A 144,179-nucleotide genomic window follows, 5' to 3' on the forward strand; every position below is an offset into this window, starting at 1 on the left:
TTATTTCAGAGCTTTCACAATGATAGTGGACTTATGGCAGTACGAAGAGGGAACTGTACCCGGAATAGTGATTATATTGAACATGAAAGACGTATCACTTGGACACATTTCTCAAATAGATTTGATTGTTGCTCAACAATTCTTTTATTATCTGCAGGTACTTATTATCTTAATTATTTATTTTCTCAAGTTGCGGTAATGGTGTATTTTTTTTGTTCCATCGCCGGTCCCTAGTTTAAAAGAAACTACAAAGGGAAGATGTTTTTATCTGGTATGTGTTTTGGCATTGTAGACCGTGACGAACATTATTGTTTGGGACTTTTGTTATGAGTTTTAAGCATCCCCGAGTCGTGTATTACAAGCATTCTAAAAATAAGCGGGCCTTAATTGAGAAAGATTTCTCGTGCTCGCGGGTGATGCGTCTCTATTGAGTTAATTAAAAATAACGACAACTTTTATTTAAAACGAATAAATTCTTGCCACGTATCGGCGTCTCTTGAACGAGCATCTCTATTTTTTATTACTCTAGTTGGGAAAACTAGCTCATGGTTCACCTGGTTTTACGGGGCTACCGGAGCTCACAAGCATCACGAACTGAATGCCACTACCCACCTCGAGAGATGAGGTCGAAGATTCAATCTTATTAATGGTTGTGCCACCCCTCAATCCACAAGGTATCAACTACTACGCGGCAAGTTGAGCTCTTGTAGGTACATACCCGTGCAGACTCACAGTACAGCCCTACTATCAGTAAATTCAAATAATATACTGATTTTTTGGAACGACTCGTACACCAACATCAACAAACCGAACAAAGCTTATATTCAGTTGAAGAAACAAGCGAACTATGCTGTGTTAAAAACAAGCATAATGTTCATCAATTATAACGAATGTGACGTATAATAAATATTTTACCAACCGAAATTTGAAATAAAAGTTCTCTTATAATTCGCAGGAAAGTATGATAGTGAAACTAAAAGAGTTTCATTTCATTAATGCACCGAGTCATATGGATAAATTAATGATGATGATAAGACCGCTTATGAAGGATACGTTTTTAAATGTTATCAAAGTACACGAAGCAGGTTCTAAGACAATTGAAGAATACTTTTCGATTGCCGCACTGCCAGAAGAAAGTACTGGGATCATATTGAAAGGTAGTTTGGAATTTTAAAGAATCTTAAATGGAGAAGATCTGCTGCGGAGCTGAGCCTTGATTCGATTTTGAAATCAAATAAAATATTAAATGCCTACTCTACAGACTTGATGACTGGGTTATGTAATGTATGTAATAAGGTTGCAAAAGCCTACTTAAAAAAATTCTTTTGGCTTTCTCATATGAGTTTCTAATACTAAACTTCTCTAACGCAAGCTCCTGCAATTATATCTCTCTGATCTTTAATTTAAAGTCCATGTACTTTATTATAGTTATAGTATTAAATAAAAATACTTTAATTTACAGAAAATATATTGAAAAAACTAAAAGCTAACAAACAGTTTTTTGAAGATGAATCCAAGAAAAGAGTCAACGAAGCGAAACGTCCTGGAGGACCAAAAACAATTGCCTCGTTTTTCTCTAATGTAGAAACGTCTTTCAAGAAACTTGAAATAGATTAATGGACTTTAATATTACTTATATATGTTATATATGTACAACTCCAAGATGATGCCACCTAATAAAATTACATTTGATTAATAAATATTTCGAAATTTGTTAAAATCCATTTTTTGTTAGTACTATATACAAAACTCAAAATATGAATGGACTGAAAATTATTTTTAGCTTCAGTTATGTTCCTAATTAGTATTCCAGGTTTCTGTGTAATGAAAATTAATTATATAGTTAAATTTAATAATTCCACTAAACATATTACATCTATGTAGGGCAAATATCTTCATCGACATCGTTGATGTGAAATATTTATTATATGAAGCTTCTTAACTAACTTTATGTTTTCATTAATTATTGATATACTGACTGATTGATATACTGACTGATATTGACTTGAGTCTAATTTAATATAGTTGAACTTACAATGTTGTATGACGTCAGCAGTTTATTTCAATGCAATAATTCCCAGAGCGAAATTATTCTTCAAGAAATTCCTTCAATCTACTTCAAAGATTTTGGTAATAAAAATGCACAGAATACTGATTCTTTGAAATATGACAAAAATAGGGAATTCAAAGAAATTTAAATTGAAAAATTTCTATCAATGCACCTATCTAAAAATTCTATTAAAAGTTTAATCTAATATTTGCTGAGTGAATTCGTATCGATTGACTGAATATTTGAGTGTACTTCTTTAGAAGTATTTCTATATTTAAATATTAAGTTAAATAACGACATTTTTATGATTTCCATTATTTGAAGAAGTGAAACTTATTTGAACCTTTGCGTAAATTACGTGGAAAAAAACATGTTTTACATATTTTAAAATAAGAGATTGTTGAGACCAATGTTAGAATGACGATTTCACTGTTGGAATGAAGCACTGAAGTATGAAACCTAAATGAAGGCGTGAAATTTTTTTAGTAATTTAATAAAATTCATTCATTTTCGAATTCCATACGATACTCCTGTTCCAAATGAATCAAAGAAATGACGAAATAAATTCATGTGATGTTTTTAATGACGTCTACAATTCGCGAAAATTCCACAAACGTTTCAATAGTAAAATCGGTGAATGGAATAAAGTGCATGTGCTGCCACATACCTAGTAAATAATTCTGGAGAGCTTCGCCATCCGCACTTGCAATAAAACGAACAACGCAATTTAGCTAGTGCTGTATTCTGACGATGTACTTTTGTGTATTATAAAACGTACTCGCATCCGTTAGTGGCATTCGTAAAAAACTACGTGCCCGAAGGAATTCTAGCTAGTAGTTGTAATGTAATTCTCACTGTCTGATTTATAACGAGATATTCGGATACCCTAGTATAGTTTGATCAATCAAGGTTTAGATAAAATTTTGATATTTTTTAAGTAAGATCGACAAATACCTTACAAAAAACAGACACCGAAATCGCACAGCACTCGCCCATTTTAGCGGCGTATGTTATGTACGGTTATCCGATTTGCGGGAATGGTATATAAAAAATTAAAAGTGGTTGTATGGAGGTGCAATGTGCGACCGCGGCTGCATCACTCGCCGCTTGCATAAAACATGCAAATTGGACCACTTCACTGGTGTACCTTAGTTCACTCGCTTTTGCACTTTTATGTAAAATTGAGAGCCATTAGTCATGTAAATATTGTTAAACGTGGGCTGGAAACGTAGTCCGAAACGCTAATCTAAAAATTATTTTTTATGAATGTGCATTTAAGTCAGTCGTCACTCTCGTCGCTGTAATTTGTCACGACTTTAATAAATCTCCCCAATCGGTATTTTGTTTGACGAAATTCTGAGGGAAATGAATTAAATTATAATTGAGAAGCCAACAATGGCAAGTTAAATGATGAAGAACCGTCTGCGTTGATTGTTTAGCGCATACGACTGAATGGAGGACGTTTGACGGAGTAATGAGCTTTTAAATTGCCCACTTAATGAGCGCGCCTACTTTTCAGTTTTTATCATTTCTGAGCAGACTCATGTTTTTCTTTTGTTTGTCTCTTTGTTTTATTATAAAGATTCTTTCCGTTTTGTAGACAAGGATTTATGATCTGCTCCTTTGTTTTTGGTATGAACTAGAGAACTAAATTTAGCTCTCGATCCCTTTTTCATATTTATAAAAAAAAAACATCGCTTAGGAATTAGATTAGGTCAAGGTGAGACCTTTTCGTCCCGGGAGTAGATAAAGTTTGTCTTGTCAAACGTAGTCGGAGATTAACCGCCAAGAGATCTCACGTCGGCTTCATCAATTATATGTTTCCCCTCCCTTTACTTTCTTTCGACAGACCCCTGGTGGCCATATAGACTAAAAGAAAACTTTCTCATATGTTTCAAGATAAAATCTCTACGTTTTTCAAATGATTAATCCTGGTTTTATTAAGTATCATTAAAATAAATAAGTTTAGTTTCTATGTTGGTATGGGTATACGTATGAACTTACGGCTCACCTTGTATGAAGCCCATCGGTTTAAGCTTCACATAAATTAAATTAAGGTTGCATTACCTGTATCAAAACACCAGTAACAACGCTAAAGAATGATTGTTTTTATGATAACTGATTTAATAAATTCCGAATAGAGTTGTTGATTACAAACATAAGTTATATTTTGAATAATTTTCACATAAAACATATGCTTCAGATTGAAAACGAATTGAATGTATTAAAGTTCCTGCACAAGTTTATGTCAGTTTTACACGATTGCAACAACACATTTACGACATAACGTGCGTGCTATTTTGCTTTATGTTGGAATTATTATGTTTGACTGCTAGTTGGTACCACTCCGTTCAAAATACATCTCCTTATTATTTTTTATTGTATGAATACAAGCTAAAAGTGTCACGCTATTTTCGTAGTGAATAAATCTATGATCCTAATCTTAAATGAAAACAAACAAAATCGACAATCTGAATGTCATTTCTTTTCAACATCTACATAGTAATATATGTATGTACTATACCGGGAGGAACAAAATTGAGTTAAAACCGTAGGCTAATACGAAGAAAGGCGTTGGATGCTTTTTGACAATTACAAAAACAGAAAGTCGATAAATGTTACTCTTACTTGCTGCAATTAATCTATATCTATCTTCTATGTATATAAAAGTGAATTGCTGTTTCTTAGTCTCGCTAAAGCTCAAGAACGGCTGGACCGATTTGGCTAATTTTGGTCTTGAATTATTTGTGGAAGTCCAGAGAAGGTTTAAAAGGAATATGAAATATAGATAAATATGAAAATGCTCGGAATTAAATAAAAATAACAATTTCGTTTTTCCTTTGATGTGTCTCCCGTCGGACGGATTCCTTTTGTTTGTTTTAAGTCGATTTTATACAATAGTTTAGATCTTTTATTTATCGATTGAGGCACTACGAAGTCTGCCGATTCAGCTAGTGTAATATAGAAATCACCAGACACATGGCCGCAAGCATTCAGAGTGTCGCGAAGGCGGTCCGTCAGCTGCCTTTAGATTGCAAGTTAATTAAATATTAAACTAAACCAACTAAAATTGTAAACAAGGAAAGTTTTTTTAAATTTTTTTTTATTGCCCTTTTAGGCAGACGAGTATACGGCCCACCTGATGGTGAGTGGTTACCGTCGCCCATGGACTTCAGCAATGCCAGGGGCAGAGCCAAGCCGCTACCTACCGTATTAAAATATTAAACTTAAAGAAAAAAGGAGTAGACTTGTATAACTTGAAACATATGTTTTTCTATTTGTAATCTGAACTGAATAAGTTCTGCAAAGTTCGTTTAAAGAAAAACATGTCACAGCGCTCAGGAAACACAGTGGTGGGGAGTTTATTCCAAAGTCAGATGGTACATGGCAAAAACTCTTTAGAAACGCACTCCAGATGAACACAGTGGTTCTAGGTAATATGGATGAACTCTGCGCTAGTAGAGGACGAAGCGATGGTAAAAAAAAGACATATATCTAACGTCAGCGCGATCATGCAAAAATGGCACAATGGCGCATACAAAATAGTTTATAATCTGGATGAATTCACAGGACCCTTTTTATCATGATGACTGAAATGACCCGGGCAACGCTGGGTATATCTTCTATAGTAAATACAACAATGTTTTACAATGTTTCCAAAATTTGGAATATCACAAATTATTTGACCAACGTGACACTCAACATTGTAAAAAAGTATAAAGAGTAATACAATCAGCCCTTTAACTCTGAAAAGGTTATTAAAATTTAGGAGAAGATTAATTCTAAAAGAAGTATTAATATTTATGTCATCCAAAATTTAAGTCAATAGTCAATTTAAGTCATAAGTCAAGTCATAAGTAATAGTCAAGTATAAGTCAATTTAGCACATCAAGGCCTTGTACAAAAACGACAAAGCAAGACAAAGCAAGCTTATCTAATACCTAGGATACTCTTATCGTCACGACGAACCCCCAAGTAAAACCAACTGCCAGACTTCAAGACATCTTTTACAGTACTTTTACGGAAATACGTAATGAAATGATAAAAATGATAAAATACGTTGAGATGATAAAAATCACATGTTGTACTGAATATATTTACTACTAGCGACCCGCCCTCGCTTCGCTTCGGAAACATTAAAACACACATGAAACAAAAAATAAAAAATTGAAAAAAAATAAAAAAAAGTAGCCTATGTTCATCAGGGACAATGTCGGCTTCTAATGGAAAAAGAATTTTTCAAATCGGTCCAGTAGTTTCGGAGCCTATTCGAAACAAACAAACAAACAAATCTTTCCTCTTTATAATATTAGTATAGATTTAAGTGAGAGGATCCCGCTAGACACCTATTTCTTATCTGATCGCGACGGAGCAACGCAAGCCCGCCTTCGCCCGAAACATGTCTTGTCGGATCCACTGGATTCACTCTCGGTGCTTTTAGGCCTCTCCTCGTCGAACTTGTTGATTACGACGAAGAGCAAACTAACCTATAGACACAGCCCGCTGAGTTTCTCGCTGGATATTCTCAGTGGGTCGCGATTCCGATCCGGCGGTAGATACTGCGAAGCACTACTCTTGGTAGGGCTAGTGTTAGCAAATTCTGATAGCGAAACCGTGAGCTCACCAACCCGTGTTCGAGCGTAGCTGGAACAGCATCTTAGGTTACTAACGAATAGGTAGGGAAAAATAGAAACACCTATTCCTGCTAAGAAGCAGTATGCCGCCGATTTGAAGGCTGAGAGATCCATTATAATTGTATGGTATACTGTACAACTGTAACTTAAACATTATATTTCAAAGAAATCATGGATTTGGTTTAAAATTTGAATTTGAGTTGTTATTTGAAATACACATTTATTTCGGTTTTCTCGTTAGTTTGAAAGTTTTAGTACTTTAAAAGTAATTGGATTGGTGCTTACTGTATATTGTTATAACATTATGTGCTCTGATAAAGATGAAGGTGTAGATGAATAATATAAAACATGATATAAGATTATGCTTACTTAATTTTTGATAAATCTCATTCTCAAATATTCAATGGTCCGGTGTGTTAGTATGAGGAAACCGCCAGCGGTGGTAGCGAGAGGTGAAGTGGCTAGTCCCTTCTTACCTAATGGACACCAAAAACCTTCTTCACTTTTACATGAAAAATCTTTTCAGAAAATAAATGAATCCATGCCGTATGTAAATCGGACTCCTTCGAAAGTTTTTATTGAAAAACTTGAAGTACTGACGAAAATGGGGCCGCGCCGTTTAAGATATCTTCGTTCATCTTATGAATGTGAGATACCTTCTGAATCCCAAATGTTCTTATTCATAAAGTTACTTTATTTGGCTTTTGTGTGGATTTTTGTAGTAATTTGTATTATATTCATTGACTTTTTTTTAATTCAACAAATAGCTTCATGAAATTTTATAAAATTATAATAAAACTGAAAATATTTAAATGTAATTTTAGTTTGCATTTTCAATTTAGTCTTCATGGGCAACTTGGAATAGTAGTAGCTGTGATGATATCATTTATTAAATGATAGCGAACGTTTAAAAAATGCATTATGCGATCTGGTGCCACAATGGTTGTACAGTTTCAGCGTCTGTGGTATGTCAGGCGTATGTTTTTCTTAATCCATTTAAGGGTACAATATAATTTTCAAGTGACCTGACAATTTTTTTATTTGAACACGAGGGGGCCATTAATTGTTCTCGCTCGCGTTTCTGCCGATATGATTCCAACCGTTGTCAGAATTAGCAATGGGGCTTAAAGTGGAATGTCTAACCTTTTACTGTGCAATTTAGCTCTAAAGAAATGAGACATGTGTGCATCATACTTCCGCGGCTACCACAAACGTTGGACATACCAACCCATCTGACCACAGAAACGGCTGCTCCACCTGGCATCCCGGTATTCTCAAGGTCATCCGCCATTGTGGTAGCTGCTTAATACCAGGAGAGCATTGAGCTCATTAACCCATCTAAACAATGAATAAAACATCATTTGCATTCTTGCAAGAAGAAGTTGGAGAAGAATCGAGGCGCTACGAGAGAACTGGAGTTTTCATATTTTCTTAAAACATTCATACTTTGCAAGAAATGACATTTGTTAAGTATAAGTATATAGGTACAAACGATGCTAATATATTCCTGGAATCCAGACCACGTAAGTGACAATTGCTCTTAAAGTTAACCTCTTCCTAGTTTGAAGACATAATCTGATTAAATAATAGAACCGATTTATCTACGTCCTTAGTAGTTTTTTTTATTTATATTTAATACTGTATGCAGTAATCAGAATGTTAGTTAACTATTTAGCAAGTTCTCAAAACTAATTAGAATGTTCCTGAAATTATAGTGAAGGGCCCGTGTCATAATTAAGTTATTTAAGATTAATTAAAAGCTGACCCATAGTTTTGCTGTTGGCTGGGCAGCTTTCCGTAGAGAGACTAAGTAATTGATTAAGCTAACCTTGCTACCCCTAACTATGGTCAGCTTAAACTTAAACTTCATAGACAGTTATTTATTGAATTATCTCAAAACTTGGTCCCTTTCACTTCAGCTCTATAATTACAATGATAATGAATTGCCACATCAATTTAAGATTTTATCTTTCAATATGGTCGAATGTTGATTTTGAACAAACAATAAACGTTAAACAAAAGTCCAGGGTCGTGTATGTAAGCTTTTTTATTTATTGCTTAAATGGGTGGACGAGCTCACAGCCCACCTGGTGTTAAGTGGTTACTGGAGCCCATAGACATCTACAACCTAAATGCGCCAATCACCTTGAGATATAAGTTCTAAGATCTTAGTATAGTTACAACGGCTGCCCTACCCTTCAGACCGAAACGCATTACTGCTTCACGGCAGAAATAGACAGGGCGGTGGCACTTACCCGCGCGGACTCACAAGAGGTCCTTTCACCAGCAAATTCGAACAGTCTAAATTAGATAATGGTATTACACTTGTACTGTGGTTATTAGTTATGTGAATTAGGCGGGTTAGGCGCGCGCTTGACAGAGCGATGACTTGAGTACATTCGTATCCGTTATTTATTAACCCACAACATTCAACATCGTGACTCATACATGTTAAGCTACTTATTAATAAGCATACAAAAAATAACGACCCATTTCCTTTCGCGTGCCAATAGACATTAAAGTTTTTCGTGCGTATCCTGACAAAACATAAATTAGGTAAAACATTGAACATCCCCTTCGTTACAATATGTCCGTAACGAAAGCGAGGGTCAAATCTCTCCCGCACGAATTCAAGCGGCTCGGCGGATCGGCAAAATTACCAAAACTTTTTGACTTACAACTTTTCCTTAAACGAGAAGAGCAAGCGAGCTTTTTATTCAGAGCTTCTGGTGTACAAGCACCGTTCCGAGCGGATTCCGTCCTTGTCTCGCGTGAAGGCACGAGTCAGAGGCCAGAGGCGGCGAATAGCTTTAGCGAAACCGTTGTCTCGCATGTGCCTAGTTCGAACTGGGGTCGGTTTGCCTCTTCGTTCCGCGCCGAACCGAACTGAGTTGAACTGACTGAGTCAGTCGGTTTCAGTTCTCGACGTTGCGATGTCGGTGGCGCACGTCACGCCCGTCGCACACTCGCCACTTTATGTTACGACGATCGCGGCGTATTTCTTTTCAAACTAATAAATCAGCGCAAGTAAGCCCCCACGAACAGATTATAACTCGATATGCGATAACAAACTCGCGCGACGACTTCCCTCATTAATCACCAAATTCCGTTCGAATCATCCGAACGGAAGCATAATCTCTTCAATTTCGGTTTGGTTTGCGTAATGTAAACAAGTTGGGCATTGTTCGAAATTATCAGAAATAGTTTGTTGGATTTGGGAGTCCATTGTATTGTGGACTTATGTTGACGACTACTTTTGATTTACGAAAGCAAACTGTAGTCTCGCCATAGATGTGCCGGTAAGGACAGTGTGCAGAATGGGTGGCAGTGGACAATGGACAACGGGGATACTGTGGATAGTGGTGGCGGCTGCATTAGCGGATTCTTGGACAGCGTACCAGGAGCAACCGTGTTGCCGGCCGGTGTCACACCACCGCGTCCGACATCACCGAGGTGAGTCACTACAAGTTTTAGATACCTAACCGGTGTTATCTTATTTGTGAGCGAGTTCATCGACCGCAATATTATCAACGTTCAGGTATTTACAAAGACTTAGTGTTGTATTTGCGTGCTTTAGAATTTATATTTAACCAAAATAGGTTTAGAAATATAAATTTTGTTTTCATAAAAAATTTAAGTTTTTTTTTTAATTCTTGTTTCAAGTGTGAGAATGATTAAAGATGATTCTTTTTACTGCTAATGTCCCAAAAAAGTTAGGAACTTTTTAATCTGATTTCATCTACGCTTAGAAGTAACAGATGGTAGTTCTCGAAGTTTCTAATAAAATTAAAACTTTCTGGGCTGACCATGAAGGAACGCTTTCGTATAAACTGAATGCAAAGTAAAGCCGCTTCTAGTTTGAAGTATGTTTGTCGTGTAAACAAATATTTTGCGGTTTTCTTCTTTCGAACTTTCATAATCTACCTAGTCATTGTTCGTTTACTTTCTTCAGATTAGTATAGGTAGGCAATACAAATGGTTTATGCACTTTTGGTTTGTATAAGTATAATGTATTATTTTATTCACATTAAAATAAAGTTTAGCCCAATAAAACTATAGCACAAACTGAGTTGCTCTATAAAGAGAAACAACATTTAAAGCTATTGCTTCACCAGTTTTTATGTTTTTTATATTTCAATATTCAAAAATGTTTTATTATTTCTAACGTTTCTTCTTCTAATCTTTCAATATTCAAAATACCATTTATGTCACCTGTATAACATGTTCTAACCTCTTTTAAGATTTATGTCATAATTCATATAGAGGTTACATACGTACAATCATATCTGTAGGTACCTATACGTTGTTTTTAAGAATGTTGCGATAAATTAAACAAGCATGTTTGATTTAATTAGTTATATTGGTATTTTATTAATGTTCTACCCATTCGATTCCAATTTCTATTTTCATCACAGGAGCGATTGCAAAATAAAAGGTATTTGCAATCGTCTAGCAAAATATGCACAGTTCGTGCCTGCACTGGATTAAAATAGTTATGATGTGAATGTTCACATTAACATCTTCATTGTTTAGTATTATTTATTGTTTTCAAAATAATAAAATAGTGTCCCTGCGATACAAATTTAAATAATTGTGATATTTAATAAAAAAATATTGTGGTTATGTCAGATATCATTATACATAATCTGGATTTTTTAGTAAAGGATTTAAATACAACATTTGGACTTATGATTTAAAACAATCTTAATGTACATTAGTTTCAATGAGAGTCACGAATTATTCGAATTCGAATTTGTCCGATAGTAAAATAATTTCATGGAATCAATAATCTTATGAATGTACATATGAAGCTACTTAAAATGATAGTAATCTTACATTTTTGTTACTTAGTCGTAAATAAATATATTTTTTAAGTATATTCGGCTTTCGTTGTTACAGACAGTTATTACACATATACGATACTTTAAAATAAAATTACAGTGTTAAACTAAATAATTTCAACAAAAGCTGCCCATAGATTATGTGTGATACATTAATATAGACATGTAAAGAAATACAGAATAAATAGGTGAGCAGTTACTGAAGTCTAGCTCAAAACATAACCACACTACCGCGATACCGCGCTTATTTGATACGAAATGAAATTAGGTACAATTGTAATAACGGCTACCCTACCATTCAAACTGATTTCTGATTAATTTGTAGCAGGAATAGGTTAAGTGATACAGAATGATAAGTGGACCTACTACCCGTACGATTTCTCAGATCTTCCCACCACTGGGATTCAGTAAAATGAGATTAAGCTGTAAAAGTAGTTTTAATTATGTCTTGGGTTTGCGAAAACCGAAGGAAATAAAATGAAATAAAAGTCGTCTGCCATGAATATTGTAAAGTATTCGAAAAGTCAGAAATAATACAAACAAAAATAACAATAAAAAAAAATCGGTTGTCTGTCAAGTCGGTTTACTGACGATAGTTTAACGTGACAACGTCATAAGAAAATACTGATGGAATGGTTTCATTTTTCAAAAGAAAATTTTAATTTTATTTGTTTGATAGATATTTTGTATGGACAATTGACAGCACATTCACATTTCACTGAACTTCATACTTGACGAAAACATGTAAATGTATTATTATTGTATAGCAGCTGTCCACGGGGATGCATCGCTCACTCAAGTAGGAGAGACAGATGTCGAATGCTGCCGAACGCGGAGGCCGATTGTGCCTCTTTGTCGCTCGTTGCGGGCTCTCGCTTGCACTTCAAGCCTTAAATGGAACGCCTCAGAGCGAGGTAACGCCGCATGAGTCATGTTTTTTTCGTGCGTGCAGCCGTCTCCATCGAATTATAAGACGTTGTCAGGTCAAAAACAATTCAATAAAACACGCGAGATTTAATCGTAAAAGTAGTTTTAAATATGATAATAAAATAAATTTTGGAATATATCCTAAGAACATTACTACTTTGAACGCTTGATGGGGAAGTAGTAGTGAGTAGTGGCTTAAAATGGGCTGCAAGCTGTGTTTTCTGATGAATAATCGGACAGAGCACATAATAATATCTTATATCATCGTATAAAACAACAACTCGATGTTCTGTGCGATGATTTTCGTATATATTTTTCGTATTGTTTGACATGAGAATGTAATTAAAATAATTGAAAAACAAATTCTATAGTAAAAATTATCTACAAAATTCACAAAAAAAACCCACGAAATTTCGTTTACCGAATAAAGTATTCCATCCAGATGATTTAAAATAACACCACTGATTCGATTTATATTAATGTTTATACGAAAATGTTATCCTAATGATTTTTATGAGATCGATCTGAAAGTATAATCCTATCAAATAAATTTACTTTCCAAATCAGTTTCGTCAAACGATCATTAGAAAAACAATACAAATTGACAAACTCATTTTTTTTAGGTCGTTAAAGCTGCTTTATTGACAGGTATCGGTTATGACTTAAGGTAGTACACAACCTAATATACACTTAATATACAACTTTAAAAATTTAAAAGTACCTGCCGAGTTATATCAAAACCGCACTATTACTAAATTTAAATAAGTTAATGATAAAAATTGAACGACTCACCATTATTGGTTTCACAAAAATGTCGTTTTTAATTTGGGATAAATTCTCGTCGTAGTGCTGAATAAATATTTTAATTTAACAAGAATTTTCCTCTCTGAGAATTTCTTTTCGGACGTTTGAGATTGAGGTGTGGGAGCACAATTCGACGTCATTAGAAGGCACCGGACATTCCTTACTGACGCATCTACTTATTTCGAATTATATTAAAACGCTTGATGTCCGTGTTTTTTTTGTTATTTACGTATTTTGATCGTTGTTGTTATAATAATAAGGAACTGTGAGGTTTTTTTTTATAAGCAGCGAAGGTAATCACCGCCGGGCAGCCTATGCTCGTCTGTTCCAAAGACGTAAGGTCATAGAACACACATCCCTTTGTTTCTCATCGGATCTTCTCGGTGAGTTGCGATTCCGATCCGGTGGTAGATTCTGTGAGGCGCTGCTCTTGCTCAGTGCTAACAAATTTTTTCAGGTTGAGCCCCTGAGCTCACCTACCCGTCCGCGAAACGCTGAGAAGCGAATAGGTAGAAAAGCATTGTAAGTCGTCATAGCCTAAAGTATAAGACGTCCGGTGCATTGGTGTTCGAATCCCGCTGGCGGGTACAAATTTTTCTAATGAAATACGCACTTAACAATTGTTCACGACCGACTTCCACGGTGGAGGAATAAAATCGTGTAATAAAAATCAAACCCGTAAAATTATAATTTGCGTAATTACTGGTGGTAGGACCTCTTGTGAGTCCGCACGGGTAGGTACCACCACCCTGCCTATTTTTGCAGTGAATCAGTAATGCGTTTCGGTTTGAAGGGTGGGGCAGCCGTTGTAACTATACTGAGACCTTAGAACTTATATCTCAAGGTGGGGTGGCAGCATTTACATTGTAGATGTCTATGGGATCCAATAACCACTTGACACCACGTAGGCTGTGAGCTCGTCCACCCAACTAAGCAATAAAAAAAGAGTAATAAAAATACTTTAACTATCGTGTTTGAATATTTATAAATTTAAATTTACTATCATACTACATACAACTTTTTATACGTTTTCTTCCTACTTAAACCAAACGATTAATCAGATACTTGTGGTGTACATTTAAACTATGAAACAGCATACACCAAAACCTTTCACCTCATAATTAATATGTAAATTTATTCACAACAAAACAAAATGAAACGTTATTTTTGAAACCAAACATCGTTTTGTGAAAGCTTTCAATTATTTTCGACGAGATAAAAATCTATTATACACGCGTAGATAAGTCCAATTATTACTCACTCATGCGATTAACATAAATATAGGTTAGGGATTAATTTATTACGTTTAGATAGGAGTCTAACGAATGTTTGAACGAGTGTTCTTTATAAAGTAGGTGGTAGGACCTTTTGTGAGACCGCGCGGGTGGGTACCACCACCCTGCTTATTTCTGTCGTGAAGCAGTAATGCGTTTCGGTTTGAAGGGTGGGGCAGCCGTTGTAACTATACCTGAGATCTTAGAACTTATATCTCAAGGTGGGTGGCGCATTTACGTCGTGGATGTCTATGGGCTCCAGTAACCACTTAACACCAGGTGGGCTGTGAGCTCTTCCGCCCATCTAAGCAATAAAAAAATAAAATAAAAAAGTAGCCTTATCGTATAAAGGGAAGCCTAACTTCTACTACTGGATTGTTTCTTCTTAAATAGGCAGTGTTCATAATTTAAAATTGTAACAGCTACATATGCGTTCATTCGTAAAAAGAAGTAACATTTTTTGTCTGGTTCATTTTTTTTTATTAAAAGCTTTTTTGAACAATAAATGTTACACATGGGTGCTCGTAATTCCCATGACCCTGGCGAGAGGATCATGCGAACCGGTTCTTGCGCTCGCGCAGGTAATTGACTTGCCGTTCATGCTAGCTAAATTAAGTTATAAACTGGCTCGTGTAATCGGTCCATAAGGTATATCAGACAGTTTTATTACAATGTTCTGGCTTCATCATCTTATAGCACGAGTCTTAATGGCCATACCGATTAAACTGCATGCTTGTCTACGGAATAGGTTTTTTTATTGTTAATTTATTTATAATACTACATTCATTTATATTATGTGATAAAATGCTGCAGTTTCGTTGTTAAAACACAGTTGTTTCGATGAATTTTAATATTTTATTAATGATAAAACATTTCTCGTTGGGACGGACTTTTAAATTTCTGACAATGAGTTGACTGGTGGTAGGACCTCTTGTGAGTCCGCACGGGTAAGTACCACCACCCCGCCTATTTCTGACTTGAAGCAGTAATGCGTTTCGGTTTGAAGAGTGGGGCAGCCGTTGTAACTATATTAAGACCTTAGAACTTATATCTCAAGATGGGTGGGTACGTTGTAGGTGTCTATGGGTTCCAGTAGCCACTTACCACCAGATGGGCTGTGAGCTCGTCCACCCATCTAAGCAATAAAAAAAGTATTTATTTTGGCTTTTATTATCTATTAGGATAGAAAACCGCTTTTTCTATAAAAAATATGACATAATAGAGCTACGGCTAGCGAGCTATTGGGTCGGGCTTTTATAATTTAATTTTAATTTCTTTGTAACAATAGCAATTGCGTTAAATTAAAATGTCTTTATTGTAGATAAGTAAATACTTGAGCGTCATAACAAAAACAGGGGTATAATATATCCACCATTGATTGGATGTGGTTTTATTAACAAATGTTGCATAGCGTGTGGTCCGCCTGACATCGCCAGAGGTCGACAATCGTTCTGACAGCGGCGGCCACCGTCGATCTTATCGTTATTTAATGTAGGCCTATTTACTACACCTATATTCGGATTAAGAAAACGTTCGGCGTGGGATAGACACCCACTGGTTGTATATAAAAACTTCAGAATTGACTTCAACCATATTTTGTTATTATTAAAAACCTATTACAAGAGTTTTTTTTTTCTACCTAAGCTGATAGCCTTGAGAGGCTATTTCAGCGGAACCTTACCTAGTAGGTGAGCTCACGGGGCTCAAACCTGACGACGTTGCTAACACGAACCCTAGCAAGAGCCGTGCTTCGCAGAATCTACCAGCGGATCGGAAACGCGACCCACTGAGAAGATCCGGCGAGAAACTCAGTGGGCTGTGTCTGAGGGTTAATTTACTCGTTGAGCCCTTCGTCGCAAGCGACGGGTTCGACGAGAACGGTGACCGGTGCTTGAGGTACCTAAACGCACCGTTAGTGGATCGGGAGGATCCGAAATGACGTATTTGGGGCGACGTCGACTGCTTTCCATTCTTTCCGCAGGTTTGGGAATGTAGTTACCGGCGGCCACGATGAGAGGGTTCTCGTGCCGTGCCGCTTTATCGAAGTGTCGCATCGACGCCGACTGCAGATACTTACTGTTGGACACTAAGTCCAGGCCGTCATGGAAGTCGACGTTCCTGACGAACCACGGGGCTCCGACGGCTATCCTGCAAAAACGGGATTGTATTGTATGCTTGGAATTATTTTAAGTGAGTGCGGGCCGCGTAAGCGAACACTACACTTGCATAGGTCATGACGGGGCGTATGCAAGTTTTGTAGAGTGTCACCTTATTTCTAAGGGACATTTTACTTCGTCTGCATATCATCGGGTAGTGTTACAAGAGCACGTTTAGACTTATAAAGGGTCTAACTAAAACGTAATTATATCTATGTTGTCCATCCACATTGAGTTGTTACTGAACATTTTTCGTTGATTGAATTGTTATTATAAACAGATTTCACGAAATGTCAATTCGATAGGTTGTTTATAGACTTTTTGTGAGAAAAAATATATAAAAGGACAATGAAAAAACAGGTATGGTACCCTTGTGTTAGCGATTCATAGATAACGCTGTGGTATGGCAGCCAAGAGGATTATTCTTTAAATCACAATGGCAGCTTTTATCTATTTATCAAATGAACGTTTTTTCAAACTAGTAAATCTACAATAGAAGAACAAATCCTAGAAAGTCTAGAAAGAAACAAACGAGACAAGGAGTCAACGTAGGTTATACGTAAATATTCAGTGGGACTATAACAATGTACACACATCTCTTTATCTCCTTACACGGTTCTGTCGTTGTAAAGCATCGTATATCCACGTAATATCGAGTTTAGTCTCACCAATATCGCTCGGAGTCGTGTTGGGATTTCCTTGTGCAGTGTTAAACGAGCTTTATTGGGCGTGTAGCATCGCAAGCAGCCGTCGGGTCGGGCCTCCGTAAATCGAACTGACATCGTCTCAGATTGACTGACGCGGCTTTAACTACTCCATCCGAGCCAAGGTAAATCGATGCACGTACGTACGCCAGATCGTATTCAACATTCTACCTTCGTTTTTGTTTGTGAACGTTTTATTGTATGAATGTTAGTTTTTTTTTTTTTTTTTTGTAATCTTAACGTTTCTATTTATGATTAGTTTGTTTGATTGACGAGCTGAACGAGAAAATTGAACTAGGTTCAGTGACAGTTTAAATTTTTAAGGTATATTTTTAGTTTTTTTTTTTTTGTCTGAATTTGAAAACGGTACGCAGCGGTTTGACTATGCCCCTCAAGACTACTTACTTACTACTATCAGGTCGGGAGTATACTTATCTATCTAGAGTTGCAATTAAAAAAGGGCCTCTAGTTGTTGGATTGTAATTTGGATTTTTTTATTTATTTCTTAGGCGGGTGTGTGGACGAGCTCACATTAAGTCACTAATAAAGGTTCAATACTTTTCAAATAATTAAAAATTGTGTTATTATATAATTTCTTATTTCAATACAAATGAGACTTCAAAGTAGAAGGAAAGAGACCCCGCGGCCGATTACCTAGCCGTTGGTGTGATCAAGTAACCGCTCTAACTGGGTTGCCAGTCGCAACCGCCATTCGAGCAGCTGAGGACCGGACGAGATGGAAACGGCTCACGAGACAGGCAACGGTCAAGTTTCAGGGACACGACCTTCAGCAATGAAGAAAGCGACGAAGAAGAGACTTCAACCTCCCGACTCGAGGTGCTGGCGCTATAAGCTCTGACGTATCTACGTAAAAACATATGTTAAAAGAGGCTTGTGGAGAATATTAAGCGATAGGCAGCGGCCTGGCTCTGCCCCTGGCATTGCTGAGGTCCATGAGCGACGGCAACCACTCACCACCAGGTGGGCCGTATGCTCGTCTGCCTACAAGGGCAATAAAAAAAAAATGTTTGGTTCCTGTTGAATGTCAGAGGCGGCGTGAGATCAGCTGTCCACTGAAACTGAAATAAAATTATCGAATTAAGTACATAACAAATCGTAAAGCTATTATTATAATTATCATATTAATACCGTACCTCGGCTTTGTAATGACACAAACATAGCTCTGAAAAGTGGATAACAACCGCATAATAATAATAACAAAAAAAGAAATTTTAAACAAAATTTGTGAATAGTAAAAGATATTGGCAATCGATTGGCAAACGAACTACAATGTGAAAAAAATAAACAAGTTACTGTTGTTAAGTGAATTGTGTCATGTTATATATTAATGAAACATCCCGTATCTGGTAGGAAAGAGATAATGATGAGAAATAATGATGAAATTTATTCTGGAAGATATTGAAAAGTTGACTTGTTATTATGAAGTCTAAAAGAAACGAAATGTTTATGGTTTAACAAATTACCAACTATTTATATTTACATTCACATCATTAGACACTAATGGAAGCGATAGAAATAGTTGTCTGAGAACGACCCGACGCGACGGTGACTATTGACTTTGGTATTCAAATATTGGGTCCGTAGTCGTGCCGATAAGAACTGTAACATGACGCCGTGCCGGTGTAACGGCCGCGCTGAGTCGCTGAGATCTTGTGCTTAATGCAACCCACGTTGTACCGTAAGCCGAGAAATGCTTTCATTACTCAGCTATTCGAAACATAGTATCAGTTACTGTCAGTAATATTCCGAATGATTGAGCTGGGATTTATTTGAGCCAATTTACATGTATTATAGGCTCCACGATTCCTGGGAACAAAATCGATTACGTCATTCGGATATTGGTCGGTTTCCGTAACATTCGGTCCCGGACGATGGCAGGTTGTAAAAGCGGTAAAATAGGGGATTTTATGTTGTAACATAAAACAAACATTAATTTTCTAATATTCAAAATGTAAAATCGATATCCTGGGTGGAATAAACGGATCACGTGTTACGCTTGCTTATGCTAATAAATTTAGATTGCCGTTTCATAGTTTTAGTTATTATGTAGGATATTTAAGTTTTTTAATCTATCGGCACATTTTTTAATTTATTTGTTGTTTAGACGGTTACCGGAGCACGAGGTAATGCAGCACACATCTTGAGACATGGGTTTTATATGTCAGTTTTCTCGTACAAAGACTGCCTCGCCCTTCAAATCGAACCGCATTACTACTTAGCGGTAGGCAGCGGCTTGGCTCTGCCCCTGGCGTTACTGAAGTCCATGGGCGACGGTAACCACTCACCATCAGGTGGGTCGTATGCTCGTCTGCCTACAAGGACAATAAAAAAAACTTGGTGGTAAAAATAGTGTGTGATACCTACCTGGGCCAGTTCACAAGACACCTCACCACCAACGACAGATTACGCGTAAAGAAAAATAAATAATAAATTGGCAATTATTCCCAATTTTTTGTGCAATTCATACCAGCCGGGTCGTATTTATGGTAACGCTTAGTTGAGTGGAATGATTGTGTAAAACTGTTGGACGAGCTCCAACGGGCGAGCGGTCCGCGAGAAACAAACGCCACAAATAAAGTCAAATAAGTGAACCAAGCAGAATGGGTGCCCGATGCAGTTGTTGTTCACCGCTCTGTGCCACATTTTATTGAACACGAATATTATATTAATAAAACACCGACTACAATAGTTGCGTACTGGGAACAAAATAAAGTTCTATTAAAGTTACATGGAACGCGAAACATTCGTAGTTTTCATTAAAACGATCCAGCTGGATTTCTCAATGATACTTTAAAGGGTACTTTTAATTTGAAATATGTAAAGAGGAAGAGGCTTTGTAGTTAAGATATAATTTTGTATTTGCTCCCAGATCACATATGAATCACATATTTACGAAAGCCCAAATTCAACGATTCAACGATTGACTTTTTTCCATAACGCTATACAGGGTGTAGGATGAAAGTATAGCCTTAAATCGTGAAATGTAATGTAATTTTTCAAATACCATAATTATCGTCGTTGTCAAACCAATAATTACAATATGCACTTTTTGGAGATGACGACATAACTATTTAAATATAGATAATTTTGCAGTGAAATTTGTTATAATAATCAAAATATGTAAATTTATAAAATGTGTGCACAGAAGATGTTGGTTTGACAACGACTATAAACTAAATAGTTAAGTCACATATTTTCATGATATTACACATGACGTATTTAAAATACATGAATGTACATCGACAAGGTCAGTAACCCATCTCTAGGGAAATTGTACAAGCAGATTCCATACAGCACGGTTTGATTTTCAATAATGTATTATGTTATTCTTAATTTTGGTTAAATTTATCGCAGTTATTTATTTGAAGTGATAAAAGTAGTTTTTAAAACTAAGTTCCTTATGGGACGATGCGGAGGGGTACCCTAACCGGGAAAAAACGTCCGTAACGTAGATTTTTTCTATTTAGTTTGTTATCAACAGATGTCACTGCACGCAAATTCAACAATTCCTGAATCGCGGTGTTGAGATGTTACACAGTTGATAGACGTTCTCGTATTCCTCTTGCTAAATAATACTTGCCTGGCGTAGGTGATACCGTAAAAATGCAGGCGGTTCCCCCAGAGCGAGACTACTCCATTGCACTGCGGAATGATTGACCCTTGCGATTATTTTTATCAATAAAAAGATCATAATCAAATAATAAATAATGAATACCCGAATAATTATTTTCTTTATACCTCGAATAGAACTTAAAATTAATATTTTTATAATAAGGAACTTCGTTCCTATCCGGTGTCCCACGACACCACACCTGTTTTTGTTAAAATATGTTATTTTATGTTATAAAATTGTAAAAGGCGTGTGTTAGTTTATTTTTTAAATATATGTATAGTATTATGTACATACGATGCATACGTCTTATTCTTACTTAAGACTATCGATTTCATAGTGTAATAATTAATTGCATCAACTTTACCAATTATTGTTTGTTCAGAATCATGCTTTACTACCAAATTGGCGTTTGCATTCAATGCAGATATTTTAAGCAATTTAATTTTCGTAAACTGTTCACATAAAAATAATAAGATATAAATTATCACTTATATCTTCTTGATTAGATTTTGTTTTCAGCAATGAATTAAGCTGAAGAAAAATTTGATTTTTTATTAAAATACTGGGTATTACGTGCCATTTTGCTGGCGTATAATAAAGAAAATTTACTTTCGCATTTATACTTTTACTGTGGATTTCATTCACAGAATTCTGTCATTGTTTTATTTCTGTCGTAACAGTGTTCCTTCTTGGAATTGTTTGCACTTTGTGTGTAAGAATTATGCTATATGTGTTTGGTTTTGGATTTACCGATTTACCTGCTCTGTATTTAGTCGGAGTTACTTTGTTACAAAAATATTTTCTAAGTAATACGTTTGAATATATAACCGTCTCGAAACCATTGAAATGTAATTGTAGAAGTGTATTTATATTTTTTTACAGATTTTATGTATTTAATAAAATTAACTTTTGTAAATGCTTGATGCTTACACTTAGGATATTTTCCTTACTAATAGCCACTTAGCAAATACATTAGTATTTATTTAAGAGCATTACGAGATATAAATTGGAAAAAAAAACAGATCAATCGTTTTTTAATTTGCAAACAATATTCGAAGACATTGGCATTTTAATACATTATTCTGGTATATTTTGTCTGCAGAAAAGCAAGAGGAGCTGTATAGGCTGGCACCGCTCCAGTCATTTCAATTTGATTCCGCGGGATGTGCTGCGTAAACATCCTTAAATGATAGACGCATAATTTAACGCCTCGACGAAAACAAAAATTGTGAACACATTTATTTACACGGTCATAGAACCGTGAAGATTTAGTCGTGAAAAAAATTTATGAGCTCATCTAAAAGTTTAGTGGGAAAAAGGTGCTTTTAGTGAATTTCATTTTAATATCACGGAGATAAACGTATTTAATCAACTCTCACTTCATACTGAGTGGTATTGCAGTGCGGAAATGGATTATTATTAAATTAACCACCTTTAGAAGTAGCATGCTTGACTACTGAGCCGATAAAATGAGATGACGACAATTTTATTTCTTCGGCTCCTTATTGCACTAAAGAACTTTATTAGATTCGAATTCATTAAGAGAACGTGAACGATATTCAACGATTAATACAAGACTAACGTTATTTATGAGAGTCTCGTGATTTTAATATATATTTTTTAAATGTATTATTGCTTTGATGGGTGGACGAGCTCTCAGCTCACCTGGTGTCAAGCCGGAGCCCATAGACATCTACAACGAAATGCGCCACCCACCTTGAGATATAAGTTCTAAGATCTCAGTATAGTTACAACGGCTATCCCACCCTTCAAACCGAAACGCATTACTGCTTCACGGCAGAAATAGGCTGGATGGTGGTGCCTACCCGTGCGGACTCACAAGAGGTCCTAACACTAGTAAAAACTAAAGTTATAAAACCTATAATAAACAGCGGTGTGTATGAATTTCATAGATGCCGTGCACTATTAAAGGCTATAAATAAAACATTTTGACAGGGCGTGCTCGGTGAATTACGTGCAAAATTCAATTCTCTCTAAACAAGGATCGAGAGGTGCGGTATGTGCGAGTATGGCGGCCGATACCATCGAGCCTTCGTCGCCCCTGTACATAAATCTAGCTTTGAAACATTTTGGTAAGAAGCCAACTTCGAAGCTAGTAGCGTCCCACTCCACAGCCCGTACATTCGAATCACTACATACCAGAACATAGATTATTGGCCGTATTATTCTTTTACCGTTTTGGTTGTAGCTCAACAATCTCATGTAACAAGTTCAAAAGAAGCCGAGTCATCACACGTTGTTCATTCTACATATATTCATATTAACAAATTCGATTGTAATAAAGATTTATCTTGCGCAATAAAGCTATTGTGGTTCTGTTAGGCCGTCTGTATTCATACACAAATAAATAACGATATTGTTTTGTTTCGTATCGACTAGTAATTAAATGTAACTGTGTAACGGTTCTAATATATCTAAACGTATGAGCATCCGATATGGAATATTTACGGACTTAAGGTATTAAACAATTTGTTGATCAATACGTATATGCTCAATTATTATTTGTAGGTATTCTATAATACGTTAAAAAAAAAGATGTGGTGTCGTGGGACACCAGGTAGGAACGAAGTTCCTTCGGCTAATGTAGAATCGACACAATTTGCAAAAAAAAAGAAGGAGAAAGAGAAAGGTATTATACACTACTCGCTTGTGTATACGACTGTCGCGCCTGCGCACGTCTCATTTAACGTTTTTATTCCACGGACTTTTTCTTACGGTTTTACTGTCTCATTTTTTTCACGTCGGTCGCGCAGCAAAATCCCTATCTCCTCCAAGCCTGCCGTAAGGAACTTCGTTCCAATAAATAATAAATATGAAAAAAAACTAGAAGATATATCTCTCAAGTATCTCTTTATAGTTTACCTTAGTATCGATCAGAGATTTGGGTCAAACGAGAGAAAATATTTAAAGGCTCCCCAAATTTATGTCCTTGTTTTTAATTAAAATAACGAGGGCTGTTTTAATAAGTACGTACATAAAGTTTGGCGCAAAGCCTACGTTACGTAACTCATTCTACGTTCAGGCAAAATGTTTGATGTTCCAATTAGTATGTATGTGCGTATACATAACGGGTTCGTAACACTGAGTTTACACTAGTACGTTATGATACAGTCTTAAACCGTTCACTAGCAAATCGAGAGGTTGGTAATTAAGACGATGTCTCAACAAGACGTAATTTATACTTTAGAATTCCTAGCGCGGTGAATTTGCTATGCTCAAAAAATGTTTTAGATAGAGGAGAAAGTTTTAATTTAAACGGAAAATACTATGGAAAAATACTATACTTTATTGTAATTACTAGCTTTTGGCCGCGACTCCGTCCGCGTGGAATAGTCACTTTGGCATAACGCTAAATTTTACTCCCCACTTCATTTACGTAGAAAGTGAAAATATTTTTTGAATTATAGAATATTAAGGAACTATTTAAGCCCCTATTTCGAAACATTCTTTGTTGGTGCTCCACTTGTATTAGTCTTACCGTGATGTTATATAGCCTTATAGTCTTCCTCAATAAATGGGCTATTTAACACTGAAATATTTTTTTCAAATCGGACCAGTAGTTCTTGAGATTAGCGCGTTCAAACAAACAAACTCTTCAGCTTTATAATATTAGTATATGTATATAGATTTCGTTGCAAAAATTAAATATTTAAAATTACCGACCTCTAAGTACTTCGAGTTTCCAGTAAATATTTATTTTACGAATTGATAATCTAACGTTTCTAGATCTGGCTTACCATTGAAGGTCATGTTGAATTCTCCACTACAGGTCAAACTGTCACCTACCAGTGGTGGTCGAGTTCCAAACTCATTTCAAACGCGATTCAGAACTAGTAACTGGTACCTTTACTACACACTCCATTCATTGTGTCATGAATATAATTGAAAAAAAAAAAAACTAGTTTATTTAAAACTTTTTTTACGGTTTAATCTCGCGTTTATTATTTCCAATGTTTCGAATACTTTAACTTTTTTTTATAGTTTTCGGTGTCGGTTGGACGATTGTCGTACAATAATAAACGAGATTAAATCATAACAGTAGTTTTAATTATGTCCACAGCTCGCGAAAACCGAATAAGATACTGTATTGTTAATTAATAGTTGCCCTTTTGTTGTTATAAACTATTTGATTCCGTTTAAGGACAACAAACTTCAAAAACTTCAAACGGTAATCGAGAAAACTGAAAACTTTTAATTCGATGTAACAATAGCGGAATTTGAACATTATTGTTAGATCATTCACACCGTAGACCTTTAGTCATATGTATGTACTATGTATGGGATATTAGCCCATCGTACACGTCATCTCGGATCCTCCCGATCCACTAACGGTTCTTATAGGTACCCCAAGCACCGGTCATCGTTCTCGTCGAACCTGTCGCTTGCGACGAAGGTCTCGGCGAGTAAATTAACCCACAAACCCCACTGAGTCTTTCGCCTCCTCAGTGAGTCGCGTTTCCGATCCGGTGGTAGATTCTGCTAGGCTCGTGTTAGCAACATCGTCAGGTTTGAGCTCCGTGAGCTCACCTACTAATTCGGTGAATCTAGAATAACCCCTCGAGGTTACTCGAATAGGTAGGAAAAAAAGAAGAAGATAAAACCTATCGTCTTATCTATCGATATTTAAACGGTGAATTTCATCATTATCCAGACCAGGTATTCTGCTGTCGGTCTGTTTCCTATTGAGAGTTTAAAAAAATTATGATACTTAACACCTCGAGAATGCGAATGAATGTTTAAAGCGAGTAAAACCTGAAGCTCCCTTGCCGTAATCTATATTATTTTCTATATATATAATAATGAATTGCTGTTCGTTAGTCTCGCTAAAACTCGAGAACAGCTGGACCGATTTGGCTAATTTTGCTCTTGAACTGTTTGTGGAAGTCTAGAGAAAGTTTAAAAAATAGATAAACATGAAACTGCTCGGAAATAAATAAAAATTTTGTTTTTCCTTTGATGTGTTTCCCATCGGGCGGATTCCTTTTGTTTGTTTTAAGTTTATTTTATACAAAAGTTTAGTCTTTTATTTATCGATTGAGGCACTACGAAGTCTGCTGGGTCAGCTAGTCTCAAATAAAAATCACCCATAATGGATCAAACTCAAATGCTTCTGCAGATTATCTAGGGATCTACAGACAAGAGATTCCGATTAAATAAGAAAGTATTTAATTTTCAAACTTCAATAGAGGTTGAGGTATAATGTAGCATCTGAAGTACTCTAAGATGAAACTAAAAGTAAAAAAAAAAACTTTTTTAATTGTTAGATAGCGTAGTATTCAAATTTATATAAATAGCCACTTGTTGCCTGCCATTGCCATAAAAACTGTAAAGTAATCAGAACATCTGAAATTTAAATGAAATAAATCAACAAAGGTGAAAACAAACTGTAATACTTGTTTTAATTATGTTTACAACGCCCGAAAATGTAGAAAAATATTATTTACGTACTTAGTCGTCTTAGTCGACTTACGTAAGTCGTCGTGGCCTAAAGGATAAGACGTCCGGTGCATTAATATCTAGCGATGCACCGGTGTTCGAATCCCGCAGGCGGGTACCAATTTTTCTAATGAAATACATACTTAACAAATGTTCACGATTGACATCTGCGGTGAAGGAATAGCATCGTGTAATAAAAATCAAACCCGCAAAATTATAATTTGCGTAATTACTGGTGGTAGGACCTCTTGTGAGTCCGCACGGGTAGGTACCACCGCCCCGCCTATTTCTGCCGAAGCAGTAATGCGTTTCGGTTTGAAGGGTGGGGTAGCCGTTGTAACTATACTGAGACCTTAGAACTTATATCTCAAGGTGTGTGGCGCATTTACGCTGTAGATGTCTATGGGCTCCAGTAACCACTTAACACCAGATGGGCTGTGAGCTCGTCCACACATCTAAGCAATAAAAAATAAAAAATAAATACTACCTATTGTGTCAAACCAATGGTAGGCTATGATAAAAATAAAAAAAAAAATCTTAGGGCACAGTAAATAAATGTAGTTTCATTATCATTTAATACCAATGGCCAAGCTCTTTAGTAAAACTTAACCTAACTCATTATTGATTTATTTGGTTTTTACAGCTACGAACTAGCTTATGGTATTTTAATTGTTAATGCGTGTGAGACTTACCGTACTCAGGATATGTTGAGTAAATATGGTTCATTTTAATTTGGCAGGGTTGGCTCGTTAATCATATCGTTGGCCGCGTTTCCGTCGCGGACCAAGCTCCGGAACACGACCTTATTTTTGATTGTTTTTGATAAAGCAAACAAAGACAAATGAATAAGCTAAATCGTTAATCATAACTTAGTTTAAACTGTATTTCCTCCAGTGTGTGCTGCCAAACGATTGCGAGGAAATTGCTCAGTCTGTCATCAATTTTTTTTTTGTTTTTTTTTTGTCCTGTGTCTTCTTCTATAAATAGACAGAGACAAAAAGGTTCTGTACCTTTTATCCTTAACAGTTGTCCGATTTTTTTTTTCTTGTTTAGTAGCTATTAACGAGTTTTGGTTGATATAAAATTTCATACATTTCTTTCTTCTGCAAGAATAACAAAGAAAAAATTGTAAATAAGAAATTAGGTATATCAATCTGCGCAATTACAGTAAGACATAATTGTTTACTTTGTATTTATTTAATCAGTAAATTAATGACAGTAATTCTTGAATTACTTATATAGTATGTATTTTATGATAGTACAATGTATTACATATACGATATGCACGTAAGTTTATATCAACGAACCTGAATTGCGCCCTACAGCGTTGGTTACAAAATGAAAGTGTCACGAACCGTAACGTGTTTTGATATTGAAAAATGAATAAGTTTGACGTTCGATTGCAATCATTCATTTTATGTGACTATAGAACGCTAGTGTTAAAATGGTTGATGAATGTTTTCATTGGTTACTTTTAAATTCGAATTCATAAAAATCGTTTTTTTTTTCGTTACGATATACAAAATTGTACGTAGAAATAAACAGATACTGGCTAAATCATTTCAAATAAGCCTAAGTAATCCAGATACGATTCGTGTAACCCGTAATAACGTATCTTATGATTAATAGTAGCATTATTCGGCAAACGGAGGCAAGACCGAGATCGGTGTGATTATCGTGAGGTTCACGCTTCGTTGATCATAGCGCAAAATTAATTTAGGTATAAGGTTAGGGGGGAGTGAACGTCGATCGGGTTGTACTGTATATTTCTAGCTTACAACTGATCCGGTGACTGGTGTTCACAGGCCGGTCTAGTGTCTGTCAGCCTGTCGAGCTCGGTTTCGTCGGAATTGATTTGTAAAATTGATTACGATTCGACAGTGACGAACAAAGGGTCTGTCGAGTGCTCCGGGCGAGCGTTCCTCCTCTTTGACGCGTACGATTGTGCGAACAACTTGTTTTATTTATTTGTTAATCAAATTTGTCGGTCAAAACGAAGCTCGTAGGTACAGTACAGTTTACTTAGTCTTATACCTTTAAACGAGCAATTCTTGTATATTAATATATTATATATAATCTGAATCTAGGAAACGGCTCCATTATTTTCATAAAATTTAGTAGGTATACAGGGGATTTCGGGGGCGATAAATCGATCTAGCTACGATTTATTTTCAGAAAATGTTGTTTTATTCGTATTTTCAATAATCAACTCTTCCCGACATCTATTAGCGAATAATAATATTATTTTTCTTAATTGAGGGCAACTAACCGCTTTAAAGACACAACAAGATGGCGGTCATCATTTAGCTATTATTTAAATTGAAAAAGTTGAATTGAATTACGGTTATTTATGCATTTATATCGTTTCGTAATTTACTATTGTATGTATTTGGAATATATATGACCTTTGTTTTGCAAACGAACTTTAAAAAGTAAATAAATGACTGATCCAGTGTCGGAGTGGCAGGCGCCTGTGAGTTCGTTTCCAAAACTTTGATTCAGCATTCGTCTGACGAGGAAGTTTATCTACTCCATGTCTGAGTGCTTAATATACGTATATATTTAGACGTAAAAGTATGTATCAGTAACAAATATCAGTCTTTGGTTGCTAGTCTACAAGAATTCCTAGTTTGAATCCAGGTGACCGTGTATGATTGTTAAAAAAAGCAGTAGGTAAATAGTAACGTTTATTGTGTAGTCTTCTTCAAATGTTGGTATTCAATGTTTTTTGAGTTTTTTGAATCTCTAATGCGAACGTGAATTATTTTAAAGTGTGGCGGTTACACTGATAAATTCTAGTTAAATAAATAAATAGATATAAGAAATAAATATTTACTAACAATCACGCCACGTTAACTGGTCCCGTGGTAAGTTCGTAAAGAACTTGTGTTACAGGTACCAGATAACGGAAATAAATGTAAGATTTTTATTATACACATACATGTATTTAATATTTAATATACAGCCATAACCCTGGAAAAGACATTTAAATTTATCTTACAAATATCTTCCCTTAGCGGGATTCGAACCCGTGACCCCCTTGTGTAGTGACCATGTCACTTACCTCTACACCAGACGGCCGTTAAACTTAACTTAAAGTTAACTATAAAAAGTGCCCATTTATGTCGAACTTCCGGTATAAACTAATTTTTGTTTATAAAAGCATCCAACATGTTCCAAGTACTTAACGAGGCCTATTTAAAACCAATGTACTGAATTTCATGCATTTGTTGATGATCTTTGAAGTGTGGGACTGCAGTACTACTACAATATATAACCTTACACAATGATAAATGTTTTAAGCATGGATGGTTTATGATACTCATTGCCCACCTCACCTAAATGAGGCTACCAAAGTCTATAAACAACATATCAACCATCCAACGTGAGATATCGAAGTCGAAGTTTCGACATAATTTTATTGATGGGTGTATTATCCATTTTATCTTGGAGCCTATGGTTACAGATGCAGAAATCGGCATGACGGTACAATTGTTACAAGGAGATTGGGGCTGCAAACCAGACTGGTATCTTTTTATACTCTGACTGCACTAAAAAGGCTTTCAACGTTGAAGTGGATCTATTAATTGATTTACTAAAATAAAATCAAAGCAAAGTTCACTTAAAAACTCAAGTATGAGATAAAATAAAGCTTATTGAACTAAAAGTCAACAATTTTAATTGAAATAAAAACTAAATCATGTTATTTGCTAATAAGACTAATAGGACAATAGAAGATTCATTCTATTTTTAGATATTTTTCGATGTAGAACTGAATAAACGGAATCTAGTAGAAGTGTGACGCAATTTTAGAACAATGAGGTGGTAAATTGCTTTTCATGTAGGTACAAGCTCGTCCGCATTTAGTAAACTATACAGTGGCAAGATTACCGTTTTCCACTTGTTTTAATATTCTCAGGTTTTAATATTCTACAGGAAGTGCAATTAGAAACCATTCGTCATCCTCCGTATTCGCCAGACCCTGCTCCAATGGCCTACCATTTTTTTTCGTGAATTGGACAATTTTCTACGTGATAAAAAGTTTTCTTCCCATGAGGCAGTACAAAATGCTTTCACAGAGTTTGTAGAATCTAGATTCCCAGAATGCTATCGCAAAGGCATAAATGATTAGATAGCAGCAATGTATAGATAATAATGGTAGATATTTTGGTTAAATAAATATGTTAAATGAAAAATAAACGAATTTCATTTTTTCAGTACAAACGGTAATTTCACACTTTAACCCAGGGGTTATATGGTTGTTATAGGTTACAAATATCAAATGTCTTTAAATATAAATCATTTCGGAAACCTTCTCCTTTTTATATTAGATGCATGTAGGTATGTCTACGTACTTCAATTAGCTGCAAGGATAGTGAAGTGTTTTTTTAAATTACAAAATCTCTTCATTGCGTACATTGTTGTAATACTTTTTATTTATTTTTAAAACGTATTATTGTTATTATAGCAAACTGTAGTATATATCCTTTATCATTATGGTAAACTATCCAGCATTATAAAGTAATTAGTTTCTGAGTGTGGGCGTGAATATTGTACGTCTCATGATAGCTTACGGCTATAATTATCTTTTCTAATTGCTGTGCTTAAAGCGGCTATTACTGATGCACTCATTATATTTTGTGATGAAATACTGTCACTGTTTTATTTCCTTTAGAATTTTCTGATTTCATTTATAATGTTTTAATTATTTATGTTTGTTATAGAGCAATTTACGTATGCAGTTTATTTTGAAAATCAATCCAATAATAGGATAACTTCAAACTTTTTAAGTTGTGAAATTACGAAAATGAGGTTGACTTTTATTTATTACATTAGAATCAAATCAAATCAAATAAAAAAAAAAATATTCAACATAAATTAAAGTACATACTTGTTGAACGTCAAAAAGAACTACCGCCAATTCACAACTAGCCTCCGTCCTAAGAGAACTGGCAAGAAACTCAGCGGGCATATTGTCTTTTTTTTTTTTAATGTTTGATTTTTGTTTTAAATATTAATTTTTACAATGAGTATTACAATTATTGCAATATTGAAATGCCCAGAGCGAGTAACTCATTCTCACTTTGTGTAATCTTCTAGATAATCATTGACTTTATAGTAAGCTTTATTGCACAGATGTTCTTTAATAGTTTTCTTAAACCTATGTATATGTAGGTTCTGAACATCTTGTGGGATTTTGTTGTATAGGCGCACAGACAAACACTCGAATGAATTTCGTATCTTATGTAACCTACTCATCGGCACAACAAGCCTGTGTTTGTTCCTAGCATTTCTATTATGTATGACCGACTTTTTAGGAAACTCCTCAATATGTTTACGAACATACATTAAATTTTCAAAAATGTACTGGGAATCTTCTTAAGTTGTATTATACTACATGAAAGGTGAGTTGTTTATTCAATGTGACCGCGTGGACGGTCGTATTCGTGAGGAGCTGGGTATCGTAAATCTGCCTCGACCGGAATGGGTTACTGCATCGGCTCCATAAATTGGCCATCCATACTTTACGATTCCCTGTGAAAGGAACCCGGCGGGGTCGCCTTCCAGCGTGATAGAAATAGAACATTTACGACGGCAAAATATTTCCAGTTATATGTCACCGCACGGCGAGATAAAGTGCATTTGTTGGTGTTTCAGTTCTCCGTCTCTCGAGTAATATTCGTTTGATTCAGACTCTATCTATGATCGCTTGGATAGAACTCATATTTTGTACGTTCTTATTCTTGAGCGTCTACATGAAATAACCGATAAATTGTTATCCTGGTCACATCGTCGCCAGATTTAGACGAGTCACAACGTGTTGGTGTAACCAACCTATATTTAGTTAAATGTGATCATTGCTGTACTCAAGACAAGACAAGAGCAAGACAAAGCATTTGTTTTGTATTTAAGTTGTTAATTGAAACATACCCGCGATTTGTGTTTATTTCATAGCTTTAAATGAGCCCGCGCGGCAACTATTCATTCGAAAGGCCGTCTCTTCATTAAGAATACATTATTTCATTAACGCTTTTGCTCTAAAATTCGTTAAAGGTTTTCGATGAGTTAAAAACGTTGTTATATGCTTATGCTATGAAGATGATGTAACGCAATGCATATTTTTTCTTTGCGATTCATATAGAAATTTCCAGTGTTTGTTTTAAATATGTTTTCTTCTTCTAAAGTAATTAATTATATTTACAAAATTGCAAGGTAAACTTTGTTCAGCGGCATCAAAGTAACATTTCAATATCAGTCAAACTTTCAGCTAAAATCCTCGGAATCGATTTACATAGATATTGTCCAAAATTAATTCGTTCGATAAAAGCGAACGTTCATGCGAAAACAGTAAACGGAAGGCGTGAGGTCTTTCGTGAATCTCAAACAGAGACCCCAAATTATTTTCGTGACTTGGAATCAATCAAGGTGAGGTGATTCTGAACGTTTTATTCTAATGCAAGATTTCGTTTTATTGCTTTTGACAAATACAGCCCCGCACCCTCGCTATCGGGACGGATCCGTCTTTGAAGTACGCGTTTCTGTGAAATAAAATTTCCATTCGAGTACAACTATAAAAGAAAACTAATTTAAAATTTATAAAATGCTAACTCACTAAGTACTTACGAACGTAAAGTAATAATAAAATTGTAAACGAAAATAGAATTTACCGCTCTGCGTCTACCGCGAGCGTATTTCATGTTTTTGCAACAGGATTCAGCGATACGGGAACGTTGGCGTTTTGCTTATTTATTTGTAAGGATTAAACATGTACCCGAACAGCGAGCGGGTGCGGTAGTGGTTCTACTTAAAGTTCGCTAAACGGCCAGCTTCACTGAAAGCCTCCTAAACTCGAGCAACATTTTGCGCTTCCCATTCTATGTTGAAATAACATTGGTGAGCTTTACGACACAACTTCTCGACAGTTTAGTTTGTTCGAAATGGGTGATTTTATTTTTTAAAAGCCTTGTCCAAAAATACTATGTTTGTCGGAAAAATAATTAAATAAAAATTATTGAAAACAAAACTTGTGGGGTGTTTTTTATATTACTGACTTTTATTTTAATTGCTTGGCTATGCCTGAATTGCTCCGTATAGAGACAGTGTCGGAAACGAGGAAGGTTATGAGTTAATAAAAATGGTTTTTATTAATCAATGATAGGACAGGAATACATAGGATAGGAATTTCAATAAGCATGGTCTATAGATGAGGTTGGAAGAATAACACAAAACGTCACAATTGCAAAGATCAAAAGGCCATCAAAGGCCAAGCCAAACCATGATAATATTGTAGACGATCTGATGACCCGCCTGGTATTTAGTGCTTAACGGAGCCAATAAACATCACTCGACGTCGCCCAAAACACGTCATTACGGATCCTCCAGATCCATTAACGGTGCTTTTAGGTACCACAAGCACTGGTCACCGTTCTCGTCGAACCCGTTGCTTGCGACGAAGAGCTCGACGAGCGAATTAACCCATAGACACAGCCCACTGAGTTTCTCGCCAGACCTTCTCAGTGGGTCGCGTTTCCGATCCGGGGGTAGATTCTGCGAAGCACTGCTCTTGCTAGGGTCAGTGTTAGCATCACTCCGGTTTGAGCCCCGTGAGCTCACCTACTAGTTAAGGTTACACTGAAATAGCCCCTCAAGGCTATCAGCTTAGGTAGGATAAAAAAAAAACACTGCGTGAATTCCGCCGCCTACCTTGGGACGTCAGGTCGGACACTTAATTATTCTGTTCCACCCTTCAAAGCAGAACGAATGGCTGCTTCAGGTTTGGTATGGTAGATATAGACAAAGCTATATGTGCGGGCTCACAATGTGGTAGTTTCTAGTTACGCGATTTTTTAAGTTTTCTTTATATTGTGAGTTTAATGTTTTACTTGAGCATGAATGTCGTCATCAAATCATGATATTCATGGAACTCCGTTTTTTTTAAGTACAAAAGTTGATAGTAACTAGAAGAACTCACATTGGTTATAAATTCCTTTTCTTATGTTTTTAAAATAAGCCAGTAAAAACCAGAGCGACTAAAAATGTGGTAGCCGATTCTTGAGAAACCAAGATTGTCTGTAAAGGGAAAGAATAAGACGTCCGGTGCATTCGTGTTGAGCGATACACCGATGTTCGAATCCCAGGCGGGTACCAATTTTTCTAATGAAATACGTAATCAACAACCATTCACGATTGACTTCCACGGTGAGGGAATAACATCGTGTAATAAAAATCAAGCTCGGATAATTATAATTTGCGTAATTACTGGTGGTAGGACCTCAGGTGAGTCCGCACGCGTAGGTACCACCACCCTGCCTATTTCTGCCGTGAAGCAGTAATGCGTTTCGGTTTGAAGGGTGGGGCAACCGTTGTAACTATACTTGAGACCTTAAAAAAAAAAGATTCAAATCATAGTATTAGGGTATTTGAAAAAAAGTTTTCTAATTTGATCAATAACATTTTAACTGAAGTAGACGCAAATAATCCAAACTTTTAAACGGAGGATATTGTTTGCGAGACTGCCAGAAGTTTGCGAGAAATGGAATAGACAAGTTTGCTGTCCAAGTGCGAGCTGGCTTAGATAGTGGCTGTGATCAGAAGAGCTCGGTTCTTTATTGACTACAAAACTTCCTGGTCACAAAAACGTTAGAAAAGCTAGTGTAAACATTGTTATAACAAAGTATATACATAGTTGGAACTATTTTTTACTACCTTAAAGATTATTTTGTGTATTCATTGAACTAAATTAGGATAAAGTAGGCGGTATGGTTTACAAAGGAACAAATTATATTATTCACGGCGACGATGAAAATTATTCATATACAAAAAAAAATTAAGTTATAAAATACAAATGAAGACGAACATTTTTCACGATTGAACCAAAGCACTCAGTAACGAAACAAAAATTACCATACAAATTGTTGTGGGTGTCTCTCTCATTCGATGCTCTATTGATTAATGATTTATTTTTATTGCACCAGATACGTCGAGGGTTCAAATAGTTAGAGAGCCATCCTCGTAAAATTAAAATTCAAAGGACGGTACTGGAATATGTATAAAATTTAATTTAAATCCCATTAAAACGTCAAATGTCGATAAACGTGATGTATACTGATGATAAAAACACTCGTAGTACAGATCTATTTTCTTTAATTAATGCAGCGTAGGAAACGTGGCGTTTCCGCATGATTAAAACAATAAATCATTCAGAGGTTGCTTCGGATGCATTTTAAGAGACAAACGTTTGACAATAATACCAATACCGGTAAATGAGACAATGCCTTAGCACTCTTGCGAAGTATTGAAGTATGTTATTGTTATGGGCTGGCGCTCAGGACAAATTAACTCTCTCACTGAAATACTGATTAAAGCTCAATTTATTTAGTACGACTATTAAGGTAGACTTATTTATTTATTAAACTTCATGTATTCAATACATTGGTGGACTTAATGTCAAAGGTGCTGCAGAGGAAATAATGGTAGGTGCATTGAAACATAAATTAAAGGCCCAAACACATAGAAATACATAAATTTTCCAACAAAGACATTAAATACATTAAAAACATACATATACACAAAAATATGTACACACGATATATAAGCGTAAATAAATAATATGTATAGCTTATACAACATTCGAAGGATATTTTTTTTTTATTTTTTTTTTTTTATTGCCCTTGTAGGCAGACGAGCATACGGCCCACCTGATGGTGAGTGGTTACCGTCGCCCATGGACTTCAGCAATGCCAGGGGCAGAGCCAAGCCGCTGCCTACCGTTTAATACTCTCCACAAGCCTCGTTTGAAGAAGGACATGTCATAGCGCTCGGGAAACACCGTGGAGGGGAGCTCATTCCATAGCCGGATGGTACGTGGCAAAAAAGACCTCTGGAAATGCACTGTGGATAACCACAGTGGCTCCAGGTAGTATGGATGAACTCTACTCCGGTGGCGGGCGGTGCGATGGTAAAAACGAGATGCCGGTATCATCTCGAACAATTCCTCAGAGCACTCCCCATGGAACATACGGTACAAAATACAGAGGGAACCGAAGTCCCTCCGCAGACCCAGAGGCTCCAAACGATCCGTGAGAATGGGATTATCGACAATCCGAACGGCCATATATACTTACGGATATATTTACATAGACATAATAAATTCATGATGATTCCGCGAAACTCCCCAACAGCATTCGGCGAACCTCTAGCTTGAACATGCATCAGTTCGTAATGGTTCTGATCTCGAAAGGGCGCATTCCACAGCAAAACAGGCTGCATGACAAAAGAATTAAGAACATAACTAGAACTATGTGTGAGAAAACGAATTAATAGGCTATGGAGGGTACGTAGGGCCCACTCTTGGCTGGAGTGAAGATATTGAAAATAAGGGCTAGGTAGAAAGGAGGATCGGGCGACATAAGTAAGGGATGAAGAGTCAGTGCACATAAATTACGGCGTTGGCGAATCGGTATAAGTTTGAGCTGAATACGATACCAAGATATATAATCATACTAGCCATATTCGCCCGCTTCGCTGGGCATTTAAAATTAACATTATTATTTATTTTCATTAATATTAGGGAGTCCAACACTCATATAAATATTAGCCTATCCATTAAGTACATGTATTTTCTGGATACCAGATTACCTGGATTACATGGATACCAAGTTTCAAGTCAATCGGATGCATGGTTCAGTAGTTATAACGGAACCACTGTAGATTTATATATTAGTATAGATTTACGAAAATTAAAAATAAATCGAATGCAGTTAGTAAGGAGACTATCAAGTTTAGAAGGTTTGCATTTAGGTAAATAACATAGTACATCGTCGTAATCGATTATAGGGAAGATCAAGACTTGTACCGACATAGTACTAGTCGCTGATGATAAAAAATTCTTGAGGCAATACAAAACATGAAGAATACCAGAGATATAGTTAGAGGAAGAGAAGATCCGTCAAGAAACTCAGTGGTTTGTGTCCGCGGGTTAGGTTACACGTCGAGCTCGACGAGTTCGACGAGAATAACGACAGGTACTTTGGAGTGCTTAAAAGCATCTAGAGTGGATCGGGAGGATCCGACATGACATGCTTTGGGCGACGGCGGCTGTGCGTTGCCTAGTCGCCTAGGTCGAAAATGTAATTCGAGGCGGTCACGGTAAGAGGGTTGTCGTGCCACTTTCTAGAATAAGTGTTCATGTCACCTATCTGTCGTGCTTTTATAGACGTTATGATTATATCTACAAATTTTCAGAACATTTCCGATAGAACCAGAACATCCGAACACTGCGTTTTTGCTACCTGACCACAGATGGCACTTCTCGTACTAGATCACAATGTGAAAGCAAGCTGAAAAAAAAATTGTTATTTTTAGTTATTGTAAAATCTTGTTAATTAATAATTTCAGAGAAACAAAACAAAGTTAATTTTTTTCACACACTATTACCTTCAAATACCAATCCACAATCTAATTCCCAACCTAGAATAATCTCGTCTTTTTATGTACGAGACGAGACCATGACGACACGAAAAGCCGTTACTCTGGGCTATGAATGAAATGTTTTTGAAATAAATGAGATACTACACGAGTATTGTCGTTAACATAATAATTAATGTCAGATGCTAACAAAGAAATCGACATTGAAAATATATTGTCGATATACAAATTCACCCAGATAAATAAATCTTTTTCATTCTTTCCGCAAGAAAAGTTTGTCATCGGGCTGTCGCGTCGTCGGCGAGATAACGTATCGGATTACAATGAATAATAAACCGATTGTTCTTGCTTGTAGTGATTCAAGGAAACGTTAATGCATACCGACATTTCTTGTTTCGTAATAAATATATTTTTAGTCGAATTTGAATTCAAGGAAGGGGCATTTTGTACATGATCATTTACTTGCATGTTACACTATTCTTGTGTTTTGAAACATAATTTTTAAATATGATCGACATCAGTTGCTGCTTACAGTGTTTACTAGGCGGTTTTCAAATTGCTAGACCCGTATATAAAGCGGTTGAGACATAGTAACAATTGTGACAATGATCCTAGTTATGCGCCGAGCGTCCATGCGGGTAACTGCGGCGTCGCCCCGTTTTCATTAAAGATACATTACTCCTTTTATTCTTGTTTAGATTGCAAATTCTCTCACAGTCCTTTGTCTCATTTAGCATTTATTTACGGCGTATTCAATTTAAATACCGCTCCTTTCGCGTTTTATCGTTGTAGAAATTGCCAGAGTTGGACCTCGGCTCGTTTTATTTATTTGTCAGGTTTGTTCTTGTTCTCTTGTTGTGAGCCTCTTCGGTTTTGAAAGCCTTCCTTATTATTAGTGGGTGCTTAAGACGCTTTTTGTTGTTATTTATTTACAACGAGCCCCGGAGATGTGATTACAGTTGCCTAGTCCTAGTGCTTTGCTTTCAATGAAATAATCTGTATCACGAAAACGTCTCTAATAATTTACGTCTATAATGGGAGTTTTATTTCTAATTTCATAAGGATCTTACTTAAAAAGTATCCAAACATCATAACAATATCAGGTAAAGTAAAATAAAAAACGACCCTACTTTTTTTATAAGAATTTGAAAGTCTATTTCGCCTAATACAAGTAGTTACGTCTTGCAAAATATATTGTAAATAAGCGTGAGTAGCAAAAAAAAAAACGCAGCGCTTTTATCTATTGTTTGTAAGGAAGTATGATTAACAAAGGAGTTTTCCAATGGTGAGTGTCGAGAAAGCGGAAAGAATCAAAACAAATTTACATGACAATTTGTGCCGGAGCCCGTTTCGTGATCTTGTGATCATTAGGGATTTACAATACCGTTACGTCAGCCATAAGTTTTCGGGGACGTAATTAAAACTTAAAACTTGTATTATGGGCAGAGCGCGACGTGAATGGTAACTGTGCCAAGTGTCGGATTTTGTACGTGCTTCGAGTTCGCAATGCACTCCTTATGCGAATCGCACTACAGTTTTGTCTCGGTTTTCCTCACTTTTACTAATCCCTGATATATATTTTTCTGCCGACAAGGCCAGTTTTTTGCCAGTAACAGGGCTGACATCATTTGGGTTGGTAAAATATTCACAACGAAAACGCTTGGTTGCGAAATCGTAATATTTTGCTATGTTGCTGAAGATTAAACGTGGATAAATAAATGTATTAAAAATATTGAAAATGAAGACTATCAAACTGATGCAAGCCAAAATATATCTATACAATTTCTAAGACGTCTTCCAAAATTTTGTTCTTGCACTGCGATTTGCGATCTTCTCTTGTCCAATTGTCCTAGTTATGACAGCTCTTGTAACTAAATAATTTCAGAAACTAGATCTTATTTTAGGTAAGTTTATTTATTTATTTATTTATTGCATATACGATTTATTACACGATGTTAATCCTTCACCGTGGAAGTAAATCGTGAACATTTATTAAGTACCTACGTATTTCATTACAAAAATTTGGTACCTGCCTGCGGGATTCGAACACCATTGCATCGCTCGACACGAATGCACCGGAGTTATCCTTTAGGCCACGACGACTTCAAAAAGTACTATTACTTACGTAGTACCTACCTACCACACTCTAGATTCAAACGAAATGTGACACATATGGCCATTACTTTATTCCGAAACTGAAAACAAACATCAGTACTTAGCATCGGAACCTTAAAAGCACATCTACATGAGCGTTAAATGAGATTCAATGTCAAGAGTCTGGTGAGGGCTCATTATGTGGAAAGCAAGCCCGAGTGCAGTGCTAATTAAAACCTTGGCGCACGAGGGCGGAGGGATGCTAACGCAACTTGAATGGCTCGCATATGGTACCGCTATACGTGTGCATAAAGTACCATGGTGTTTGTTATTTAAAAGGTATTTCATCTGCTAGAAGCAAAGTATAAGCTTTGAATTGAGGAAATAGCATCGTGTAATAAAAATCAAACTCGCAAAATTATAATTTGTGTAATTATTGGTGGTAGGACCTCTTGTGAGTCCGCGCGGGTAGGTACCACCACCCTGCCTATTTCTGCCGTGAAGCAGTAATGCGTTTCGGTTTGAAGGGTGGGGCAGCCGTTTTAACTATACTGAGACCTTAGAAGGTGGGTGGTGGCATTTACGTTGTAGATGTCTATGGGCTCCTGTAACCACTTAACACCAGGTGGGCTGTGAGCTCGTCTACCTATCAATGCAATAAATAAAAATAAATAAAAGAATTAAACCGTTATAGTATTAAAAAGAGCTTTAGGGAAAAAACACAAAGGTTTGGAGCATGGTATGATTTTTTAAAAAATAAATATTAATATATTTTTCATTCAGGTCATCACTGTTACCTTCAAATAGTCATAGCTTTACAACCAATACGGAATGATATATCACCACTGAGAAGAATGGACTAGAAGTTCAGGGATTCCTTTTTTCCAATATAAGTATATACAGTGTACACAAAAATTTAACAACATTTATAAAATTAAATTCGTTTCATTTCATACTCTTTGCAATTTATTCTTTAGTAAGTATTTTTATTTTAAGTTGAACATGATGTTATACCTGGTTTTCTTTAGTAAATTCTTACATTGCTTTCATATGACAAACGATAAAAATTAAACTGTAATGTATCTATATATTAATACGTGAAGCAAAAACTTTGTATCCCTTTTTACGAAAATTGCGCGGATGGAGGAGTATGAAATTTTCCACATTTATAGAGAATATAGAGAAGAAGTGCACAATGCTAATATTTTTTTAAAATAATACTTATAAGATACATTAAATCAATAAAGAAAACATTACACACACTACATACCATGTATTTGACGCACACGCGCATACATACTATTTATTGTCAAACTTTTGTTCTTGACATCTGTTGTCAAATTGAGAATAGAATATGGTTTGTCTTTGTTAATATTTTTTATAGTGTAGTCTTGGCGAAATTTGTGATTATAGAAGTATAAAATACAATCATAATAGTGTACAAACTTACAATTCCAATTAATTATAGTCGAATTTCAACTACTGCGGGACCTCTACTTATCATAAATTTCGGTTCTACGAGCATCACTGTATTTAGTGGGATGGCCTTAATAAAATTATAACAACACATTTTTAGGACACCTTTGTATAAAATCGGAATCGGTCCAGAGTAATAAAATGTTCGAGTGCCAGCGAGGTTATAGTAGAATTTTTTTTAATTTTCAAAACAGTTTTGGTTCACGAAAGAGACATCACTCTCTGAAACATAAACAGAAGAAAAGAGATAGAAATATATTATTTAGCTACAAGTTTTTTTTTTTGTTTTTAATGTACAAATTTGATATGTATGATTGATGAGTGGTAACGAAAAATTGTGATTAAAACGGCCATAACTCGTAACGGAACAATGCTGCCCAGATATCATATGGATCTTCATTTTGTTTTATGAAGATAATTTTTACATAACTCAATCTATGTTTTCTATGTAATTTTAAGTGTAAACGGAAATTCATATCTTTGTGTTTGTGTTCATACTGTGAACATTTTTTCGTAAAGTATGTAATTTAAGTTTTGCCAACAAATATCATGGAAATCTTTACAGATTTGATCTTTACAGATAAAATGTTTTCAGACTTACGTCTGAAAAAATTTTCTTGAAGGCAAACAAATTGCACGACAAAGATGATGAAGAATTATTATTGTGTTTTAAATTTTATAAATTGGCGTAGTTGCTTGTTGTGGCTATGCGCCCACGGACGGGTAACACCTGTCTGTTCTTGTCGCAAAGCTGTTATGTGTTCCCATTTGAGGTTTGGAACAGCCATTATGCTATACAATCGAGACTTCATTTTTACGTCTCAAAGTGGATGTCTATGGGCCCAGTGAAATATCCAATAAATAAATTAACGCACTTACGGTGAGATAGGATATTGCTTCGTTTGCTTATGATGGTTATAAAAAAATACTGTATGTGAATTTAGCTTTCCATAATCTTTTAATTTATATTATTTTCGCATTGACAAACTATACTTAAAAGGGTACACTTATGTTGTAGGTATTTGGAACGATACTCGCAAAGTTTTCTTTATTTGTTTCCCGGTTTTTTCTTCATCATCGCTGCAAATTTGATAATATTATAATTCAACATATAGAAAAAGATTTGAAGCCGAGCTTGTGTATTTATATTACACAGTTTTATAAAACAAACAAACTAATATATTAGTCCATACTTATCACAATCGATAATTGAAAATCTCATCAACATTTAGTTTAACCATAGTCGAAATTAATAATTGCACACACAGAAAAGAGTTGTGTTTGTTTTGTATAGTTTTATAGAGAGGCCAGATGTTTCGTAGTAAATGAACGTCGATTTCAAGAAAAGCAACAGTTACGTGAGATGTTCCCGCGCGATGTCCGCGCGTTGCCTCCAGAAAAGGAAAGTCATGAACTCATTGCGGGAACATTTCAACTCGCAACAAAATAAATATATTTGCTGATTCGCGGCAAAATTTGCAAGTCTGCCAAGAATATTCGTACCAAATCGTTTTCCTATAATTGGAGTACATGTGAATTTGTATTCAGTGGCGCATCCACGGCGGATGGAATTTCGCCATTTCGCGAGAACCCCGTCCTCCATCATGCGTGCTTATTGACGTAATTTGTGTAGCTTTGCGAGTAGCTAGCTGACTTACTTCCTTTTTATCGCATTTTATTGATATCTTAAAAATAATTGTACAATGTTTCCTTACTACCAAATCCACAGTGAACAAACATTTTTTTTGTACAAACGTTTTTAAGCGTTATAATAAGCGTAGCGTCCCGAATAGCGTACTCATTAAATTGCTTCGTACATATAAAAGCGTGAACCAGAAGGCCTCTAGTGAATCTGTTCATTCGTACATTGGCATAAATTATTAAGGGAGCTCTCAAGAGAATTCGTCAGTTCGCCGTCTTTTAAAGACAGGCCGGCTTGTAAAATAAATTGATCCGCGGGGGCTTGTTCGTTGTTGCTTCGATAGTATTTTATAAACAACAAGAGAAAAATAGTCTAATTTTATCTCGCTTCTGACAATGTTAACGAAATGAATTTAAAAATAAAAAGACATGCATAATAAGATACTTAGAGTAGTCTGTGCCTGTATGAATTAAGTAGTTGTTATTGTATAGAATTTCAGGCTCCGTAGCATGCATTGTTCGCTCAGAATTGTTTATTTGAAAAGACAAGCAAGACGGGTACCCAGTCTGAGGTTGTTGGAGGCTATCACAGTCACGCTTGGCTGCCCACGTGTGCCACTGTCATGCCGGTGTCGCGTCACATTGCCACATGAAGCTCTTGTAGGCGATTTTAATATTTTCTTTGATCTAGTTGTTATTGTAGAACTATACGTGGAAATATAAAAGCAGGGGTTATATGCCGTAACGTATGTAAGTAACTTAATTATGGATTTCATTGAGATGTTTATACAGGTTTATAAATATAAATAAATACAAGGATTTCTATATAAATAAATATGATAACAACCGAAAACATATGAATCAAGTCGTTAAAACACACTAACCTCACGAATAAGTTTATGAATGCTATTACGGGGTGTTATTTCGTACAAGACTTACAACTAACTATTTTGTAGACAAAATACCGTAACTACAACGTAGCAGAATATGGGTTGACAGCATACCCGGAGCTCATTTCACGGAAGGCGCACTCATGTTTAGCATCCAAAACACAACTAAAATCTTGTCATAGCACAAGGAATTTCGTTTTACGACAGTTTGTTTTTAACGTCTTGTTTCTATTGCTTTGGATTGACAGACGAGCACACGGTTCTGATGGTGTTAAGAGATGTTACGGAAACTCATAGATACCGCAAAGTAAAGACCGCCACAGTTTTTTTTTTTGGCTTAGTTGGGCGGAAGATTTCACGACCCACCTGGTTTTAAATGGTTACCGAAGCCTAACCTAGACACCTACGACGTAAACTACTAAGCTACTTACTTACTCTGAGCTGGAAGGTCGAAGTTTTAGTTGTATTACAGGGTGGCCCATAAGTCCTTTGAAAAGTAAAATTTGAATAAAACGAACAGGGCGCGCGTGAGCGGTGCAGGGGAAGCGGGGGGAGTAACTTCGGTTTCTGGGAATTTAGTCGCGATGGAGCGTTTTACCGGAGCGGACCGTGCGTTTTGTGTGCGCGAGTTTTATAAAAACGACAATTCGGCAACCGTTGCGCGGCGTAAATTTCGAGAACACAAAGGTTTACACAACTTTGACGACACTCCAACTCTTCAAACGATTAAGAACTGGGTTGCTAAGTTCGAGGAGACCGGTTCGACGTTAGATAAACCGCGGTTGGGTCGCCCAAGGACGTCACGTACGGAACAAAACATAGACACAGTGACACAGTCTATTCGCGAAAATCCGACACAGTCAACTCGTAAGCGCGCCAGAGCATTAAACGTATCCAGGACATCGTTACAACGGATTTTGAAGAAAGATTTACATATGCTTTAATGCCAGGACGTGGTTTCAACAGGATGGGGCCACTTCTCACACCTCTAACACTGCTATGCCCCTTATCCGTCAACTTTTTCCTGGCAAAGTTATCTCTAAGAGAGGAGACATTTCCTGGCCTCCACGTAGTCCAGATCTGACCCCGATGGATTTTTTTTTGTGGGGCTACCTTAAGGCTAAAGTATACGACACAAACCCGCGGTCAATTGAGGCCCTAAAAGAAAACATCCGCAGAGAAATGACAAGCATTTCAGCAGTGACGTGCCGCGCAGTCATCGACAATTTTAGACGTCGTTTGCAAGAGTGCCGTGATCGCAACGGATTACATTTAGGAGATGTTATTTTCAAAAAATAATTCCCGTTTTTTAAGCTTTTTATGTAAATAAAAATTTAATTCATAATGTAATTAGTTTTATTTTAATAAATTTTTTTCATATCAAAGGACTTATGGGCCACCCTGTATTATGTAGTTATTATAAGCAAGCAGTTGTTTTGGTTGCAGCAATATTAATCTATTTATTCTGTTTGGCAGTTTTGACTGTAAAGTATAGGAGGCTATCTCAGTAGTATACCAGCGTACTTTTTATTTAATACTACCGCGTGTGTCTAATGTAGACTTAGTTCCTTACACAGACATCACTATCATTAGCTTTGACATATGTAATGATTTTTTTTTGTGCATATGAAAATCACTGGCATGTGGTAGTTGAACCTCACCAAAAACTCATGCCGAGGGAAATATATCCTCGAGTAAATTAATCTCAATCTATATATCTCTGTCTCTACATATCTTGATTCCTTTTTCAATATTTTATAGTAAAAATTTGTTGAATTTTCGATTTATTTCGACAATATTCAAGATGTTCAAATGTATGTTCGATGTAAATCTCATGTAGGATATTCTAAACCGTCTTATCTCCCCTTCTTATTTAGATAGACAGGCTTGTCTTCCTTAGTATGCAGCTTTTAGGAGCTCATAGATAAGATTTTATGTCGAATATAATGTTGTAGCGCTGAACGAAGAGGGGTTTCTATGAATGGAACTGATACTGTGACTCTGTTTACGCGTTCTATGGTGCAAGTATATTGCTATATAATCCTGAATTATTATGTTTTTGCATTGTAAAAGTTTTGTTAGCGTTCATTTAAACAAAACTGTACGTTGCCAAGTCGGTAACAGTAGTAGCATCGTGACACAGCGGGGATCGAATCTACCGTCACCTCAGAGGTGGCTGCGGGATCGCCCTGTTCTCACTGACCTATATCCGCTTTGGCACCGCTCACAATCGCCGCTTCAACTTAATTGTTCCGACACTTCGGGCCTTCTAACGACTGTGCTGCAATCGCTCGATTTAAAGGGTCGTTTTGAATACAACGCTTGCGACCCCTTTCAGAGTGCTTTGCGTTGATATCAATCCGACAGTGGGTCAGAGACATCAGCGGTGTCGGAGATGACGTTCTATATGCAAATCAATTCTCTTTGCTTTGTTGAAATTCATCCGATTGTTCGTGTTTCGGTTTCGTTTCTTTTTGAAACGTGATAAGTGTATTGCTGTGCTAATAGCGACCGTAAATTAATGGTATTTCAGTAAAATACGACACACGGCGAATTTGTCGTGCTACGGACACGTACAATAATGAAAAGGGGGGATTACAATTTGCCTTTGTGATGGCGTCGTCGAATTACATTAATCTGGTGTAGTCGGTGTCGGAGCGACGCCGCCGCAACCAACTTGATTAAAAATTCTATTAGTTGAAAGGCACAGACATCTCCTTAATAGATAAAGTGACAAAGCCTCACTTTAGAGAAATTGCTACTTCGCATAATGTACGGCACAGAAATAATATGTTCTAAGTTGTATTTTTTTTTTTCATTCGTCATGATGAGCTGACGGGATCTCGGCCAACAAATAGGTTTCGACTCTGGAACGGAAAAATGTATCGCGGCAGAAACAAAAACATTACTTCTTAAATTGAAACTAGGGTATTAGGAACTAAGCAATTATTGTACCTACTACGAACAAATAATAGATAAGTAGTATTAAGCTGGGGTCGCAAAACCTTATCTATTATACTATTAACCAGAAGATTATTCGTGAAGATTCTCGGAATTTTATAGTACTAGTTAGAAATGAATTACTACTTTGTGATCAAGTAACAATTTTTCATTTATTTCCTTTTGAATTTTAATTCTGAAAAAGTATTAACTCGGCCATAGCTTATAATAATACTATAAATAGGTTCGCGACACCCGAGGTCGTACAACTTATGCTTTTGTAAATATACATACATATAATATATGTATAGTTGTGTGTGTGTGTGTGTGTGTGTGTGCGTGTATGTATATAAAGATAAGCATATCGGCCGCGACTGCCAACCCACTGAGTTTCGTTTCCGATCCGGTGGTAGATTCTGCGAAGCACTGCTCTTTCTAGGGCTAGTGTTAGCAACGCCCCCAGGTTTGAACCCCGAGAGCTTGCCTACTCGTTAGGTTACGCTGGCATAGCCTCACAAGGCCACCACCTTAGGTAGGGAAAAAAAAACCGCGACTGCGAGTGGTTACCGTCACTGATTTATTATCGGCACCACCATGGGCACAGCTATGACACTACCTAAAATACCAAATTATCTGAAGTCGTCGTGGCCTAAAGGATAAGACGTCCGGTGCATTCTTATGCAGCGATGCACCGGTGTTCGAATCCCGCAGGCGGGTACCAATTTTTCTATCGAAATACGTACTCAACAAATGTTCACGATTGACTTCCACGGTGAAGGAATAACATCGTGTAATAAAAATCAAACCCGCAAAATTATAATTTGCGTAAACACTGGTGGTAGGACCTCTTGGGAGTCCGCACGGGTAGGTACCACCGCCCTGCCTATTTCTGTCGTGAAGCAGTAATGCGTTTCGGTCTGAAGGGTAGGGCAGCCGTTGTAACTATACTGAGATCTTAGAACTTATACCTCAAGGTGGGTGGCGCATTTACGTTGTAGATGTCTATGGGCTCCAGTAACCACTTAGCACCAGGTGGGCTGTGAGCTCGTCCATCCATCTAAGCAATAAAAAAAAAAGTATCTACACTACCTAATATCTATCACTACTACACTACCTAAAATCTAGGTATCAGTTTTTTAGCGAATTCTTATGAGTCTGAACCTTTCTTTAAAATCGGTCTTCTTAAAATATGTAATTATAAGTGTATTAACTATTAAACGTGTTTTTTTGTAAATATGTACCTACAATGTAAATCACATTTCGGCCAGTATCATATTTTATTATTTTCTTTATTTTTGCGAGCCGCAGACGTAGTTAATTAGAAATACTTCTATGGCTTAGTGTTTTCTGTTAATAGGTTCTAACATTTCGAATACTACAGTTTTTGCTCATGAACGACTTTCGTCAGATAAATGAACGAATTACTCGTAAAAAAGTTTTAATGAGCTTAGAAAGATTATAAATACAAGAAGCCCAAATTATCTGCAAGGGTCTTGACAACTTATTTCTTCATACATTAATGGATGTTTCATGATTCTCGTAAATCGATTAATTACCGAATTTTTAATGAACGTGTGTCTGTAAAATAATTTAATAGCATTTAAATTTAAAAACATAGAGTACGCATGCTATTGTAGGTATTAGATACCGTCTCGGACTAGCAGTGGTAAGCGTTCGGACAGTCCGGACAGATTTACGAAGACCGGTCGCGATATCTATAATCCCGCATCTCGAAAAAGCGACGCTCTAAAAAGACGAAAAACAACCACGAACCATTGAATTCACAATCTGCAATCGAGACTGGCATCAACATTCTAGAGTCGCATTAAAATATATTGTTAACTTGGAATGAATAGACTTGTGAACACTTTCGAGTTTCAGTGATAAGGGTCGTGCGTCGAGCGGCTGGCTAGTAAAACGTTTACCACGGGATTGTTCTTTTAAGTACACATACAACTCTCTCTCTGTAAGTCGTCGACACTCGCGGCCCGTGTGTCTTCTTTGTAAATAGAGTTTATTCGGTGGCTTCGAGGTATCTGTTTTACTTTCGGATGTTGCTCCATAAGCTGCTAAAGTAGTTGCTCGGTGAACCTTTTTTAATATTTACATTTAATTTAATATACAAAAGAGAACTGAAACGAAAAATGCCGCTACGAATGAATTATTATATTTTATACTAGACGTAACCTAAAGTTGTCTTATAAGAAGATAAGATAAGCCTTTATTAACAATCTAATTTAAGTTACATTTTTAATACACTTATTATCTAGTTTTATTATTCGACACCGGTTTCTTGACAACAATTAAAAGAGATTAATAGCATACGAATAAATTTTACCTTAGCTGTATTTTTATTAAATTATTAGTGGATCCGGCGAACTTTGTTCTGCCACACGGTTTGTTTCAAAAACATCAACCGGTCAACTTCAAAATTCTACTATAATTAACCATAGAATATATTACGTTTAGCTGTCAGTTGTGTTTTGCTATTCCATATCAGTTTCGTTTTGTTATACCACGTTTTATGTCACGTCCCATAGGAACGTGATAAAAAGTCCTTTAAGATCCTATGTCCTTCTCCTGAGTCTAAGCTACCTCCTCACCAATTTTCAGCCAAATCAGTTCAGACGTTCCTGAGTTATAAATAGTGTAACTAACACGACTTTCTTTTATATATATAGATGGCAATGACATTCAAATAGAGATTGGCGTTTCTACACGATGAAATACTTTAGAACACCGTACTGTATACACAAATAAGACTAAGTCCGCACAATAGTTACGTCTTTTTGGAATTTCATTCCAGTTGGACTGGCAAGTTCGTTTGCTTTAGTAGTTCACGCCACATGTCCAAACGTTAAGTAGCTTTGTTCTAAGTGGTGTTTGATATGTGTTGCAACAAAGGCTATAACAGAGTATGTTAGCTTTGGTAATACACTGTGATCTATAAATAAGCCGGTCGTGTTAACGATAATGCTCGTTTTATTAGGTCAGTTGGTTTTGTAACAGAATTTAAAGTTGTTGGTAATAATAATATGGCTTTTGAAATATGAAAAAAACTGTTTGATTTATTAAATTGTATACATTACTCTCTTAGGTATTTCTGGCTTAGGTAAACATGTTAAGTTCATGTAGGGCCGGTTATTGTGGCGAGCCTTAGGGAAGGCCTATGTGCAAGTCCGTGGACTGAAAAAAATGCAGTTTAATTATTTTTTTGATTAATTGAATCACACCCTTCACTAAAAAACGAGTAGCCTGTGCCCTTGGCATTACTGCCGTCCATGAGCGACAATAACGATTCACCATCAGGGGGGTCATATTCTAGTTTTACTACTAAGACAAAAAATAATTTTTTTATTAATGTTCATAGATATGTACCATAAATGCTTTATTCTATTCTAATAATTAGAACTTTATTACACAATTCCACTGATTTATACATTACATGAATTAAAATAGTATTACCGTCTTTAGAAAACTTTTTAACTGACTTCAAAAAAGGAGGAGGTTCTCAATTCGACTGTTTTTTTTATGTTTGTTACCTCATAACTTTTGGCTGGGTGAATCGTGAAATGATGATTCTTTTTTTATTAGAAAGCTGACGCTTCTCGTGTCGTCCCATTTCAATTTAGTCCAGTTCTGATAATAGTATCCATGAGAAAACCATATAAGTCTTAAATTTGCATTAAGTACGTGCGCGACAAATAGATGAATAACTCAATAACTTAATATCACACCAACCGATTTCGATGATTATTGTTTGTAGTGTATATTAATTTATTTCGGAATATCTTTTTTTTTCTATTTGAGGTCGGTTTTTGATAAAGCATGTCTTTTTACAATAATAAAGAAATAGAATAAGAATACATTCGAAATATTTATTATGTTTGATAGAATTAACAATGAACACAAAGCGACACACAAGCGACTTCGCCTTCGTGGTGTCGTACCTATATCAAAAACGTTCAGTATCTAAATATTAAATTTCATAGAGGACATTTTTAACAGAGGTCGAAAGAGGAGGTTTAAAAGTGGGTCGTGTAGCCGATTGTTTGAAGGGAATTAAGTATCGATATTTCCATTTGAACATTCGGCTACGAGATATTCGGTAGTTTACTTGTTGCGGTATTTAACCGACCGATGTTATCTGCATAATGCGGTCGTCAGTGCCAACGCGCCGTACTTCACCTCGTTATTATGGATTTACATTTTAACCTCGCTTATCCGCATTTGTGTTTAATTAATTTACTGCAATTTCGCTTCACTAATGAACGAATTGAAGTGTAAGTTGCAACCAGTATAAAGACACTCAATTTAGAGGTTGCACTTTAAAGAAAGTTAACCTGGTTTTTTGCCGACTAAATGAGAAGAACTCACTTTTAAGATGTCACGATGAATTCAAACTACAGTGTACCCATTAGTTTTAAAAAAAAAAATTTAGTTTATAAATCCAAGTTTTTTTCAAGTTTACCTACTAAGTCATTCGGGGGAAGCATGCAAAAATTTCTTCGTAGCAAAATACGTATAATTTGGCACAACTAAGCACTAATGCTGGGAAAATAGTTTCAATTTAAGTCGTTAAATTTTAGAGATACCCCATAGTGCTTGTCTATCGTATAAAATCGCGAAACACAGTTCGTTAGATACCCAAACAATGGCTTCATTAGCGCTGTAATCGTAGTATTCTACAATTCACTTGTTTCGGACAGTTGCTATGAGTCATAAAAGCCTACTCAACTGACCTAGACTGAAAATGTTAACCTTAATATATATTTATATTTCTTTACCGTAGGCAGCGGCTTGACTCTGCCCCTGGCATTGCTGAAGTCCATGGGCGACGGTAACCTTTTATTACTTTGCCTTTTTATATTTCGTTCGCTAAGATAGGCATGTGAGGTTTGCTTGTCGGATATTGTGAACCCAATTACAAAATTTGCTGGAATTAATATATAAATGTAGTCACATCGTAAAGAATTTCACCGATTTTGAATCCCATTTTAATTAGAATAAATTTCCGGCATTTAAATTTTAGCTTTATTAAAATTTTAAAGCTATGCTCGGTATTTATCTAATGGACAAAATCCGGAACGAAGAAATTCGATGGAGAACCAAAGTCGACGACATAGCTCTCAAAGCTAGCAGGCTAAAGTGGCAATGGGCCCGACGCCAGGTGGGGGAGGAAAGTCCTCGAATGAAGGCCACGGATGGGTACCAGGAGCGTTCTTCTTCTCAGTCGTATGCACTCTTGGCAGAGTGGTCGTGGTCATCACTTCGGTTGGTGGTGCGCTTCACCAGACGTCGCCATTCCTCGCGTACCGCGGCCCTTCTTGTGCACTCGTTAACGGGACCGTTTAGAGCTGCCTTTATTTGGTCGGTCCATCGTAACGGTGATCTGCCGCGCGGTCTTGTACCCTCTATCATGCCCTGCACCACAAGGCGCTCAACCGAGTCGTCACCCCGCCGCGACACATGCCCGAAGAAAGTGAGAATGCGACCCTGAACGATGGAGGATAGTCGCTGCTTGATGCCGAGTTCCTGTAAAATTGACTGATTCGTTCTGAACTCTGTCCACGATATTTGCAGCATTCTTCTCCAGCACCACATTTCGAGAGCATCTATCCTCTTTTTCTCACTTTCTCTCAATGTCCAGGTCTCAGCAGCATAAAGAAAAATGGGGAAGACCAGCGCTCTTACAAGTCTGATTTTAGTGGCTTTAGTGATATTTCGATTCCCCCATATTTTCTTCAGCCTGTCCATGGCTGACCTCGAAACAGCCATACGCCGCTTGATTTCATCAACGCACCCGCCAGTGTTCGATATCAGTGCACCTAAGTAAATGTATGACTGTACGACATCGCAGTTCGCAATTTTTGTGACCTCTGGCGAGTTATTATTAGCACGGTCGACAATCATGACACTTGTTTTGTTGCGGTTAATTTTAAGTCCGAAATCAAGACTGACGCGTTCCACTCTACCGAGTAGCTCTTCCATCTGGCTAACACCTGACGCGACTAAAGTGATGTCGTCTGCATAACGAAGATTTGAAATCTTCCGACCTCCGATAGTTATTCCATCTGACCAGTTTTCGAGGGCGATTCTCATTATAAGCTCCGTATATATATTGAACAGGAGCGGTGATATAATACACCCTTGGCGAACTCCTGCGCTAGGGTGGAAGTGACGCGATAGAATGTCATCTATTCTAACTGAAGCTGTTCCTTCCTCATAGAGTCGCCTCAGCAGATGGACCAAGTGTTTGGGGGTACCCATGGCCAAAATAGTTTCCCAAAGTTTTGGCCATTTGACAGAATCAAACGCCTTAGAGAAATCCACAAAGCATAAGTACGTAGGCTTGTTGAATTCCCGGGATTTTTCGATGATCTGTCGAACGGTTAATATTTGTTCTCGTGTACCTTTACCCTTTACAAAGCCGGCCTGTTCAGGAGCAATTTCTTTAGAGAGGTACGATTTAAGGCGCTCGTTAACGATACGCAGCAATATCTTGCATGCGTGTGGAATCAACGCTATGAGACGGTAATTACTGCAGCTTTTTGTCGAGCCTTTTTTATGCAGTGGCACGAAAACAGTATGAACCCAGTCTTGGGGCCAAGTTCCAGACTGCCATATTTTATTACACAGGGTATGGAAAATTTCAACGCCATACTCCCCAGATGCCTCAATCGTTTCAATTGGAATGGCGTCCTTCCCTGTGGCTTTCCCTTTCTTAAGATGTTTTATTGCAGCCCTAACCTCATCCTTAAGAATGCTCGGCTCTATCTCTTCATCTTGAGGTGCTGTTGGATCGAAACAGTGCGAGTTAGGATCTTGAAACAGAGATTGGCAGTACTGTTTCCACGTTTCGGAAATATCCTCAAGGTCTGTTACTGTTTCACCTTGCGAATTCTCAATATTGCGCACGACGGGAAGTCGTTGAATGCGGGAGGCGGAGGATCGCATTCTGTCGAAGGCATTGGGGAAGGCCTTTGTCCAGCAGTGGGCAGATAAAGGCTGATGATGATGATGACGATTTAAATTTTAAATAGTTTTTTTTTCAAGATTATAGTAAGCACATATTTAGAATTTTGGTATCATAACAGCCTCTTCGATTAAGCATTCGTAAACTAATTTATGGATGAGGCGCAAATATGTGTCGTGTTGTGTTTTTCTTGTCTTGTTTTTCATAAAATGGTGTAAGTACACTCGACCTGTGCCAAGTGGGAATTCAGTAGCGCGAAAAGTGGACCGCTCGTGAAGTGAATCGTTAACATCTGAAGGACATTACACCATTTGTACTGGCTTAAAAAAAACCAAATAAGTAGTTATTTAAATCAAGGAACGGCGTAACGTAAAGCTGCTTGTGACTTTTAATAACATCCTGAATAATTTTCCGTGGAACTCAGTTTATCCTACGATGCATGGTGGTAATTGTTTTAAGATGAGTGGGGCATTATAAGTTATGGCTCCGGTAAATGCTTAATTCCAGGCCCTAGGTCCTACTGGTTCTACTGATGGTAGGACCTCTTGTGAGTCCGCACGGGTAGGTACCACCATCCCGCCTATTTCTGTCGTGAAGCAGTAATGCGTTTCGGTTTGAAGGGCGGGGCAGCCGTTGTAACTATGCTGAGACCTTAGAACTTATATCTCAAGGTGGTTGGCGCATTTACGTTGTAGATGTCTATAGGTTCTAGTAACCACTTAACATCAGGTGGGCTGTGAGCTCGTCCACCCATCTAAGCAATAAAAAAAAGATGTGTGGTGTCGTGGGACACCGGATAGGAACGAAGTTCCTTATTATATAAATGCGTTATTATGATTTTTTTATTGGTAAAAAAAAATACTTTACAAAGTTATCAACTTTATTTTACAATGATTTATAAAAAATATATCTATATTTTAATACGTGAAGCAAAAACTTTGTATCCCTTTTTAGGAAAATTGCGCGGACGGAGGAGTATGAAATCTTCCACACTTATAGAGAATATAGAGAAGAAGTGCACAATGCTAATATTTTCTTAAAATAATGTATAAAAGATACATTAAATCAATAAAGAAAACATTACACACACTACATACCATGTATTTAACGCACACACGCATCCATACTATTTATTGTCAAACTTTTGTTCTTGACGTCTGTTGTCAAATTGAGAATAGATTAAATATTGTTTGCCTTTGTTAATATTTTTTAAAGTGTAGTCTTGGCGAAATTTGTGATTATAGAAGTATAAAATACAATCATAATAGTGTACAAACTTACAATTCCAATTAATTATAGTCGAATTTCGACTACTGCGGGACCTCTAGTTAATATTAATATACAAAGAAACAGCTATTTTTATGAATAATAATAATAACCGTCATCACGTAGACTATACATTAGACACTGTATAGCCATCATACTAAGACTATATATAAATAATAAAAAATCTTACGTTACGGACGTTTTTCCCGGTTAGGGCACCCCTCCGCATCATACCATAAGGAACATCGTTCCAAAAAAAAAAAAAAAGGTCGATTGTCTAGCTACGCTAGTATTCTACGTGTGTGGGATAAACCTTCAGAAACATTCGTAACATGTAAGTAATCGCAATAGTAGTAAAATGTGCGGCACGAGATGTTGCGTGCACGCCGTCACCGGCCTGCCAATAATCACTGCCTATTGTAGTCGCATTTGCAATTAGGTTGCTGCCTTCTGAAATCGCAACCTATTTTTGGAGAAACATAACAACAGGCTATAGAGGTTATGGTTTATGCTTACTGAAAGCGGTCTATGCTACGCCAGTAATGTAAATTAAAGATTTCCTTGCTGCAGTAATTGATCGTTATCTACTGTACTTAATTTACCAAGCTTAATGTGTTCGTATAGATTGTATTTTTTTTATTTTTTTTTTATTGCTTAGATGTGTGGACGAGCTCACAGCCCACCTGGTGTTAAGTGGTTACTGGAGCAAATAGACATCTACAACGTAAATGCGCCACACACCTTGAGATATAATTCTAAGGTCTCAGTATAGTCACAACGGCTGCCCCACCCTTCAAACCGAAACGCATTACTACTTCACGGCAGAAATAGGGCGGGGCGGTGGTACCTACCCGTGCGGACTCACAAGAGGTCCTACCACCAGTAAAGTTTTAGTTAGTATAATATTCAAGTGTCGACTTATAACACCTTAGTTGTCTATAGTCACGAAAATTGTATACTGTTCGTAACGTGGGAAATAATGACAATAAAAAAAAACCGAGAGATTAAATCGTAAAAATAGTTTTAATTGTGCGCGAAAACCGAAGAAGATATAATGTATTTTTGTTGAACTATTTTTTTTTAATATATTAAGTATAGTTTTCTTTGTTACAGATCACATAAGAGAGTTTTCATGTGGTACTCTCTTTTATCGTACTCTTTACATGAATGAAGAGAGAAATACGCTTTATGTTGGTGCTATGTAAGTAAAAACTAATCATTATATTTAAATTTTCTAGTATAGTTTTTTTTTTGTTTTTTTTTTTTTGTCAGTAGGAAATCGCCGGACTCCCACTCCACTGGGGATGGAGGGTGGGGCATGTCGGAGTCGAACCGACTAAAACCTCCTGTCGCTCAACAACCAACGTCCAACCCTCGCATGAGACAGAACTCATGAAAAGGCAAGGGGAGGAGAGTGAAGCGTTTAGTGCGGAGCACATCTCTCCCATCACCCTCCCCCTCGGGACGCCGGGCCAGCGATCGTCGGCGCCACGACCACCAGCCCTCTCGGTCGGCAGGCTGTCCGAAGCCCGCCTAAATGGCGCCGGTTTGAATAGGTTATCTTACGAAATACCCCGCTGGGTCAGAACCAGCGTGGGTCGAGGATAGCCGGCCTTCCATCACCCGGATGCTCTTGCGTAAAACGCGTGCAGAGCAGCTTGCACGTCGTCTTCTTAGGCCCCCTTCGCCGGGCCCCAGACCGACATATGAGGGGGACCCGAAACACTTAGAGGGCCAGGGCTAGGGCGAGATTCGCCTCCCTGGCCCCCGCTCGACGGCGGCGGGCTTGTGCGTCTCTCACGCGCCCCGCCGCCTCCTTCTGCGAGATGGTGCACTCGCAGAAGTCGAGCATCGCCTTCCACGACTCGTCGTTGCAGCGTCGAGCATCGATGCCACAACACTCGGCAACGACAAGTCGTTTCCTATTTTTGCGACAAGGATACGGCGCCACCCCTCCCATGCGGGGCAGGCAACGAGCGTGTGCTCCGCCGTGTCCAAGTCGCAACCACAATGGTAACACTCTGCCGTCGGCTCGGCTCCGATCCGGTGCAGGAACTCACCGAAGCAACCATGCCCAGTGAGCACCTGCGTGAGCCGGAAAGTGAGGCGTCCTCTGTCACGATTCACCCAATCCACAAGAATCGGGCGAATCGCCTCGACGGTCCTACGACCAGCCGAAGGATCGGCCAGCCGCCTGGACCATGACTCCAGCACGGACTTCTAGTATAGTTAACTTTTTTTTTTTCTGTGTAATCTATGTTTTAAATGGCATTTGAATAGATTTTAGCAAATATTTTGTACTATCACAACAATGAACAAGCATTGTATAATAAAGCTATTTTTTTCTGATAATATAACGCATCACCCTGGCGATGCATTTCTTTATTCTGTCACTGAATTTTATCGATTAAACCGAGATTTTGTCAATGAATTAACGATCTACTTCAAAATTTACTTCTACTTGGAGACTTGAAAATTCATCAATTGCTATCGCTCTATGTTCGTTCGATAATAGTTGCCATAGAATTAAAATGAAAGCACTTTTAAGACCGCCTAACTACCTAAGATAACTACTAATTATGTTTTCGAAAGCTATGAGATGCCCATCCTTTTTTAAACAAATTATAATTTTGGCCGGTTAAAAAAATGGTGTGTCCTGCGGGATTTGAACAGTGGCGCAGGCGTTTATCCGCTAGGCCACGTTAACTTCTCTTCTTCTCAATCATGTCACTCTTGACAGAGCGGTCGTGTTTGTCATTTAGAGTCGTAGACTTGATGCGTCTAACGATGTTCCATCATCTCCCTGATCGAGGCCATCCTACAGCACTCATTTAGGGGACCTCTGTAGGACTAGTAGGACCACTGTAGTTTTAATTTAGTCGGTTCACCGCATTGGCGACCTTCCGCGCGATCTTGTTCTGTCCATCCTTTCCTGTCCTACGAGGCGTTCTATGGACCGGCCATCTCGTTGCGAAACGTGTCCGAAGAAATCCACCATCCAAAACTGTACTATAGAAAACAAACGCTGCTTGATGCAGAGTTATTGATGTACCGAGATGTTTGAACGAAGCTCGGTCCACGAAACTTCAAGCATCCTTCTCCAGTGTCACATCTTTAGAGCGTCTATTTTCTTCTTTTCCACTTCTCGAACAGTCCACGTTTCGGCAGCGTATAGAAATAAAAAGAATATTAGTGTTCTAAAGATCTCACGTTGATTTAGAACTTTTAATCGTTTCAAAGGAAAAATAGAGCAAAAATCTGTTTATCAAGATTTTTAGATTATAACTCCTTCTCCTCGCATCTTGTTCTTCAGTCCTAGGGTCGTGACATTTACGGAGCACTTTAGTTCGGACTGTTATCTAATTCTTTCCTGTCCGCTGCGCAGTTGATAGTATATGTTGAGGCTAGAGTCCAATATCGTCTTAATTTGATCGGACCCGCGTATGGCAGCATATCCCCGTGGCCTCTCTCCTTCCACTTTGCCGATGATGAGTAGTTTACCCAGAATATCACCCTTTTCCTATGTGACTTCCTAATATGACTGAAAAACTTGAAAATCCTACGTAGGCAAGTGGTGGAAAGTTTTGTGGAGATTCGAAAATTAAATGAAGAATTAGAGATGAATTCTCAGCATCATCCTCCAGCACCATATCTCAAACGGTATTATAATAGTCGACAACGATTTGATATTAAAACATATTTTTCTTAAATTTAAACAAAAAAATAGAATTTGTGTACGTGAAGACATTTGACGAGCCTAACGAAATACAAATTCCATTACGTTACTAAATAGCGTTCAACCAAGAAATTTCGCGGAACGTTTTCTGAAACGTGTTCGGTTCCAAAGAGAGGTTTTATATTTTCGAGAGCCTAATGCTGGCATTGCGGCTCAAGCTTATTAAATACATTTTCATTGCTTAAATATTTCTGTAACATTTTTTCTCAGAAATTCACAATATATTCATAAAGTGTACAAACCTAACAATCGAGTGTTATTAGACGTACTATGCCTGTACAAGTCGGCGACATAGTAATGATTTACCCGAGGGAAATGGAACCGAGACACGGAACCCAATTATCCAGCCATTTCAGTCAACTGTTATTTGTTCTTACTTATCTGTGTTGGAAACTAAGTATGGAGCGTCCCGTGCAGGTTTTGTTGTAACAGGCTATTTTAGAACAATATTATAGATCATTACTTAATGGTAGGCAGCGACTTGGCTCTGCCTCTGGCATTGCTGAAGTCCATGGGCGACCGTAACCACTCACCATGTGGTGGGCCGTATGCTCGTCTGTCTATAAGGGCAATAAAAATATACATATATGTAAATAAAACACTTTTTTATTTTCGAGCTATCACTATCTACATACATTATTTCAACTTGAATAGTTAAAAATAAATTCAAATTTCAAGAAAACCCAACAACCTATTACTCGTAAAACGGCAACATTACATGAATGTGGTAAACCTAACGTACTCATCCCTTTTATCATACATTTCATACATACATACGCATACATTTACAAAAGACAACGTGCGCAAATGTTTTTCGTGCCCACAAAACTTGGCCTCGTTTTGTACAAGCTTGCATTATTTTTTATTTAAATAGTTGTTCTTAAGCAAAACTATTATGGGACGCAGATGCTGGATAAAAAACATTTTGAAGGATTATGTTTGTTTATTTGGAGTTTGTTTAATTTATACTAGAGCATGCATTGTGAAAAATCTTTTTAATATGTACTAGTTTTATACAATTTAATACAATGCAAAAACAGATGTACCTAGTCTTACCTTAATAGTACTAATAGTAAATAAAAGTTCTATTTTTCAATTACATGATACGTGTTACTACTATGGTGTCCAGTAAGTGAAAAAATAATGTAGCATTTCATAAATATAAGCTCATTCAACGTTATTTCCATTGGGTTTAATATAATCCTTTAATGGATTTGGTTACTTTTTAGCCGATACACACTTTTCTCTAAGGGATAATAATTAGCTTCTGTCAATTACCATGGCGTTTGAAGCATATTATAAAAATACTGTAAAAGAGTTTAAGACGTAGCGTGGGTAGGCCTCCCATAAGATGGACCTACGACCTATTGAGGTTCGCGGGGATCTGCTGGATGTAGGCAGCGCAGGACCGATCTTTATAGTCGTATGTGGGCTGATAAAATAGAAAAAATAATTTAAAATTCTCTAAAATAAATTATAAAGCGTAATCAATTATCTCAATGTCGGGTTTAGACGACGTCCAGTTCAACTGTGATGAAGTCAGAAAATTTCTTTCCGGTGCTGAGTTTTGATTAAAAGATAAAAGGTACACGCTTACCGTACATAATCCGATTGGTTCACCAAAATATATTACTCACATTGGATAGCTAACAACACTCCGTTAAATTACTACCATACGCGGATAATACCCACGTTGTACCCTACTGATAAATTAAGAAGCTTTCAAAAAGCTTTGAGCTTATACTAGGTCATTTTGTTTTGTAAAATTTTGCTCAATAGTATTAAGTAATTCACAGAAGATTCAGGAAAAAATCTGTGACCTCCCCTTGCGTACGGCCTAAATAGGTGTCATGATTTTAACATTCTATTAATTTTATTAATTCATGAGCAGTGCTTAAGTCAACTTCTAAAATACGGCTGTGGGTGCTATATTTCCATAGGTTGCTTTCATACGCAGACAGTTTTTCTTTGGATCTTTATCCCCAGTTGTTTGATGGAGTTTTTACTACGAATAAATACAATCTAGACCGCCGGATCTTATTCTGTCATAAACAATTTACCTCTCAATAACCCAGTACGCTAACATTCGATTGATACAAATCGAATGGAGAGTTTACAAAATTGCATTTTCCTCTTGTATCTGCTTCTGTACTTTGTGTGCTATTAACACAATTTGGTTCTGTTTATCACCCATTGCGTTTTAATATCATCTGAACACGAAGTTGAGAAAACACAATAAATGATTTTGTGTGCGAATGACAGATTCCAAATTGAACCATATTAGTTACTACTTTTTTACCCGTGTACTTTTAAAATATTATAGAAAAGAAAATTGCCATGTTTTATTATTTAAAAAAGGAGGATCGACAATAGTTTTATGAAAAAAAAAAACTTGAACTTGTTCTATATAAATTCTATTTCTATATTAAGCTATTAAAACTCTTTACATGTTAAATGTTACAGTCAATCACAGTCGTGTTTGTATTAATATAAAATATACATATTTGTCAGTGTCCAAAAAAGTGCTACACAAACCAAACTTCCTTTTTTAATATCAAGTCAATCAAAAGTAAACCTTATTATAATCTAAAAATATATGTTTGTTTTATATGTATATAGAATGCTGGAAGAAATCGCATTCACGAATTAGTCTTGCCTTTATAAGTGCCGTTGATAAATAAATGTTTTTGTTTCAGGGATCGTGTATTCAAATTAAATATGTCTGATATTAGTCAATCACATTGTGAGGTAAGTTTATTATTAAAACAAACAACTTTTTAAGCATAACATAAAGTTTTAGTCAACATTTTCGGCTTTCAAACTAGAACCCCTTGTACGAACTTTAAAGTATTATCCACAAAGTAAAACGAACAACTTGCTTACGGCTGCTGAACTCCAAAGAAGCCACTTTTACGGCACTGCACTAGATTTAAATGCATTTTACTTTCACATAAGCCTTTCCACGTTTTCGTACTTATGTGTCATGATCTTTTGAAAAAGAACTCTCATGACGAGATGTATCTCGTCATATCGCTGTAGCGTGGAAGGCTTCACCACTTCATCCTAATGTTTTATTTTATATTTCTCACTTGCGACTTCTTGATTTACTTTAAAAAAAACTCAGAAGTATCATTTATTTTAGTTTCTGTATCCGTATTTATTTAGAAATTACCATTCTTTGTGCACACTAGTATTTAATAGGTTCTCACCACACCTTTCATAATGCTTTGTATTATTTTACTCTCGAAAGATTGACTGCTTTCATTCAAACTGGAACGGAAGTTATAGCTCAAATCGCATCAACGATTGTTTATAAATAAATTTAAAAAGCTACTTAAGGTAGTTCGTTTAAAAAAAATCCTAAATCGGATTTTTTATTTATGTTTATTAAATCTATAATAACTTTTGTTTGTCAACAGAGAGATGCATTGTTATTAGAAGCTAGTAATGTAGCGAGATGTGTTAGTAAAGGAAAATCAGAGCCGTTTGAGTGTAGAAACCATATTCGTGTGCTGCAGCCGCTGGGTGACGGGGAGAGGCTGTACGTTTGCGGTACTAATGCACATAGCCCCAAAGATTGGGTCGTGTATGTAAGTGATGAATTTATTAATTGTACTGTACCAATTAAAATCATTACAATTACATTTAAAAATTAAATTTATTTGTTATCTGTCACAAAAGTACGCTAAAAGAACGCTATGAATATTTCCGTTTCATGAAATTTCTTTATTAGTCACAAATTTCTCATTAACCTTGCCTACTGGGCATAGGGAAGAGAATCTCAAAATTTTAATCAGCTTTTACGACTTTTGCCTAGTTCAGAGATTAACTCGCTAAAAGTGAAGCGGTGCCGGTGTCATTAAATATCCAGTTTTTTTATCTGAATTTATGAGCTTCAATTCCAGTACAGAGCATCACCTGTTTAAAACTTTTGAAGATGGCCACTTTATATTAATGATCTTACCCCGTATTCATGACCGATCCTTTACATTCTCACACAAAGCAACCAACTTCGACATTTTATGACTGTCATTATAGCCTTTCGAGTTTATCGTCATTGAATTCACTTACGCTTATAGGTGGTCGTTCGATAACACACGTTACTTCCACTAGCCTTTATATCTTTAGTCCTCCCTCATCAATATTACCGTTAGACTCAAGTTTTATTGACATTTCAAAATTGAAATTCCCTTTGCTCGACAACCTCCTCAGCTTATCGGAGATTAAGATTAACAGATACTAAAACTATAACATTAATCCTATTTTAGTTTAGTTAATGTGGCTTTATGCGAACTTTAAATACGGAAATGTGTTTTATGTTTTTAGTTAAATTTAACGCATCTACCTCGGCACGAGTATATACCGGGCGTGGGCCTTGGTGTGGCCAAATGTCCATACGACCCTGCGGACAATAGTACTGCAGTATGGGTCACCGAGGGCAATCCTGGGGGGCTTCCAGCTTTGTACGCGGGTACCAATGCAGAGTTCACGAAGGCTGACCCAGTTATATTTCGTAATGATCTCTTTGATTTTCGGACTGGTCAGAAGAAATTTAATTTTAAGAGAACATTAAAATATGATTCCAAGTGGTTGGATAGTGAGTATTCTTTATTATTTATTGGTGTTGAAAATAAAATCATATTTGACCTGGTATTTAATGGTTAGCTGAAACGTGAGATGCTAGTTATATTTGTATTGAAATAACAGGTATGTTCGATAAAGCGCGCCTGTCTTTTGGTAGTACTAAAGCTATACTTTTGAAGTCGTCGCGGCCTAAAGGATAAGTCGTCCGGTGCATTCGTATGTAGCGATGCAACGGTGTTCGAATCTCGTCAGCAGGTACCAATTTATCCACTGAAATACGTACTTTGCAAATGTTCACGTTTGACTTCCACGGTGAAGGAATAACATCATGCAATAAAAACAAAACCTGCAAAATTATAATTCGCGTAATTACTGGTGGTAGAATGTCTTGTGAGTCCGCACGGGTAGGTACCACCACCTTGCCTATTTCTGCCGAGAAGCAGTAATGTGTTTCGGTTTGAAGGGCGGGGCAACCGTTGTACTGTTAAAAGTGAGACCTTAGAACTCATGTCTCAAAGTGGGTGGCGGCATTTATGTTGTAGATTTCTGTTTGCTCCGGCAGCCACTTTACACCAGGTGGGCCGTGAGCTTGTCCACCTATCTAAGCAATAAAAAAAAGCAACATTGTTGGGCAGAACTATGGTATCAGTCATAAAATGAGGTAGCACTGTTACTACAAACTTGCAAACTTACTACGTACTAGTTGGTATATAGGTATATTCAAGGTAGGACCTCTAACTATCTTCTAACCGCCAGCTAAATACTACTATCACGATAAATCTCCAGGTCACAGGTCTAAGATTTCATGATATTTTGATCATTGTAGATATTACATTAACCTATTTTGCTGTATGCTATAGATATCGAAACTAAATACCACTTTTAATTTAAAGTGTTTGAAGCCAATGTTTGAACAGGGTCGTAAAACTATATATGTGCAATATATGTGTAGTACGTTAGAAGCAAATATGTATATGTATTTACTCAAATATAGTCAGTCGTAAACTTAACTTAAATAATTGCAGGAAAAGTCATATAGATTTAAGATAATTCTTTATGAGGCGATAAACATAATACTGTCTGTAGGCACCCTAAAACAGTTTCTATGCAAAACTAGAACCTTATCGGGTAAATAAATATTGAGACGTTCATTATATTAATAGAGGTATGTAGGGACGTACCGTCTTTTGTCCCTTATTCTGTAGTTTCTTTTATGAACCTACGATAAAACCTATGGATTTGCGATTACATTTTATGTTTGGGGTATAAAGCAACCCACAGCTTAACTATTGATCCAGAGCAGATTTTCTTTTATTGCTAATAGAATTTTTTACTATAATTTACTGTTTAATTATTTGTAGGGCTTTGATGCTTTATTAATTTTTTTCAGAAACAAATTTCGTCGGTTCATTTGATGTGGGTGAATATGTTTACTTTTTCTTCCGCGAGACAGCGGTGGAGTTTATGAACTGTGGTAAAGCAGTATATTCAAGAGTAGCCAGAGTTTGTAAACAGGATAACGGAGGGAAACATATCCTCAGTCAAAATTGGGTCACTTATCTTAAAGCGAGACTTAATTGCAGCATACCTGGAGAATTTCCTTTTTATTTTGATGAAATACGTAAGTGAACAAATTCTGATTTTTTTTAAGATAACGCCTTACTTTAAGCTTTGTTAAGTTATTAAATTTAAAATAAGTCTTCATTCTTTAAGTATAGTCAATCAAAATGCGGGTAAATCCCACGTTTGCATATGATATTATATTCAATGCTAACTTCATTTTAAAAATAATCTACAAGCGCGGTTCGGAGCTGATACTTACATTTTTAGTTATATTGATTTAAACTAAAAACTTTAATTGTCTAATTTCGAGACCGGTACGAAGCTACATAATCTCGATTTAGTCAAAAATTTTAAGTCGATTATGCACAAAGGAAGTTTAATGTCTATAACGAACAAACTATTTTATTTGGTTTTTTGATCTCTAAGCATTTAAATCTCAAGTTAAATAGTATTTTTTTATGTTTGAGTTTGTTATACATACATTTCGTTTAATATTTATTAAGCCTCTATTTGCAAATTGAGCTAATTAAGGTTACATTCTGACCTTCTTCAAAGAAATTTCTGTTCGTATTTGACATTTTGAGTTTTTCGTGGAATAATTATAAATATTATTTAATTACTCTGTTACATAATCAATTATAAACAAGATAAAACTAATTTTGGTTTATACAGTGCTTTGTATATTTCGGACATGTTTAAATGTGATTTATAAATGTTATAACCCTAATTATTTTTAGTTTTGTATTGAAGCTATATTTATGTTGGATTAAAGTAACGAAGTAAATTCTCTTTTAATTTTAAACAGAAAGTGTACATCAAATACCGGGGGATACGAGCCGGTTTTACGCGGCGTTCACGACGGGCGCCAGTGATGGCCTCATAGGATCCGCGATATGCACTTACACTATGGACGATATACAGGAGGCTTTCGCGGGAAGATTCAAAGAACAGGCCAGTGCATAAATTTCGAGTTTAACGTTCGGCCCGTTTCTGAAATATGTCGAGCTAGCTTTGTTCGCGCTGTTCGGAGAATCGATCGATATAAAAGTGAAGGGCACAAAGACGTATAAATCTGACATCATAATTTTCCTTATTCATTGGTTGTAATGTGTAATTTGAAACGTTTTCACTGTCACTTATAAGAAAAAGTCAAAAAGATTACATGAAAATAAATTATTGGTATTTTTTCTTTTTCGCATAGACGGGTTAAGACGACAAGCTCACTGCCGATCTGGTGTAAAATGATTGCAGAGGTCCGTAGACATCATTACATGAACGCCACCTGCCATGAGATATCAGGTCTAAATCTCAATTTTTTAGTATAACAGCTGCCCAAACCTTCAAACCGGGAAGCTTGACTACTTCGCGACATAAATAGACAATACTGTGATACCCACCCTGCGGGCCCACAAAACCCAGTATTAACTACATAAATATCGGTCGGTTACATATTATACATACATATTAAATAAGTTCAAATTTAGTTTTTGAATTTAGTTTTAAGTTCAAATTAAGTTCAAATATACTGGTGGTAGGACCTCTTGTGAGTCCGCACGGGTAGGTACCACCGCCCTGCCTATTTCTGCCGTGAAGCAGTAACGTGTTTCGGCTTGAAGGGTGGGGCAGCCGTTGTAACTATACTTGAGACCTTAGAGCTTATATCTCAAGGTGGATGGCGCATTTACGTTAAAGATGTCTATGGGCTCCAGTAACCACTTAACACCAGGTGGGCTGTGAGCTCGTCCACCCATCTAAGCTAAAAAAATAATATTTAATTCATATATCCTTTGCACTGCATAACTGAATCAATTGGCACAGGCTTCGTCGAGTTCAGCATGGCTTCCAGTGCTGCGAGCTAGAGTGCCAGTGCCACGTCCCGGCACTTGCGTCAATAAAACCGAAGCTTTACCAGACAATGTCCTCAACTTTATAAGGTATGAATTTTTAACATAACTCCTAGGGTTTGTTACGACTTACCAACATATTGTGGAGGTATTATTAGGAAATAGAGATGCGATTGGTAGGAGAGAGGAAAATTGAAGACTGTTATGAATAGTCCTTCAATATAAATGAAATCAACAGCATGGCCCATCGTCTCTAAAAATTATCTATAGGTATATTAATACGTGAAGCAAAAACTTTGTATCCCTTTTTACGAAAATTGCGCGGACGGAGGAGTTTGAAATTTTCCACACTTATAGAGAATATAGAGAATAAGTGCACAATGATAATTTTTTTAAAAATAATGCATAAATGGTGCATTAAATCAATAAAGAAAAAATTACACACACTACATACCATGTATTTGACGCACACACGCATGCATACTATTTATTGTCAAACTTTTGTTCTTGACGTCTAATGTCAAATTGAGATTAAATATTGTTTGTTGATATTTTTTTTAGTGTAGTCTTGGCGAAATTAGTGATTATAGAAGTATAAAATACAATCATAATAGTGTACAAACTTACAATTCCAATTAATTATAGTCGAATTTCGACTACTGCGGGACCACTAGTTATTGTTAAATACGCGGGTATACGCATTTTATGTAGCAATTTCAAGAATACTCAGCATTTTCAAATATCGCAGTAATGAAACCTATGTTTTTTTCCCTACCTATTCGATAATAGCCTAAGGGGCTATTCTAGCTACTCGCGAACGGGCAAATCCGTGTTGTAAAACTTCGGCTAATATCTGACTTTAGTGTTCGGATATCATGTGGCATTTTAGAACAAAATTTCCATGCCGGACGCGTTCAAGCCAATAACGAATCGTGCGTTTGTTGTGTTCACTCCGTATATATAATTAATGTTGTGAGCAGTTTGTGCGCCATTACTACCGCGACGGATCGTTTTCCATAATTATACGTATTTTTAACGTATTCATATTGATGAAAAAGATAAAAATATAGTGAAAATAAAACTGTAATCAATAAACACATGACTGAATTTGAATTTCGAAATTTTGGTCAGCCATATGTAAATAGCCTTCTAAATGGCCAGTACTGTAAAACGGCAACTTCATAGGTAAAAATCTTATCTATACTAATATATAAATCTACAGTGTTTTTTACGGATGTTCCGTTATAACTACTGAACCATGTATCCGATTGACTTAAAACTTGGTATCCATGTAGAAAATTAAAGTACTTAATGGATAGGCTAATATCTATATGAGTGTTGGACTCCCTAATAATAATGACAATAAATAATAATGTTAATTTTAAATGCCCAGCGAAGCGGGCGAGTACGGCTAGTATAATATATATCTTTTAATTAGATTTTTTCCTTCGTATAATTATTATAATAAAATTTCAATTACTGAACTACTTGAATTCGATGATAATAGCGTTCCAATTTAAAACATTTTTTCTACATATTGTTCGTGACTAATCTGCGGCCTAAAGTCGTCCGGTGTTTATACATATATCAATCGAAAAAATGGACTAACTATGGCGGGATAGAAATCTTGTAGATTTATTTTTTCTAGGTAAATCTGTACATGATACATGAGTACTACCACGGTAAACCTGTAAAATTTTGTAATAGAAATGAAAAGATAAATTTATAAAATTTTCTTACCTATAGGTACTAGGGAATTGTAGGAACCCGCATGGATGTATGTATATCGCAAGTCTATTTCGGTCCTAAGGTATATGAACCCCAATTATCAGTTCACACTAGGTGCTGACGTCGTGGCTGAGCTCTTGCTCGCCCACCTGTCCTGGTAAAACTGGAAAGGCCTCCGGGTCACCAGTAATCCTTCCTTCTAAAAAAGAAATAAACAATACTAGGTGAAATAAAATAAAAAAACATAAAATCACATATTTAGACGTTCTTGCATCCTTTTTAGTTGTATAGGGAAGAAGAAAAACTACTAATACGTATTTAAATTATTTGTTACGCGCATTCGAGTATTTAACAATGAAAATTGGATTTCCACGTACAAAACTTGAGAATGTCTTATTTATTTTGTCACTTCTCAATCCTATTTTGCACACATGGCCCCTGAATTTAATATAAAGTGTACGAACCGAAAATTAATTAAAACGTATGAATTGAAGCAATCGAAAATCTAGTTATACCTTCCCCGGGGTCTAATTTCAACAAGGCTAGAGGCTTCGCATTAGTTTCGCGACGCGCGTGTTCTCTAATTGGGTCACATGCCTTAATTGATGGTGCGGTGCGTGAACCGTACACATTGAATCTTAGCTCCACTCTATATTCCATTTCGGGAAACAACGTCTTCATGTGGAGAGCATTGAAAGTAGGAATTATAGCACATACTACTTACTATCTGTGATATGATTCCAGTTAGGTTGATGTAAGCACTTAAAACTGGCGTCGATCGGGAGTTCCCTTATTCATAAAAGACGACACATACAAATTTTATGTTTTGTTTATTTTGTTATTCAGGTCTCACCCGTTGATGGATTCAGCTGTGCGACACGACGGTGATGCACCTGCTTTCTACAAGCGCGATCTGGTGCTCACCACTCTTGTAGTAGACAAACAGTTTGTTGACATGCTGGGAGATGACATCACGTACACAGTATTTTATGCCGGAACTAGTAAGTTTGCTTACCACTTTGATAGTTTCGATAATAACAAGTTTTAGGAACGCATGACAATTGTGGAAACTTAAGAACTAACGTCGGTTTAGTGATTAAGAGTTTAAGATAAAACATAAATACGAATATAAAAGTCTGATCTTTTTCAATGTAGATGCAGGCGAAGTATATAAGATAGTGCAGTGGGCGGGAGGGGGCGCTCGTGTGGCTGATGTATGGCTGGCCGCCGCAGCAGAGCCTATTCGCGCCCTCGCACTCGCACGCACTCAACACGCGCTGTACCTAGCCACTGATCATAGATTAAGAGAACTACCACTAAGAGCTTGTGCTCATCGGTAAGTAATCTACGTATAGAAAAGCCAATGTGTGTATATTCCCCATAGACTTTGAAACAGCTGAATAAATTTTGATGAGATTTTCAGAAAATTTTCAATTTAGCTTTTTAGTGTGTGCAAGTTTGGTAGTGATTGGACCAAAGTCAAATCGAATATTGGCCAACAAAATATTCCCAGTTTGTTTTGGTAAACTGATATTTTTTTCAACTAAATGAACAAATTCACTATGTGCAGTATGTACTATTTGTTAGATACAAATACGACGGCCACAGAAAGTTTTTATTCAAGTCTACATAGATAAAAGTATATCTGGCTTATACTTGGTAGACGTCTACAAAACTTATCCGGTGATAAATTTGGCCTTCACTCAAGGGTATTGGCGATGCTAGAATAGTAAGCCGCCATCTACCACCAAGTAATGGCTGCAATTCTCGGTTGGAGCACGTTGAGGAATAACGCGGGGTAGAGTCGTTAAATTTCGAAGACCAGAAATCAATACATATATATACTAAAACAGTACAGTCCGGTATGTTTGTACAAACATGGACGAAAAGCAGAAAAATAGAAGTATAAGTTAAGAAGAGTAATGTAAAATAGATCAGCTATATTTTTTCCGTTTATTTGTCTGTTTATTTGTTTCTTCGGATACCTATTGGATTTTCATGTAAATTTCATAGGTGGACAGTGATTAATTTGGACCACAATGTAGACTCATATCATTAGTCTGTTTTTTTTTTCAAATGTCCAAAAAAGTTTTATGCTCTTCCGCTATAGAAGGTACACGGAAAATAATATGATTCATACGAAAATGGCTCTGTTTGTTACGTTTTCACGCACAAACATATTTTGATGTAATTTTGTAGGTCAATAGTTTGAATATTAAATTTTAATACGACGTTTACTTTTGAATTGAATTACAACTATAAAACTTATAATAAAAAACGAGTAGTTTTTTTTTTCAAAATCGATTTAAGTCATCTAACGAGTATACAATCGTTGTGTATTTGATTTGAATGTATTAATAACTACCTATTGATCGTTACCTTCACGCTGTGTAGAAAAGTACAAATACATTATCACTACACAGTATAAAGCAAAGTCGCTTTCTCTGTCCCTATATCTGTCTGTCCCTATGTATGCTTAAATCTTTAAAACTACGCAACGGACTTTGATGCGTTTTTTTTAATAGATTAAATAATTAGATTAATAGGAAAGTTTATATGTATAATAACATCCATTAAATAGTGGAGAAATCAATAATAAATTACAGTTTCCGAAGCGAAGCGAGGGCGGGTCGCTATTTGATAAAAAAAAAAAAAAAAACCCCGATCACCCTCTTCGGCCAACCTATACCCTGGGCCAGGAAGGTCAAGTACCTGGGTGTCACCCTGGATGCATCCATGACATTCCGCCCGCATATAAAAACAGTCCGCGACCGTGCCGCATTTATTCTCGGCAGACTCTATCGCATGATCTGTAAGCGGAGTAAAATGTCCCTTCGGAACAAGGTGACACTTTACAAAACTTGCATAAGGCCCGTCATGACTTATGCGAGTGTGGTGTTCGCTCACGCGGCCCGCACACACACATAGACACCCTCTAATCCCTACAATCCCGGTTTTGCAGGTTAGCCGTCGGAGCTCCGTGGTTCGTGAGGAACGTTGACCTACACGACGACCTGGGCCTCGAATCAGTCCAGAAATACATGAAGTCAGCGTCGGAACGGTACTTCGATAAGGCTATGCGTCATGATAATCGCCTTATCGTTGCCGCCGCTGACTACTCCCCGAATCCTGATCACGCAGGAGCCAGTCACCGTCGACGCCCTAGACACGTCCTTACGGATCCATCAGATCCAATAACCTTTGCATTAGACGTCTTCAGCGCTAACACTAGGAGTAGGCTTAGGAACCCCGGTAACCGTACTCGTCGAAATCGACAAAGAGGTCGATGTGCAACCTAACCCATGCATCAGCCCGCTGAGTTCCTCGCCGGATCTTCTCAGTGGGTCGCGATTCCGATCCGGTAGTAGATTCATTCGCGAAGCAATTGCTCTTGAGTTGTTAGGTCTCCTTCGGAGGCGCTCGGGCAGTTGTTAGCAAATCCCACCCCTCCTGGCTGAGCCTTTGCTCGCCCACATGTCCTGGTGAAACTGGAAAGGCCTCCGGGCCACCAGTAATCTATCGTTCATAAATAAATAAAAAGTTGATAAAAAAACAAACCATTACATTTATATGATTCGTGACTGTAACAATGTTTGAATGTATTCCCTTAATACGTATTTGAGATACGGTTTAAAAGAGACACGCTTCGTTTGTTTACCTGAACACAATACGTACATACGTTCACGTAAATAAAAGTTCATGACAGTTTTGTCGTAAAGAAGAAAAAAAAATACAATATACAAAACGAGTTTTCGTAAATAAAGCAAGATTACCTATTTATCCTTGTTACTGCCATAATAAAACTTCTCGGGATGTCTTTCAAAAGGAATTACCTAAGCATAAAAGTCTTCCTACAAGTCGGAATAAATTTTTCAACAGACAAGGCGACTGCGTGCTCGCCTCTTGTACCTTTTCTTATTGCTAATACATAATACACCTAAATCATTATATCAGTTATCACTCTCGCAAAATTACTTTGAGGTCTAAGTTGATGAGTAATTTAGCGATATACTTATTAAACTAAAAATAAAAGTAGAAGATAGAATCTAGAATCATAGATAAGACAGATGATCTTTAATTTTTCAATTTAAGAAATAAAATATTTTGTTCTACGATCGCGGCCGAAAATTATGAATTAATTATTACTAGCTACAATATACAATTTGTTTTAATTAAGTAAAACTGTGTTTGATACAATATTTTGTTCTTGGTAAATACTATATTGAGGGGTGAAAGGTTATTTGGTTTAAGCGACATTTCCGCAATTTTACAGGAGATTCATGGAAAGTTTTGTAAAAAATATCATAATAAAAAGCTTCTTTACCCATTTGAATGAGGTAAACTTAATTGAAGTTCAATTAAACACATCGAATAGTTTATACTAATACCAAATAAAACGGACCTTTAATTATTAAGATAAATCTCGCGTATTTACCAAAATTTCGCTTAAACCAAATACCCTTGACCCTTTGATATGGGTTTTATAAGAAGAAGAAAACACTCCATGTATATCGTGCAATATTTTTTCTAGTTACGATAGCTGCGTGCGTTGTGTACTAGATCCGTACTGTGGTTGGGACAAAGAAGTTGGGGCGTGTCGTCCGTACACTCCCGGCCTACTTCACGACGCCACAAACTCAACTCCTTCGATATGCGAGGCTAGTGCCCCTCTGAAGACTGTGAAGGCGAGCTACGGCCAAAGCGTTCATTTAGCGGCCTTCGGGAAGACGCCGGATGCACTGAAAGACCAATACGTCGTATGGTTTCATCATTCCAGAGAGAAGGGACGGTACAAAATTAATTTCAAGTAAGTTTTCTTTTGTTTTTATTAATGATTAGACGGGTGAATGATTTCATGGTCAATCGGGTGTTATATGGTTACCGGAGCCCATAAAAGTTGCTGTAGATGCCATTGAGTCATGAGTTCTAAGTCTCAGTATAATAGCTACCCACATTTCAAAAGTATTACTATTTTGGCGGTAAAAATAGGCTAGGAGGTTGTACCTACCCGCACGGGCTCACAAAGCGCACTAACTCCAGTGATTACGCAAATTATTCTTTTTTGCGATTTCTTTTTTATTACATGGTGTTGTTATTTCTTCCTCGTTGAAGTCGAAGTCATGAGTTAAGCACGTATTTCATTAGAAAAAATCGTCACTGCTGGCGGGACTCGAACACCGGCATAGTCCCATCGCTCGATACGAATGTACCGGGCGTCTTATTCTTTAAGACGCGACGAATTCAATCTAAATTTAAAAATTGCTTTGGGGCAAGCAATGTCTGAAATATATTTTTATTTGCCGAATAACGCGTGTGTATTGGTTGATAATTTTACAGCCTCATAAAAACAAATCATACATATTATTATGATCAAAGAAAAAAACATGTTCAGAATAAAGAGTTTTGAGCTATTATCTTTACTTATTTTGCGAAATATACCATATTATTATATAAATGGTAATCGACGTCAATATGCCATCGTATGTGTGCCATCCAAAAACTTTGTATAATGGCTCAATTTGCGGGAAAAGGACAGAGAACTACGGACCGATTCATAAAATTTCTTAAATATACATATTAATTTCAATTACAATCTTCAAGCTCGTTGGCTATTGTAAAGCACATTACGTATTATTTTTTATTATAACGATTAATTTAATTACTTCCGATTGTCATCAAGGGCTAACTCTGGTACGCTATTTCGAATTACTAGGTATATCTATATATTAATACGTGAAGCAAACACTTTGTATCCCTTTTTACGAAAATTGCGCGGACGGAGGAAGGAGTACGAAATTTTCCACACTTATAGAGAATATAGAGAAGAAGTGCACAATGCTAATTTTTTTTTAAATAATGCATAAAAGATACATTGAATCAATAAAGAAAACATTACACACACTACATACCATGTATTTGACGCACGCACGCATGCATACCTACTATTTATTGTCAAACTTTTGTTCTTGACGTCTGTTGTCAAATTGAGAATAGATTAAATATTGTTTGTCTTTGTTAATATTTTTTATAGTGTAGTCTTGACGAAATTTGTGATCATGGAAGTATAAAATATAATCATAATAGTGTACAAACTTACAATTCCAATTATTTATAGTCGAATTTCGACTACTGTGGGACCTCTAGTTTTTGTTAAAACTCATCACAGAAGTTTTTTTCACAATTGTTCAGCTGGGATCGAGTGCTACAAACATCGGAGCGAGGTCTCGTTCTACTCTCTGTGTCAGACTCGGACCGAGGCCGATACGAATGCTACTTTGGACCTTCTCTTGTGGCTTCATACAATCTAGATATTGATATACACAGGTTAGTAACAGTCAAGGTACGTTTATTTTTTTATTGCTTAGATGGGTGGACGAGCTCACAGCCCACCTGGTGTTAAGTAGTTACTGGAGCCAATAGATATCTATAACGTAAATGCGCCACCCACCTCGAGATATGTTTTAAGGTCTCAAGTATAGTTACAACGGCTGCCCCACCCTTCAAACCGAAATACATTACTGCTTCACGGCAGAAATAGGCAAGCTGGTGGTACCTACCTGTGCGGACTCACAAGAGGTCCTACCACCAGTAATTACGCAAATTATAATTTTGCGGGTGTGGTTTTTATTACACGATGTTATTCTTTCACCGTGGAAGTCAATCGTGAGCATTCGTTGAGTAGGTACGTATTTCATTAGAAAAATTGGTACCAGCCTGGGATTCGAACACCGGTGCATCGCTCAACACGAATGCACCGGACGTTTTATCCTTTGGGCCACTACGACTATGCTCCCTAGGTTCTAGGTTTAGAAATTTCTTGATTTTTTGGACTTGTCTGCGGAGATCTAGGTGTTTAGCAGTTAAATGAGTTCTCTCGAGTTCGAGTAATCTTAGATTAGTTTGCCACAAATCACAGTGTACATGTAATGCTGGTTAATGCAAAGTTGCGTGTTTTGTCTGTATTAAATGGAAGATATAGTAGTTAATGACAGTGTAATAAATAATATAGATGTTTAAAAGTTGCAGGAAATTCTTAAAAATTCTAATTTTTTAAAACTAAAATTTTCAAAAAGTAGAAAACTTTTCTTAGTAATTTTGTTATTGTTTTTAACCTTTTTTTATATATGAATATTTTCTATTTTATAAGGTGTACACAACCGAGTAAAACTCAAGAATATAAACAAGTGTATTCCGATTGGTGTCATGAGTTCGAGAAATACAAGAACGCTATGAAAGTATGGGAGTCACGGCAAATGGTAAGTTATTGGTAGTAACAATAAAGGCTTTTATTGGCATAACTTTAATTTATATAAAACATCGATCGAAGTAGATAGTAGATTGTCATATCTCTTATAATTTCTGAAGGAATCACGAATTTGCTTCATAGTGTCTACAGTATGGCTTTCTCGAAGCCGAAACGATAATAAACTACCTCAGCATAAAAAGGAACAGAAGAAACAATAATACTTTGCTAGGCTTAATAAATATTCATCATTTACGGAACTTAGTAAATCATCTAATTCTAACCGAAAGCAGTTTGTGGAGCCCGCGTTGTACAAAACCGTGCGTCAACTGATTTTGATTGTAATACATTGCGTGTTGTGCGTAAACGTTGTCAAATATATTTTTTTCATTCACGGTTTTAGAGTTATCGTATCTACGAACACCAGAATTGTAGCTTGCCATGTTGTTGTTGTTGTAGTCCTAGGGTATCGCGCTGGTAAATAGGGCCCTCACAAGTTGTCTCCGCTTAAGCCTGTCTTGCCTTTGCTCCTTGACATTACAGGTCACGTCGACAGTCTGCCTTAGGGAATGGTTTCTCGAAAATCAATCAATAATGTAATCCTGGTTCTATATCAAACTTTTCGCAGTTGCCAATTGTATAATGCTCTCTCACCGATTATCTTAAAATGAAATAAGTGCTCTTCCATATCAATAAATTTCGATAAGCATAAAATTTACGTAGTAATTTGTCTGTGGAAACAGAAATTAGGTAGGCAGTAAAATTAGGCAAAACTAAGTGTTCCTTATAATGAATGTTCACTAAATTTTTTCTCACTTCACTAATCTTTAGTTCACTAAAAGATTTGATTTATTAAAATAAAAAAATAATTTTCTAATGAGCTTTGAAAACTCTTAAAACACGATATGTGATGATACCTTTAAAATTAATGTTGCATCGAAACATTGCTAGCTAAGATCTCCCGGTTTAATTTTACGACACCACGTACTCACAATAAAATAAAATCCATATCATCGGCACGCAATAAACAACATGTTGTTACTATTGATTACAATAATTTCTTATCGTATACCACATGTTTTATTTCCAAACCACAATTTCTTTTATTACAGTCAATTTACTGCTTTCAACGTAACAACTTCTAATAATGATTAGTTAACCGAATAAAGTGCGCGCGTAATTGCTTTAATTACGATTTCGTGATGTAATTGAAAGTAAAAAGTTTACGATTCTGAGGGGATTTTTATAATTCATAATAGTGCTGTTTCTAGTTCACACGAGTACCTACTATTCTAGATGAAGTGCATTCATTACATACATGCAAATAATCGTAAAACCCGAATCGCTGCGTAGAAAACAGATTTAAAGCTTTCTCATTTTATGAAATGGAAATTTATTAGTTCTACAAAATTATAAAAAGAATGAATTTTTATATAAAAATATGAATATACTTCTACAAATTTATATTATAAAAAAAGGTTACCCATTTCAGTATCCTGTATAATACACAGTATAAAAAAAAAACAATAATATTCGTTTTAAATTTGGAGCCTGTGACAATCTTCTTGTGATATTAGTTTTCTTGTGATATTGAAACGAAGTGGGATTATGTAGAGAACAGAATTGTATTAATAAAGCAGAAGGGCTTTCCTATTCCTAGCAAGTGTAGTATTTGAAACAATGTACCGAACCATTAATAGGTCTTATGTTTGAGACAGAAATATCAGTCATAAAGTAAAATCATTTATCACGGGGCATCCAGAATCATGTCGCGCAATTTAAAAGTTTACTTATACCGTGATCATTACCCAACCGATTTTCTTAGGTGATAGACCTAAAGATTAAATTTGTTTATTTGTTGATGAGGTTTTTTACCAAAGAGCAATATTATGAAAAGCAAAATGACCGAGTTTATCTCGAAAGCGCTTTAATTAATTAATCAATCAATTAGTAGGGTCATTATCCACCTTTACTGATGGTTTGATGGGTTGTTCTTTGAGTTGATTTGTATCAAGGAGTTGACCGAGCCATATGTTTGTGAAAAAGTATAATCACATCAGACCAGGTACAGAAACAGAGATCTTTGCAGCAAAACTCATGATCGGTTTATAAAGTTTCATAAATATAAGAGTAGTTGAAAGTTTCTGACTTCATCAGTGTGTAACTTGTCGTGGCTAGTCCCAATATTAATCAGTGTGATTATGCTTTATGTTGACATCAATAAGACATGACTTTAACGCCATGATAACTTAAAATTCTCAAAACGTTCAATCAGGCTCGTAATATCTGATTTGGTCCTGAAGATACTGTAATACAATTGATAATTGGCAACAAGTATAATACATAAATAAGGTTAATGAAGATAAATTTTAATGAGCTTCATACTTTTATATATATTGATATCTAAAGTAACGCACATCACAGTATTAAAAAAAACTGTTTCGTATAGTAGAACAAAAAAGTTTTCCTTGTAAAAATATTTATGAGAAAAACTTTGTTTATTTTATATTTTATCAATAAAATTTTCTCAATAGCATATGAATAGATAACCTGAAAGCATCATTTTATTTCGTAAGATAAGTGTAGCTCGATCCAATCCATCGCAAAGCAATAAGGGTTGGAACGGGAAATCAAAATCGACCCTGGCTCAACAACAAACTAGATATTGAACCTGACTTCGGATCTAACCCTATTTCATGTAATGAATTCGATAAGTTCAGAAACGTTTTCGAAAAAATCCCCTCGAAATTTTAGGAGCTTAATACGAAATGCAAGATATTAAAATCTTCCCATTTAGAATTTTCAGTAGTAACCGTAGTCTTAGGTTTTGGTTGTGTTAAAGCATTTTTTACTGAGAAACTAGGCGTTTAAAATTTCACTTACGAGATGAGCCATAGTGTTCTTTAAATTGTTACAGCAATGCGCGAAGGGCATGAATGCATCGAGTCAACAGAACAGTATGAACAACGAGATCGTTGCGTCGCTGCGGTGATACAGCACAGTTAGTGATTAATGAACGATTACTCACGCCCGATCCACTGATCACACAAACTATCCGATACACAGATTCCCATAGTAATTTTGAGATCCCAATCTTTTCTGATATCTATGGTTTGGTATGATATTTTCTACGGCTTTCACGAGTCGTAGTCGTAATTAAAACTATTTCTACAGATTGATTAATCTCGCATTTTTTGTTGTCATTGTACTAATATATTTCCAAACTTCCGAATACTTTACAGTTAATGTCTGTTACGGTTAATTTTAGAACAGTTTTTAAAATTAGAACAACTAAATATGTGTCTCATGTGCTTTTTCTTTCGCACGTGTTTTGGTTTTTAACTGCAAACGAAACGCCTAAATCGTATCAGCCGGCCTGCATTTATTTTCGATGCTTATATTAACAACAGCCGACCGGTTGTTTCGAACCGTTCATTCGACATCATAACGTTCCTTCTGTCTCACAATATCCATTAAACAAACATTTCCACCGCTGATTCTGATGTTAGTAGGTCAGAGATCGAATATTCATGGTTCGAGAAGTGAAATCGAAAGGGGAGATAATGCAGTGAGGGGATGATCTGTTAAAATAGATTTGTTGTTCGTTCGCGGTGTTCTCCTCGTGTTGATGGATCACTGAACGTTCGACTTTTACCCGCAACTTTTCTTTGTTGATAAAACTTTGCACAGATAAATGGGTATTGTTGTTCAAATTCCCTTAATACTCGTAGAACGGTTTGCATTAAGCAATTTGTGTAATGAATTTTTATCTGAAAGTAATTTTCCATTTTTTAAGTTGCCATCATTTTATAGAATGACGATTGTAAAATTATAAATGCTTTTGATCATGGTTAAACAGCTTGCATAAACTATTAAACACATTTTCGCATATGACCAACAAACACCATTTCATTAGAAAAATATCGGATAGTTTGTATAAACGTAGACGTTAAATTCTTTAAGCCATTAAGTATTGCTTGATGAAAGCGACTGAGTGTAAAGTGTAATTTACAGTTAACTTGTTTCGCATTATGTCTTTGTTGCATTAAGTTTAATTAAAGTTTCATTAAAACTTCGATGGAACTTTCGTTTAGTTTTTAGATTGACCTTTCGACTTTTCGCAGTTCAGTAATTTTGAGTTTATTTCTATAATACATCATGTTTAATTTTGTTTATGTGGTAATTATAGTTTCAAGAAAACGTTAAAGGCAAATGTGATTATTGTAAATATTTGGATGATCTTAATAAAAATTATGAGGGTGTTGTACCATCAATACAAAATACTGTGATATCAGTTCTTGTTAAAATTTAAAACATACAGAATTAAGATTTAATTGGAGAATTCATTTATCATTTCAGATGGTCGAATTGGATAATTAATTATCTCTGTAATTACATTGTATCGAAAGTTGAAATGATTGAAGCAAATATTTTTCCATTTCATGTTTACAAAAAAAATATTGAATTATGTATAAATTATAACTACGGAAACTTGAAACGAAATACGCTAAGATAAACCATGCTAATGGGATTTAATGAAAGTTAAAGCAAAAAAGGTTAAAAATTAAAGCAATATTAACGCCAATTTAGACGTAAGTTCAATTAATGTAAGGAAAAGCTTATTTGTACGTAAAGTGTTGAAGCTTAGAATTATTATTGTGACCTCGGTTAATGGCTCCACACTCACGCAGCGAGTGTTCGATAATGAATGTGTACAATTCGCGGTTCTTTATACACTTATAGTCGTCTCCTGCTCTAGTTATTCCTGAATCTTAAAAGATGTGCCGAAGTGAGTGTGGATTCAGTTTTAAATTTCATTATGTTTAATCGATGTTTATAATTTGATCACTGTTCTGTTTTGAATACTAGCGGTTTCTGTTTCAAAATTTGATGTTATAGTTTCGTTGCCATAAAATGTAATTTTAGGCCGGACTTCGGACTTTGAAACCGAATTTAATAGTTGTTTATGTTAATTTCGGTTGTGTTTGTAAAAATCTCGCTAGAATAGTGCCTTGTGAAGCATGCTTACATTGTAATAAAAATCTTATTAAAATTTATTATTGATTAGATAGTATTTTTGTGTACCACTTAAATGAAATTTGATGAATGTAGGTGATAATTTCATTCGTGAACAAAAGCAATAATGATTCACTTATAAGGCTCCAGTATTATATAAAATTAAATACTTATATGCAACGGTAAGATAGTTATGTACTTAAGAGAAAATATTAGTACTAGTGGTAAATAAATTATAATTATTTAATTATAACTTGCTCTTCTAAAAACAGTTGCACCCAAATTATTTAGTGCGGTAGTTTTAAGATATTACTTTTTATGTTTATTGTTATGAGTATTATTTTGCATCTACCTAATTTTAAAGCTGCCAATGTAATTCATGGAAATGTAAATAATGATACAATTATATATTTAATAGATAAATTCGCTAATAAATTTCGTTTATGTAAAATATATATTGTAAAGCTTAAACATAAGCAATTGTTTTATAAAAAGAAAAATGGAAATAAACTATTTTAGATCTATTTTGTATTTTTATTTGGATATCCTATCTCCTGATCTTTCTGGATGAATAATAAAAAAAACTATTATATATTCACTAATAAAAATGAGAAAAAATCAACAACGTCATCATTACTATAATAGAGACACTAGTAGTAAATGAATTTAGAACACTCCTCATAACATTATGTTTTTGGTAATTAAAAAAGATGCGAATCTTAATTTAAAATTCAATGCAAACTTTTTACTAGCTATGAAACGTTAATTTGATTATCGTAAACGGCGCCTGTCTTATATTGGTGAATATCATAGAATTTAATTGCCGGGGGAGACCGGAATAATTGGCGACTCGCTTGTAATGGCTACGGTTTACTGCCAAATTAATTGATTTCCTCTGCGGGCCAGTTGAATCTCGGCTCAACTCATTTTAGTGTAAATCGCTAATATATTTTTCAAAATTTAATTAACAGTTTTTATAACTTTCTTTTTATTACAAGATCGACTGTAGTGCTTAAAATAAATATGTGAATTGTCTTCATTTATAGCCATGTACTAATTGTTGCCATAGTCTAATTTCAGTTGTGGAAGGGCAGTATAGTTGATTATCAAATGAGCTGTCTATTATCAAAGGTGGCAATCTGTGCATTTGGACAAAAAAATGTTATTGATATGTCAATACAGATTGATTTGAATATAATCGTCTCCTTCAAATAATACGGTTCAAAACCTGCATTAAATAAAGGTTAATACTTAACCTGTTATTTATCTAAGATGTCGTTCAGAAGAGTTTTGTGACTGGCAATGGAATACAAAGTCAATAATTCGTTTTTCTGATTTACCAATAATTGTCCAAAAGTCACATTGCCGGCTTTGATAATAGTCGACTCAAATACAAAGAACATTAGCGACGTAGCAGCAAAAGAAGTTAGCAACCTTTATTTATATCCATAGTAGACAGACTATCTATAAATGGTTACCGTTGCTAATGGATAATCGCAACGCCAGTGGCACAGCCAAGCCTCTGCCTACCGCTGACTTTTGTACTCAAATCTCGTTCGTAGAAGGATATGTTATAGCGCTCCAGGAAAATCATTGTTCATTCCAAATCCGGAGGGTGCGTCGTACAATGATGACTTAAAATAATCTGTACATTAACCTAGCGATCGCAAATGCTAGATATAAACTTTGTTCTGGTGGTGTTCAGTCGGACTGTATAATAAGGAGGGTGAGAGAGAGAGAGAGAGAGAATGCACTTTATTGCACACCCAAACTAATTTACATTCAAAAACAGTCAAAAAGCAGATAGATTTGTACAATAATCGAATTTTACTTATCGCTAAAAGCGATCTCTTCCAGACAACCGTTTAATTTAGAGAGGAGCTCGTAATTAAGGAACTCGTGGGATCATATCATATCATTAGCCAGAGCACTTCCCAAAGAAAATAAGGTATAAGACACAGAGAGTACACAGAGTGCTGCGTCATGGCAGAAACGAAACCTAAAAGCCTAAACCATAGAAAACCTAAATGAAATGCACAGTTTGCCACTCGTACCAAAACAACTTTTTAAACGATAGAGTGATGAACTTAGAAATAAACTCACGATTCGAACCGTTGACAATCATTTCATCGAATGTAGTTTTCGACTCATTAATTCTGAAATAGTCAGAGGTTATTAAAAATGAATTCTAAAAAGTTTTCTGTTTATTAGCCTAGATATGCTGACCTAAATAATACAACGAGTCAATCGAAGACTATTAGTGGTAACCGAGTCTGTAGTTCAATATCATTAAATTGACCATTTAAAAATATAGAGAACAAACAAGTAAAACTGTAGATGATATGGATTTATAGGATTGATGAAAAATCATTATATATTCCCTCATTCCTTATCTCCTTGGCGTAGTCAGTTTCGATAGCCCTTTGATTTCTCTTTGAGCTTTACTCATAGTATTTCTAAGTCTTTATGAAGACACGATTTGTCCGAAGTGATCGATTTCTTTGGGTATTAACAATCCTATCTATTATGGGTTTGAAATTTGGGTTTGATTTTCACAAATAATATTCTTCTCATTCGCATAACTGCATAGCAACCCTAATAACAATTCTGCTTAAACAATATTTTCTGTAAATTCAATTAAACACGCACGCGGTGCATGCACGCTGGAATGTTTTACTAACATCTTAATCATAAGTTTCGAGCAGTTATAGAATCGACAACATGTGTTCGAATGCAATGCGTCGTCGGTTCTTGTTTCGTTTCGTATTCAACAGACCGCATAAATAACTGATTTCATGCGACAGCAGCACCTCCTTTTTGTTTAGTTTTGTGTTGAGAATGCTCGTTTAATTTATAGCAGAGTATAATGTAAAAAAAAGGGTGCGTGTACTTTGTATTATGTACGCGCGTAAGAAGTTATACTTTATTTTTATTAAATTTATTTCTTTTTTTATTTATTTAAATTTTAATGATATTGAAAAAAAACGATTAAACAACATCCTCAAACACGCATATTGGACATCCATTTTCGTGACATCGTATAAATTCGGTAATTCTCGGTACGGTTCGGAAAGTTCACCTGCGGCTATATTCAGACTCGCCAAGTTACGTCGGTCGTATTGTAATGAGCGATTTAGTGGGCAACTTCATTTCTGTTAATTTTGTGTCACGGTGCGCATCGTAAAATTTCACTCTTATCAATTTTTCATAACGCGCCTAAAGAAGTATAACTTCAAAAAGGGATTCCTTTTTCGCTAATTCTTCAACTCTTTTGGATTGAAATTGTCGTGGAGCTGTTACAGAGCCGCATTAATAGTCAAAGCCCGAGGGTCGTGTCATGATAATAAAATGCAAATCGACACAGATTTAATCCGCACTTATACCGCTAAGCTCAATAACTGTTAATAATCCCGCCCGGTGGCAAATTAGGACCCTTGTTTTAACACTATTGCTTTAGAAATTTTCTATAAAACTTTACTGTTGTACATATTGCTTTATTAGTTGCGGTAAAGTGTTTGTATGAAAAATGTAACTTAAAATTGCGTAATAATATATATTATATGATGTTATATTATAATAAATACTGATTAAAAGACAAAGTGAATGCTACATACTGGGATAAGACAAACATATCGGATTATTTGTATATAACGTAAAATCCAAAATGTCCTGCTATACTAATTGAAAAATAGAGTGAGCGTTGTTTTGTAAACAAAAAATACGCAAAGAATTTAGGTCCTACTAATTAAACTTTTTTAATGTGAACGGCGACGATGGAGGTGCGACGTCTGGAGTCCTCTCGTTCTCATCGAGATACCTCCTACTCAATTTAAAGATCTTTAGCTGAGGCTCTGATAAGCCCCTGATTTAGAACTGGCAGAATTTGTTCGCGTAATTTACTTTCCAAGTTGCGAAGACAATAAAAGTTAGCGCTGCCCTTATTTTTGAGTTGTTTCTTTCTTGTAACAGGTACTTTTTTATTTGACTAGGATTGTTAAAAGATGGCGAACTCGACTAATGTTTAAGATATTCCTGTGTCGTCAATTATAATTAAAATTATGAAATTCGCCAAGTCACACAAGACACACACGAGTGATTACATTGTTAATACAGAAAATTCATTCATTTTAATTATATTGAAACTAGTAAGTAATCCTTAACGTTTGCAGTTAAATGGCCAATTTCAGCGCTACCTTGATTTATGGATCTAATTAAATACCTCAACGCAAACTATGAACTGTCTTAGTACAAGGAAGTCTCCAAGATTCTGAATAGATATGCCGATTTCCTTATTTCGTTACAAATTTAACAATCGGCATATATTCATTTAAATAGATTTTAGAATTAGACCTGAAGATAAATAGCATTAGTTTTTGTATAAAGATATTTTATTGTACTTTATGGAACAGACTTCGCTTTTTTTGCCATAATGCAAAAGTAAGAAAAACATTAATATTTATGCTAACGTGAATATGAGGAAGCTTTTTAAGAAATATATGAAAATTAAAATTAGCGGCATAGCTTTATCCCTGGCATTGCTGATACCATGAGCGACGGGGACCACGCTCCATCTGATCGACTATATTATGCCCGTCTACCAATGATGGCAATAAAAAATCGAGACACATTATCTACCATTTACATATATAGATCTAGTCTTTTGCTCAATAGCTCTGAAAAGTTGAGTAGATTTCAATCAAAGGTTAAGGTCGTCCTGGTATGTCTATGTCGTATTAAGGTTCCGTATCACGCCGCGTTTACGCCTTTCACCGACGAACTCATCTATCAACCCTTTTTCAACGAAAGGAAGAATGCGAAAACTTATTTCTAAAATTTACATTAAGTAAAAATTATATGAAAGACTATCTGTAAATATTTTTTTCGTTATTCTTTGACACTGGTAAACAAGCTAGCCAAGATTGAAAACAAGAGTAAATTTCCAATTTACAACTACAAACGAGGGTTTTTATTTTGTTTTTAATAAGCACTTAAGATATACAGAATCCATTCACGAGATAGTATTATACTTTTACGTGTGAAATGGGATTATGTATAATCTTATGTTGATTATATAAAATGCTACTCAGACGGTGTTTTTCCTGAAATTTGACAATCCATTTGAAACATCGACCTCATGATTCATTGGCCAACTAGTTAACTAGTTCGGCGTCTGGGTCAAATAATTACGATTTTTCAAAAATATTTAATGAGAGTTAAAGTCTTTCAATAAAAATCTGAACTGCTAAATATTTAAAGTACTTTTAATTTGTCGGCCGCGGCCTCAAAAAACTCCGAATACTATGGAAATTTAAAGATTGAATTAATTATTATTAAAGATACCGTCTCTAAAAACAATTTATAAATAAATTACTATCAAAAGCTAAAAGTTCCCCTACATAAGTATTAGTTAGTTAAGCAGTGATTTTATGATTTATAGAATTGTTCACAACTGATCAGTTGGAACGATCGGTTGATCGCATCCAATCTCGACCCATCTATGTGAAATAGCAGGTCGACTGTCGGGTCGGACCCCTGCAGTGCTGACGTGTCACCACTCACCACACATCGCATATTGCCAATATCGGTCTCCGCAAAATTACCTGCGAATCCTAAACATACGAATTGACTTATAAAAATGATTCGACTTGATGAAATATGAAGGTTGTTTGCGGAAATAAGAATATGAATACAATAACTTTATTGATCACAAGATATCTTTTTAGGACATCCGATTTTATTTTCTTAGTATCAAATTTGTTTTATCTTGTAAGATATCTCGCAAATTTCCAATATTTGTATTTCAAGTATGCTCGTATAAAGGGATTGACTGTTCAAAGTATTAATATTGATACCTACTTAATATTTTATTTCGCAGTGGTTAATAGTTTTTTTTTGTAGCAGCTAGTTTTGTATTAATAAACAAAATTTAACTTTGAATATTTGAAACTAGTTATGTTTTATTTTGTAGAAACGATTATTGTAAGTGCTTTCCGCAAACAATTATAATAATATGTACACGTTACAAATACAGAAATGTGTACCGTACTTCAGGGGTGATGCGGTCACGTGATGTTCCGTGAGGTAGGTAGCGATAATTACATCTAATTTTGTATTTAAGCTAACATCAACGCGAAATTTAAAAAAAAATTATGGAATCATAAAGAAAATTGTACAAATGCAGTCAAATAATATTCACGAATCAAAATAAGAATCCGTAACTTAAAATCTAAGAAAGTTGGATCCAACTTCATGTTTCCGAGTATTTACGTGCGAAAACTTGGACTAAAAGTTTAACAGTATTGATTAGCAGTAAAATATACGGTTGCTCGTAAAATATCCAGTATTTTGACTGGCTGAGGCTGCTGATGCGAATGTTCGTATGTACTTGGTATCGCTTCGCTTCCCGCAATAAATCAGCTTGCCGGTGTGGGAAAATACTTTAAGAGGAAAATGCTGCCTACGACTGGACGACACTGACACTTTTGCAATCTTGTTTAATACTATCTTTTGTTGCTTTTGAAACTAGCCACAGATAGCAGGTATTATAAAATAATTTTTGGCAATTGACAAATCCGTATTTTTAATCGTATAAATATAAATTCAACTTCCTTAAATTTACAAGAGTTCCCATTTCAAGGTACCTGGGGGAAATGAATTATTATACTGTCCTAAGAAAAAAAAATCACTTCCCCGAGTAATGAAAACTCAAGCTGATGCGCTCAAGAGGCACCACTCCGGTCCGGCGGATATTACGGCAATATATTTCAATTACACATAAGAAAAAGAACAAGTCGTTTGAAGTAGCTGAAAGGCCAGATTACAGTCGCGGAGGAAATAATAACGAAGACCCCGCTAACGAGCCAAGGAAGGTAACTTTTAGAAAGGAAACGTGTGGGGAGAAAAGATGGTTTTCAAGTGTGATTAAATTTTACGAGAATTTCAGAATAAAATAATAAATATAATATCTGACTTTTGGAATAACTGGATTACATAATGTAATTGACTAAGCTACATACAGAACCCAATTTAATTTTTATTCAATGAGACGTGTCATTCCGAAGAGTGGATAGGAGGATGATGAGTTAGCTGAACATAGGGTGAAGATTTGTGTGCTTCAATGGAATTTAATTACTGTGTGGGCCAGCATAACGGCGCCAAAAATATTTATGTTTATTGTTCGGGCTAATGTTCAGATGAGACCGCAGCCGTACCGACACGACAAGGGATAGACCGAAATGACCGAGTATTCCGCTAATAACAATCCTACGTTTGCCCAAATTCAAAATTATAGACGACTAATCTAAACTTGGAATATTTAAGGAAATGTTAACGCGCCACAATAACTATAGAAAGGAATTTAGGGTAGAGATTGCCCTATTGCTTAGAAATTACTACGTAAAATTGTCACGTCGCTTTCCAAGTTTGTAATACTGCTATGATATTTTGAAAGTACTTTATAAAGAGTATGGTAATGCTTATTTGCTATTCTCATTTTAAAAAGGAGTACAAAGAAGCGTAGCCTATTGATTGGGATATGTCAAAATCAAACAAATAGCATATAAGAGTAACGTTTATTCACATACACAATTACGGTCATTCGAAGTCGAGCGTGATGTTTCCAGTCCATTTCTCGTAATAGCTACAGCTTTTATAACCGAAGCGTAATGAAACTCGTTTAAATATCACAAAAGTGGTTGGATTACGGCAGCGAAGCACTTTATACTGCTTAATTACTGCCCTCGACAGAAATAATTGGGAACTTGGGGGATTACAACTGGACTTTGCTTGGGTATTAAAGATTTTGTGGAAACGAACAGCTCCAGTGATTGGATGACGTCTTACCGATAGGCAAGTGCTTATTAATTATTTCGTTGGGCTGATTACGGGCAACTTAATTAAACGCTAAGAGTTGTCAATCCGCTTATTAAAGTTTATTATTGTATAGTCGAACCCTATAGTTATTTGTTTGTTTAATGTACAGCTGAAGCTGATGAAACACCGCGACCGAAGCTGTCCACCATCGAACATTATTCGTAGAGCTGAATGGGAACAAATGAGTTGGTGAATTAGTACGCGATGTATATCGCATCACAATATCGGGTCCAACAGAGCTTCGCTTGCGTTATGAATCAATAACTCAGTTAAGCTTTGTTTTCATTAAGGATTACGCGGAATTATCGCGATTGATGCTGAATGCGATTATATTTCAGAGAATACATTTCGGAAAGCATGAGAGTAATTGCCCCAAAATGTTTACAGCATCAAACTATGTAATTATTAACGAAGGGTGTGGAAAAATAAAACTGTTGTTATAAAAAAAAACAGTAACAGTTATTTATAAAAAAAGTATTTATTTAAACATTAACAATGCTTATAATAATTATATAATAATTATAATAATTTTATTATTACTAAGTTATTATTATTTTAGTAACTTCAGTTTCATTGAAATCCCAACATTCTAGTTAATGTATTTTATGGCACTTCTAATAAATGTATAACTGGCAGATACACTAGTCCATAAATTATTACATGAAACGAATTCATTTGAAAGACATGTCAGGGTGTAATTGATACAAACGATGAATAATGACGTTACAAGACATAAGTCGTTACAAAGTTCTGATGTTACGTACCGCTGGATCCATCTTTTGTTGTAAAAACTTTTCCTACTGACTTTTAGTAATGGGAAAACCCATTAGTTATGCGTGGTCTACACACAAATAACATTATGTACGTCTGTGTCTTTAGCTTTGTATAATTAAGTGAACATTAGAGTTATCATGCTCCTTCGTGTAATTAGCTTCTAATGCTTTGCACCTGTATTCACTTTAAATAAGCCAACTTATTTAAAATTTTAACAATTTGATTTCACTTGAGGCTCATTGAAATTCGCTGAGGTCGATGCTCGTAATTATAAATTGTTATAATAGTAAGAGCAAATCGAAAATACATAAAAAAACGGTGCTTTTAAATAAAAGTGCATTAGTTATTTACTTACAATAAATAACGATAGAAGTAAAAAAACAAAAAAAATATCGGCGCGCTTTAAAATACATGACAAAATATTAAAAGAAGCTTATTTAAAATATCCATGCCAGATCACATTAAATTGTTTTCTATGTTCAAAAGGTTTACTAAAATACTATTTTCTTTTAGTACAAGTAGAACAACCTACCCGGATAATCTTTGCTAACACAATCACCAAAGGGAAAGAAAATATTTCGAGTTGACCTAATTAGAAGGATGTGGTGTGGCCAGCCAGATAATCGAATGAGTCCCGTGGACTTTGTAAGCACAAAATAATATACACAGACCTTGATAGTCACTCAATCGACTAATCTCATCAGCCGTCACAAATTGAATTTTATGAATTTAAATATTACTTATTTAATTTACTTGTGAATGACATGTACATGATATTTCAGACAAAAATATAATCTATCAGGCTCTCTACGGGACTCTATAAGCGAATCACTACATTTTTGTAAGGAGAGATATTTAAATTTGTTGTTGATTGCTCAGATTTCATGATCATTATTAACGCCGATGTTACACGATGAATCGGTAGTTCTCCTGTACGCTTTTCAGCCTGTAATGATGCATTTTTTTGTTTTATTTTTTTATGATTGAGTCATTACTGGTGGTCTGGAGGCTTTTCCAGTTTCACCAGGACAGTCGATGCTCCTCACGAACCACGGAGCCCCGACGGCTAACCTGCAAAAGCGGGATTGTAGGGATTGGAGGGTGTCTATGTGTGTGTGGGCCGCGTGAGCGAACACCACATTCACGTAAGTCATGACGGGTGATGATAACAAGATGCTTGCTTTGTGTTCCTGCTGCGATATATTTTCTCGGAGCATAGTTCAGGAGAGGCGCCCGATACTTATCTCTGAAAAGGAAAATTCTCTGGGACGAATCTACGAATGGGACGAATTGACTGTGATTTCAATTTAAGCATTCAAAGCCAAAGTTTTTGGCGTTCTAGGCGCAGATGAACCTATTTTTAATGACTCTGTAATTCTAAGGAATGTTCCATAACCGTACCCATCATTTGAGAAGACATTGGGAATGTAATCTCTAGCAAGATGAAGCGTTGATTTTTTGAATGATTTAACCATCGATTCTGTTGTCTGTTGTTATAGAAGAATGCGTGGCATACAGCAGGAACTTTTATGCATTTAGATGTATTTGCTCATAATTATTATTGGCATCATAAAGAGCATGGCGGCACATATCACCCGGTACTAAAATAACCTCCTGAATGAACCTTGCATTCTTGATGTCTCAGGTGAGCCGATCTCCAATGACAAAAAAAAAACGCTTTCATAATACGCCTTACAGTATTTTTATTATAGCATTTGTGATAAGCGCATTTGATTTGCAACTTCGAAACATCAATCTCACCTTAAAAATACGAGTTGAGAAATACCTATCGACGAACGTGGTCAGTAAAAACTGATTAGATGCCAGCCACCGCATGAGAACCAGAAATATTAACGGCACGACTACGAGATTGCTAATTCCACTAATGCACCGTACAAATATCGTAAGTTGCTTCCCGCCGCTAACTGCTCTTGCAATCGAATGATTTACTGTTTGCGGTGTAGCTAATTAAAAATTGTTACCTTGTAACCGGAACTGTTGATTAGAATTGTGTAAACATGTATTGATCGTGGTATTGAGCAGGATCGCATAGCAAGTTCTTTGAGCTGAACAATTTTGGTCGTCCCTGTTATGAGCCCGTACGGCTAGGTACCGCCACCTCGCGATTGACTTCCACGGTGGAGGAATAACATCGTGTAAAAAAAATCAAACCCGCAAAATTATGATTTGCGTAATTACTGGTGGTAGGACCTCGCGTGAGTCTACACGGGTAGGTACCACCACCCCGCCTATTTTTGTCGTGAAGCAGTAATGCGTTTCGGTTTGAAGGGTGAGGCAGCCGTTGTAACTTTACTGAGAATTTTGAACTTATATCTCAAGGTGGGTGGCGCATTTACGTTGTAGATATCTATGGGCTCCGGTAACCACTTAACACCAGGTGAGCTGTGAGCCCTTCCACCCATCTAAGCAATAAAAAATAGATAATGCTAGTGAAGATTCGGCTTAACAAAATCTTATGTAATTTTATTTCAAGTAACAAATAAATTGTTTCGTGTTTTGTAAAATAATACAATACCCAACTTTAAATAAATTTCATTCGAAATATTCATTATATCGAGTACATAGTGTTATAAAATAGATTTTAAGTATTAATCTACTATTTCACATTTTCAAGAAACATGCAACGTATCAAAATTAATAGTTCCATCTATATCGTAGCCGATATGTGAATCTATGTTTAGTTTATACCGTAACATATAAACTACAGATATGTAGAATGAGAGATTTCATTGTGTTTAATCCTCTATTGTTTTAGTTGCGTTCATTTGGATTTACGTATCAGCCGACCGGAAACAAAAGCTGTCCATTCAAATGTTATTTGAATGTTAAAAGTTGAAAAACATCACTCATATATGGATCGCACCCTCGCCGCTCACGCACAAGTGCAGTCTATTCATTTGCCGGATGGATTAATTTCCGCCGTGAGATCGTTCCAAAGGGAAATGCGATTGGAACAAAGTGTACGCGACTGCCATGGGGGTCCACCAGAGTGTGTGATATTCTATTTTATATTAAATTATTTTCGAAAGGGTTCAGAAAACGTTGGTTTTAAAATGAAAGCGCAATTAACTTGATTTTTTAATATAAAATAATGTATCATTCATGATGTTATTATTCGCCTCTACGATGGGTTTGTTTCGGGTATTGTTTTGCAAGAGCAGCATCATAACAAGTTCTTCGCCTTATTTTCCGGGTTGGGCCTGTTGCCTACCGAGATTTAACTTCATTGCATTACCGGCGGCACGCTGCCAAAACTGTACTAGATGATTATTACGTGACTTCTTATTCTAAAACTAAATGAAAATTTGGTAAATCTTTTAAAACATATAATAGTAGAATTATTTTATTTTTGCCATTCTGTTATATAATATATGTATTATAACATCAGGTTTCGCAAGTGAGCGTGTTGGTTCGATTTGTTAAATTTATGTGCGCAAGTTTATGGAGCATTTTACGGTGCCCTCTCGGTCAAACACGCGACTCTAAGTTTTATGGTACTCACGCAGGGTTTACAACACGGCTCAAATAAAACTTATTGCGTAGAGAAAACTTTAAACGTCTGGGCAATTTGAATAAGTCAGGCCCAGACTGTGTTCCTTTCTTATTTTCTCCAAGAAAAGTCATACGGTGATGAAGTTGTAAACAAACCATGACTTAGCAATATGTTGACTACAAATTTCTGTATGGACTCTATTCATTCAGTATTAGCAATTTCTATTTATATGGGGTAGAAGTATTTTGAAACTTGTAGTATTCATAGGAAGACGATAATTAATACTAAAGGAGGAAAATGACTTGATTGAATGAAATGAATTTCACAGTTTATTAAATAATATATTTGCAACTGAACATGATGCAATTTACGAATAGTGATTGTGACTTTTTTGAGGTTAACCACGAATTAGACTCTCTCTTATTTATATTTCAATACTTTATTTTTATAACCGGTTACAAAAATATTCGATCGTATAGAAGACAAAATAAAGCCCACATTCACACATAGAAAACAAAGTCAGACAAAGCGTTTTCTCCTTATAGAAGATCAACTATCCGTGAAACATTTCACGTGAATGCTTTATTTAAAGGATGAATAGCATTATCCGTGCTTAATCCCGAGAGTTGCGTTCGACACGGTGTCTTCGCAAAATCCGGCATACGCCACTGATAGATGGCATTTAGTGCAGACGGAGTTGTCCCCACGAGTGCCTTTAGCTCCATGCCGTTGAACAAGTGCCAATGGGAACTAATCTACAAGAATATTTACAAAAGGATCGACAAAAATGAACGCATTAGCATACGATTCACATTTCAGAGGAAACTAAAAGTATAAAGTACGTTTTGCCTTTTCGAGCGGACGTTTTTTTTTTTTTTTCAAAACGGCGCGTTCTCATTTTGCATGTTCCTGTTAATTTCCAAACAATCGCAATTAAACTTCGATACCGCTCGTTATATTTATGTTACGGTCCTTGCTTTCGTTGTTTAAATGACTACAACTTCGTCCACTGGATTGTAATTCTGTAAATTGTTGTGTGAAATTGTGTTAACGTAATAACGAACTAATGTTTTTTGTATTTCTCCTGTTATTGCACAGTTTTATAGTTTTTTATTGGGGAAAATTGGAAATGAATTCTATATTAGAAAATTCATTTAAACAAAGAATTTAGAATTTATTGGAGTTCACAGCTATTTACAATTACATACAACATGTTACGGTTTGAGGTTCGATACTAGCCAAGTAACAATGTATTTTACAATCACGGGTCAGATGGAGTACACGATTCATCTGATGTTAATCCGTATGAACCTAAGTTTCAGTTTCATTCACTAACTGCTATACTGTTCTTCCTACTCGTAAGAGTACTTTACTTACTTTGCGACAGAAATAAGCAAAACAGAAGCAGTATTCTTTGCGGATTCACCACATACAGTACTATTACTCGTAAAAGCTAATTAGGGGCAGTATAAGAGCAAGATAGTTAATAACTATTATCATGCATGATCCTCTGACCGGCTATGCGATTTTACTGTGAATTGAAATCGCACAAAAACAGTTATAAATTAAAATTATAAAACACCTTCTGTCGTATCGAAATTTTAGAAATAATTACATTGCATTTTTTCAGAAGTAACTCACATGCTGTAAGCTGCTCATTTTTTTTGTGTCTCGTCTGAGAAACTGATTCTTATAGTCATTTGTTTTAGTCCAAAAATTATTGACTGTTGTCGATGGCGACTGCGGCGAAAGCTTGTATTTATTTTCGTAATATGATACAAGCTTCATCATTAGAATATCTTGTAAAACATCTTTCTGACCTTTAAAGACTATGTTCTGAAAATAACGTTTCTAAATTATCACAAATATACCTATAAGTTTATACAGGGTGGCCCATAAGTCCTTTGATATGAAAAAAAATTTATTAAAATAAAACTAATTACATTATGAATTAAATTTTTATTTACATAAAAAGCTTAAAAAACGGGAATTATTTTTTGAAAATAACATCTCCTAAATGTAATCAGTTGCGATCACGGCACTCTTGCAAACGACGTCTAAAATTGTCGATGACTGCGCGGCACGTCACTGCTGAAATGCTTGTCATTTCTCTGCGGATGTTTTCTTTTAGGGCCTCAATTGACCGCGGGTTTGTGTCGTATACTTTAGCCTTAAGGTAGCCCCACAAAAAAAAATCCATCGGGGTCAGATCTGGACTACGTGGAGGCCAGGAAATGTCTCCTCTCTTAGAGATAACTTTGCCAGGAAAAAGTTGACGGATAACGGGCATAGCAGTGTTAGAGGTGTGAGAAGTGGCCCCATCCTGTTGAAACCACGTCCTGGCATTAAAGCCTGAAAAGTTTTGCAATTCTGGTATGAAAAACTCTTCGATCATAGCCACATATCGCTCCGACGTAACAGTAACTGCGCGCCCTCTGCCATCCTCAAAGAAGTAAGGCCCTAGGATACCATGGGCTGACATAGCGGCCCAAACAGTCACTTTCGGACTATGTAAGGGCTTCTGATGCTTAAATTTTGGATTGATGGGGCTCCAATAGCGGCAATTTTGTTTACTAACATGCCCGTTAAGATGGAAATGAGCCTCGTCAGAGAACATTATGTTATTGAAGGAAGTAAACCGATTCAACATTTCATTCGCATAATTTTGTCTTTGAATACCGTCAGTTTCCTTTAATTCTTGAACCAACTGAATTTTGTAAGGGTGCATATGTAAATCTTTCTTCAAAATCCGTTGTAACGATGTCCTGGATACGTTTAATGCTCTGGCGCGCTTACGAGTTGACTGTGTCGGATTTTCGCGAATAGACTGTGTCACTGTGTCTATGTTTTGTTCCGTACGTGACGTCCTTGGGCGACCCAACCGCGGTTTATCTAACGTCGAACCGGTCTCCTCGAACTTAGCAACCCAGTTCTTAATCGTTTGAAGAGTTGGAGTGTCGTCAAAGTTGTGTAAACCTTTGTGTTCTCGAAATTTACGCCGCGCAACGGTTGCCGAATTGTCGTTTTTATAAAACTCGCGCACACAAAACGCACGGTCCGCTCCGGTAAAACGCTCCATCGCGACTAAATTCCCAGAAACCGAAGTTACTCCCCCCGCTTCCCCTGCACCGCTCACGCGCGCCCTGTTCGTTTTATTCAAATTTTACTTTTCAAAGGACTTATGGGCCACCCTGTATATATACACCTATAAGTACCTATAAATATACCTATAAGTATCTATAAGCTTATGTACAGTATTCGTTTTAAATGAATTTCCCAGGTACGCCGCGGCGCCGTGACGAACATAATTCGGGATGAAAATAATCTACTCCTTCGATATTAACGAAAAATCGGTGTTTTTAGGATGTTCAAATTTACAAGGTCTTAAACGACTATCGTAATCATCTTGTTTCAAAACGCATCTCATCTTAACACATGTAGTCAAAGTTTCAATGGCATTTGAATCATGGCTACGGAAAAACGGCAACCAGTTGTTACTTTGCTATAACTAATACTATCATTAGCGGAAAGGTCTTACATTGATAGCACTATGCTGGAGCTCTCAAAACACCTGTACCAGGTTTCATCACATTCGGAGGGTTTTAGAATTCAGGGTTGCTGTTGTGAAGGACTATTGTTGCTTTAGTAATCATTTTTATATTTAATATGTATTTATCACTACATAGTATAAAACAAAGTCGCTTTCTCTGTCCCTATATCTGTCTGTCCCTATGTATGCTTAAATCTTTAAAACTACGCAACGGATTTTGATGCGGTTTTTTTTAATAGATAGAGTGATTGAAGAGGAAGATTTATATGTATAATAGCATCCAAATTAATAATAAATCCATTAAATAGTGGATAAATCAATAATAAATTACAGTTTCCGAAGCGAAGCGAGGGCGGGTCGCTAGTATATAATATTTTATAGTAACAAAAAGAGGTTCCTATAATGCTGGATATAAAGTTCTTGTAATCAAGCTTAAGTAGGTCGTGAAGATAAAAATGTTTTTGCAGCTAAAATCGATTAAAAACTAATAGAAATAGATCAGCGTGCTCACTTCATTTCGTGATAAGTAAATGTTCTTCTGCGTTGTACCATGTGAATGTTGATAGTTTTCTTGATTCACTTTCTCTTTGTTGTAACTAAAAACATTCGTTTCAAGTCTTCGTAGGAAGTCCTCGAAATTTCCTGCCGAATTCGTAGGACCGAAGTCATCCGGCACCTTTGTTCGGAAATCACGAACGAATAAAATATATGTTTTGAAATAAAGACTAAAATTTCTTGTCTCTTGGTTGTCAAAATAAAAGCGTTAAGGATTGGTTTCAAGTAACTCTAGGGAAGTTTACTCAGGTGATGAGAGATGCGATACTAAATGTACAGATTAGGATTTGATGATGCGATCTCTATCAGATCTTGTATTCACATTTATGTAACTAGTGTCTTTAGATCTGATTCATTTCCGCTCTTTAAGAACACTTTTATGATCCAGATGTACTCTTTTATGATCCAGATGTACTCTGATGTCGAACGGTTACAGGAGTCCATAAACATCATGACGTGAATACCTCCATTGGTTGAAATTGATAGCAGGAGACAGCGGCCTGAACATGTCCCTGGAAATGCTGACATCCATGAGCAAATGTAAGCATTCACCACCCGGTGCGAAAGCATTTGCCTACAGTGGCTACAAAAAAAGATGAAAGCTTAGGTTGAATTGTAACAACTTTTCTTTCTAACCAGAATGCTTGACTGCTTCATGGCTATTTTTTTTCTTTATTGTTTAAATGGGTGGACGAGCTCACGGCCCTCCTGGTGTTAACTCGTTACCGGAGGTTATAGACATCTACAACGTAAATGCCGCCACCCACCTTGAAACATGAGCCTTAAGGCCTCAGCTTTTACAGGCTGCCCCAACCTTCAAACCGAAACGCATTATTGCTTCACGGCAGAAATAGGCAGGGTGGTGGTCCATACCCGTGTGAACTCACAGATGTCCTATGACTGTCCTACCACCTACCTACCTACATCAATTTTTAAATTTATCCACACGGCATTATTTTAACCTTATTATTTCACCATTGTTCAAAAAAAGAAAGTTATTTCTTCACGGTATGAGATCCCACCACCATCATATTCATAATCCACCATAGTTTTTAGATGCGGAAACCGATTAATTTTTTAGTGGTGCAGTCGCATTTTTATTTTATTTTTTTATTAAATGTAATTTCTTACCTCCTTACCGTACGTACAAATAAATATTGTAATTATGTAAACACACAAGAAGTAAAACTGTAAATATTTATTCATGGAAACATTAAATCGTGCTACAGCACTCAATTATTGTTACCCACTACAATACCGCGCAGGCGATAAGGTGTACTTACTATTTCATTATTTCTTTCGTTTTTCTCGATTTCTCTAGCAGAATATTTGGTCTGATTTGTTTTTTTTTTCCTTTTTGGGAATTGTGCCCTTTTATTTTGCGTACGTTACGTACGGATTCGTTTTATCACTAATTCAGTTTTTTATTCCACGTGACTAAACAAAGAAGGTGAATTGAGAATCGTATGTTTTCGTAATCTTTTTGCTTTGATTCTTAGCGAGACTGGAGTGCAGTTACATGACTCGATTTATTAGTTCAATTATCTGGGACCTGTACGGCACGGCACTGCCCGGCTTGCTTCAGCTCAGACGGTAACAACTAAATTTCGCTGAGATTGCAACAGATTTAACATTCAACTTTTTTAGATATCGTACCGATTGGTGATTTAAAACTTTAAAATTAAATCTCTAAGAACACAGTCGGTCGGTATGATTATTAAAATTTGACGCGATCACGAATAAAATACTTTATTTTATGGATACTAAGTCCTTAGGTATATTACTTTAAAAGTAATTTTGTTACATATAAGATTAGTTTGCAGATTTATCCTGCAAAATTAATATATTTTCCAACATAATATATATTCAAACATTTCAAATATCTTGAAGGTTTCTCTTTACCTACGCGTGAACTGTGCACATATTTTTAGTGAGACATTTTTTTTGCAGTTTATCCCCACGTATGTAGATAAGTATTGATATTGTTGGACGGTTATATTTGAGGGGATTGGGTTCTGTAGGTGATGAGGGGCTATTTAAAAACACACTGCTTCATTATAATTATATTGCAGATAGTTTGAACACTGTTACACCATTATAAAATTATTATCTTTATATTTTTTATAAAACTATTACATGTTTCTTTGACCGTGTCAAGATGAGAAAGAAGTACTGTGACTTTCTTACGAGAATACATTCATCTGTTTTTTTTTACATTTAAAATAATTCTAATATTCGAAATCTGTAATCATGTGTCAAGTGTTGCCTGCCATTACATTTATATTCAAATTCCAACAGATATATTTGTAAGAGAGCAAAATATCCACAGTATCTTTCCTACATGGTTTCGGTCCTCAGAATGTTCCATACGTTAAATAAATCCATAAGAACATTTAAGGTAATTTTAAATTTTTGCAATGATTTCCAATAGGCTTAGAATAAATAATACCAAATGCTAAATTGTTATATAAACATCAACAATTCCAAGAGCGAAAAGTGGAGTAGCTAACAGGATGGAATGGCCACCACAAACAGCGTTTACCGATACAACTTGGCCAACTTTCAAATTTGTGGGTTGGCGCTGTCAATGCTACTCCCCACTCAGCACAAATCTACTTATTAATTAGATAACTATTTTGTTACTTCTCGCACAGTTAGTTTAAGTAACATTGGTAGAAATTTACGTGAAATCTTATATCTTTAATCTTATGTCTTTAAACGAGCAATTCTGGTGTATAAATATATATACCTAGTCAGGTCATAAATTCTGTCACATGTTTAATGTAAAATAATTGAAACAAGTTTATTCATTATGAAACCATTCATATACCAAAATGAACTTAACAAAACATAGATTCTTATGACACTAAAGTTTATTCAAAATGACCTCCGTGATTTTGAATACAGGCCTTCAATCTGCGCGGCCAGTCGTCTATCGCACCACGAACGAGGTCCATGTCAATATCGGCGGCTGCCTTAATCAAGGATGTCTTGAGTGACTCCAAATTGGGATGAGGCTTTGAGTACGCCTTTTCCTCCAAGTGTTGCCATATCTTGTAATCTAACGGATTCAAATCTGGACTGGAGGAGGGCCAGTCTTCGTGCCGGATGAAGTCGATTTCACGCGCCGCCAGCCAGTCTTGTGTGCTCTTCGCTCTATGAGCTGGCGCCGAATCTTGTTGGAATACCCAGTGCCTGTTATTGAACATGGTATGAGAAACAGGTTCCACAAGGTTCGTCAGGACTGTATTTTGATACACAACTGCATTCATTTTTACACCTTTCTCACAAAAATGTACCTCTGTTAAGCCCCAATAAGAAACTCCCAATCATACCATGAGCGAGGATGGAAAATGACCTCGTTGGACACGCGGAATACGGTTGCTCGCTTCTTCACTACTGTGTGCGTACTCCTTATCATTTTGTTTGTTGTGGCTCTCTTCTACGGTAAAAACTTTTTCATCCGAAAAAAGGATTTTTCCGATATTTTTTTCCGCGTACCGCTTCAACAAAGCGCGGCATCTCTTCAGTCTCAGGTCCATTAGACGAGCATTCAAACGATGTCCTGTTTTTCTTCGATATACCCGAAGCCCTAAGTCTTCATTTAACACCCTTTTCACCGTGGTTCTGCTTAACCCCATCTGAAGGGCCAACAGTTTCTGCTTACGTTTGGGATTTCTTTGAATTCGCGCCTTCACAGCTTTTATCACTGCTGGAGTCCTAACAGACCGAGGGTGACCACTTCTTTACCTGTCATCTACACTAGAGTCTTCATTGTATCGTTTGATGGTACGATAAACGAATCTTTTGGTTATATTAAATTTTTTCAGTATGTTAAAAATTTGAATTGGCGCGTAACCGCAACGATGCAACGCAATAACTGCAACACGGTCTTCTTTAAGCGTCCACTCCATATTTAAAAATGAGTAAAATTCTAAAAGTATACACATTTTTATTTTCATGAACAGTTCGAAATTCGAATTCAACAAACTTTTTTGTGGCCAGCATTCTAAAAGAAAAGTTTTTACTGTGTGTTTTACTTATGACCTGACTAGGTATATATATGTAATCTGAATCTCGGAAACGGTTCTAATGATTTTCATAAAATTTAGTATACATGGGATTTTGGGGGCAATAAATCGATTTAGCTACGATTTATTTTCAGAAAATGTTTTATTCGTGTTTTCAATAATCAACTTTATCGATAATTTTATTTTTTTCTGTAAATAACCAGTTCGTATTTTTTTATTATTCTGTCGGTACGATCGAAAAATATTATTCATATTTCATCATTTTATCAATATGTAATTCGTATTTAAATATAATTTCTAAAAAGCTCGGTCATTAACTAGTATACAATTTAAGAGAAAGCGTCCGTGTTAGGTATAACGGGCTTTTGGAAAATGATATTTTATGTACAATTGAAATTCAGTGTTCAGTGCTATAATTTTTTAACTAACAAAATTAATAGTATAAATAATATGTACATTTTGAAATAAATTTATGATAATAAAATTTTAGTCTAGTGGCTTCAAGGACAAGATGGTTGGTGTACTAAAATCGAATGAGTGTTCAAACGCAGGCATATATTAATTTTAATAATCAAATACGTAGGTACTGAAGACATTTTTATAAATGGTTTTTTTCGAAATAGATCTCAAGTCTCGAGGTCAGTGGCGGCAAACACGTTGTTGTATCTATGAGCTATGGTAACCACATAACCCCAGGTTGGTCGTGAGTTCGTTCTTTATTACCTATACCATACATTAGTATATTCATACATATTTATAAGTATAGCTACGATGATTAACACTGCACGAACGGAATGATCAGTCAGAATGTAGAATACATGATAAATAGAAGCGATTTGGGTACCCGAATGACGGCCGGCACATAAGCACTAAGTGGTGAGGCGCGATGATAATACGTCAAACCGCCGGCTGCGGCCTACCCACTCTGTCCGTCTGAAATTTAATAGCTCTCTGCTATCTACACTGCCATCTACACTTATCCAATATATTCAGGAATCCATTTAGAAACCAGAACGATGTACTAAGAAATAAATGTGATATAATTTCTTAGAGTTCGTTGAAGAGTGTGATTATGTCAGTTTAGTTGCTTTTTTTAAGGGATTTTATGACCTGGTAAGTAAGACCTTTAGGTCATGTCTTATTTTAAGTTATATTCTTATTTTTATGAAAAAATAATATGGAGTGAAATGAAATGAAATGAAATGAAGATGATTAATTTGAGACATTAATCAACTGGGATGAAATTAAATGAAATGAAATGAGATGATATGGCATGAAATATAATCTCAGTAAAATGGTGGTGATTTACTGAGATTATTTCAGTGGACTTTTTGGAGGATTCTGAGAAGTTACGTCCAGCAGCTATGTTCCATTTTTCCACATTTTTGCACTTTCACAGATACTAACAGTCAATAAGCCACCGTTGTTACTACACATTTAAACCCGAAGAAACACTAAATAGACAAAATAAAACAAATCACACAACTTCACTCCTCGCGTTCCCGCCAAAAAGTCCATTTTAGTTGCTGTGACGTTATACTTCTCAGGTCACATTTGGTGTTAAGTGGTCCCCAGAACTCATAGACATCTCAACGTGAATGTCGCTACCTACCTTGAAACCTTTTCAATTTTATTATTTAACAGCGGTCCTACTCTTCGTTGAAATAGGCAGGAAGGTGTTAACTACCCGTACGGACTTACAATTTGCCTCTTAGTCAGTTAGTAGTTAGGCATTACTCTTTTTTTATTTATTGCTTAGATGGGTGGACGTGCTCACAGCCCACCTGGTGTTAAGTGGTTACTGGGACACATAGACATCTATGAAGTAAATGCGCCACCCACCTTGAGATATAAGTTCTAAGGTCTCAGTATAGTTACAACGGCTGCCCCATCCTTCAAACCGAAACACATTACTGCTTCACGGCAGAAATAGGCAGGGCGGTGGTACCTACCCCCGCGGACTTATAAGAAGTCCTACCATCAGTAAATTCGTTGAGTTCGTTGAAGAGTGTGATTATGTCAGTTTAGTTCTATTTCTCAGGTCACATTTGGTGTGAAGTGGTCACCAGAACTCATAGACATCTCAACGTGAATGTCGCTACCTACCTTGAAACCTTTTCAATTTTATTATTTGACGGCTGTCCTACTCTGCGTTGAAATAGGCAGCAAGGTGTTAACTACCCGTACGGGCTTACAATTTGCCTCTTAGTCAGTTAGTAGTTAGGGATTACCCTTAGTCACCTTTTACGGCACCCGCCGCAAGAGGGCTTGTGCTATTCTAGACCGACACCATGCAGTCAAAATATTAAAATTTCATTGTTCGTGTTGTATGGATTACAAAAAAAAAACCGTTTTAATTACATAAAAGCATAAACTGAAAATTTCAATAAGTGCTGAGTAAATTAAAGCTACGAAAAAAATACACCGAACCACAACAGTAAAATTCAATTTCAATGATAAAAATACGCGTTGATTAAATACTCGCACAAACATTTGACTGGCAAAAACACAACGACTCAATTAAGCGTTAAAACGGTGGCGTTAGATAAATTTGGAACGGGCCGCTTAATCGTACATTTAGATTAAAAGGCTTAAAGGTATAATTTGACCGACAGGTCTATTTGTCGGGAGTGCATTGGTCATCGGTATCCCGATACGTGACATACATCGCATGCAGGGGAGCGAGGCGATGCCGAGGTGCCAATATTCACGTAATGCACGTAAACCATCCTCCCCAGGTGAACGAGCGCTTACACCTCACTCTGCAACGTGCTCGGGACTGTATTCTGGACACGGAAAGCGGATACTATTACGAAACAGAAAAACTTGGTTTACAGTTTTCATAAGAATCCGATGGCTGCCACAAAAAAAATCGCATCGTATTTTTATTGATACTAGAGGTCCCGCAGTAGTCGAAATTCGAATATAATTAATTGGAATTGTAAGTTTGTACACTATTATGATTGTATGTTATACTTCTATAATCACAAATTTCGCCAAGACTACACTATAAAAAATATTAACAAAGACAAACCAAATTCTATTCTCAATTTGACAACAGATGTCAAGAACAAAAGTTTGACAGTAAATAGTATGCATGCGTGTGTGCGTCAAATACACGGTATGTAGTGTGTGTAATGTTTTCTTTATTGATTTAATGTATCTTTTATGCATTATTTTAAAAAAATATTGGCATTGTGCACTTCTTCTCTATACTCTCTATAAGCGTGGAAAATTTCATACTCCTCCGTCCGCGCAATTTTCGTAAAAAGGGATACAAAGTTTTTGCTTCACGTATTAATATATAGATTCGCATTTCGTTTGAGAATTTTACATTATACGCTGATTAATAGTTTGAGTATTTAAATGGCTTGTATTAGTAGTACATATTACAAGTAGTAATAGTGTAGAGTAGTAGTATTTATTGTCTATAGCACTAGGCCGGTGTGTTTCTCACCAGACCTACTCAAGGGGTCGCGATTTCGAGTCTTCTAGATCACCCACTTGTCTTTGTTAAGCAAAAAGGTGCGGGGACTGATCGCTATCATTCAAAAAATATGTAATGGTGAGATTTTTATAATAAAATCTCACCTGAATAGCCTGGGAGAAAAAGCTTGCTTTCAAAGTTCTTTAAGGCGGCTTTAGAACGTTAAGTGTTTTCTTCAAAACAAAGAAAGGAATTTTTACTACATATCATATTTTTCCTCGAGGAAAATAAAAACGATATATCGCTGTTAGGTACCGTGTCACACATGTCATCCATTGTTGGGACATTGTCTCAGATATTAGCGTTACAATCAATCACTGGTGTGGCCCTGACATGTACGTAATTAGGAGCAAACCTACCGAGAGAAATGCAGTCGTATTCTATACAAAAAAAAAGTATCTCAAACAAGGCTTATTCCATAAATTACAATTTAGGAATGCATATATCCGAGGTAAGAAGATAGATAATATTCACGTGAAAAATGATAATTGCATACTGCTTCAATTTAGTGAATCGCTCATTTACTTTTGTAGATTTTCATAAATCTGATGACATTCACGAAAAATATATAAAAATATTCTGATAAAGATACGTGACTAACATTATCACTGAAAAGTAATTAAAATTGGAATATACGTTTTACATCTTTTACGTTTTTGTTTAAATGAATACAGATTCAAAAGCCATATATAATATGCTTTTTTCCTCTACCTATTCGCTGGTAGCCTTACAGGCTATTCAGCTACGCCCGGACGGGTATGTGAGTTCACGGGCTCAACCTGAGAGAATTTGCTAACACTAGCGCTAGCTTAGCAGAATCTATCACCAATTGGGAATCGCGACCCACTGAGAAGCTTCGTCGAGAAACTCAATGGGCTGTGTCCATGGGCTAGTTCACTCATCGAACTCGAAAACGGTTATCGGTACTTGAATGACCTGAAAGCAGTGAGAGCAGATCCGGAGGATCCGACAAGACATGTTTTGAGCAACGGTGGTTTTGCTTTTCCCCTTCGCCTGGGTCGGTTATGAAACTAACGGTAGTCATGATAAAAAGTTTATTTATCGTGACGCTTTATCGAAGTAGCGTTTTGACGCTTCCTTAAAATACTTACGTCTCGATTCTAGATTAAGGTCATTGTGAAGATCAACATTCCTCACAAACTGCGATGCTCTGACAACTATCCTGCAGAAATAGGATTTTGGATGAGTTAATGTATGTATGGGCCACGTGAGCGAATACTACACTTACATAGATCATCACAGAAAATACGCAAGTTTTGTAGAGTATCACCTTGTTATGAAGGGATAATTTACTTCGCTTACAGATCATGGGGTAGAGTCGACCGAGTAGGATCGTGGCTCGGTCGTGTAAATAATTTGCTTACATAATAGTGATGAGTTTTTATTTTATTTTTAAATGGTTGTTCTTTATGGAACATAGGAAACTTTAACCGCCAATCCATTTATTTAAAAATTGCTCCTACCTCTAAGCTATCCATCTTTTCCGTTTTTATTAAATCGAAAATTCGATAATCCCGTAATCTTTCTTGAGGATTATTTCGATTGAAATTTAGAATGTAATTAATGAATGTAATTTATACAACAGCAAATGTCTGCGGGGACTTGCCATCAATAACGTTTAGTTTTAGAATCAGACTTCTATAGTATATTAGGTTGAGAACTCGCATCAGTCTCGTGGAATAAGGCTTTATCAACGTCGCAGCCGGTAAGAGGGTCGCGGCAACTGTCGCGCCGTCAAGTCGACGCACTTTGCCCTTCGTGATGTCTGCCGTTCAGAGCTCACAACGCTTAATTAAACACAAAGTGGCTTCCCACATTTCAGACGCATCCAAAACTGTAATGCTAAAAGTGAAATATAAAATAATACCTACGTAAAGTTCACAAATTACGTAATCTTTCGTTTCGTTTATAAAAAAATCAATTTCGTTTATAAAAATGCTCAATCCGTGCATTGTTATTTTGTACGTCACTTTTGTCACGTGCATTCGAAATATACATGCACAATATTCAAATGTTGTCGAGTAACAAACACCTTAGTCGCCTGTGACTACGAAAACTGTAAATTATTCGAGAATCCGAATATAATATAATGCCACTAAAAATCTGATGATTATATTTATGATGATATTGATGATATTAATAATACCTACTTTTAGGGACTCTAAAAGTATTATTAATTATTTCTCGAACAAAATAGTATCTGGATTCATATTTAACACAATTGTTTGTCTGAAAGGAATAACTTAGGAATAAAAGGATTAGCTTCTTGCTTCAATGAAGGTTTATTATTTAAGTATGTGTTACGCAAAATATAAATAAGTTTTTTTCTATTTGGCTGTAACTCGTAACCCACTAATATCTCAAACAAGAATGTCACGAATATCACGTATGACTATTTTTTTGATTGTATATTTTTGCATTAAGATTTACCTGTGTGCTTAGTGCGAGCTTTTTAACGTTCTCGATAGCGTAAAAGTTAACTCAAAATTGTATGCAGTTGGAACAGTGCCCCTAGCGGCTAAGGTACATAGGCAAACGTACCTCATGATAAAAATGGACAGGCCCGGGATGTACACGTGGTCTTACGTGGGCTTACATAGCATAGTTTATAAAGTCTATATTTTATAGTATAACTAGCTGACCGTCAAACGTTGTTTTGCAATATATAAGATTTCTAGGGAATTTTTTGTGTAGAAAAAAAACGAACTTATTGTGTCAGTATGTAAGAATGTGGTAAATGAGTGAAAGAGGCATGTAGCACTGTGAACGATGAGAGAATATAAAAATAACAAAACCTCATTCAATCACATAATGCCTCATTATAAACAACAACAAAAAATTGTAAATCAATGTTAGGGGTGGACAATTCTTATCACTTAGGGGTATGAAAAATAGATAGTAGCCGATTCTCAGACCTACTAAACATGCATATAAAATTTCATAAAAATCGGTCAAGCCGTTTCAGAAGAGTATGTTAACTAACATTGTGACACGAGAATTTTATATATAAGATATTATTTAAATATATATATCATCGAAAGCTATTTAGGATAATCAAAAGAATCAATAAAATCAAAATAATTAAGTAAATACTGAGTGGTGACTGACGGCTAGATTTGAATAGTTTAACTAAACAACGGTATACCTACTGGTGGCGGATGAAAGGCGATTGCATGCAGCAGAGATGCGAATGTTGCGATGAATGTGTGGAGTAACGAAAATGGATAGAATACGGAATGAATATGTTAGAGGAAGTCTGAAAATGGCAGCTGTGACAGAGAAACTGAGAAGTGCGCGCTTGGGATGGTATGGACATGTGATGAGACGAAATGAAAATGAGGTTGTTAAGAGAATGTTAACAATGAATGTGGAAGGATTGAGAAGAGGAAGAGGTAGACCTAAGAAGAAACGGATGGATTGCGTGAAAGACGATATGGGTAAGAAGGGAGTGAGCGAAGAAATGATATATGATAGAAGAGTATAGAAGGAGAAAACATGTTGCGCCGGCCCCAGGTGACTGGGAGAAGGGTAGGATAATGATGGTATACCTACTGTAATCGTTAATCACAACTAACGTTGGCTAGAAAGGGACGTGTTAAAAATCGGATAAAGATCTTCCTCTTCGGTGTAATAATTCGTAAAAGTGCCTCTACTTTGCGAAGATAATAGGGTTCGCAGATCGTGAATCTTCTTAATTACCAACAATGTCGAAATTAAGCTTTTAATGAGTTTTAATTAACAAGTTTCGGAACGTTGCGTGGAAGATACCTAACGATTGTTCTGCGAGAATATTCCTCGTAACGGTGTAAATATGAGCCACAAAATTAAGTATGAACTTGATTATTTTCATAATGTTGTAACACCGTTTCATTTTGATAAAATTTATTAAAGTAATTTGTTGGGTAGAGATAATTTTGAGCAAATAATATCTAAAGCGTATTGTATTTTTATTAGTTAGTGTATCTGCGATCAGTTACAGTTGGCTATAAATGAATGTCTATGAATAATATATAAGATAAGATAAGAAAATATTGATTAGAACCAGCAGGTACCTCGTATACTTATATTTGTATCTGGGAGAAGACTAATCCTTGTCTGGTATAGTAACTTATGTTGAAAATTAGTATCGCGATGTTTTTTAAGTTTTTTTTTCAATGATTTGATTACTGGTCACCAGAAGGCCTTTCAAGTTTCATTAAGATAGGATTTTTTATGTAGTCAGTACACCTGTAGCTACTAGCGTCTTCATTTTTTCTTTTTGTTTGTGCCTTGATTTATATGTTCACAATAGTATATACTATGAGACATTATGGTGAATTCACTATTTGTATATTATTATTTTTTTATTGCATAGATGGGTGGACGAGCTCACAGCCCACATGGTGTTAAAGTGGTTTTATTAATCGAAATTGCTATGCTATAAAAACAATTTACATACATAAGTAAATGTTTATTTATTTATTGAATGGGCAGACGAACTGATAGTTAGTGGTTACCGTCACTCATGGACTTTAAAATTACCGGCGGTAGGACCTCTTGTGAGTCCGCACGGGTAGGTACCACCGCCCTGCCTATTTCGGCCGTGAAGCAGTAATGCGTTTCGGTTTGAAGGGTGGGGCAGCCGTTGTGACTATACTGGAGCTCATAGACATCTACAACGGCTGCCCCACCCTTCAAACCGAAACGCATTACTGCTTCACGGCATGCTTCACGGTATGTTATAATATATTAAAAGTCTCTCTCCATAGCCGTAAAGTTTTTTGAAATTCGATCGTAAGCCTTATTTGAAATTCGATCTTCATAATTTTTGAATGTCACAGCAGAATCAAACGCCTTGATGACATGAAACCAGAGTTTGTATAGAAATTTATGCGGAAACAGCGCCAACAATATACCAACAGATGTAGGTCACAGGATTCGTTGCCAACCCGACCGGTGCTGACTGTCGATTACAGGTGCTCCACTCTCGATGACTATCCAAATGGATTCCGACTCAATTGTATTCGTTTTCCTGTCGCTATGAAAGTAATCGATGTATTCCAGTTTAGTGATCTGTATAATCGCGTACTCTTGTGAAATTAGTTCTCATCTTTAATACAAATAATGTTTTGAATTTTCTGATGTATTATTTGCGTATTTTTTTTGGATCCTACTTTAATTAAGGAGTGCTTAAATTAAGTGAGCAGTAAACTGAAACTAATGAACCAATATGATAAAGATTAAAATTTGGCAAGGCTATTTCAACAATCCTTTCTTACTATAGTTTTCTCGATCAATAAAAAGTATCAGAATCTTCGTAGTAAAATACCTTTAAGATATTCGCCGTATCTTCTCACTGCGTTGAACAATAGAAAGTTCTTTTACCTATTAAAACTGGCAGAAGCAGACTGGTTAGTACCAGACTGTGTGCTCCCTATACTCACTAGTTATTACCACCGGTAATTGCCCATATTCATATTTTTACGGAGTTGATCCAATTAGTACACACATTTGATGACAATCGGTAGCGGGATGATACAATGCGAAAAAAAAAATTAACATTTAATTTGTTGCAATATAATCTTGCAATCTTTTAGCGTGTTGCCTTATTCCCTATAGTATCAAAATTTACCATCCATGCCTTCTTGAAAATTCACCCTATTTTTGATTTATGAAAGCTTATTATGGGGGGATTCCTGTACATAAATGATACGAAGAGCTATCAACATGATTATACTAATAATAATTACATCGGACACATGGAGTGCGTCTCTAGAATGCGATGAATATGGACAAATTAGTGGCAATTTACGTGGCAGAGCGCCGGTCGTTTTGAACTGAATGTGAATATCAAATGAGTGTTTAAGCCACCCATTTAGATCACTCTCGGCCCGTGCCAATCATTTCAAAATTGATGCACGTGGTTTTCGTTCGATGACTGTTAATTATTGTTTGGGCTATTATTTGTGCTCTGCCGGGAAGTACGTTTATTTTTTGCAGTTTATTTGAATGATTGAAATTTATAATTTTGATTTTTATGGTAAAATTTTTGTTATGGTTTTAAGGATAAACTTAGATTAATTATTCTTTTTTTTATTTTTTTTCCGGTTGAAAGCATTACTGAAATTGTTTTTTATACATTAAAAATGTACGAATACCTCCATTTATCAGCGAACCTGCTTGTCATAATAAACGCCTTCCTCAAGGATTTCTTCATGCTTCGGAAGAGCATGTTAACTATAAATTATAAAAAAAATACTTCTTTCAAAACTACCTAAAGATAAAGATAGGCAAACTTCCGACATCAAACAGTAAAAAAGATAAATCTATCACAACAAGAATACCTCAATACACATTAAAATGTAAACGACATGTAAGAAAAGTGAAGTCGCCAGATCGGAACCCCTACAACGTCTTGATTGTGTCTCGAGCAGATTGAATACATCCGAACCAACCCGGAACAAAGGGTTCTTATTATTATTCACCCCACTCTAGTGTACCAGTGACAAACTATTTAGGCGACAACACCCCTTCTCTGGGATGTGTTGATTGTTTTTACCCAAAGGGTATATAGCATGAGACGCATAATAAAACCTTTTTAGATAAAACGTAGGTTTATCGTACTTTATTTTATTCATTTATAATTTGTATACGTTAACCTTATAATCATAGTTAAGGCATTCAATGCTCACCATTATTACGACAGCATCAAATAGTACATTAATAGCTTACATTCTAAGAACTTCATTATTTTCCAATTTCTCACACATACCATCTCCATCATGTTCGAGCTAACATTATGTTTCTACGTTTTATGGTCTTGCATCTTACTGGTGGTAGGACCACTTGTGAGTCCGCGCGGATAGGTACCACCGCCCTGCCTATTTCTGCCGTGAAGCAGTAATGCGTTTCGATTTGAAGGGTGGGGCAGCCGTTGTAACTACTGAGACTTAGGAACTTGTATCTCAAGGTGGGTGGCGCGTCTATGTTGTAGATGTCTATGGGCTCCAGTAACCACTTAACACCAGGTGGGCTGTGAGCTCATCCACCCATCTAAGAAATAAAATAAAAAAATCCTACAACTTCATACATTTACAGATAGAAAGTAAGCAAAAACATAATAATCGTCAATAATAATGGATATCGAAAGACAAAAGCAAAATATATTTTCTTTGACGATGAATATAGCTATATCGAAAATCCTTATAAGTTATATATCATCCGAGATTTGTTGCCGGCAAATTGTTTCTGTCCTCGCAGCTTCCGTTATACGTTTTCATCGTATTATTAAATTTTTCGTACGACTGATCAAAATCCTCCTCCGATAATGTAGCGCTTGAGAGAAAACGAGAAAAATAACGTTGTTAAAATAAAAATAGCGTTATTGCAAAATTGTTTACACTAAACTCTGTGGCTTTTAATATAACTAGTGATCCCGCAGTAGTCGAAATTCGACTATAATTAATTGGAATTGTTAATTTGTACACTATTATGATTGTATTTTATACTTCTATAATAAATTTCGCCAAAGCTACACTATAAAAAAATATTAATAAACACAAACAATATTTAATCTATACTCAATTTGACAACAGACGTCAAGAACAAAAGTTTAACAATAAATAGTATGCATGCGTGTGTGCGTCAAATACATGGTATGTAGTGTGTGTAATGTTTTCTTTATTGATTTAATGTATCTTTTATGCATTATTTAAAAAAAAAATTAGCATTGTGCACTTCTTCTCTATATTCTCTATAAGTGTGGAAAATTTCATACTCCTCCGTCCACGCAATTTGCGTAAAAAGGGATACACAGTTTTTGCTTCACGTATTAATATATAGATTAATTAATGATATCATTCATAATCATTACTTGCTTAGTAAGTTTTCAAACATTTTGACTCATACATCAATTATTTCGTTCTTATTAAGAAAACATCGTTGAATTTTTGTCATTAATATTCTTCCAATTCGACGTACATACTTAGTCATTTAAAATGAAAAACATAATTCGACGCTTGAAAGGCAAACGTGACTAAGCGACAATAACTGCTTTATACATAAATGATAGGCAATAACCATATTCGATGCGCAAAAAATTTATATTTCTAGGTCTATTGAAATCATTTCAATCCTACAGCTAGATTCGTTAAAATATTTTTTTTTCAGGTATTTCAACTTTAAATTCTAAAGTCTACTGTAAAGTTCACGCATTGTCGCTTAGTCACGTTTGCCTTTCAAGCATCGAATATATATGATTTTAATTTAAGGACATTTTATTACGATAACAGTGTTGTTTTGAAAGTAAAAACATTTTTAGCACCGTTATGATTTGAAACTTGAAGCAACGAAAAAGCGACACTAAAATATGTAAATAAAGGCTATATAACTAGTCAGGTCATAAGTATTGTCACACAGTAAAAACTTTTCTTTTAGAATGCTGGCCACAAAAAAGTTTATTGAATTCGAATTTCGAATTGTTCATGAAAATAAAAATGTATACTTTTAGAATTTTACTCATTTTTAAATATGGAGTGGACGCTTAAAGAAGGCCGTGTTGCAGTTATTGCGTTGCATCGTTGCGGTTACGCGCCAATTCAAATTTTTAACATACTGAAAATTTTGAATATAACCAAAAGATTCGTTTATCGTACCATCAAACGATACAATGAAGACTCTAGTGTACATGACAGGTCAAGAAGTGGTCGCGCTCGGTCTGTTAGGACTCCAGCAGTGATAAAAACTGTGAAGGCGCGAATTCAAAGAAATCCCAAACGTAAGCAGAAACTGTTGGCCCTTCAGATGGGGTTAAGCAGAACCACGGTGAAAAGGGTGTTAAATGAAAACTTAGGGCTTCGGGCATATCGAAAAAAACAGGACATCGTTTGAATGCTCGTCTAATGGACCTGAGACTGAAGAGATGCCGCGCTTTGTTGAAGCGGTACGCGAGAAAAAAATATCGGGAAATTCTTTTTTCGGATGAAAAAATTTTTACCGTAGAAGAGAGCTACAACAAACAAAATGATAAGGTGTACGCACACAGTAGTGAAGAAGCGAGCAACCGTATTCCGCGTGTCCAACGAGGTCATTTTCCATCCTCGCTCATGGTATGGTTGGGAGTTTCTTATTGGGGCTTAACAGAGGTACATTTTTGTGAGAAAGGTGTAAAAACGAATGCAGTTGTGTATCAAAATACAGTCCTGACGAACCTTGTGGAACCTGTTTCTCATACCATGTTTAATAACAGGCACTGGGTATTCCAAAAAGATTCGGCGCCAGCTCATAGAGCGAAGAGCACATAAGACTGGCTGGCGGCGCGTGAAATCGACTTCATCTGGCACGAAGACTGGCCCTCCTCCAGTCCAGATTTGAATCCGTTAGATTACAAGATATGGCAACACTTGGAGGAAAAGGCGTGCTCAAAGCCTCATCCCAATTTGGAGTCACTCAAGACATCCTTGATTAAGGCAGCCGCCGATATTGACATGGACCTCGTTCGTGCTGCGATAGACGACTGGCCGCGCAGATTGAAGGCCTGTATTCAAAATCACGGAGGTCATTTTGAATAAAGTTTAGTGTCATAAGAATCTATGTTTTGTTAAGTTCATTTTGGTATATGAATGGTTACATAATGAATAAACTTGTTTCAATTATTTTACATTACACATGTGACAGAATTTATGACCTGACTAGGTACATATATAAGACTTAGTTTGGGAGAAAAATATATAAAATATTTTTGGAGATTGCACTTCTATTGCATTTGGCCGGCACTTGCGTTTCCTATTATTTACAAAAGCGGATACACTCATGATCGAGCTAAATGCGTATTAGACTACCACCGTTCACTCCAATAGTTTGGGTACAAAATACACATGACGGTAAAGTTATATCACACATCCTCACATCTCACAGTCCCACTCTTAAGTTACAAGTTTATTAATGGTGAAAATTAGTTAGCAATATAATTGGAGAATATTATTAATACTTCACTAATATTATCACTGTAAAAATCATTCGAACTATAAGACACAGGTTTAAATTCCCGATCACTGGAGATCTAGTGACTGGGATCGTATGGATTTTCTCAGTAGCAGCTAGGCTTTTACGAGTGTCATATTCTTTAGCTAAAAATACGTATCCCAGTGTATGGACAAGATTCCCGAATTACAAAACTTGCAAGTTAGTAACAAATTTTACTAATACGGTACGCGTTGACGTATTGACGAACTTAATTCCATAATGAAGTAAGTAAGAACATAGTGTAACAAAACTTGTGATTTTTTTTAATTGGGTGATCTGTATTGTCACGGTGACTGATAGAGCAAATTTTAAGCCTTCCTATTTCGTTTATTTCTGCTGCAAAACATTCATACGTTCTGTTTTGACGGGTAATAAACATTAGATATACTTTACAATTGAGATTTCGATCTTATGTCGAAAATTATAATAGATCACTGCATTGATATGGTTTCGATTGTCTATTTGCTCTAAGTTCTAGTAAAAACATAAAAAAGCCAAGTTGATCGTGAGCTAGTCGACTCATAGATTGCAATAAAGAAACCATAAAACAAAAGAGAACGTATACGTCAAAACCAATATTTATTTGTACATTTCCCACGTCACATTGAAACATTTAACTAACCAGTATTATCGAGTTTATTATTTCATGTCCAATAAAACTAGGTAGAATGAAACGGTTGGAAAACTTGTAAACTTGATTACGGGATTGAAAAAATAAACAACGCAACAAAAATCAAGGGAGTAACTGTTTACACGCGTACTTACTCAAATCCCGGAAATAAATTCTTTGCCCGAGAAAGATACGACTTATTTCGTCAGTAAATACTTCAGACGAAAGTCGTGTAACGTAAAAATACTCGAACATATTTTAGAGTAATGGAACCTGTATGAGTAAAACAAATTACATAAATGTGTCGGGAGGAGTGAGGTGTGCACCAAGAAACAGGAGGCAGGCGAAACCCGACATCTCGCACAGACACAGTAATTGCACCGAGGGGTTATGTTACCGCCATAACTAAACTTTCATTCCTCGCGCGCCATTTTTTAGCCGGTGACATCTTATTTTACGCCTCTGAATATTTCAGCACACACGTCTAAAGTTATATTCTAATGTATATGTTTTGGAGATTAGTTACCAGTGTGCTAGCATTCAATAGACACGGTCCAATGAATACTGAATGTTCAAGCTAAGAAATTATTAATGTGGCACGTGATTTTGGGATTTTTAACTCACGAACGCGTCAATAAATTGTATTGAGTGAACTGAGTTAAAAATAATTCTAAATCAATTCGGTTAAGTTGGAAAGCCGAGCGAGCAGTGGATGGCGACGACGCGAGACGCCCCGCAACTTTGAACTTTGCCAGTTTATATGACCCGTGTAATGGCGCCTTAAACTAAATAAAGCTTTGCATTTGGCTCTTGTATCGAGAGTTTCGTCTCGCTCTTTATCTCGACGGGGGATCTCTTGTATTTATTAAATCTAATCTTTTTTGTTACACAATAGCCAAAATTGAATTGCTTTTTGTTTTCAAATTTAGATCGTGAATCTGCGAGATTACGTCTGGCTCGTTTGGGAAACAGCATAATTTTTTTGAGAACAATTCTTAGTCGTTCGTAGAATGCAGCTTAACAAGCAGCGAATTAGATTTCAAACCCATTAGAATTGACTGATGCATCTGTCATAGCCGCAAGCGACTTGGCCTAGCTCCAGCTTCGAATGCAAATTCACACTAAATGGACACACTGCGCTTTTAGACGTATTAGCACAAATAATACCTGGAAACGTATTCTACAGTAGTCAATTATAAGGTTTCAAGGTGAGTGGCGCATTTACGTTGTAAATGTCTATGGGCTCCAGTAGCCGCTTAACACCAGGTGGGCTGTGAGCTCGTCCACCCATCTAAGCAATAAAAAAACCAAATCAATATAAATCTTATTCATTTTTGCCACGAAATAGTCGTGCTGTCCTCCGGCTTGAAGAGTATAGACAACCAGTATAACAAAATTGGGATATGGACCGATGACTCTAAGCGTCTAAGTGGATGACGGCATATACATTGTTAATGTCTATGGACTTTGCTATCTACTTAACACCACGTAAGCTTGTCTATCCAGCTAGACAAATAAAATATTTCACATTTAATACATGAATTTTTAATACATTAGCATTTGGCTGACTCGGTGGTGTAATAGTTAGTGGCCCTCACTGTTGCGCCAAGGGTCATGGGTTCCATTCCCGCATCGGGGTAAGCATTCGTGTGATGAACAGGTTTGTTTGCTCTCTGTCTGGGTGTTTATTTATCTATATATGTATGTATTTAAACATATGTAAGCTTGAGGGTAGATATTATCTTGTTGAACACCAAGTAAAACGAAGTCACCTTTGGTTTCTGATTTAATCAACAATATGTTAACTTGACAATTCACTTTAACACTTGTCCAACTTTAACCAGTACGTACAACAGTCACTGAATCGCACAACGTAACAACGATATAGTAAGTGCACCGGGCAAACGCAGTCGAACGAATGTCCATTTCAAGGCACGTTCCGCCTTTTTATACTAGCCGGCGCAGCTGGCTTATGAGTCACTTCTGTTGCAGCTGTTGTTTACGAGTGGAACGACACGGCCGGCGCACCTTGCTTGTGTGAGTCACTCCTATTGCACGTGCTATATAACATAAATATCGTTAACGCCGTCACGGCCATACTGACGTGCGCTCGTCCTCGTGCGCGCATTCTTATGGTATGTCTGTGAACAACAAACGTGTTCGTTCATCCTGACATTAACGGATGCAACTTAAAACGTGGTCTATGATATTAACAATCTAGTAGGGTTCGGTTCGCATAATTCTTCAGAAAATCCTATACTGGCTATAAATAACCTTCAGACTGCTTACATACCTGGGCCAGTTCATTTAAAACTCTTCAGGTATGTAAGTATGCCCCTTTTAACTTAGACCGGAATTGTTATCCCTTCAGTTTTTCGAACTGGACCGGATAATGCTAGACCGAATCGCAATCCCTGTAGCTAATTGTTGTGGCTAATCTGGATGAAAATCCCTATAGCCAAGCCATTGGACCGGACAGACCCTTCAATGACTTCACACTTTCTTTTTTTTTTTTTTTTCTCTTTTTTTTTGCTAGTCCGGATTAACATCTCTCTAGCCACATACAATCCTCTTTTTTTTTCTTCTTTTTTTTTAATCTGCGTGTACGGTAGCGTTTGTTAAAACATTTCTTAAACCAGAACATTTATACAGAATTTCTTCAGAAATAGTGCGAGACCGACCATCGTTTTCTACATTTCCAACACCTGCACCTGAGGTGCCTGAGCTTACAGACATTGTATCACTACCCACAGACTATGTTTGCTGTATCGCTATTTGCGGACAAAAATGTCGCTTCTATTGTCAGTGATAGAGTCGTCATCATTAAGATCAGTTTCATGAACAAGATGAACAAGATTAATTAACCCATCTGTGTACGCCGTCACGTCATCGTCACTATAATTTTCAGAAATTTCTAGTAGGCCTGACGGGCCTCGAGGTATTTCACGTAAGTTTTCATGGGGAAATTTGTACACTCTATTAGAACTATTTACATGTCTCAATTTATACCTATCGTTTTCCATAACTGCAGTAATGTTGAAGGGACCTTTACATTTTCGGTCAACTTACGAAAACAAAATCCCCAGCGGAAAAAAGTTTGACTTTAGCTTTGCCTCGACTAAACCAAGGGATTATCACTCTGTTGAAACTTTAGATATTTCAAGTGAACTACCCTGAACGGTAAACATCTATTCTATTGGAGTAAACCCTGTTACTTGACAACGTGTACTATTAAGGGCGAGTTGAATATCCCCTAACTGCTCTTGCCATGATTGGTCCGAGTTACTTTCAGATCAAAGAGTGACTTGTTCATGAAACCTCTTATCATTGAATAAATTACTATGGCTTTGTTTTATAAGACTACATTCTGACCCTCAATGGAACATAAAGGGGAAGCCAAAACCACTTATCTGTAACACACTGAAGCTCTGGAACACACGTTGACGTCTCTGGTTGCACCTGCCACAGCACCTGGAGCAGTGTCGTTTTTCTTCTTGTAGCGCATGGAACACCCAGAAGCTACATGACTCGCATCACCGCACACGTAACAGCTGACTTGCAGGCGAGAGCCGGGCGCCCACGGATGAGGAGGTTGTTCAGGTTTTGCTGGAATATCGAAAAAAGTTTGAGAGCAGTATCTGTCGCAACACCCTTCGGCACGATGCCCAGGTTTTCCGCAGAAATGGCAGCTTCCACGGAAAAAAACTTCGAGAGCGTTTTGGTTCTTTATCAGGATCTTCGTTTTTTTTCTTGAGGGTAAAGCCACGTAATGTGTGAAATAGACGATTTTTTGTGGTAATAACGACAGAGTTCAATTCCCGACGGATTCTTTCATCACACTGCGACAGTATTGATATAACAAATCCGGTGGCTATTTGTTCTGGCACATTAGCGTCGGGAATCTTCTTTATAAGTTGCCATAGCCGGATACCGGCTTCAGCTGGTCCCTTTTTGCTTTCCATTTCAAATTTAATAACCAGGTCGAAGTGGTCTTGCATCATTAGATAATTTTGTCAGCATCTCTTTAATAGTAGACCAGGATATCTTACCAGGCTGTATTTTTGTGAGGCAAGTAGCAGCTCGAGCCTTAAGCGAATGTGTGAGAGTCAAAATTAAATCGACACCATCCAATACTTCAACTACTTTAAACGGCCCTTTAAACTTCGTATCTAATTTCGTTTGATTATGCTCTTCGTATTAATGTGTGGACGAGCTCACAGCCCACCTTGTGTTAAGTGGTTACTGGAACCCATAGACATCCACAGCGTAAACGCACCACACACCTTGAGATAGAAGTTCTAAGGTCTCAGTATAGTTACCGCTGCCCCACCCTTCAAACCGAAATACACCACTGTTTCACGGTAGAAATAGGCAGGGTGATGGTACCCGTGTGGTCGATGGCACTATACGGAGCACCCGTCTGGTGCCACGTCCTTACCCACGAGAACGTCGCCGCGCTGCGACGCCGGCAGCGCGCGATCGCAGTCAGAGTTATTCAATGATACCTCACAGTCTTCTACGAGGCGGCGCGCCCTAGCGCAAGTGCAGCCGGAGCACGGGGGCTCCAATATCGGCAGTCCGTGCTGGAGGCGTGGTCTCGTCGTTTGGCAGACCCGTCGGCCGGCCTCCGTACCGTCGAGGCGATCTGCCCGGTTCTCGTGGACTGGGTGGGCCGCGACCGCGGAAGTCTCACCTCCGGCTACACGATGTTACTCCCACACTGAGGAAGCCAACCGCGAACACTTGTCAAGCACGCACAAGCACGCACTTCACCGGAAAAACCTGCATCCGCCAGCGGAACCCGAACACCGCCGCATCGCCAGACACGAACGCACCGGACGTCTTATCTTACAGGTCACGACGACTTCAGATGTGTCAATTTTTCTTCCCCACGGAAACTTGCTTGCTTTCTTGTTTGCTTGCTTGCTTGCTGGAGCCCGAAGTCATCGAACGTGTAGTGTTATTGGTATTGAATCGAGTAGATTCTAAAATTTCAGCGACAATTCACAGTCTCATGTCCTGGTTTACTGTACTAGTGCCATGTAACTCTAGCAGTAGTCATTGGCTTAAAAACGATTCGTGTCGGAACTACCCACTCGTCATGACAGATCCATTATTGCGATCGAAGTTTCACTTGAGATTTGCACTTGCCTTAATTTCTTGTAATAGCTTGTTACGTGTTGTATTTCCGTTAGTAAATGCCATGTGATGAAGTCGACAGTCAAACTGGGCAACATGAGCCAGAACGTAAGATGTGACGATTTCTTCGTAGCTCAGATCTTCCATCGAGGTAACAGAGACGTTATTACACGACTTACGTATGCTGCATTCACGCTCTTGTGGCGTACCACTACTAGTATTCTGATCTGCATCATGTTTTTTTTTTGCTGTACTTCGAACATGTTCAAACACGTCACGCCAGTGAGTGTAGAGTCCTGATCTCACTTCTGATGTAAGCTTGAGGGTAGATATTATCTTGTTGAACACCAAGTAAAACGAAGTCACCTTTGGTTTCTGATTTAATCAACAATATGTTAACTTGACAATTCACTTTAACACTTGTCCAACTTTAACCAGTACGTACAACAGTCACTGAATCGCACAACGTAACAACGATATAGTAAGTGCACCGGGCAAACGCAGTCGAACGAATGTCCATTTCATTTTTTTTTTTTTTTTTCCTACCTAAGCTGAGAGCCTTGAGAGGCTATGTCAGCGTAACCCTAACTTTTGTAGGTGAGCTCACGGGGCTCAAACCTGATGACGTTGCTAACACGAACCCTAGCAAGAGTCGTGCTTCGCAGAATCTACCACCGGATCGGAAACGCGACCCACTGAGAAGATCCGGCGAGAAACTCAGTGGGCTGTGTCTGAGAGTTAATTTACTCGTCGAGCCCTTCGTCGCAAGCGACGGGTTCGACGAGAACGGTGACCGGTGCTTGAATTACCTAAAAGCACCGTTAGTGGATCGGGCGGATCCGAGATGACGTGTTTTGGGCGACGTCGACTGCTTTCCATTCTGTCCGCAGGATCGGGAATGTAGTTACCGGCGGCCACGATGAGAGGGTTCTCGTGTCGTGCCGCTTTATCGAAGTGGCGCATGGACGCCGACTGCAGATACTTACTGATGGACTCTAAGTCCAGGTCGTCATGGAGGTCGACGTTCCTGACGAACCACGGGGCTCCGACGGCTATCCTGCAAAAACGGGATTGAATAATTTGGAATGATTTCAAGTGTATGCGGGCCGCGTGAGCGAACACTACACTTGCATAGGTCATGACGGGGCGTATGCAAGTTTTGTAGAGTGTCACCTTATTTCTAAGGGACATTTTACTTCGCCTACATATCATCGGGTAGAGACGTCCTAGAATGAAGGCGGCACGATCGCGTACCGTCTTGATGTGGGGGCGGAATGTCATCCTACTGTCGAGGGTGACGCCTAAATATTTGACCTTCGGGGCCCACGGTATGGGCTGGTCGAACATCGTGATTGGGCGAACGGCGGGGGCGGGGTTATTGACGCGCCTAGTCGGGAGGGGGATGCTCAGCGTGGTGTTCGGAGGGCGACCCCTTTTGAAGAGCACCGCTGTGCTTTTCGTGGGGTTAATGTCGATGCGCCACTTCCGGAACCACTGTCCCATGGTGGTAGCTGCGGTCTGAAGTCGTCGATGAAGCAACGCCTTCTTCCTACACGAGTAGTAGATGGCGGTGTCATCGGCGAAGAGCGCCAGATGGGTCTCCGGAGACCGGGGTATATCGTTGATATACAAACTGAATAGTAACGGGGAGAGGGCGGAGCCTTGCGGGACTCCGGCTGAGACGTGACGGGGCCGGGAACGCGTTCCCTCGACTCGATATCGGAACGAACGGTTCGACAAGTAGTCTCGTATGATGAGCACGAGTCTGTCTGGCACTCCCATGTTATACAGTTTGAATATCAAACCGTTGTGCCAGACTTTGTCGAACGCCTTCGCTATATCGAAGAAGAGGGCTCCTGTCGGAATGGGTCCATTTCAAGGCACGTTCCGCCTTTTTATACTAGCCGGCGCAGCTGGCTTATGAGTCACTTCTGTTGCAGCTGTTGTTTACGAGTGGAACGACACGGCCGGCGCACCTTGCTTGTGTGAGTCACTCCTATTACACGTGCTATATAACATAAATATCGTTAACGCCGTCACATACATAAATATGTTTATCAGTCTATGGTACCCATAGCACAGGGGATCCCAACTAGGGGTCGGATGATCGTATGTGATATGTTATTATTTATTATTTATTTTATTTGTGATTAGTTATTATTGTTATTATTATTATTATTGTCCTACCAAACTAAAAGATTTTCATTTACTTTATGAAAGCCATGTATTTATTTTAAGAAAGATAAACTAGGGATAGAATCAATTGAATTAGTGCATACAATATTATGTTATTGAATTACAATTCTCGCCTCATAATGTGTAATGTGGGTAACAATGCCGACAAGCATGTCGCACGTCGGTATACCGCGTTGCATTAGTTAGTAGCTTGCGGTACTAGTGACATATGTGTCAATGCACGAACTGCGATAAGAGAACCATGAAGACAAACTCAGTGAACAAAAATCGGGACCTTTGATTTTAAGTTAAACTACAATTATGTTATAGGGAGTGGCTTGCCTGTGACCTTGGTGTTGCTGATGTCCACACACCATCACGGCCCGTATGACCGTATGTCTTTTAAGATTTTGATTGCTTAGATGGGTAGACGAGCACACAGACCACCTGGCGTTAAGTGGTTACTGGAGCCCATAGAGATCTAAATGTAAATGCGCCACCCACCTTGAGATATAAGTTCTAAGGTCTCAAGTATAGTTACAACGGCTGCCCCACCCTTCAAGCCGAAACGCATTACTACTTCACGGTAGAAATAGGCAGGGTGGTGGTACCTACCCGCGCGGACTCACAAGAGGTCCTACCACCAGTAAAAATAATAATAAATTAAATTACGTCATCTTTTCAAATTTGATTACTCACACATCTAGTGGTAGCACTCGTAAAAACTATTGTATCTTCAGAGCCCTACGCTCCGCAATCAAGCTTTCGCAAAAGGATACATATTGAGCTCAATCAAACTTTGGCAATCATCACGCCTATCTTATCTCCAGGGTAACAATGTAACCGGGATTGGATACTCTGCGGACCGCATTAACTGCCACCTTATTTATATGGGATAATAACAAACCTAATACTTACACGTACCTATTGGGCCCCTTTTCCTACTACCGTCTTTTATGTATTCTACATCCGTGCGATAAGTTAACATTAGCGTGATGGTCAGATATAACTGGATTATTATTATAAGTGCTGTGTTGCTGTCGTGTTTGTAGAGTTTAATTAAGATTAGTGGCAGATAACATTTTGAAATTACAAGCGTTGCAGATAAAAAAAATGTTATTTAATTACTAATATATGTGTATGCGGTAAAATGCTTTCTTTATTATTTACGCTGTTTTCAAAACTTGCAGTATTATTTGTATGACTCGTGAAAACTGAAGAAAATAGTGTAATAGTTTTTTATATTTTTAAATTTTGTATACTACTATTTTCTCTCACGTAACCAGTAAACATAACATAAGTTCTTTATTGCTCCTAGTTTCTAGTTCTCTTTCTCTATCAATTAGGACTTCTTTTCTGTCATTGGGATATAACACAGGGGAAAATTCCGACTGGCAATCGAACCCGGACTGGTGCTACAGTAGTCTGCTTCACTTATCACTCGATTAAAAATATTTCAGGTTTTTATTTTATATTTTATCATATTTTTATTTTATACTATTTATATGAATAGATTCTAAAGCATAGAATCAACTCGGTTTGAATGTGTAGCAAGCACTGATTCTATACATACTAGACAGTTTTTTAATTTCCGGCGGACCCGTAACTTCCGCTACGAAAAAGTGTTAATTGAATGTATTCGCCGCTATGTATACAAACAGATTCAATACAAGTTACGTTTTATGTTTTTTTTAAACATATAAAATGATAGTAGTTGTATTGTTTCGATGAAAATTGTTCCTTAATTATATGCGCAATACGAGTATTTTTTGAATAAATAATGTTAATAAAAACTCTAAATACAAAATTCTTTCATTTAAAAACATTGGCTTATTTTGAGCTTTAATAAAAAAAAAAATATGTAAGAAAAATAGAAGATGGTACCGATCTGTTATTGTTCCCCATTTGCTTATATCACAATATCTGAATAGATGTTGAACTCTTTTGCTAAGCCGTCTCATCCGGGTATAAGGTAAAGAAACATCGCCACAGGAAAATCAGTTAAACATTGAAGATTGAACTGAATAATTCATGGGCTTGCTATCAAACAAATAAATCGATGCCACAGCGATGCCGGCTCGCCAAATGTTTAATTGAATTCTGTTGTCGACTGCAAAGAAAGGGTCAGTCTGAAACAGACTTTCTCCATGGTCCTGATAATCTCGTTCGTTTAACTAACACAGTTTGTAGGCGCCTTAAATAAGGATTAATAGAGTTGCCGGTAGCGGTACCAGAAACAAAATTGAACTGTAAAAATAAGTATTGAGTATTAGAAGTCATATTTTAAGGTAGGTGGCGGCATTGACGTTGTTGATGTCCATTGGCTGCGGTGACAAATTAAGACTAGAGCGGCCGTGAACTCGTCCAGAAACCTTTGGGAAAAAGCAGCTATATCTCTTTTGGTATACTCTAAAACACAATCAAAAGTCATAATCGAATCATCTATACTCTTATACTCTTCTTCTTCTTCTCTTATTATAAAGAGGAAAGATTTGTTTGTTTGTTTGTATTGAATAGGCTCCGAAACTGCTGAACCGATTTGAAAAATTCTTTCATTGTTTGGAAGCTACACTATTCCCGAGTAACATAGGCTATATACCTTTCTTGAAAAAAAATTAGGGATCCTTACTAAAATGCCAATAATGTTACCCACGGTGTAAAAAATTATCTAAAATATTCTTTACATCGCGTGCCCTGCGAAAACTATTGATGATAGTATAAAATAATGTACTACGACTTCGTAGAACACATTATTATTTATAAAAAGTGTCGCGACAGCATATTTCTAATTATTATAGTTACGCCGCAATAAGTGTTATTTTATTTAAAAAAAAATGTGAGCCGTCACGGGACGCCTGGCTGATGTGAAACATCGACATTATTTTGTAAAAGTAATATGCAGAAAATAACAGATTGTGATATGAACTAAATATGTCATAATGATAAAATAAAATATTACGAAAAAATAATTTGTTTTCAAGTAAAACACAGGTTATGTGTACTGTAGTAGTAAACAACACTGTATACACTACGGAGTATACACTATAGGTATCCGAGCTCAGTGTAGCGAGAGAGATGGCTTAACGCCGGATCGATTGCCCATGGCGACGTGTCGCCACGGCATGCGTCGCCACGCCAGAAATAGGTTTTACGTGCGGCTATAGATGTTTCACATCAAAAAGTAAAACAACGTCAAATATCGCTGTATTTTTTGTTACAGACCCGAGCGGAGCCGGAGCGGGCCGCTAGTAAATAATAATAGTCTAATCTAGTCATAAAAGTCTAAGTCATAATCTAGTTATAAAAATTATAATAAGTAGAAGCTATTGTAGCCTAGCGACCGTTTGTTGTGTGCTGTATGAGATTGAGCGTTGTCTTCTAGGAGCAACGGGAACGAGCGATTAACACTAAACATACCATAAAGGGTCAAATGACCCATTTTGAATTTTAATATTGAAAATGCACGTATTATTTTATTGCATTTGGAGATTTGACTTCATGACTTTTTCTTACCAATTAATTTACAATTATTTTACTTTTTTTTTTCCTTTTGTTAATTTTGAGTAATACTTGTCATATACTGTTATTTACCCGCTATGATAGAAATAGGTACCAGTAAGTGTTGGTGTGATTAGTATTAACCAAGACTATCCGGAGATTCGCGAGCTTCTCCATTACTGTACAGTTCCTCACAGCACACATCCGCAGTAACGCAGATGCTAGCTGTCGTGAATTATACCGGCCCAAGATCAACAAGAAATAATCATGACGTTTTTGGAATAAGTTTTCGTTTGGCATCGGCTAAATGGTGAACCAGCGTCTAATGAACACGAAGACCGCTTACGATAATCAAAGAGAATCCATTTTTTCATCGCAAGTGACAATGCGTTTCAAAATCCCTCCATTTCTGCCTCTGTTAAACAACGCAAGGCATACCTTAACACATTCATCATGCTGGCGATCGTTCAGTTCGTGCGATACTCCCTTATTAAGGCTTTTTAACTTGTCAATTTGTCCATGGACTAATGGTATTTTCATGCTAACATTGAAAGCTACTGCTAATTCAGCCGTCGATTGAGTATCGGCAGCCTCCACTATCGCATCTATTTCGTCGTTGTTGTCTTTAGTTTTGGAGCGACCACGGACCCATGTTGGAAGCATTCAAACTAATAACGAGTCGTGATTTCGTTTGTAGTATTCACTCCGTATATGTCATTAATGTTGTGAGCCGTTTGTGCGGCATTGCTACCGCGGCGGAAATCGGATTCCATAATTACTCGTATTTTTATCCTGTCTATATTAATGAAAAATATACAAATGTAGTGATTGTAAAACATTAATCATTAAACAAATAATCAAAGTGGAAAATAGAATTCCAGATTTTTTAAATAAAATTCATTTGACTAGAATTTATTGCCAGCCATAGACGAATTGCGGCTAGTATTGTAAAACGACAACTCTCATACCTATTATTACAATATCGTTTTTTTTATGTCGCAAACATTTTTCTGTTTATACATTTAAAATTGGTGAATGAACGTTATTTTGAATATTGTTTTGTTAAAAAAAAAACTGGTAAAACTTTGAAATAAAGCTAATCTCCTAAATTTTCAGAAAATGAAATGAAAACGCTACAATATCACATCTTGATGAGCAAGCACAGCCTTGACATGTCTATTTTATTTTTAAAACCTTCCAGCGCGCGACTGAAAAGGCTAATTTAAAAGTTAATTTCTACGTCTGACTACTGCCGCCACTCTGTATATTAAAAGCTACTACTAGCTCGTAGATTATTTTTTTCAAAGTGTTACTGACGTGCCCCTGGGGTAAGCAGTCGTGTCATCCTACCGCTGTCTCGACTCGGACAGACTACATTACTTACGAATTTGCATCATATAAATAAATATTCTCACCAGCCAGAGAAATTACTTTTATCATTCTAGCAATTTTCTTTTGAAATTAGAATGCACACTTAGGTGATTGTTTTCTACATTTTAAAAATATTACTTCTAAAATATTTTTTAGTAAGTGGTCCCTAAATCGGAAAGTTTCATTTTCTTAATTGATCGTCTTATCGTGAGAATTTATGCTACAATAAATAACACGCAAAAATCCAATAATAACGTCAAAAAATAACAATAATTATAACCATATTACAATATCGTAATATTAAGTTTTATGAAGTTAAAGAAGAATACGTAATTTTTTCTTACTTTTTAATTCATATTAATTTGCTATGGAATATTTTTTTTTGTTAAAGTTGTTATTTTTATTACGCACGACATACCACATTTTCCTTCCTTCAAAAAATTCCTTCCTTACTTCCTCCTATCCTATCCTACCCTAGAGATATATAAATTATAATAAATATAAATGAATTTTATCAGTTTTTCCAAACGCGAATCTGTGATGCTAAGAACAGCGCCAACAAACATGCTAGACTAACTACTTTAGAAATAAATATTATTAGTAGATAAAAATATACATAGGTAGGTATTGACATTTTTTATCATCTCGTTGATTATTTTTGAGTGATCTATCATGTTGAAGTGGAACGATCATGAAGTTCGGCTTCGACTCTTAGGCAAAATCTTTGTAGAAAAATTAAAACATTTGTCACGAATAACGTTTGTTCACAACGACAAATGTTCACGATTGACTTTCACGGTGAAGGAATAACATCGTGTAATAAAAATTAAACCCGCTAAATTATAATTTGCGTGATTACTGGTGGTAGGACCACTTGTGAGTCCGCACGGGTAGGTACCACCACCCTGCCTATTTCTGCCGTGAAGCAGTAATGCGGTTCGGTTTGAAGGGTGGGGCAGCCGTTGTAACCATACTGAGACTTTAGAACTTATATCGAAAGGTGGGTGGCGCATTTACGTTGTAGATGTCTATGGGCTCCAGTAACCACTTAACACCAGGTGGGCTGTGAGCTCGTTCACCCATCTAAGCAATAAAATAATAATATACGAAGAAACAGCTATTTATATGAATAATAATAATAACCGTCATCACGTAGACTATACATTAGACACTGTATAACCATCATACTAAGACAATAATAATAAAAATCTTACGTTACGGACGTTTCCCGGTTAGGGTACCCCTCCGCATAGTCCCATAAGGAACTGTGGAGCTTAAACAACGAAAGGAAGATCTTCCACCGAGCGGGTGATATTGCTCGGTAGACCGACGGTCCGAGTGTTGTTCGGAACTTGTGCATATATACAAGCTTATCTTGAAAATGTCGTAAGCGAGATTCAGGCATCTGTCAAATATCTTGCGTTGTATGTTTATAAAAAATCTTCAAACGTTTTGGCTTAAATAATACTAACATATATTAGAAAGGCGAATCCCTGAATTTTGGGTACTTGTAATAGAAAACATAAAAACAGTGAAGCCGAAACGTATTCGCCAATTGATAGGTAGGCAGAGCAGTAAAGTGGGAGCGCCAGCATCAGATTTATAGGGCGCCAACGGGTGCGTGCTTTAATAAAAAAATCAGAGAGGTAATTCGCACGACAAGTTATTACTGAGCTAGAAATATATATGGCACTCTCGCACCCACATGAGTTACGCGTCGCAGCCATTTTTACACTAGCATGACAGCTTATTACGGTGATTTATTTTGACTCCCGTCCTCGTTGTTTGTCAATCACTGTTTTCTTGTTTTACATACTGTAATCGAATAGAAAGCCGAAAGCAATAGCTGCTATTACAAAAATATCGAAATAAATTAGTAATCTGTATAAGTAAACATAAACTCTTAAGAATATTGTTCGTTAAAACCGAAAAACCGGAATTAGAAATTTGACCTTTAATTTATCTTTAAATGTTGGTGCATAGGCAATTAACATTTACTAGTGGTTGGTCCCTCTGCAGTCGATATTCGACTATAATTAATTGAAATTATACATAACTTTGAACATTATAAAGGTTCTATTGTCAAATACTGTCATCCTTCTATAATCACAGATTTCGCCAAGACTACACTACAAGACAAATATTAATAAAGATACACAATATTAATCTATTCTCATTTTGACCACAGACTTTAATGCAATGACAAAAGTTTGACAGTTGATAAAGGGTATTTATATATGTGTGTGTGTCAAATACATGGTAGTGTGTCTAATGTTTTTTTTTTAATTGAATTAATGTATTATAAAGGTACAATTTTTTAAAAAATATTAGCATTCTGCACTCCTCCTCTATATTCTCTATAAGTGTGGGAAATTTCATACCCCTAGGTCCGCGCAATTTGCGTAAAAAGGGGTACAAAGTTTTTGCTTCACGTATTAATATATAGATTCTCATAAAATTTGAAACAACTTCCAATACTAACAAACAATGGAAGGCTGTTCAGTAGAGAGACACGGATAGGTCTGTATGTCAAAACTGTCAGGTGCAGGCGATCCGAATTCCGTTGTAGCCTGTCCATAAAGTGCCTACGAAAAGTTTTAGATACCACAAAAATAAAAATTATCAACGTTTACAAATTTCCTACGTAAAATAGAATAAGCTTCATTAGTGATATTACATGTTTTTTTTTGTGTATAAATAAATGATTAGTCTTTTTTGAATCAATATTGTGAATCAATTTTTTTTACTTATTTTTCTCAAATATACATAAACAAACGAGTAAATCCTAAGTTATTACAGAAAATAAAGTACTTCCTAAGTATAGATATAATAAAGAAACCGGTAGGACGCCTGTCAAATCGACCGGAATATTCAATCCAGTCGATAATCTTGTTAATAAACGTCATCTTAGTAACAAATGACGTAATACATGGAGTTACGAAACTTTTTCGATTACTCAGAGTTTCGGACAGAGCTGGCGGCTTGACAAGAACCTGGGCGACCTCACCGACGACACATCTTCATTAGACTTGCCCATAATGTCGCTCTAGGGAAATAATATAACGTTATGGACATTCTTTCATTGTGCTGCACAAACATGATAGTCATGTCAAAACCAAACATTCATTATGCTACACCATTTTCGTAAGTAAAAGACAAAGTTTTTCAACTGACCCGAATGTGTCACAGCCAATTTACTTAGACCTTATCAGTAGTGCTAGGTTAAAAAAGTTATGGTATGATTACGAAAAAAGTATAAATTAAATAAGACACTCCATGAAAATAATATGTGGATGAAAAAAATATCAGTTAGTAATACATGAAGCTGCGAAGTATCATTAATGAGGTGAATTATTTATTATCACGGCTCACTAAATTCAATAACAGATTGTAAATTAAACATAACCACTTACCACAAGCTGGATCATGGAATCTTCAACCTATGTTGATGTTTGTTGTTTAAGGCCTGTTCGAAACATAGCATTATTCGTCTTTGTCCTGGACGAGATGGAATTACACGTGTGGCAGATATCTTAACCAAGAAAGGTCTTATACGACGCGCTTACAACAACATATGCCCGCTACCAGTCAATATTTGCAGTTCTTCAAGCCGGGGAGCATGTTCGAAACATAGCAACCCTATTTTTCTCACCGTGGCGGAAGCGGGGGAGAGGCGTGGACTTACAAAATAAAACGACGTGCATCGACGAAAAAACACAATCATTGTCGGTCCCGTAAAATTGTACTAGCTTTGATCCGATTAATAAACCAGCTTTAAATACAGTCCACTTATTCGAATAAGCCTTGCACCCAACATCTCATCGCAACGGCGCGGCGCCAACAAGGCCCTAAAATTTTCATGTGAGGCAGAGGGCTTCAACAGTATTTCGGCATCGCGATGGGCTTTGGGCCCGATTGTCTTCATCTTCGCTACCGTAGTACGCCACTAAGCTTGCTTGGTACGGCCTACTGTCCGCTTGCTCAGTAGGACTTTCATCACACTATGTACAGCATTAAAAACATGTTATTTACGCATGATTCCTTAACATTTGGCTGTACCGCTGATGTACATAAGGAACCGTAACCATTTACCATCAAGCGGTCTATATGTTCACCTGCTTTGAAAGGTAAAATACTATTAGAAACAAAGTCTAAAAAAAACAGAAAATATTGTAATGGCTGATACGACCTTTACCACACGCATAGTATGGGTATTAGGCCACTTAATACGACTAGAAAAATACAGCAGATATTAAAATTTTTGTGAATTCGCATTTTTTCCCGTTTCGGGCTTGTAAATCAAAATAGTGCTAATTTTTATTACAAGAACAATATTGAAAGCAGACATTTTAAGATTTGGCCGGATCCTCTCTTGGCAGGAGGTTCAGATAATGTCACCATAACAGATTATGTGTTGGCACAGAGTAAGAGCCCCACGATGTGTGTTTCAATTCAAGAATTCACAAAGAGATTTTATGTCTCTTTTGTTTGGTTAAAGCATTAAAATATTCAGTGTAGCTTTACTGTCAAGACGACCTATTTCTTTTATAGCCAGTGCCGAGTTCACAAAATCGATTTAAATTTGCAAATTTACTTTTGAAATACATAATATACATAATAATATGTATAAACATAACCCACAAAATTGTTTAAATACCTACAGTATAATCTACCAATTAATTAATGTCTGGTGTTAGGACCTCTTGACTGGTGGTAGGACCTCTTATTCTGGTGGTAGAAGCTCTTATGAGTCCGCACGGGTAGGTACCTCCACCCTGCCTATTTCTACCGTAAAGCAGTTATGCGTTTCAGTTTGAAGGGTGAGGCAGCCGTTGTAACTATACTGAGACCTTAGAATTCATATCTCAAGATGAGTGGCGGCATTTATGTTGTAGGTGTCTATGGGCTGTGGTAACCACTTAACACCAGGTGGGCTGTGAGCTCGTCCACCCGTCTATGCAATAAAAAAATGTGTCATTAGTTTTAAAACGACCTAACAAAACTGCCTCTTATTCAAACAAAAATACATTTTCTGAATACAATACAGATACATTGGAGACAGCAAATCATTTTGACGCACAAACCACGTGTAATTACTGCGGGAATAACACATGATCTCATAAAATGACATACCATAACGCAATCTGGGGAATAGTTGGGAGGAAGCACGCACCTGAGGGCTCTCCCTCTATAGGTAATTGAAGTAATAAATCCCACGAGTCGGGAAAATCACGACTTATAGCTACCGATTTACGCCTCAGACGACAATTAAATCAACTCCTAATCGCTTATCAAATTCACGTGACAGACGTGAACATCCTCAAGGATACGAAAGGCTTACAAACATACACCATGAGCTTCACTGAGAAGTTTTGAAAGAAATAAATAACATAAATACATCCAAAAAAAATTAAGGAGCTTTTAGAGTTTACCGTTATTGGTTCAGAAGTCTCAGCTTAAAAAAAAAAAACAAAACCTTTTTAAAAAACATATCGCTTGCTTTGACTCGTCGTAAATAAATTTAAACTTATTGAAAATTAACTTTCCCTCCAACCAATGAAAAGTTGCAAGTAAAATGATCAATACCTCCTAAAATTCGGAGCGAGAGTGGTAACATCAAGCTAGAGTTTTCTATAGTGTTACGGGTATAGGAAATGCACGCCCGAGACAAGGACGATTAAACCCAAGCTCTAAAAAACTAATAATAAAGTTCAGCCGAAATGACTTTCAAATTAACTAATTCATGAATAAAGTTTCATATTTTATAGATAATCGTTGTTTGTAAAAAAAATGTATGTACATGAAGAAACTGAATGATTTCTTGAAATCGTTATTAAAACATAAAATACGGGAAGTCAGAGCTATACGTCGCATCTAGAGCGGCTAGTCAAGTATAATCCAGTTAAGTACGAAAGACGGTTCTTGTAACTTCCAGGTGAATCCGGCGAGGGCAGACCGCGGATAATTGAGGCAATAAATCCTTGCAGGACGACTTATGCTGCAAGCTCCGAGACGCGACTGCGCGCCAATTAAATCTCGCTGAATCCTGAGACACCTCTAATTACAGTAGATTCTCACAAATTAAATTAACACTTCAAAAATATTACAACACAGAAAATTTCATAAAATTCCTTACAACGCCACGAAGTAACCACGAGACCTTGTTTAATTGTCTTCATTTACTCATTTCGTTTAATCAAGAAGGGAAAATTAATGTTGTGTTTAAAGAGCAACCTTACCGCTCTACAATAAAGGCTTGAGATAAATGAACAGACGAAAAAGTATCATGAAATTGGAACAAAGAAAATTAGAGAAGAAAAAAACGAACTAGATTCTTCAACTAAATTATTTCCTTACTAGCGACCCGCCCTCGCTTCGCTTCGGAAACATTAAAACACACATGAAACCAAAAAAATAAAATAAACAATTTTTTAAAAAAAGTAGCCTATGTTCATCAGGGACAATGTCGGCTTCTAATGGAAAAAGAATTTTTCAAATCAGTCCAGTAGTTTCGGAGCCTATTCGAAACAAACAAACAAACAAATCTTTCCTCTTTATAATATTAGTATAGATATAGATATACAGAAAGAAAGTTTCGTTACCAATGAAACGTATTTAGCGTGTTATTGCTGTCTTTGAAATAAATCACTTGTATCGTTTTTACCATCGCACCGCCCGCCAGCGGAGTAGAATTCATCCATTCTACCTGGATCCACTGGGTTCATGCACAATGCGTTTCCAGAGATCTTTTTTGCCACGTACTATCCGGCTTTGGAATGAGCTCCCCCCTCGGTGGTTCTCGAGCGCTATCACATCTCCTTATTCAAACGAGGCTTGTGCCGAGTACTTAACGGTTGGCAGCGGTTTGACTCTGCCCCTGGCATTGCTGAAGTCCATGGGCGACGGTAACCACTCACTATCGGGTGGCATCGTATGTTCGTCTGCCTACAAGGGCAATAAAAAAAATTAGAATTTACTTTACTAAAAAATTAATAATGTTTCATTTAATTCATAGGATAAAAATGTTTTTAATTTTGTACAATAAGATAAGACCAAGGATTACGTAACATGTCATGTTACTAACCCAGGTGTACAACGTAATTTTACTTGTAATACAACAGCAAATACGAAACATACAAATTCAAGTTTAAATTAAGATTTAAATGCTTTTAGGTTCGCGCTAATTCACGTGAAGAAATGAAATGAATATTAAATTGAGGGATCGCACATAAAGCGATGCGTGTGCGATAAAAGTCACTTTATTTTCGAGTGTTACTGTCATTAAGGCGAGGAAGTCGTAACCCCTTGATGTGGATCGTAACATGTTTATAGTAAAGCCTTAAATTAGAAAACGGTATGCATAAATTACGCACTCCGCAACCAAAGAAGCCATATGACATACCGTTTGAGATTAAACTGTAATTTCTCTTCAAACCTAATCTCAACCTCCATGGCTTGGAATTAAAATTTGTGTGCGCAAGACTTACTTGTTATTTGCAATAATGACTCTCTCTGTATTATTATTTTTTTAATCATTTAACATGTCAGTATGGCATACATGCGTAGTCTGAACGAATACGTGAATCGATGCCACTTACAACTTTCTGAGAGATTTTTTTTATTTATTGTTTAGATGGGTGGACGAGCTCACAGCCCACCTGGTGTTAAGTGGTTACTGGAGCCCATAGAAATCTGCAATGTAAATGCGCCACCCACCTTGAGATATAAGTTCTAAGGTCTCAGTATAGTTAAAACGGCTACCTCGCTCTTCAAACCGAAACACATTACTGCTTCACGGCAGAAATAGGCAGGGTGGTGAAACCCACCCGTGCGGACTCACAAGAGGTCCTACCACCAGTAAGAGATAATTAACTGTCTTAAAAACACAGATGGCGATCTTAAAACAATTGCATTTATGAGTATTTAATTATTCTATAGTTTGCTCCGTATTTAGTGTAATATACTCCCAGGCTATGGCATGATTTTAAGGAAAAGTTTAAAGACGATAGTTGAAGAAGAAGTTTTAGACTCCTCGAAGTTTGTTTACCGCCTGTCTAACAGCCATCGAAGCAGAGTTCATGTCTATCTCAAGCAGAGGTCTAGGAATCCAAATTCCTAAGTAAACAGTGATTTAGTTTAGAAGTATTGTGAAATATAATTTTTATATTGCATAGTCACATTTATTATTTTAATTAGTGTCAGAAATCGTCATTCATTTAATATATATAAAAGACTTTACATTTCTGAGAGGTCAAAATTTACATAAGTTTTCTCAAGTTTTAAGTAAACCTATAGATCACCGATGTCTGGTTAGAAAATTGAAGAATTATAGTCAGTACTCGCTGACAATAAATCTGCTAAAAGCATGCGGTATGTGTAGACTAGCCAACTTTGGCAGCAGAATATCACTTTTATATCAAAAATTGAATTATGATAAAAAAATATGCTGAGATTAATTAAAACAGCATTTCAGCGTTTAAAGTTATATATCAGTTTCTATTTTTTATTTATTTACATGGTCAATGAATTCCTACTTAGACTTAAAAAAAGAACACAAATATAATTGTATTAAAAAAAATGCATGTTACCTCTTATTTTTGTCGATTATTAAAATGAAATATTCTTTGTGTCACTTAAAAATTTTTTTTGTTTCAGGAACCACCGTTTATTACTAATTTTAAGGAACTAATAGGGCTGGCTTATTATAATCTGTAATTTATTATTGATTTCTCCAATATTTAATGAATGTTATTATACATATAAATCTTCCTCTTCAATCACTCTATCTATTAAAAAAAACCGCATCAAAATCCGTTGCGTATTTTTAAAGATTTAAGCATACATAGGGACAGACAGATATAGGGACAGAGAAAGCGACTTTGTTTTATACTATGTAGTGATAAGCAAGGTTATCTTATATATTTAGGTGACTAATAAATACAAAAGTGAATATATGTACAATTTGTTTTTTTTTTAAATTTCTTTCAAATATTGGACCGTACTTCAAGTCTGCTTTAACAAGGAAAAACGAAGAAAACTTTAACCTGTTGGTAAAGTTAATGCAACTGCTACTATTTCTTGGTAGTCAGCACTTTGTGAGCGAAAGTTTCTGATTTTAGATTTTCGTTTACCAAATCACACAGGGCCATCTGGACCCAATATAGGATTTCCTGTGTTATGGGCATCAAAGACTGATAAACATTGTTATATATGTTGAAATAGATACATACATATACCCAAACAAAGAGGAAGCAAATATGTTCATGACACAATCTTTGCTCGATGTATTGGGAATCGAAACCACGACCCTCAATGCAACAATCAGGGGCACTAACTACTGCCACTGAGTCGATTAATTGCTCTAACCGTTTTAACTAGAATTTTGGTCAATTTAATTTTGGTCAATTCGTGTGACCATTTTTACATAGGGTTACTAACTAACTAATCCCGTAGATAAATACTCGTAGTATCAGTTACTGTGCGTGGGAGGCAATGATGGGTCCTTATAAATTGGGGTATATTTAATGACACGGTGAAATATATATTTTTGGTTTGCCGGCTTCTGGTATATTTTTAGAAGGTATAGTTTCCTAAAATTTAAATGAAAACCGTTATCGCGGATAAAGCGCTTTCCTCTAACTATTTCCTTCTCCGAAATTACTTTTAATGTGAAGTCTAGTGGAAACAACACCTGTATAACTTCGGACGTTCGAATAGATAGATAGAGAGGTTCGCGAACAGCGCGTCCGGTTTCCGGCGGGAACCCTCCCGGACTCCCAACGATTCAATTTGGCCCGCCCCGCGACAAACTCCATTGATTGTTTCGATATTCCGGTCACAATGACTGGAGCTCTTCTTTGAATTTCGGGTTTAAGTATAAATGTTTTATATCTGTTTGTATGCGTTCAGAAATACCGAAGTAATAATAAGTTTCTTCATAAAATTAAGAGTTTTTTCTTCTCAGTTGTATGCACTCTTGGCAGAGTGGTCGTGGTCACAATTTCGGGTGGCGGTACGCTTCACCAGACGTCGCCATTCCTCGCGTACCGCAGCCCTTCTTGTGCACTCCTTAACGGGACGCCTTAGAGCTGCCTTTATTTGGCCGGTCCATCGTAACGGTGATCTGGCGCGCGGTCTTATACCTATCTTTGTTATCTTCGCGGTCTTGTAGCTACCCTTGTCTATCATGCCCTGCACCACAAAGCGCTCGTTGGCGCGGGCTTGTACGGCTAGTAGGCAAAAAAAAACAACAATAAAAGTTATAAGTAATTTTATTAAGTACTTACCGTCCTATCGGGTCTACTTAACTGCTTTTGTCAACTTTCTTTTGAAGTAAATATACTTTTTGCTTTAAAATTTGCTTTAAAAACAATGCTAACCGAACTTTAATTTCAAACAGTGTCTTTTGCGAAATATATTAAACAAAATGTAATGTTTAGTTTATTTCCGCAATGAATAAGTTGCCCCCGCCCCGCATAAGGCCGCTTTCCGCCGGCGCCGAAGCGGCACAATACAGCGGCCTTGGTGATTTAGTTTTATTGTCATGCACCCCTGGAGCCCTCCAGATATCTACATGCTTCATATCTAGTCAAATAGTCACTACGGAAAACATTCGTATACTCTCTTCATGAAATCATAGCATCTGCATAATTTTATGAGCTAATATTGATACTACAGGACATTACTTATTTATTTGTTTTTTACTGATTTTATTACACAGCCAGTGAATTCAACGTAATTGTTTTAATCAAGCTATTAATTACAAAAATAGAGATGCATGATTCCGGTCTCTATGGTTTTTTTGTTATTTAATTTCCCATTGTCATAACATTCGTGATTTCCTATTCTGATCGCACCGTAGCGTAAGCTATGTTAACGTGTTAGCTTAAGTTTTAACGTGAAAGTGAATGTACTGTAGAAATGAAACTTAGAACTCATGTCTCAAAGTGGGTAGCGTTTGCTTTGTTAATGTCTATGGGCTTCGATAACTACTTAACACCAGGTAAACCGTGAGTTCATTTACCCATTAAAGCGATAAGAAAGTAATGGCATTCCAAATACAGTCAACGGAATAAGGGCAGGAACAATAATATGAATTGCTTCTTTTTATTTGCATATAAATCTTTCATATTTTTTTAAATTCAGTTGCTTAACAGATTTAAAAAAGGTTAAAGTTAATAATTTAGTAATCAATGTTTCAGATACGTCTTCGTTTTCTTAATCCACAGTTGAAAGTAAATTATAAAGCTATAATAAAAGAACAACGGTCGGTTGCGTTTATAAATAAAAGGGACTCAAACTCTGCATCAAATGTTTCATTAATTAAAACCGCGTCATTTCCGAATTTCGAAACTATCGGACTGGTTAAATATATGTGAAAGGACAGGGTCGTGCCGCTTTACAAACTTATTCACAAGAGTGATATTTAATAAACTTGTAATAGTGTCCCCGGCACTCATCCGTGACGAGGGATGATAAAGAGGTCATGAGGCAACCTTCACGTAAGTACGAGCGGTTTACCTCGCATTGTAATGTGCCCTCCTTGCCGGCCAACAACTCCTTTGAATAGCAATTTCATAGACGCCACCCCTGTTATTAGGGGTAGGATAAACCCGACAGCCAGTCGCCAACTCACCGGGCCAAACTAACGATCACCTCGAATTACATGTTTGTGTATCATTTTTCTTTGCCATCATTTCGTAGGTATACGTACGTAAATATTCTGTTGAGATAAGCAGCAGAATGTATTACTGTTTCACGTAATTTCTTTAATATTATAATATAATTGTGATAATAAAAATTATTATGTCTATGTACTACGATTTGTTTCTTCTACTAAAATCATAAAGTGATCTGTCCCGGCGATGAATAGCTGCTGTTAACTTATATCGTGCAAAACGGCCTCCACTTCGTCGGGAAAGACGATCTTTTGCCGAAAACGTGACCGAACGAACCAATAAAATCTTACCGAAATGGTTTGGCTGGTGTCCGACGCTGTAAAAATTGTCGCACGTGACAAGGATGTTCTGTTGATCCATATTTAAGGTGTCAAAGAGATAATATAAAATATTTAGTTTTCCTTGTTTAATTTAATATTGTTCTTAATAATAACAAATAAATGTGGGAAGATTCGAAGGCAGCATGCAAGAATTTTTACCTGTGTAATGGATTCTGGAAACACCATTAATCCTTGAATACACCAAGACATTAGACATTATCTAAATATTCTGTGCAATAATACTGCAATCGTCAGCTAATCGAGCTCAGACCGCCATCGCAATTAGGTTATTTTAATCTATACAGGCTTAATAAAAACCAAACCATTTTGATCAACTTCGTTTTTTTTTAATATTCTACATGCCCAAGTGTGCTCTATGCCTAAATGATATTAAATTAAATATCACAACATAAATGTCTTCAATCACTTTAGAACGTGAAGTTTAAGCTTTATTATATTGTTTAACTGCTGTCCTGCCCTATAAAATATGAGCGGTTGAAATAGGCTATTAATATCTGATTTTGGTGTATACGTTATATAGGATTTGCAAGGTAACCAAGTTTATTTATACCTTTTTCCTATATGTTGATGCCATCAACCTACAAACGAATCCTTCCTAATAAGTTAATAATAGCAAAATCTACCCAATAATAAATAGCAGTATGTTTTATATTACCAACTAGCGACCCGCCCTGGCTTCGCTTCGGAAACATTAAATTTTATTATTGATAGCTGAGTCCCGCGCTGTTAGCCGCGGTTACTGTCGTACCGCGGATGAAGCCGCGGGGCGAAGCTCGTCTAAAAAAAATAAGCCTAAGTTACACCTTATATTATCAGCTACCTGTCAGTAAAAGTCCCGTCAAAATCGGTAAGGCCGTTCCAGAGATTACCCGGAACAAACAGGCAGACAGACAGACAAATTGTAAAAAATGTTATTTTGGTATATGTAACGTATATATATATATTCATATGCATGTAGTAAAAAGAGGCTATTTCAATATTACAAACAGACACTCCAATTTTATTTATATGTATAGATGGGTATTAAAGATTTAACGTTCTAGTAAATCAAAAGTTGTAAAGCAAGGGTAGCGTAGCAAAGTTGTCTAATTGTGGAGCCACGCATGGCGGGGCCGGGCGCGGATCGGAGCGACATTTCGATGGCGGATAACAATAAAACTAAATCATCGGGAAGTTATCTATCTTCGCTAGCAACGGGCCCGGAAAGCGAACATGTGCACGAAAATATATTACACGGGATAAGATGTTAAATGGTGCAGTGCCGATGACTTCCACTTTTTCTAATTCTGACTCTCTTTTGGTAACATTCGCCAGTTAGTCGTACTGTTTCTTGATCGTTTTCTACAAGTTAAATGTAAATGTATTATAATTAGTGAAGATACCTAATTTCATTCAAGGTTTATTTTATGTTAATAATTAGCTTTGTACGTTTGGGTCTAATTTTACAATTCACTTAATTATTGAAGTAAAAATGTTTCTTTTCGTGAATTTGACATTCGAGAAGTAGGTACGGTGGCATTTCGCAAACGACTTCCTTCATTAATATTCCATTAAGGACAATAATTTTGTAATTAGTCTATATGAAAAAGTCACATTATATCCTCGAACGAATTCTACGCGATTAACCTGATGGAAATTTGAAGCACATTTGACATTACATGTACATGTTTACATGCGTTTAGTAAATCAAAATTACAATATAGGTTTAATATCAAACTTTATTTGTATTTTATTTAAGTAGTGCACAATTTTAAAGACATACAAAAAATTATGATGAAAGAAAGATTTCTCAATTTTAATGTTAATTTCGTTGTGTCCCTCTGTTTCTGATCTAAGTCAGAGGCTGAAACTGACAAACTACATTTATTAATTGGGTATTTCATTAGGGACTAGCTGTACACGTGACTTTGTTCCCTTGGACTTACTTATACATCATGTAATTGAGAAAACTAATAAAGTTATCCATCGAGTAATAACTGACGCGATCATAAACTTTAGTGACAGTACAGTCTACAGTTTACAATAAGTAAAGATATCATATTATTCTATATAAGACTCTGAGCGTTAAAAAAAATAAATCTAGATCTGTTCAGTAGTTTTTTCATGGTGCCCATACGATTATAGCAGCAAAGAAAAGATTGTAAATTGGGAGGGTCGGAATATCGTTCCAAAGGCGAAGATCCACCTTGGGAATTTAAGTAAATAATATTATTTACAGCAAATTCTGCATAGCACAATTAAAATGAGCGGGTCGGTCATTCTCATGTGTCGATTCGTTTGAGGGTTCATGAAAGATGAACTTTCTAAAAAACGGATTAATGGTATAAAAATTATGTTATATGTAGTATGGTCGCAGTTTTCACTCACTTTCATTGGGAGATTAAACTAACGGCCTAACCGGTGTTAAGTAGTCAACGAAGCTCACAGATATAAGGTCGAAGTCACAATTGTTTATGATTAAAACTGTTCCGCCCATAAAACCAAAATATATTAGTCACGCGAGTTTAAAATATGCCTTAAATAAGATCTGAATAATCGTATACAAATTAATAGAAGATTATTAACAGAATCCGCGACATTATAGTTCAGACTTTTTCCCTTTGGTAGCCTAAGGGATTTTTCCAACCACGCGCGGACGTTGGGTAGGTGAGCTCACGGGCTCAAGCTGAAAGGACTTGCTCATACGTCAATCCGCCATATCAAGAGTCTTGCTTCGCTGAATCTACTACCAGAAGAGAATCGCAGCTATATACTAAATACAAAATAAGGAACTAGCCTGTTTCTTAAGATTGTCAAAGTAAAAAAATATAGGTATGTAGTTTGGTATTATTAGGTCGTGTTATTTTGTTTGGTTTACTGGTCTGGTTTTATTTTTCTGATTGTTTTTCTGAATCTGAATGTATTCTAATTTAATATTTATCGATCCGTTTGTTATTATTTTAATGAAAATTATTTATTATATCAATTCAAAAAAACCTAATCCAACTGATGAATGTAAATTCACAAGAAGGGCAACTTTAATATTATACAAAGGCTCATCTCTAAGAATCATTGTAAGTAATCTATATTCACTTATCACCTCGAAAGGCGATCTAGCTAAGGAAAGTAAGGCAGATCAAATGTAATTCCAGTTTCATTATTACCGGAATTAATAGCGAGAAGATAGCATGGTAGCATTCCTCTCTCATAAATAACGCAAGTCAGGATAGTTTCGTCGATAACTTAATTCAATCTTTGCTCCCCTCGTCATCTGGCTAGTACAATATGTTCCGAGAAGGAATCGTTCAGTGATGAGAATGTAGTTTCGCGTTGTACCTTTTTATTTCTTAGTTTGGACATAATACCAACAATAAATAATAGATAAATAGGCAAATGCAAAACGGTTGAATACCATTTTCTCGCCTGGGATCGACTGACTTTCTTTTTCTTTTTTAGTACTGTCTTTTTTTATAAAAGAAAAGAACAATTATTTTTTATTTATTTATTTATGTACACACAGAAAAGAAGACATAATACAGAGTAATAGGAAAATTATGTACAAAGGCACTGCTTATTTCTTTAAGAAATCTCTTCCAGCAGACCTGCGAGAGGATAATGAGAATAATAATAAAAAGTGATGAGTGTGTGTAGAACAAATGACACATAACTAAAATAACAAATACAACATGAGAATTATAGTAATGCACATACACATAGCAAATATTGTTAAACTTTAATACATGTACCGTTTAACTTTTTACGTTTTAAATATGTACCGTTTCAAACAACAACGTGACAGTTATTTTTAATATAGTATTTCTTCTGGTTTAAATATTCCATATAATTTTATAGACTTGGGTGCTTGCAGCAATAATATTGCAAAAAATAAGATAAAGAAGTGCCATTTTCTTCGGATTTTCTTAACCGATTTCTGTTTTTGTACACAATGGTAAGTGATTATGAGTGGTAGTATTGTTATTAAAATCAGTAGCTAGTAGCTTTAATTTTATTTAATGAATTTTCTTTGAAAATTTGTTTTTATTTTCTTTTTAAATAGTCAAAGTCAATTTGATCATTACCTTGTGGTGCCATTGAGCATTGTTACAGGTTTTCTAAATTTATAAATTTTAAAAAAATATTAATTAAAAAAACAACATTTTTATTTTCCGTTCATATTCTCTTTTTAAAACAAAAACGGCGTTCGTGGTCAAATTGAAAGTGACAATAAGTCGTGACAGGAAGGTTTCGTTATCACCGCGTCATGTGGTTAATTGCCAATCGCTTGGTACATGAAACCGCGCCTGAAATGTGCGTTCAATGATTCTTTGTGTGGAACGGACAAAGCGGCCCAATTCTTCCGGAGTCGAGCGCCGAAATTAGTTTTTTACAACATTTTCACGGCCAGTCGCAGTTAAGTTGAGGCTTAAAATAAATTGTTATTACAGTTAAGACGGGAAGCAGCACCCCAAAATTATGTCACTAATATTAGGGCCGTTTAACTTTAGCAAAATATTAGGGTTTGTATTAAATGTATTAAGAACAGTAGTGCAACATTTAACTTTAAATATACTTTACTTGAAACGTGGTACTTACTAATAATCTGTATCACTAATTACGCAAAACAAATATCGGGAATGGATGATTTGTTTGTGGTTCCAAACTCAATATTTACTTTTT

General features: G+C 36.4%; 2 protein-coding genes and 1 long non-coding RNA gene across 4 annotated transcripts in view; 2 read left to right on the top strand and 1 right to left on the bottom strand.

Moving 5' to 3' along the window:
- The window catches only part of LOC114245028 (alpha-tocopherol transfer protein-like), a 9,087-nt gene extending 1,653 nt beyond the window's left edge, over positions 1-7,434 (top strand). The window contains exons 4-6 of one of the 2 annotated variants that reach the window (XM_028177032.2): positions 10-157; positions 956-1,157; positions 7,211-7,434. In XM_028177032.2, the coding sequence (XP_028032833.2) occupies positions 10-157; positions 956-1,157; positions 7,211-7,221 (361 nt within the window). In that variant the 3' untranslated portion in view covers positions 7,222-7,434. Of the gene's footprint in view, positions 1-9; positions 158-955; positions 1,158-1,462; positions 1,721-7,210 lie in introns of those variants that run through there. The other variant, XM_028177031.2, reaches the window with a different exon arrangement.
- Positions 7,435-9,466: 2,032 nt separating this feature from the next.
- Positions 9,467-81,429, top strand: LOC114245037 (semaphorin-2A). The gene is made up of 14 exons (XM_089732387.1): positions 9,467-10,137; positions 56,305-56,392; positions 61,624-61,675; positions 62,347-62,517; positions 63,254-63,524; positions 64,902-65,132; positions 65,880-66,025; positions 66,893-67,008; positions 69,493-69,647; positions 69,802-69,982; positions 73,178-73,453; positions 74,836-74,970; positions 75,794-75,902; positions 78,807-81,429. Exons 1-14 carry the CDS (start codon positions 10,002-10,004, stop codon positions 78,879-78,881), a joined length of 2,142 nt encoding a protein of 713 aa, XP_089588513.1. The 5' UTR covers positions 9,467-10,001; the 3' UTR covers positions 78,882-81,429.
- A 36,546-nt stretch (positions 81,430-117,975) lies between these two features.
- Positions 117,976-119,634, bottom strand: LOC149501684 (uncharacterized). The gene is made up of 2 exons (XR_016324103.1): positions 119,371-119,634; positions 117,976-118,927 (listed from the first exon to the last, which is right to left on the bottom strand). It is a non-coding gene; the product is annotated as an uncharacterized LOC149501684 (long non-coding RNA).
- Positions 119,635-144,179: the final 24,545 nt, after the last annotated feature.

The sequence above is a fragment of the Bombyx mandarina genome, chromosome 13 (genome assembly GCF_030267445.1).
Source record: "Bombyx mandarina strain Sakado chromosome 13, ASM3026744v2".
NCBI classification, from domain to species: domain Eukaryota; kingdom Metazoa; phylum Arthropoda; class Insecta; order Lepidoptera; family Bombycidae; genus Bombyx; species Bombyx mandarina.

What these genes read in the sequence shown, in the direction of transcription:
- LOC114245037 (XM_089732387.1), top strand. Translation starts at nt 10,002, where the DNA reads ATGGGTGGCAGTGGACAATGGACAACGGGGATACTGTGGATAGTGGTG. An exon ending in ACGCTTTATGTTGGTGCTAT is followed by an intron (nt 56,393 to 61,623) that starts GTAAGTAAAAAC and finishes TTTTTGTTTCAG; the next exon opens with GGATCGTGTATTCAAATTAA. An exon ending in AATGTCCTCAACTTTATAAG is followed by an intron (nt 67,009 to 69,492) that starts GTATGAATTTTT and finishes TTTGTTATTCAG; the next exon opens with GTCTCACCCGTTGATGGATT.